The 144,179-nt window shown below is 40.8% G+C and overlaps 2 protein-coding genes across 6 annotated transcripts; one reads left to right on the forward strand and one right to left on the reverse strand.

Moving 5' to 3' along the window:
• Positions 1-777: 777 nt before the first annotated feature.
• On the reverse strand, positions 778-17,331 carry LOC132774464 (acyl-CoA dehydrogenase family member 11-like). Of its 5 annotated transcripts, none has more exons than XM_060774605.2 (15): positions 17,234-17,331; positions 13,703-14,017; positions 12,502-12,734; positions 11,952-12,051; positions 11,704-11,821; positions 11,250-11,392; positions 10,752-10,892; positions 10,466-10,560; positions 9,592-9,691; positions 9,343-9,483; positions 7,066-7,158; positions 6,866-6,973; positions 4,843-5,014; positions 3,921-3,987; positions 778-2,822 (listed from the first exon to the last, which is right to left on the reverse strand). In XM_060774605.2, exons 2-15 carry the CDS (start codon positions 13,907-13,909, stop codon positions 2,657-2,659), a joined length of 1,884 nt encoding a protein of 627 aa, XP_060630588.2. In that variant the 5' UTR covers positions 13,910-14,017; positions 17,234-17,331; the 3' UTR covers positions 778-2,656. The 5 variants fall into 5 exon arrangements, with proteins under 5 accessions (XP_060630588.2, XP_067323664.1, XP_067323665.1 ...); XM_067467563.1 differs by having other exon boundaries at positions 16,964-17,331; XM_067467564.1 differs by having other exon boundaries at positions 17,241-17,330.
• An 80-nt stretch (positions 17,332-17,411) lies between these two features.
• On the forward strand, positions 17,412-72,104 carry ICE1 (interactor of little elongation complex ELL subunit 1). The gene is made up of 20 exons (XM_067467561.1): positions 17,412-17,920; positions 22,509-22,567; positions 24,490-24,524; positions 27,876-27,894; positions 28,244-28,355; positions 31,418-31,494; positions 35,345-35,382; positions 39,451-39,533; positions 40,272-40,311; positions 40,410-40,469; positions 46,538-46,627; positions 46,745-46,783; positions 47,396-47,763; positions 52,065-56,477; positions 59,624-59,792; positions 62,105-62,265; positions 62,790-62,980; positions 65,169-65,275; positions 70,280-70,378; positions 70,636-72,104. The coding sequence occupies exons 1-20, from the start codon at positions 17,837-17,839 to the stop codon at positions 70,836-70,838; spliced, it is 6,447 nt and encodes a 2,148-aa protein (XP_067323662.1). The 5' UTR covers positions 17,412-17,836; the 3' UTR covers positions 70,839-72,104.
• The last annotated feature ends 72,075 nt before the right edge of the window (positions 72,105-144,179 follow it).

The following is a 144,179-nucleotide window of genomic DNA, read 5'->3' on the forward strand; positions in this document are numbered from 1 at the left end:
GCAACTGGTTGTTCCCATGGAAACAAAACGTGATTTGAGTAGATATATGTCCACAGAAAACTTCCAAATAAGATTGTTTTTAGAATTCCATACAATCAATTCTTTTATTTGTATACAAATATAAGGAGTGGTCACTCAAGACCCCTTTTTTTGGTATACATTTTTATTGTGATATATGAGGGGGAAAAACAACATACCATCTTTGAGATTCACCAATCAAAATACAAGTATTATTTTTCCTTGTCCCACCACCTCCACATTCCCAGCTGTGAACCACTACCCATGACTTCAAACACATCATATGGAACTAATATGTAACAAAAATCTGTCCTTATCATTCCACTAATAAATCCTCTGTTCAGCTATTTCAAAATCTACTTTTGTCTCCATTTTCTAGCGAAATCTTCTTTGTTTCCTCCCCTTGTGCCATTGGAGATCTTGGGCATTTGGATATACTCTACTACCTCTCTTCTCCAATCCTTAACAAGTAGTTTTTTCCCCCTTCCAAGATTTTGCTATAGTGATTTTTGCTGCCATATAACTATAATAGCAAATTTCTACATCTCCTTTGTCAATTCTCTCCTGAAACAAACCCAATAGGCACATTTCTGGGTTTTTCTTAATCTTCTTAGTAATAATTTTATTGGTTTCTTGAGTCATCTTTTTCCAAAATTTTATTACTACCATACAGATCCACCAAACAAGGAAGAATGTGCCTTTCTGCGTTTTGCATCACCAACATTCCCCCCTTTGAGATTTATCAATTATAGCCACTAATTTATTTTATTTATTAACTTTATTTGTACCCCGCTAGCATCTCCCGAAGGACTCGATGCAGCTTACAAAGGCCAAGGCCTCAATACACAACATAACAATACAAAATCTAAAGCAAATTAAAAAAAAATTAAAGTAATATTAAACAACAAAACAACAAGCAATAAACAATACACCAAAACACAATAAAACTGGGCCGGGCCAGAGTAATGGGTACAGAAATTAAAAGTGCTGATGTGACAGGTGATACGTAAGGAGTTATATAATTTCTACTGAACATTTTATACATGTTTTCTCTGATGGATCCAGCTATTGAAAATTTAAATTCTTTTTTCCATAAGTATTCCCAGTTACCCAAATTATTATTATTATTTACTTACTTACTTTGCTTGTATACCGCTCTGCTCAGCCCTTAGGCGACTCAGAGTGGTTAACAACAACAGTTTCAATATACACAGTACAAAATCATTGGACATTTAAAAGCATAGCGATTAAACATCAAACATCAATACATCAATTTAACAAATCCATCACGTCTCATCAATAAAATCAGAATCCAGTCTCAATATCCATTATTTCGTGTTCCAATAATCAATTACACTGCCTAGTTGAATGCCTGTTCGAACAGCCAGGTCTTCACTCTCCTCCGGAATGCCAGTAGGGAGGGAGCTAATCTAATATCCGTAGGAAGGGCATTCCACAGCCGAGGGGCCACCACTGAGAAGACCCTGTCTCTTGTCCTCGCCAGGCGTGCTTGTGAAGCCGGCGGGATTGAGAGCAGGGCCTCCCCAGACGATCTATATTTTTCCCTAAGTCTCTGGACCAGGAGATCATTACCATTTTTATTCTATTGTCTTCTAGGTTATACTCTAGAATATATTTGCATAACCCGGAAATCAATCCTTTCTCTTCTTTCCCCAAAATATTTTTCAACTCCAATTTCTTTTTAGTAAATCCAATGTTATTGTCTTTCTTAAATATATCCTGTAATTGATAACAAAAACAAATATTTATTCCTAACTCTTCTCTTCTTTTTAGTTTCCACGGTCCTTTTTCTTCAATTAGATATTCCCTGTAAGTTCTCAGTTCCTCATTGTATGTTGGTTTTAACACTGATTCCAAAGGGATTTTCTGATCCATCCCTTGTTTGTATCTTTTCCACATCGCTAGAAGACTAGCTCTTATCAGATGCCTACTAAAATCTTTATTAGCCTTCTCTTTTCCATAAGTAGGCATGCCAAATATATCTCAGATTGTGCCCCTCTAGACTGAGGAAAGATCAATTTTCTAATTTAATAGCCAACTAAAGCCTGCAGTGTCATAATAGTATCTAAAATCTGGAATCGCTAATCCTCCTTTTTTTTTTTTTTTGCATCTATTAGATTTCTATACACAATTCTAGCCTTTTTCCCATTCTATATAAATTCAACAATTTCCTTTCTCCATTTCTCAAAAAACCTTCACTCCCTTAATAATTTGTAAATTTCAAAATAGAAACAGCATTTTTGGTAAAATCATCATTTTTAGCACAGCTATTGTTCCTAACAAGAAAAATTGAATCCTTTGGCGTCTATCTGGGTCTTTTTTAACCTCCTTCCATGCCTTCCTATATTTATCTTGATAAAAATAATTTTTTTAATTCGTTATCCGTATTCCTAAATATTTAACTTTCCTTGTGACCTTACATGCTGAAACATTCTCCAATTTATCTATATTATTTTTAGTTAAAAACATTGATTTCTCTTTGTTTATTTTATGTTTATCACACTTTCATACTTAATTATGCCCATCAAATTTGGTATTCTCTTTATAGGAACTTCTGTAATGACTACCATGTCATCCACATATTCCTTAAATTTAAATTCAATGTTTGATCTCATCTTCAGCATAATTCCTCTCTTTTAAATGAGTTCAGGTCTCCATTTTGTGTCCCTCTGTGAAGGGGATGTCCTTCAAAAACCAAAGCGGTGTCCATGGTGGCGGCAGCCATTTTGTAGGCTCCAGCCTCTTCCTCTCGGGACACTGGGCACAGGTCTTGGAGGCACCACCTGAATAAAAAAAGAAGAAAAGATGGGGAAGAAAATGTGCCTAAACAAAATGTTCACCCTTTCAGCCTGAGAAAAGGGAAAAGCTGCCATTGGGTCTCATCTGTCTGTCTTTTCCCCCAAAACAAAATGTCCGCCTGAAAGGAACAGACAGAGCAGCTGCCATTTATCTCAGACAGCAATTGAGTTTTTCTCCCAAAACAAAATGATCACCTTCAGTCTGAGAAAAGTAAATAGAACAGCCACCATTTTGTCCCATAGTTCTGTCTTTCCCCCATACAAAATGGCTGCTGTCCCAATTTGGGGGAAGTCAATAGAGCATCCACCATTGTGTATCGGCTAACAATTAGCTTTTCCCATGGAAACAAAATGGCAGCCCTCAGCTGAGAGAAGGAAATAGAGCAGTTGCCATTTTGTCTCGGGCAGCAATTGGCTCTTCCCACAGAAACAAAATGGCTGCACAACAATGGCCTCCGGAAATATTCCTCCATCCTTTTCTGTCTCTTTCTCTCTCTCCAGCTTTCCTAGGCTTGATGCCTTCACTCGAGTGAGGCTTGAGGCCTAGGAAAGTTGATATTATGAGAGACTAGAGCAGTGATGGACAACCTTTAGAGCTTGGTGTGTTAAAACTCGCCAAAAAACTGAGCATAACTCAGGTGGGGTGTCACTTCGAGAGAAAAAACCAATATAACAAAAATATATTGTAATATATAACTGTATTTAATAAACCAAAAAACTAATTATTTAACTTACCTGCCTTTTTCTATAATGCCATATATCTCAGCATTATAGAAAAATGCTGGTGCAGGAGCCAAGGATGAAATGTCCTTCTTGGGGTGTGGCCCCATTCTTCTGTGTATGCAGCCAAATGAGGCTGCATGTCATCGAAAATGGTTACGTGTGTCAGTGCTGACACACGTGTCATAGGTTCGCCATCATGGGACTAGAGGAACAAATCAATCATTCAAGCTAGATTGAAGTCTTGGATGAAAGCTCTCCTAGACCTAATTCCTTTAACAAATTGAGGCTTTGGGCCTAGTTAATCTGATGCTCTAGCTTTTATGATGATGATTTATTTATTTATTTTTCTTTTGGAAATACCTCTGCGCTGCGGCGATGTCTGCGGAGGATGCCTCGGGCCTAGCCCCATGTTCGAGAAGCAGGACTCCTTTTGAAAGAATCAGAAAGAAATAAGAAACGTATAGGATTCTGTCAATAAATATAGCATATTCTTTTTTGTTTTGATGGGAATTGGCTGGGAATAATAATAATAATAATAATAATAATAATGCATATATAAAGTTCTTGGATTCAATCACCATAATAATAATTCTATTACTATTATTATTACTATTACCATTATTTGTTCAGTATATATACAATCCTTTGATTGCAGCCATCATCATCATCATCATCATTATTATATTATTAATATACTGCATCAACACCAGAGGCACTCCAAGTGGCCAGATACTGGTCAAAGGACATTTAATCAGCTACCAAGTTTGCAGAATGTGTGTGTGTTTTTTTTTATCTGTTTGTTTGCTTTGTTCTGTTAGAAATGTGGTACAGTGTTCTGGTTGCGGATGACACGATAAATAAATAAATATACTGCATATATACTCCTTGGATTCTATTACTAATAATAATAATAATAATAATAATCTGCATATATAAATATGTCTTCTTTAATAAACATTAAGTTGGAACTAAATATTCCCGAGTAATAATATTAAATAATATGAATAAAAATAAAAATATCTTATAAGAGAGAACAAAATATTCCAATTTAGTAATTTTAAATAATATGAATAAATATATGTGAGAAGATAGAAATATTCCAATATAATAATCTTAAATATGACTTCCAATGTAATAATATTAAATAATACTAATAATAAACTGTAAACTAGAACTAAATATTCCAATGTAATAATATATAATAATATTAATAAGCTAGAATTAACTATTCCAATGTAATAATCTTAAATAATATGAATAATCCTCCATTCTCCCTCTTTACCTCCGTAGATCAAGGCGAGAGAATAGGCAAAGTCTCTGGCCGCCATCTGGGCCCCGGAGGCCTCTTTGAGCCCCAATTCTTCAGAAAATTTCTGGAGTTTCTGGAGTGATTTCTGGACCATTTGGACAGAAGGTTTTAGATCTGGGGAATCCCGAGCGGATGCCATCTTGGCCTGGAAAGGAGAAGGAGGAAGCCATATTGGAGGTCAAATGGACCAAGAAATAATGATAGAATAATACAATGATATCTATATACATAAAATGTAATGTTCGTTTGTGGGATTAACATAACTCAAAAACCACTGAATTGACACCAAATTTGGATACAATACACCTATCAGGCCAATGAGTGACTATCACTCATAAAAACACAAAAAAACACAGCAGAAGAGACTTTAAAAAACCAAGAAATACATTAAACGCATACGCAAAACCACATATATATAATAAACACACATATACAAAAATATATACACACACATACACACACAAAGCACATATACATAGACTGGGCCACAGCAATGTGTGGCAGGGGATGGCTAGTAATAATATAATAATATATTGAAATAATATACTATAATAAAATATAATAATGATATTATAATAATATAATAGATGAAACAATAAGTGCAAATAATAAGGATATAATGAAATAATAAAATTATATAATAAAATATGATAATGAAAATAATAATACAATCCAATTACAATAATAACCAAAAAGCACCCATAATAATAGGGTCTACATATACCTCAAAGGAACCATTCTATAATTGAGCTATTCATTCTTCTTTTTCTTCTTCTGCTTCTGCCATCATCATCATCGTCTCCTCCTCCTTCAGTGGAAGGTGTTATTTTTGGAAGAATTAGACAAAGCCCTCCCAAATTAATGGGGTCCCTATCAGGGGGCCTTGAAAGCATGGAGATACACAAAATATGAGGGGTAACAATAATAATAATAATAATAATAATAATAATAATAATAATAAACAACCCCTTTCCCTCTCTTAATGGAGATCCAAAGCAGCTCTATATGCTTAAGATGTAATGTCTTCCCTCTATTATTATTACAGGGTTCCCTCACTTATTGCAGGGATTCCGTTTCATGACCCCCACGAGAAGTGAAAATCTGCAAAATAGGGATGCTATATTTATTTTAATATTAATATGTATACATTTTATTTATACATTATTTTAGTAGTTATAGGGTTGTGTATTCCCCCTTGTGTCTTCAGTCTTCTCACTCACTCTTCTCACTCTCTCTCCCACGCCATCCTTTATTCCATCCATTCCGTCGGATCTTGCTTCCATGTTGTTCCTCTTAATCCTTGTTGCTTTCGATCAGTTCGTTGTCCGTGTCCCGTCACTTCCTTCTTTTTTCAATCTTCTCTTTCTCACTTCTTCCGTCTCTCTTTCTTCTCGCCTTCTGCTTTTTCATCCCTTTCTCTGAATCAGGTCTTCTCTATCTCTCTCCTTCCTGTCCTCCAACCAACTCATTGGTATCTCTTATCCTCCAGTCTCCTCTCTTGCTTTTCTGTCTTTGTCTTTCGGAGCCTGAATCCTTCTGTCACTTCTCCTTCCATCTCATAGGTTTTTCCTTTGTTTAAAGAAATGCTCCACATAGACTAAACAACTCTCCCTCAAGGTCAGTCCTTTCCTTCTCAAAAATAGCACACCAGCTTCCTGTGAAACAGCGAGTTCGTGTAAAGTGAACCACGAATTAGTGAGGGAACACTGTATTATTATTATCTACTTTCCTCTTGAGACACACTGTCCCAGTCTATATTATTATTATCATCATTATTTTGATATTTATACCCCACTCCACATTATATTTATAATTTGTTATAATATTTATATTATTATTATTATTATTATTATCATTATTATTATTATTATATCCCACTTCCTTATATAATAGAAAAAAATGATAATCATAATATAACCCCCTTCCCTATCTTAAAGAAGACCCACAGTGTCCCAGTCTATGTACAACATCATCATCATCATTATTATTATCTCACCTGTGCACTGGAGAGGAAGGCCTGCATGGCATTTCCGTGGCTTTTGTGGATGGAGCGCAGAACATCAAGGGAGAGGATGTTAGTGGTCCCTTCCCAAATGGGCAGCACCTGTTGCAGGATGAAGAAAATAAAATAAGGAAAAGGGCTTAAGGAAAGTGCAGTATTATTATTATGAGTATTATTAGCATTATTCTCCTCACCTGGGCATCTCGGAGGATCGCTGCCAACCCTGTGTCCTCCATGAAGCCCTGGCCTCCAAAACACTCTAGGCCTTCAGAGGCCACCGCAACTGCCTACAAGACACAATGGGAGGCAAATATGAAATCGTATTATGTTATATTTGGAGAGTGACCATATAGTCCAGTCCTGTTGTTTCACCTACACTGTTTTCCTCATACTGCACTTTCCCCCACCTTATTGAAAGTCTAATTCCGTTGTTTAGTCCTCTACGAGCTTCTCCCCCACAAGTATACCTTTTTCATTGCTATCTCATCCAAAGTTTTATCATTTTATGTCATACATTTGGCCTGTCCACTGTTTGATTTTCCATTATGTTATTTTGTACTGTTTATTTTACTTGATTGGTTTATTATATTGTGATGTTATTTTGATGTTTATACTTTATGTTGTTGTAATGCATCCCTCGGCTTGGCCTCATGTAAGCCGCTCCGAGTCCCCTTTGGGGAGATGGTGGCAGGGTATAAATAAAATTTATTATTATTTATTATTATATTATGTTTATGAGCTATTCAACAGTGGAACTCTCTGCCTCTGAAAATGGTGGAAGCTCCTTCCTTCAAAGCCTTTAAACAGTGGCTAGGTGGCCATGGGTTGGGATGGATTAGACTGTGCTTTTACTGCATGAAGGCAGAAGGTGGCTAGATTAGATAGCCTTTGGGGGTATCTTCCAACCCTATGATTCTATCTTATATTAATAAATATTGTGCATGTTATATAATATATTATGTGTTGTATTATAGAATGTTATGTTATATTATTATATATTATATTATACTGTTATATTAATATATATATATATATATATATATATATATATATAATCTTCTATATTAATATATTATATATTATTAGATGTGTGTGTATTATATGCATGTGTGCGTATAATTCATCTTGTTATTATTGAAATGTCCTTGTGGGTTCTTTCTACTCTAAGATTCTATTATTATTATTATTAGAATGAACATTGTGACATCTTCATGACTCAATAATAATAATAATAATAATAATATAGTCTTTATTATTATTTGAAACACAAAAAGATTCATACACAGCCAACAAGATCACTCTGCTGGCTGTTGTATTGGATCACACGTCGGACACTTCCCAAGTGTCTAGGACTATGTGGTGTATCGGCAAACAATGCGTGCAGATCCCAGTAAGATGGTCTTCTGCAGCTGACAGATGGTAATCTTGTCAGCAGCGATTGTGTTTAAGTGCAGGCCAAGGTCTTGAGGCACTGCACCCAGTGCGCCCATCACCACTGAGACCACCTTCACTGGCTTGTGTCAATGTATTTGCAGTTCGATCTTTAAATTCTCATATTGTGTCAGCAATTCCAGTTGTTTTTCTTCAATCCTGCTGTCACTTTGATTTTAACACAATCGTGAGGTCAGGAGTATTGTGCTCCAAAACTCTGTCAGTCTGAATTCGGAAGTCCCAGAGCAGTTTGATGTTTTCATTTTCTGTAATTTTTTCAGGTTTGTGATCCCACCAGTTTTTTGATCGCAGGCAGATGGTTTATGTGGCACAAGTTACAATCAATCATCTGAGCAACGGTGTTATGGCTCTGCTTGTAGTCTGTCTGTGCGATTTTCTTGCAGTAGCTGAGGATGTGATCTATTGTTTCATCTGCTTCATAGCAGAGTCTACATTGCAATATGTTGCCGACTTTTCAAATCTGGCTTTGAGGGCATTTGTTCTAATGGCTTGTTCTTGGGCTGCCAGAATCAGGCCCTCCATCTCCTTTAAAAAAGTTCCATTTGTGAGCCACATCCATGTTTTTTCTTTGACTATTTGGCTCTCAATTTTTCCCAGGAACTGTCCATGGAGAGCCTTCTTTCGCCAATTTTCTCTTCTGCTATGGATTGTGGTTTTTACGGTATTCACACTTTGTCTTTTGCACTTTATTATTATTATTATTATTATTATTATTATTATTATTATTATTATTACTGGAATGACAATTGTGGCATCTTCATGACTCTATACTGTAGTTGTTATTATTATAATGGCCATTTTGGTATCATGACTCTATATTATACTGTTGTTGTTGTTGTTATTATTATTATTATTATTATTATTATTTGATACACAACAAAATTAGTACACAGCAAATAAGATCACTATGATGTCTTTTGTATCTGATCACACATCAAACACTTCCCAAGTTGTTGTTGTTGTTATTGGAATGCCCCTGTTGATGTCTTTATGACTCTAAGATTATGATGATCCTTGACCTGTTTGGCAGTGTAGAGCTTGAGGACGGGAGTCAGGAGGCGGAACAGGTGCCGCTCTGTCATATCAGCCATCTTGGCCTCCTCCAGCCCCAAGAGGCGAGCCGTTTCCATCAGCAGCAGGAAGGCCCCCCGTGACTGGACCTGGAGGAAGAGGAGGATGGACTAAATTACCTTTGGGGGGGGGGGGCTTTCCAACTCTGTGTTGGAATGGGAGTAGATGCCCTCTGTCTCTCCCCCTCCACAACTGACCTCCATCCAGGCCAAGGTCCGCACATGAAGCGGATGATCATTCAGGGTTTTCCCAAAGGCCTCCCGTTTGGTGGCATAGTCCCTAGCCAAGTGGGTCACTCTGTGGTAAAATAATAATAATAATAATAATAATAATAATAATACTATAATCCTAGGCCCTTGGGAAGAGTCCAATATTCAGAGACAAAACGCAGACACTTGGACCTAATGTGCTTGTGTGCTGTTGTACATAAGAAATAATATAATAATATATTATAATAAATGCAATATAATAATTAATATATAATATATATATTATAATAACATTGTTACAATATAAAAATGAATACAAAAATACAATAACGATGATTATAAATATAATAATACATGTTATAATAAATATTATAAATATAAATTATAAAGGTTTACCCGATATTAAGTCTAGTCGTATCTAACTCTGGGGGGTGGTGCTCATTTCCATTTTGAAGCTGAGGAGCCAGCGTTGTCCATAAACACCTCCAAGATCATGTGACTAGCATGACTGCATGGAACACTGTTACCACTGTTACCTTCCTGCAGAAGTGGTACCTATTGATCTACTCACGTTTGCATGTTTTTGAAGCTGGGCCTAACAGCGGGAGCTCACCGTGATCCCGGATTTGAACTGCCAACATTTTGGTCAGCAAGTTCAGCAGCTCAGTGGTTTAACCTGCTGCACCACCAGGGGGCACAGTGGGTTAATTATATTATAAATATAATAATTCTAAATATAACAAAATATGAAAATACATGAAATGATAAATGTATAGTCATGATAAATATAATAATATATTTAGTATTATATTTCTGATTCCATGTAAGATCATGCTTAAATGGGTGTGCAGATGGTGCTGACCTCCTCATGGCAGCCACGGAACTGACGGCATTGTGGATCCGGGTCATGGTCAACATGGCAGCGATGGAGGGGATGCCGCGACCTTCAGGGGAGATCTAAGAACCAGAACATATTGGAGATGCATCTTATTTACTATTATTATTATTATTATTATTATTATTATTATTATTATTATTATTATTAAATATAATAATAAATATATGATAAACAATAAATATAATAATGATAAATATTATAACAAAAATAACATTCATATTAATGTTATTATTAGCCCCGAGCCACTCACCCGCAAGGCCTTAGCACCATCCAATATTATTTCAGCCGTCGGCAACTGCCTTGTCCCAAGTTTATCCTTCAATCTTCGGATCTCAAACCCATTCCACCTCCCTTCGCCATTCAGTAATTGGAGATAGAACAAGGAAAGGCCCTAAGAAAGGAGGACATCATTCTTCTCCTTCTTCTTCTTATACTAATAGGATTATTATATCTTTAGTATACGTATATTATATCATAATTACTGCATTTATGATATGTCAATCAATATTATATTTGTAATATTAAATCTTTATTTATTATATTTATATTATTATATTTATGTTAATGATATTTATATCATTATTCTATCATCAATATTATATTTCTATGATTCTATCATTTGTATTACTTATCTTTTCTGTTATATATTATCATTTTTGTATATATTATATTTATACCATAATTACTACATTTATATTATTAATAATATTTATTTGTAATCATAATACTGATAATAAGATCCTCTGACCTCTTTAATATCTCCATCTGGATTCATGACCCTGGCCAGGGTCAAGGCCATGTCTGAATCGGGGGCCGAAGTGAACCATTTGAAGCCATGAAGACTATAAGTCCCATCAGACTGCTCTCTGGCAATGGTTTCCGTGCCCCCGGCTGCAAAAAGGAAAGAGAGAAAGAATAGAGAGATATGAATGAAGGACAGATAGGAAGAATCAGCTAAAAGATATAAATATATGGATGCAATGCTTGGATATGGCCAAAAGGGAGAAGCACAGAGATAGGAAGGATGAGCTAATAGATGAATGGATGCCATGCTCAGATGTGGACAAAAGGAGGAAGTATATAGAAAGGATCGGCTAATATATATACATACATATATATAGATGCAGTGCTCAGATATGGTCACAAAAATGGAGACATAGAAATAGAAAGGATGAGATAATCATTAATATATATATTCTTACCCACATCGGAGCCCCCTTTTCTCTCAGTCATCCATTGTCCAGAGGTCCAGAACATTCTAGGATCACGAGAGGTCAAGCGGCAGAAGGCATCCTCCAAGGGCTGGGGTATACCTAAGGACTAGATTTTTTAAAAATGAATTATATATAATTCATTGAGGGAAATATTTCCCAAAATTTAATGTATTATATAATAATAATAATAATAATAATAATAATAATAGATGAATAAATAATATTAATCCTCTGACCTCGATGACCTTGGCGGCCCCGTCAGTCATGGCCAAAGGACAGCTGAAGAGGCCCGAAGACGCCGCAAACAGGAAGAGCTTGGCCATTTGGGCAAGGCGGCTGCCAGAAAGAATTAATGAAAAATGATGTGAAATTTAAAATCTTAAAAATATAAAATATTAAGAATTTAAAATTTTGGCAAAAACCTGAAATTTCAAATATTTGAAATAGAATTTTTTAAAAAAATATTTGAAATGTAATGTTTTAAATCTTTGAAATTTGAAATGTTTGAAGATGATTTTAAAAAATATTTGAAATTTAGAATTTATTTAAAACATTTGAAATTTAAACTATATGGCATTCAAAATATTTAGAATTTAAAATTTTGGGAAAATTTGAAATATTTGAAATTTAAAGTAGTTGACATTTAAAACATTTAGAATTTTAAAAGTTGGAAAAATTAACATTTAAAATATTTGAAATTTCAAATTTTGGAATTAAAATATTTGAAATTTTTATTATTATATTATATTATATTAATAATATTGGAATGGATATGGATTCCCCCACCTCCACTGGGCATATCTCCTCTCATAGGCCTCGGCAACCAGGCCTTCCTCGGCCGCCACTTCCTTCATCCGCTTCCAGGCTGTGCAGGTCAGGAGGTGGTCCTTCCTCTGACCCCAAGGGTCATAGTGAAGAAGCCTGGGAGGCTGTAATTCGCACTCTCGGCCCAGGAAGTCAATCTCCTTCGTGATCCGAGCCCCAAACCGATCAAGGTCCAGGCTAACCTCCCCAAAGACCTGCCAGGAAGGGAACAAGATGGATTATTAGTGTTATATAATTGTACTATATTATATTCTATTACAATGTATTGTTGTTATAATATTATATTATATATAATTACATTATACAATATATTTTAATTATATAATGCAAATAATATGCTATATACATACTACATACATACTATATGATAAATTATACAATTATAGAATATCTATTTTAATTATATAATGCAAATAATATGCTATATATATGCCCATGCATACTATGTATACACACACTATACTATATACTAGCTTGGGTACCCGATGTTGCTCAGGTTATTTGAAAAAGTGTGTGGGTTAAAGCTGTTTGAGGAGGTGGGAGGTTTTCTGTGTAAGTGGACATCTCCATTTTCACTCTTGTTATGTGTTTAGATTACTATATTATATAATATATTATACAATTATTGAATAGCTATTATTTATCTAATATATTATACTATTACATTACATTATATATTATAACATTGAATCACAATATTATATTATACAATTACATAATATTTATTACTTATTTCATATTTGTTATAATTTATTATATAATATTTATTACAATTCTGTAATGCATACATTACACTGTATATGCACATGCATATTATACACACACACACACACACACACATTTAACAATAATATTACTATGACATGTTTTGCCCTTTTTCACAAAAAGAATACCTTTATATATAATATGCATGAAATAAAATAAAAATACAAAATAAGAATACAATCTGGGCAAGTGTGTGGGAGTCCAGGTAACTATCAAGCAATCTTAATATTACTACTACTCATAATAATATATGAAAACCATAATAATAATAATATAGAATAACAATAAAACAATAAAACCCACTGGGCAGGTATTTCAGATTTCATATAACTCTGGATAAAGCATAATATGTAATAATCATATATATAAAACCACCATAAATCTTTCAAAGTCCCACCTGGGCAGGTAAGTGGGATCCCAGGTAGCTCTTGAGGAGAGGGTCTTCCCGAAAAGGGTTGCTAATGTGGGGCTGCTCCATAGCTGCTGCTCCAAAAGAATCCAAGCCTCTTTGCAGAGAAAACGGGACCTTTTTGAAGCTGAAAAGCCCCATTTCCCCTTTTCTGGCTTTCCATCGGAGAAAAGAAGGGCCTCTTCGCAGCAGCATTTAGTCGAAAGACAGCTAATAATATTCAAAAATGCAGCTGGACTTTGTCCCTCCTTATATAGAGGAAAGGTGAGGGAAGGAGGACTCTCAAAAGACTGGAAAAATAATCTAGATTTAAAGAGATTTGTTGATTATTTCAAGGCTTCACTCACGATTCGGAGCCCTCAAGGATAAAGATAAGCCTCCATGAGACTAAGAACAAATAAGAATAAATATATTAAAATAATAATATATAATAACAATATACCTTTAAAGGGCCCACCTAGGCAAGTAAGTTTGATTTCAGGTGGTAATAATAATGATAATAATAGAATATATAATATAAAATAATAATAAAAGGTAAAGGTTTTCCTTGACATTAAGTCTAGTATCCGACTCTGGGGAGTGGCGCTCATCTCCCATTTCTAAACTGAAGAGCCAGTGTTGTCCATAGACGCTTCCAAGTTCACGTGGTCAGCATGACTGCATGAAGCACTGTTACCTTCCCACAGAAGCAGTACCTATTGATCTACTCACATTTGAATGTTTTCGAGCTGCTAGGTTGGCAGATCCTGGGGCTAACACCGGAAACTCACCCCGCTCCACAGATCTGAACCACTGACCTTTTGATCAGCAAGTTCAGCAACTCAGCGGTTTAACCTGCTGTGTCACCAGGGCCCCGAAAATAATCATATAAAATAATGAATCTTTAAAAGGCCTACCTGGGCAGAGAGGTGGGATTCCAGGTAATTCCGGGCCAGCAATAATAAAAACAGAATATATAATATAAAATAATCATATAAAATAGCAATAAATCTTTAAAAGGCCTACCTGGGCAGGTAGGTGGAATTCTAGGTAACTTTGGGCCAGCAATAATAATTTTTGGACATATCAGGAGTGACTTGAGAAACTGCAAGTCACTTCTGGTGTGAGAGAATTGGTTGTCTGCAAGGACGTTGCCCAGGGAACGCCCAGATGTTTTATCATACTTGTGGGAGGCTTCTCTCATGTCCCTGCATGAAGAGCTGGAGCAGACAGACGGAGCTCATCCACGCTCTCCCCGGATTTGAACCTGTGACCTATTGGTCTTCAGTCCTGCCGGCACAGAGGTTTAACCCACTGCAGCACCGGGGGCTCCTAATAATAATAATAATCTATATAAATAAAAATATAATGTTACTTTGTAGGATTAACATAACTCAAAAACCACTGGACGAATTGACACCAAATTTGGACACAATACACCTATCAGGCCAATGAGTGACCATTACTCATAAAAACACTGAAAAACACAGCGGAAGGGACTTAAAAAGCAAAAAAAGCTACAGTGCATGCACAAAAACGATCCCCCCGGCAAACAAAACACACAATAGCATGTCTACATCTCTTCCGGACCACAGCTCCCATCATCCCCTAGACCAGGCCCTTTAGGAGAGGAGGATGATCCAAATGTAATGCTTCCAAGATGCAAGCTTTCCTTGGATTTCTTTGAGAGCATCCCAATCCATGCATACTTCCAATTTCCTATTCCTGGACTGAAACTCGCAGCAATCCTCCAGATAGATAGAGATAGATAGGTAGGTAGATCGATCAGGAAGAGTGCTGGGAGTTGCTGTCCAAGAATAGGTAGAGAAGGAAGAAAGGAGAAGAGAGGAAGGGAAACAAAAGGGGGGAAAGGAAGGGAAGAGGAAAAGTAGGAAGGAGAGGAAAGGGGGGAAAAGGAAGGAAGGAGAGAAAGAAAGAAGAAAAAGACGGAGAGAAGGTTGGCCACAGCAATGCGTGGCGGGTACAGCTAGTAATAATATAAAATAATCATATAATCTAGGTTCTTGTAGGTTTTTTCGGGCTATAGGGCCATGTTCTAGAGGCATTTCTCCTGACGTTTCGCCTGCATCTATGGCAAGCATCCTCAGAGGTAGCTTGAAAGGGAAACTACGCATCCCACCTCACTACCTCTGAGGATGCTTGCCATAGATGCAGGCGAAACGTCAGGAGAAATGCCTCTAGAACATGGCCCTATAGCCCGAAAAAACCTACAAGAACCTAGTGATTCCAGCCATGAAAGCCTTTGACAATCATATAACAATAAATCTTTAAAAGGCCCACCTTGGCAGGTTAAGTGGGATTCCAGATAACTCTGGCCCAGAAACATTAACAACCTCAGATATGCAGATGACACCACTCTGATGGCTGAAAGCGAGGAGGAGCTGAGGAGCCTTCTAATCAAGGTGAAAGAAGAAAGCACAAAAGCCGGGTTGCAGCTAAACGTCAAAAAAACCAAGATTATGGCAACAAGAATGATTGACAACTGGAAAATAGAGGGAGAAACCGTGGAGGCCGTGACAGACTTTGTATTTCTAGGTGCAAAGATGACTGCAGATGCAGACTGCAGCCAGGAAATGAGGAGACGCTTACTTCTTGGGAGGAGAGCAATGTCCAGTCTCGATAAAATAGTAAAGAGTAGAGACATCAGACTGGCAACAAAGATCCGCCTAGTCAAAGCCATGGTATTCCCTGTAGTCACCTACGGATGTGAGAGCTGGACCTTCGGGAAGGCTGAGCGAAGGAAGATCGATGCTTTTGAGCTGTGGTGTTGGAGGAAAGTGCTGAGAGTGCCTTGGACTGCGAGAAGATCCAACCAGTCCATCCTCCAGGAAATAAAGCCCGACTGCTCACTGGAGGGAAAGATACTAGAGACAAAGTTGAAGTACTTTGGCCACATCATGAGGAGACAGGAAAGCCTAGAGAAGACAATTATGCTGGGGAAAGTGGAAGGCAAAAGGAAGAGGGGCCGACCAAGGGCAAGATGGATGGATGGCATCCTTGAAGTGACTGGACTGACCTTGAAGGAGCTGGGGGTGGTGACGGCCGACAGGGAGCTCTGGCGTGGGCTGGTCCATGAGGTCACGAAGAGTCGGAGACGACTGAACGAATGAACAACAACAACTGGCCCAGAAATAATAATAATAATAATAATAATAATAACAAATATTAAAATAATAACATAATTATAATATAAAATAACAATAAATCTTCAAAAGGCCCACCTGGGCAGGTAAGTGCAATTCTACAAACCTCTTGGCAACTTCTTCCAAAATAACACCCTCTAACACTTTTGATCCTGGGTTATCAATGTCATTTCCTAATTAGTTCTATCATAAAAACCTGGACAAAGTTTATTCAATGGCCAAAACTTTGTTTGTGTGGGACAAACAACCAAGTCAACATATTTGGTGGCAGCCACAAAAACAAAGTTTCTGGAGTAGAACAACTCCTTTCAAAGTCAGTCCCGCACAATTAAACAGAAGATAACATTTTCAAACCAGGAAAAAGAAAAAAAATCACATTTTACATAGTGTAATCACTAGATAAGCAAAGCTTCCATTCGGGCGGCCAAACTCTTCGTCCCTCAACAGACTGGACGAAGGAATCTACTGAGGCTGCGCATGCGCAAAGAATGAGGGACGCCCACAGTGAGAAAACGAAAGCAAAGAGCGCAATGCATGCTGGGATGCGTAGTTCCCCTTTCAAGCATTGCAAGGCCGTACCAATGGGCTGCTTTCCAAAATGGCCGGAGAAGGAGGAAAAGCGGTCATAGGGAGCACTTATTGATAGGGAAAAGCGTCTCGTTGCTGACAAAAAAGGAGAGGCGAAAGAGTCGAGATCTCCATTTTTTGCTTGAAGGCGTTTTGGACCCGGCACCGAGATAGACACCTATGAAAGCGGCTCGGAGGGGCTTTCCTGGGCCGCGCGTCGTCATGGCTTGAAGGCGTTTTGGAGCCGGCACTGAGTTAGACACCTACAGAAGCGTCTTCCCTGGGCAGCGCGTCGCCATGGCGGGGTCCTTCCCCAGCAGTGCCTGTCTGAAGGAGCGTTTGCGCTTCCCGAGGAGCCGTATTGTTTTCGCGTGACGGCTCCAGCGTTCCTCTCAATTGATGGGAGCGAGTCATGATGCCTGGGGAGACCCCACCCGCGGCCTCCCTCGCGAGGGAGGCGGTCACCACCTGCGCCAATTGTGGCGCCCTCCAACAGGTAGGCATCGAGGAGGGAGGGAGGGAGGGAGGCCCCTTTCTCCCTTAAGCCTTCAGAATGAGCCCGCGCTCTCCGTCTTCATGCGCATGTCACCTTCTGGCATCAACTACACTGTAACGGCGCTCCATGCAGCCATGCCGGCCATATGGCTTTGGAGGTGGCTACGGACAACGCCGGCTCTTCCGCTTAGAAATGGCGATGAGCACCACCCCTGAGTCGGACACGAATGTCAAGGGAAAAGCTTTACCTTTACCTACACTGTACAATGAATGCAGTGAGGCAACACTTGAACTACCAGGGCTCCATGCCATGCAATCCTAGACTTGTACTTTGGTATATTTATCGTGTCATCAGCAACCAGACCATTGTATTACATTTCTAACAAAACAAAACAAACAAACAGATAAAAAAACCACAGATTTTGCAAACTTGGTAGTTGTATTGTCGAAGGCTTTCATGGCCGGAATCACTGGGTTGTTGTAGGTTTTTCCGGGCTATATGGCCATGTTCTGGAGGCAGTTTTTCTCCTGACGTGGTAGTTGATTAAATTAAATGTCCTCCATCGTGCATGTGGCAGGGCACAGGTTGCATTGCAGCAGGTGGTCAGTGGTTTGCTCTTCTCCGCACTCGCATGTTGTGGATTCCACTTTGTAGCCCCATTTCTTAAGATTGGCTCTGCATCTCATGGTGCTAGAGCGCAGTCTGTTCAGCGCCTTCCAAGTTGCCCAGTTTTCTCTGTGCCCAGGGGGGAGTCTCTCATCTGGTTATCACCCACGGATTGAGGTGCTGGGTTTGAGCCTGCCACTTTTGGACTCTGGCTTGCTGAGGTGTTCCAGCGAGTGTCTCTGTAGATCTAAGAAAACTATTTCTTGATTTAAGTCGTTGACGTGCTGGCTGATACCCAAACAGGGGATGAGATGGAGATGTCTCTGCCTTGGTCCTTTCACTATTGGCTGCTACTTCCCGGCGGATGTCAGGTGATGCAATACCGGCTAAGCAGTGTAATTTCTCCAGTGGTGTAGGGCGCAGGCACCCCGTGATAATACGGCATGTCTCATTAAGAGCCATATCCACTGTTTTAGCGTGTTGAGATGTGTTCCACACTGGACATGCATACTCGGCAGCAGAGTAGCATAGCGCAAGAGCAGATGTCTTCACTGTGTCTGGTTGTGATCCCCAGGTTGTGCCAGTCAGCTTTCGTATGATATTGTTTCTAGCACCCACTTTTTGCTTGATGTTCAGGCAGTGCTTCTTGTAGGTCAGAACACGGTCCAGAGTGACTCCCAGATATTTGGGTGTGCTGCAATGCTCCAGTGGGATTCCTTCCCAGGTGATCCTCAGAGCTTGGGACGCTTGTCTGTTCTTAAGGTGAAAGGCACATGTCTGTGTTTTAGATAGATTAGGGATCAGTTGGTTTTCCCTGTAATAGGCAGTAAGAGTACCTAGAGCTTTGGAGAGCTTCTCTTCAACCATCTCAAAGCTCCCTGCTTGAGCGGTGATGGCACGATCATCAGCATAGATGAAGCTCTCTGTCCCTTCTGGCAGTGGTTGGTCATTTGTGTAAATGTTGAACATGGATGGAGCAAGCACGCTCCCCTGAGGCAGGCCGTTCTTCTGTACTTTGGTGAGGCACCTGCTCTCTTTAGCAGGGAAGACTTGTAAAACTACAGCTCCCACCATTCCATAGCATTGAGGCCCCGTCTATATTGCCATAGAAATCCAGATTGTTTTAAGATCTTTTAGCTTTATTTTATTCATTATATCCCGCTTTATCTCTCCATTCAGGGCCCTTTCACACAGCCCTATATTCTAGAATATAAAGGCAGAAAAATTCCACAATATCTGCTTTGAACTGGTTTATTTGAATCCACACTGCCATATATCCCAGTTCAAAGCAGATAATATGGGATTTGATTCAGCTGTGTGGAAGGGGCCTTTCAGCGGCTCACAATCAAAAACATTATTATTTTGATGAATGTCTTTTAGCTTTGGGTTGTTGTAGGTTTTTTCGGGCTATATTTGTTTATTTACTTCATAATAAACTAGTGAGAAAATTTCATTAATTCTATAGTGTAGGTATGTTCAGGGTTCCATGAGAAGTCATAGACTCCAGTTTACCCTTGCTATGCCCACTCTTCTTCATTTATTGGGTTTATTAAATAATTGGGGGCCCCGGTGGCGCAGTGGGTTAAAGCACTCATCTGCTCAGCTTGTTGACCAAAAGGTCGCAGGTTCGATACCAGAGAGCAGCGTGAGCTTCCGCTGTCAGCCCTAGCTTCTGCCAACCTAGCAGTTCGAAAACATGCAAATGTGAGTAGATCAATAGGTACCGCTCCGGTGGGAAGGTAATGGCACTCCATGCGGTCATGCTGGCCACATGACCTTGGAGGTGTCTATGGACAACGCTGGCTCTTCGGCTTAGAAATGGAGATAAGCACCACACCCCAGAGTCAGACATGACCACCCTACCTGCGTGACCGCATCGCTGTCTACAAACCCACACGCTCACTCCGGTCATCTGGAGAGGCCCTGCTCGTGATCCCGCCCGCGTCACAAGCGCGCTTGGTGGGGACGCGAGACAGGGCCTTCTCCGTGGTGGCCCCCCGCCTCTGGAACACCCTCCCGAAAGATCTCAGACAAGCCCCTACACTGGCAGTCTTCAGAAAGAATTTGAAAACCTGGCTGTTCCAATGTGCTTTTTCAGATTAGGAATCTCCCAGTACCAAATCCCAGAAGCACTTTAGTACCAAAATCACCGCACACTGCACACCGCACTTATATCATAATCCCATACTCCTCCGACACATCAGCACTTTTTAACCTTGTAACCTACTCTGGCCGACTCAGTTTTTTTTAATATTGTCTTATCATATTGCTATTGTTATTGTTTTTTCTGCTTAACTGTTTTTATTTGCTAGATATTGTATTGCTGTTTTGTGTTGGGCTTCGGCCTATTGTAAGCCGCATCGAATCCTGCAGGAGATGCTAGCTATTGCCTGGGCTAGCTTGTTCTGAGCCGCATGGTCTGACTATACACTGATAAAGTTATAATAATAATAATAATAATAATAATGACTGGACTTAATGTCAGGGGACAACCTTTACCTAAATAATTGTCACAACTCTCAAGCAATAGTAACTCCTTTGTCACCAGCAATTGTCTTACTTTCTCTGATCTATCAAATGCTTCTCTTCTTCTCATGGACTTGATGTAAGTGCTTCAGTCCTCCACAGAAAATGCAGTTGATAGTCCTCTGGCAGTTATTGCTTTAATAATCGTAAGATGGAACAAATTGCTATTTCTCAACAAGTTATACCAGTTGGAATCCCCTCACCTACACAACTATTCACTGTGTAGGATCTCTCACCTCCTTTGAATCTGGACACTCAATTTTTTATTAATGATTTAGGTTTAAACAGTAGATAAAAGGCATTCTAAACTGTGTATAGTGGAAAGTGTTTCATATCTATGTGCATTAAAATGTTCTTTGGATAACACAGTGTCATTTACACAATCTCAGTCAAATTTTCCCCATCCAGATTTTGTGGGATTTCAATCCCCAAAGATCTGATTCATTGTCTATGGTGTTTAGGACCCACAGCACTTTTTGAAAGGTATTATGTTTCAAGTAACTGGATGATGTGAAAGTTTTATCACTGGCATCTCGTGGATATACGTGTTTGGGTTGGTTAGTTGTTTTACAGTTCAAAAATCACTTAATAACAATCTGAAATAATAGTGATGACTTATTCACCTATATGCTATATTTCATCAATTCTAAGACACATTTTGATCTTACATAAACACCTCTAAAAATGGGGTGCATCTTAGCATCACAGGTGTGTCTTATGTATTTTTGGTAGTGGTGGTAGTGAAATTAGGGTGCATCTTACAATTGGTGGCATCTTACAATTGAAGAAATGCAATATATTTAATGTAATTAAAAATAAGAAAGTAAGTAATTCTCAAAGTACTTGAATAAATTTCACTGTTGGGATGCAGATGTTTGCAACTAATGTTTAAAAATTTAACAAAGTTAGTACTCTAATGAAGAGAGGATATGTGTTGGTTATGCAACCCAGTTTAGTCAACTGTTACAAAACCGCTTACATTAAACTTTTTGCTTCATTTGTCTGCTTAGGATATGTTTAAATCTACACCTCCTGAATTTATGTGATTTTATAGCTGGAGTATGGAGAACTTGGAACTATGGGTTATTGTGTTTGGATCTAGCTATTGCCTGGGCTAGCTTGTTCTGAGCCGCATGGTCTGACTATACACTGATAATGTGCAACCCATAGTTACACTCTGTACAATTGGAATCAACATCTCCTCCAGCCTAAATTATTTCCAGGCTCTTCTAAATATTATTCATTTCTGAGTTTCGTCTTTTGCTTTTTGGTGTAATCTCTTTCTACCTGTTTCACCTTGTCTGTATTTCTTTTCATATTTATTTCTTTTGCTAACTATATCAGATTAAATGTTATTCAGACATGCCCTTTGTTCAACATGTATTCAGACGGAGAGGACCAAATATTGAACTTCCTTCCTTTAACACCACCTTTTATTTTATTTTATTTTTTGCAGAATTTAAATGAATATGTAGCTGCCTTAATTGCTTTAAAGCAAAAGATAATTGATACAGAGTAAGTACCTTTTCATTCCTTTTGTTGCACTAATAGATTTATTGTCACATGTAATTTATTTATTTATTGTGTTAGGAGCAACCAGACATTTGTATTACATTTTTAACAAAGCAAACAAGCCAACAGACAAAACACAAAGTTTCCAAGCTTGGTAGTTGAGTAAATGTCCTTTGACCAGTATCTGGCCACTTGGAATGCCTCTGGTGTTGCCGCAAGGAGGTCCTCCATGGTGCATGTGGCAGGGCTCAGGTTGCATTGCAGCAGGTGGTCAGTAGTTTGCTCTTCTCCACACTCACATGTCATGGATTCCACTTTGTAGCCCCATTTCTTAAGATTGGCTCTGCATCTCGTGGTGCCAGAGCGCAGTCTATTCAGCGCCTTCCAAGTTGCCCAGTTTTCTGTGTGCCCAGGCAGGAGTCTCTCATTTGGTATCAGCCATTGATTGAGGTGCTGGATTTGAGACTCTCGCTTGCTGAGGTGTTCTAGCGAGTGTCTCTGTAGATTTCAGAAAACTATTTCTAGATTTAAGTTCTTGATGTGCTGGCTGATATCCAAACCTGATGAGCTGGAGATGTCACCGCCTTGGTCCTTTCACTATTGGTTGCTACTTCCCGGCGGATGTCAGGTGATACAGTGTAATTTCTCCAGTGGTGTAGGGCGCAGACACCCCGTGATAATGTGGTATATCTCATTAAGAGCCACATGCACTGTTTTAGTGTGGTGAGATGTGTTCCACACTGGGCATGCATACTCAGCAGCAAGGCAGATGTCTTCACTGTGTCTGGTTGTGATCCCCAGGTTGTGCCAGTCAGCTTTCATATATATTGTTTCTAGCACCCACCTTTTGCTTGATATTCAGGCAGTGCTTCTTGTAGGTCAAAGCACAGTCCAGAGTGACTCCCAGGTACTTGGGTGTGCTGCAATGCTCCAGTGGGATTCCTTCCCAGATGATCCTCAGAGCTCGGGATGCTTGTCTGTTCTTAAGGTGAAAGGCACATGTCTGTGTTTTAGATAGATTAGGGATCAGCTGGTTTTCCTTGTAATAGGCAATAAGAGCACCTAGAGCTCCGGAGAGCTTCTGTTCAACCATTTCAAAGCTCCCTGCTTGAGCGGTAATGGCACGATCATCAGCATAGATGAAGCTTTCTGCCCCTTGTGGCAGTGGCTGGTCATTTGTGTAGATGTTGAACATGGATGGAGCAAGCACGCTCCCCTGAGGCAGGCCGTTCTACTGTTTCCTCCATCTGCTTCTCTGGCCCTGGAACTCAACAAAGAAGCTCCTGTTTTGTAGCAGATTTCCTATGAAGTGAGTGAGATGATAGTCCTTTGAGATATTATACATTTTTCTCATGTAATAATAATAATAGCAATAGTAATTTTATTTCTTACCCACTTCTCCTCATGGGCCAAGTACATGTATTCAGAGTCTTATGGACAGTTTAGCTACTTCAAACTCTTTCAGGCTTGGTGGGATTTAAAGCATCTACTGCACACATAGCCATCCTGGTGCAGTCTAGCCCTGCAAGCAACCCTTTCAATATAGAACTACATCTTTTTTTGGCCACTCAGTATAACTCTGCAAATGGGGAAAAACAAAGAATGCCCAAATATTAAGAAAGAAGAGTACAGTAATAGCAATATATCCCTTTTTGTGGCATAGCTGTGTATGAAATGAAGAGTGGTCATCCTGAGAGTGGCTTAAGTTTTGGGCTAGGACTCTGTAGACCAGGGTTCAAATCGCCATTTGTCCAGCCAGTCTTGGTAACCGATCTTAAAAACATATCAACTATATTCAGCACGAATGAAGCAAAACTGCAGTCAATGCATTCAACTTCAGATTTAGCTTTCATTTTCCAGAGCCTGAATTCTTTCATGTATGTCTGAACCAGCACCTAATCCTTTTTGTTCTCACTCTCTTACAGCCACTTGCTGACCGAATACCAACAAAAGTGCAATGATATCCTTTTCCAAATATTTTTTCAGGAAAGTAATTGATCAGTATACTGTTATTAAGAATCTAAAGGTGGCTTTTTAAGTGTGAGAATTTTATAATATGTAATAGATATTTCTCTGTACGACGCACACAATACAGTTTGTTGGTGAAAAGGTAACAACTTTGTGACTTCTGAAATCATGATGCTGTAATCTGCCAAGGCTTAAGTTACCCAGAGTTGCATCAGATAGTGACACATAGAGAGGGAACAGTAGCCAAGGGAACTTCAGCAAAAAGCAGGCACTCTGTTTCCATGGCAATGGAAATTACTTTTGCGTCCAGTACTAAAGGTTCATTGTTGCAGAGGAGCTTCTGTAAATGAGGATGTTGAAGCACCATTATCCCATTTTCCGTCTCCCTACTAAAACGTCAATAGTTGATGCTGCGTGCAATTATATAGAACATGTACTGTTGGGGGAAAAATACATGCTTACTAGAAGGTCAGGCTCTCTCTCATATATATATATATATATATATATATATATATCTCACATACTAGCCGTCCCCTGTCATGTGTGTGTTTATGTGTATATATGTGGTTTTGCACATGTGGTGTAATGGGGTTTTGTTTTTTTGGGTTTTTTTTTTTTTTGCTTTTTAAGTCTCTTCTGCTGTGTTTTTCAGAGTTTTTATGAGTGATGGTCAATTTATTGTCGAAGGCTTTCATGGCTGGAATCAGTAGGTTCTTGTGGGTTTTTTCAGGCTATATGGCCATGTTCTAGAGGCATTTTCTCCCCGACGTTTCGCCTGCATCTATGGCAAGCATCCTCAGAGGTAGTGAGGTCATATGACCTCATATGACCTCACTACCTCTGAGGATGCTTGCCATAGATGCAGGGGAAACGTCAGGAGAAAATGCCTCTAGAACATGGCCATATAGCCCGAAAAAACCCACAAGAACCTGATGGTCAATTGTTTGCCTGATAAGTGTATTGTGTCCAAATTTGGTGTCACTTCGTCCAGTGGGTTTTGAGTTATTTATGTTAATCCCACAAATGAACATTACATTTTTATTTATATAGATATGTTCATTTTGAATGACACTGTATTGTGCAATTGGTTTGTAGCCTCATTTCTACCCCTTTTTTCATGGAAACTAGTAGCTCTAAAATATGAAGTAATTGACAGATTTAAAAAAAAAAATCAGGGTGGGAGAGGAGAGGCAGAGAGGTTATTTAGCACCGGGATTGTGGTGCAGCTGGCTGAGTGTCAGCTGCATTAAGATCACTCTGACCAAAAGGTCATGAGTTCGAAGCCAGCCCAGGTTGGAGTGGGTTTCCAACCAATTGTGTAGCCTGTTGTCGACCTTTGCAACCCGAAAGACAGTTGCATCTGTCAAGTAGGAAAATTAGGTACCACCTTAAAGTGTGGGGAAGCTAAATTAACTAATTTATGAGGCCATAAAAAAGACTCCAGCAAGCACTCCAGCAAAAAGCAGAATGCGGAAGTACTTCATCAGTGTCGCAGATGGACGATGAAAGCGACAGCTCCCCTGGCGGCCAGAAAAAGATAAATATAGCCTCTGTCTATGTATATGTTGTATGTCAAAAATTGGCATTTAATGTTTGCCATATATGTGTACACTGTAATCCGCCCTGAGTCCCCTGCGGGGTGAGAAGGGCGGAATATAAAAGCTATAAATAAATAAATAAATATTTAAATATATTCGATTTGTTTCATCAGTTTTCTGATTGTGCTTATAAGGCACACAATAAATGTGAGTAAAAAATGTCTTCACCTGCTGGTGAAAGGTTATCAAAGAAAAGACCAGATAGGCCTTCCTTTGCAAGCAATCATTGAATTGCTACTAAATATTGTTATTGAGATGAGAAAAGCACTTCATACTTGTACCCAAAAGACACTGTACTGATTTAAGAGAGCGAGTTAGTAAGTCCCTAGTTCAAACCTAGCCTCTCTTTTAAGCTATATAGAAGGCCTCATATTACGAAGTTGTTGTAATGTTCATTCAGATGTATTTCAGGGCTTTTTAATATGATAAAGTAGATACATTCCAAACAATAATATGCTTGTATTGAGATGCAAAGTACCTGCTTCATGGGTCAGCTATGTGGATATATATTTAAATCATATCCCCTTTAACATATGTGCAAACAGCAGTGCAAGAAACAACTTGATCAGTTGACAGTAGTAAAAGGAAATATAACAATTCATGTGTGTGTTCAAGCTGATTGAGATCTAGAACAATCCCTTGGATTAAATCTGTGTTGTTATGGAAACACTGATTGGTGATAAAGCTTCAGTGTGTACACCTTCTTCCCATGATAATAATTCTTCCAGGAGTGAATTTCTCTTGCGAGGTGTAAATTTCTCTCAATTCCTGTTGTCTCACCCCGTCCTTAACCAGGAGTCGTTTGTAAGTTGGATGTTTGTATCTCTGGGACTGCCTGTATGCACAAATGATACTTGACTTCAATTATTTAATGATAAAAAAACTGTTTTTGCTGAAATGTTGGAAACTTGTCAAGGATTTAGGTTCATATAACCTCTTACGGCAAGATTGTCCCAAAATACAATGTTTTGGGACTGTAATTAGCAATCAGACTTCACATATCACAGAACAAGCAATCTGCCTTTGTTACTTTTCATTTGCATTAATAGCAATAGTTGCTCAAAACACAGGACACTGTTTGCTTGCTTCTTTGCAGCAGCTCAAGCAGAAATAACCAAATATTGGAAATCAGGGCATCTTAACCCAGATAATTGCTGGGAAAGAGTGTGGGTCATTTAGCTATTAGAATTTTTTTTTATAATTTAAAGACCTCTGATGCACACCAAAAGAACACATTTTATAGATCATTTTTATTGGCTATGTCAATAAAATCCTGCAGCTCCAACCCCCAGACTTATGAAAAAATACTTTGCATCTTGATTCTCCCTTCCAACCTGATGAGCATCCAAATCACATGAATAAAGCATAAACTAATTTATTTTCTATTCCATTTTTAGCTAATGCAAATGGAAAGAAGCAATCTGCTGTTTATCTATGTCTTGTCTCTACATTTGCTCATCGTTTTAATGGCATCTGTTCTTATTTCTTGATAGGAATCCTTTAATATTTTTAAAGTCACACATCATGGTAAAGGGAAATTTTTCTACTTGTTGTGCAATATGGCAGTTCCATGTTTTCATATTAATTTTTCCCTCAGTGTGGATTTGCTCTTCTTGCAAATGACCTTTCCAATATAAAGATTGCTTTGATACTGATATAAAATGAGTTGCATTTTTCTTACTTAATATGTTTGGTAAAGCACAGCAATAATACTTCAAATCAAGTTTTCATTAACCACACCTCACAGCTTGATGCTGCTAAAAGGTAAGAACTCATTATATTATTGTAATTGTTCCTTGCTCAGAGTCTAGATGTCACCAGTTACCAAAACACTATTTGTGCTAGTTAATAATGAATATCTTTAATAATTAATGACAATTAATTATTGCCTCTAGCATGCTTAGATCCTTCCCAAGATAAAGGAGCCAGTTTAGAAATTAAGAGTAGCCTTTAAGGAAATGTTTGAGTATAGGATGCTCTGTTGTCCTTATTCTGATTTGTGTATGTGTGTATTTTGATATATTGATAATTCCCTTAGTTGAGGCCAATTCTTGTGTTTAAGCATATGTTTTTGCTCAATTTCTATCATCTTAGTCTGTGATGTCCATTTCAGAGAAAACAATACTCTTCATCACCAAGTAGAACAAATGTTCCAGAAAATATCACCTCTAGAGAAGTGTGAAGAAGAGTTGGGCTCTGTAAAAGCGGAATTGGAGGAGAAAAAGGTAACTTCCTTTTGTAAACATAATTATTTCTTGAGACCGTCAATTGTCTGAATTGCATAGTCCTATCCTCTCCTCTCACTCACCTGTCTTTCCAAAAGAACCCACCAGCCTATTGATCTCCTCACCTCATGCTGTTTCCTTACAATCCTCTTCTGCCAATCTATTGTCATATCGACAGCACCATCCAGATTTTAACCCTCTTTCAAGTCCACCAATGTTCTCACCCCTTCTTTTGCCTTCCAGTTCTCTCCTTTCACTCTCCTGTCCTTTTAGATGGATTTGTAATTGGTTGAGTGATTGAACCCAAAATGTGCTCATCAGTGGTTCATCCTAGAAAGTAAGTAGTGGGGCCGCAGGGTTCTGGGCCCAGTATTGTTCAGTATCTTTATTAAAGGCTTGAATAAAGACTTAGCAAGTTTGCAGACGACAGAGGTCCTCCTGGTCAGTTGTAAGACCAAACAGGGCCTGTGCTGGACAGGGTTACACTCCCCCTGAAGACACAGGTTCTCAGCTTGGGAGTGATCCTAAACTTATTGTGCGCCAGTTGCGCTCGTACATTGGGAAGTCTGACTTGGCCATGGTGCTCCACTCTCTTGTTACATCCCGAATTGATTACTTCAACACACTGTATTTTATTTTATTTATTTATTTATATACGACATTTATTATATTGTACTATAACATACTGTAATATTATTAGTAATATTACATTTAATATGAAATATATAATTATAATATAATATTAGTAGTATATTGTATTACATTATAATATTATCAATATTATATGTATATACAATATATTATATAATATTGTATTATATGATATTATATAATATAAGCACAGTGGACTGCATCAAAAGAAGTATAGTGTCTAAATTAAGGAAAGTCATGGTGTCTCTCTATTCAACTTTGGTCAGACTTCACTTGGAATACTGTATCCAATTCTGGGCACCACAGTTTAAGAGAGATATTGACAAGCTAGATTATTTCTAGATGAGGGCATATGATCAAAGATCTCCTTTAAAAAGAGCTAGTCAGATTTTAAACTCAATTCCAGCCTCTAAATCCCTTCAGCTCATGGTTCTTCCTCCCAGACCTCTATTCTCAATCTGCCATTCTTCTTTAAACTGGTTGCCGTTCTCCAACACATCGGAGAGAGAATATTCTGCAATGTTCTTGCTATCTGAGGAGGTTGTGAGCAAGACTTTGGACTTTTATATGCTTTCAACAAGCAAATCACCTCTTTTGTAGCTTCAGATGAAGAATATAATTCGTAGCTAGAGGTTAAAATGAAAAAGAGTGAAAAACTTGATGGGTCTTTACAGACTTTGAGTGCAGTAAAAGGTGTAAGGAGAAGTATCCTTGAAAACCTTTTGTAGCAGATGTACACTTTGTAACAGACTAATTTTAAAAGTGCTTGCTTCACCTTGCTTTTTGTTATCTTGTATCTTCTCTTGCTCTTTCACTATAGAGCAAACGCCCTCCAGTATCTCAATAGGATTAAAAGAAAACATGTTTTGAAATAAGTGGAGGTAGTTATAGGAGAACGTAGTACTTCTGTGAGATAAATAATGTGTTGATAGAGTTGAAAACAATAGTTAAAAAACAAACAACATTTCTCATCAGTAACCTGTGGTATATGGGAAAATGGAACATAATTTTAAAAGATTTATTTTATATGCTTTAAAGACTTATCTTTAGTTTGCAGTTATTCCTGAACCATAAAAATGAGGGTTTGTGCTCGTAGGGTCACAGCACAGTAGGAAGAAAGATACATATGCACACAACCTGTCTCTGAGCCAAATTTGTGTAAGATCCGTAGCAGAATTTTATTCATTAATTTATTTGTTTGTTTTTTTCGGACATTTATATCCTGTCCTATCTGGACCTCCGCAGAGGAACTCAGGGCAGCTAACAAACCGGCACCCCATGGTGCCCACATGCACCCCATGGTGCCCACAATTTAACACTGTTACTTCGCTGACCATCACCACTTCACTAGAAATACACCTTCAAAAACTTCTTCAAAGGGCTTGGAAAATCCCCTGGAGGAAGATTTTGAGTGGCATGGAACACTGTAGGTGTAGAGGAATACATTTCTGTCATGGTAGTAGCTGTCTGCTTGCCTAACACTGGAATTTGGCCTCAGAGGTAAATACTGAATGTCTTAATATTAGCTTTCATTTCTCACATAATCTGGTAATAGCACCGTATTAATATGGTTTACATTACTGATTAAGATGTCCATCAAGAAGCCATGGTGTTTCCCAGACAGACAGGGTTTGATGCAATATCTCAATGTGAGTTGGTTGAATTTAACTGTATGAATATTATAATAATTGATTAGTATAGATCAGCAAAATAGACTTTGAGTGAACTATGTTACAGACAGTAAGGTAGATTTAGGGTAACCACACTCACTCAAGGAATTGAGGGTTTGCGTAAATATCATAAGTGAGTGGCTTGCTCCCCTTTGTAACCCAGAGAATGGAAGATGGATACTTACCATGAAGGTTGATGTTTGGATGTCAAGAGGAGCAATCCACCACTCCCATATGTGGATGCAAAATAATAAAAATAATACAGGATGAGGAGGATAGGCAAGACTTCTTAATGAAACTGTGACTGAAGGGCGTAAATCAGTAGTTCTCAACCTGTGGGGTCCCCAAGTGTTTTGGCCTACAACTCCCAGAAATCACAGCCAGTTTTCCAGCTGTTAGGATTTCTGGGAGTCAGAAGTCCAAAACATCTGGGAGCCCACAGGTTGAGAACCACTGATGTAGAGGCACTGGTCAAAACAAAAACAAAAAAAGACTTTCAACTCTAGCATTGAGGGTTGTCATGCAAGGAATAATCCATGGGCAAATAGATTGCTTATCCTGCTACCCAAGAATGAGCCTTCATAGTTAGTACCAATCTTTCATTTTATAATATATTTTTTTGAATTGTGAAGAAAGAGGAGGGTGTGATGATGATTCAAATAAAAATGATATTTACAGGTCTTGGGAAATAAGTTGCTATTTATTTTGCTGGTTCTTACTGCTATTCTTTTATTTATCAAGAGTTCACTCAAGATTTACCAGGAGACTCATCTAGAATATGTTCGGCTGAAAGAAGAAATAGACAAAAGTGACATCACGTGAGTCCTTCCAGTGAAAAGAAGTTGGCTAGTAAACTTTATCATTTTTTAATTATTATTTTCGATGTTAATAATCTAGGGTGGCAACAAACTATACGTTATTTATATTAAGCCAAATAAATGAATTGTCCTACTTAACTCATAAAAAAATCAAAAAGGATTACTTTAGGTAATGTGTCCTCACATTTAAAAAAAGCATCCAGTAGAAGTGTAATATTTCAGAACATTTTGAAACTTTGGTGGGAGGAAATTTAAGAACTTGATATATGAGTATTATGTTTTTCATTTCAAGCCTACAGTTAGTTTAAAACATATGCTTTGGAAACATACACACCTACATTCATAATTTAATTCATGTATAAAGTTGTTTGGTATTCATATAAAATTAAAAAATGTAAAAACTTTAGTTTTATACAAGCAAGGTTTTGAATTTACAGACAAACTATAAAGAGAGAATTGTAGACCACTGACTTGGTGCTACCTAAAATCACATACGCTGTACAATCTGCAAAGTAGATTCATGCTCTTGTTTGCAACTGTTGGGTGAAGTATACGAAACCACATTCCATAAAGTAGATAAGAAATGGGCAGGAAAAACAGAATTAGGGGGCATTACTAGTTGTTTGGATGGAAATTACTTTTTTTTTGGGAAAAATGGTTGCTGAATGAAAAGTAGCAAGAGGGGTACATTTATTATTGCCTGAATAATACCAATTTTTCTGGACAAACTTATTTTGATTTCCATATGAAATGCATGAAGGGTGTTAAAATCAGTTGTCTAAATAATAATAATAATAATAAAGTTCATTTTTGCAACATCTGCTCTTTTGTTTTGTAATGGTTATATACTGGAGCTTGGCAGTCAGTGTCAGCCCCTTTAGTGGCCATTTTACCAACTCAAACTTGCATGATATTTTGACAGTCATTAAAAATAATCCCACCACTATTGTTAGTTCTGTCTAAATTCTTGCAAGCATTTATCTTGCCTGTGGAAGCTTGTCTTCAGGTTGATTGTTTTAGATGTCTGTTACATATTACTGTGCAGTATGCATATGAAGTGTTGTGTTAGCAAATCTGTTTCGTCCGTTTCTATTCTGATTTGTTGACCACAAATAATTTTAGTTTTATTCATTCTCCAACACAATATAGGGGAAATAAAAATTGTGCCTTTATAGCTTCAATATTGTCATTAATTTTACACTTTTAAACAGAAGATACCAGGCACATTCCACCATATTTGAGGGTAGATACATTCACTCAATCAAGTACAGCTTTCAGACATACTAATGTGCTAGCTCTGATCTAACTGGCCGCACAAAAGCAAGTTGTGTGCCAAGTGAGCCCACAGTCTTCTTTTATACAAAGACACACTCATATTTTTCCCATGGTATCTATTTAGATCAGGGGTCCTCAAACTACGGCCCGGGGGCCAGATGCAGCCCGCTGAGGGCATTTATCCAGCCCCCGAGGAGGATGCCTCCCTCTCAGTGGAATCAGTCTTGACTCTGTTAATGCAGAGCTCCTTTCGTTCTTTGTCTCCCCCCTCACGCTCTCTCTCTCTCTCCCGGTTTCAGTCTCTCCCCCTTTCTCCTCTCTTTTTCTTTCTCTTTCGCCCTTCTCTCTTTCTCCCTCTTTTTTCTCTCCTTTTCGCCTCTTTTTTTAAATATCCCTTTCTTCTCCTTATTTGTCCTCAGAGGAGGAGGGGGGGGGGAGGAGTGTCTTGGAGCGCTGAGGCTGCTGCCTGGAAGAGCGGAGGAAAAACAATTCCTTGCCTCTGCTCTTCCAGAAAAGATGCAGAGCTGTGCAGCTGATAGGCAGCCCCGAAGCCTCCCCTCACTATCCAGCCCTGCTTCCTTCCTTCCATCCACCTCTACCTGGTCGCAGGGCTCAAGGCAGCTAGGAGCCCCTGCAACCCCCGCCCCCAAGTCAAAGAGGAAGGGGAGCGTGGGGATGGCAGATACGCCAGCATCCCGGAGGAAAGACCAAAACCTGGGCTTCCTTTTCTTCCCCTCTTTGTCCTCTGTTTCTCTTTGGAAAATCCAGGCTCCTCCTTTGAAAACAGTCGATAGGTGCTGTTAGGAATTGTGGGAACTGAAGTCCAACACACAAGGAGGGCCCAAGTTGGCCCATGCCTGCTTTAAAGAATACCAATGATATTTACTTCTGTTGTAATATTTAATATATTTGTTTATTTGAAATTATATTGAAATGTAAGCTGCTTTGGGCCTTTCCACTCAGCTATATAAAATCCACACTGAACTGGTTTATATGGCAGTGTGGACTCTGATAATGCAGTACAAAGCAGATATTGTGGATTATCTGCATTGATATTCTGTGTTATATGGCTGTTTGTGAGGGCCTTTTGAGTGCCCTTCCAGACAGGCCCTATATCCCAGGATCTGATCCTAGGTTTTCTGTTTATCCCGGGTTATTTGGCAGTGTAGACTCATATAATCCAGTTTAAAGAAGAAAACCTGGGATCAGGTCCTGGGATATAGGGCCTGTCTGGGAAGTCCCACAGTCTCCTTGTGGAAACAAAAAGTGGTGTATAAACAAACATAATAATAATAATAATAATAATAATAATAATAATAATAATAATAATAAAGTCCTCCTCTTCTGATCTCCTGCTTGGAGAACAAAAATCTGTTCCTGGTTTGAAAGTGTTATTTCCTGTTTAATTGTGCAGCCCTTACTTTGAAAGTAGTTGTCCTCCTCCAGAAACTTTGTGTGGCTGCCACAAACTATGATGAATCTATTGGTTGTGGGAGTTCTGTATGCCAAGTTTGGTTAAATTCCATTATTGGGGATTTCAGAATGCTCTTGGATTTCAGGAGCTACTGCAACTCCCTCATGTCTGAGTGTATTTTAACCAAAGCTCTCCAGTATTTTCTGTTGGTCATGGAATTTCTGCATGTCACGTTTGGTTCAGTTCCATTGTTGGTGGAGCCCAGAATGCCCTTTGATGGCTGGTGAACTATAAATCCACATAATGAATGAAACATCTGAAATCTCCAACCAGATCTAGACTAACTGATGCACACTTGCAGCATTTGTTATGACTAGCAGTGACAGGCATGTAGCCGGGGGGGGGGGGGGGCTTGGGGGGCTTCAGCCCCCGCCGAAATTCTCATGGTGGTCCGCGAAAAGGCCTTACTGGTGCATTATTTAAACTGTTATGTTTATTCATATCATGATCTGATCACCATACTCAATATATCCCATATGCATGGGGGTATTGGGGTAATGATACAAAAGGTTTGCTAGGCTAGACCCTCTTTCACTCAGACTCAGCCCCCCCCCCCCCGAAACTCAGCCCCCCCCCCGAAACCCCCCTTGAAAATTTTTTAGCCCCCCCCCCCCCCCCCCCCGAAACGAAATCCTGGCTACGGGCCTGAGCAGTGACAAATATGGAACCGGACATTACATTAGCCAAAAGTAGGCCCATATTCCCACTGAAATACTGATAAGTTTGTTGATTTAACTTTACTTGTTATTCACTTTAAATATTGTATTTGTTCCCATTTTGGTTTTTTTAATTTCAAAATAAGATATGAGCCATGTGCATGGGAATTTGATTATAGTTTTTTTTAAACTATAGTTCGGCCCTCCAATGGTCTGAAGGACAGTGAGCTGGCCCCCTGTTAAAAAAAGTTTGAGGACCCCTGATTTAGATCATTTCTAATCTTGACAAGTAGTATATAGTGAGAGGGCTTTGCTGTGGTGAGAAGGGAATGTCTGAATCCCCCCTAACATCCATTCAGAGCCCCTTGCAGCTACAGATAGATTGCGGTATTATATGGATGTCATAACTATATGCATTTTTTCTTTGCTCTGTTATAATTTCCAGGAAGAGGAAACTAGAAATTAAAGTGAAGAAGCTTGAAGGTAATTGCATCCACTGTTTATATTTCTGAAACTGGTTTATAAGTCAACTAGATCACTCGTTTTCTGAAAGAACCCCTTTATTTACAATGTTTCTATCCTATTTTCTTAGCCTAAAAAGTTATTTACTAAGACATAATTCGCAGTCCTCCTGCAACCTACATTCCTTCTCCTTTACCGCTATAAAACTACAATGTAGGAAAATGTGTTTCATGCAATTTCATGTGTTAGTAACAATTCACAGCTTGCAATAAGCCACCTCTGTTGCCCATGACTTGACACTTATTTGCAAGCCTCCCAAAGGAGCCTAGGGTGAGAATTACTTTCTTTATATCACCAGCTATAAAGTGATATGGCTTGTCCTGCAATTTGCAAATAACTAGGTTACGTGGGGAGAAGAATGGGCCACTTTCCTATTTTGAACAGATATATATATATAATCTTTGGGGCACCTGTAAATCAAAAGTCTTCATAGAATTGTAACTGGTGTCTGCCAATGTCTCATATATCACATAAACCACATTCAGATGTGATTTATTGGAACCTAAGGGCTAGCCTTAGCACTACTTATAAAAATCCCTCTTAAATTTTAGGGTTTCTTTGAAACATGTGGTCCCGCTTTTTTGTGCCGAAGGAAGAAGCCTCTAGACAGGTAGAAAGCAACTGAATTCTAATCCTTAAATTGTTCAGAAAATATATTAATAGTGCATAATGGAGTGAATTTTTGGGCAGTTTCTATGAGATTATAATTAGTCAAGGCACCAGTCACTCGTGATTACCTGCAACTTGCTGAAAGGATTTTATGTTAATTTAAAGAAGGATTGTGAGGAATATAAGTTCCTACTTTTATCATAATGAAAGTAGAAACTTGTATTCTTTGCCATCCTTTTTTAATTTAACATATGCAACCAAACTGAGGAAGCCAGCTTCACCATCCCTACTCTTCTTGCTATAGTGCCAACCAGCTGTACAAGCTGACGCAGGTTCGCAGCTTGATAGTAATCCTGGATTCATTGCTGAGCCTGGAACCCCAGGTTTTGGCAGTGGCCAGGGGAGCTTTTGCACAGTGAAAGCTTGTGTGCTAGCTGCACCCGTACCTTGGGAAGTCTGATCTAGCCACGGTGGCCCATGCTGTGGTTACATCCTGAATAGATTACTGCAACACACTGTGTGGAGTTGCCTTTGAAGACTGTTCAGAAACTTCTACTAGTCCAACGGGCAGCAGCCAGATTACTCACATACAGGGAGCATTGCACCCCAATGTGGTGTCAGCTCCACTGGCTGCCAGTCCATTTCAGAACACAATTCAAAGTGTTGGTCTTGGCCTATAAAGCCCTACACGGGTCTGAATGGCCTACCTGTCCGGACATATCTCCCTCTGTTCCACCTCGTAGTTTAAGATCGTACGGAGAGGCCCTGCTCTCGGTCCTGCTAGCCTTCGCAAATGCGCTTGGCGGGGACGAGGGACAGGGCCTTCTCGGTGGTGCCCCCCCCCCCGATCTGTGGAACTCACTCTGCAGTGAGATTAGGTTGGCATCATCCCTCCTTTCTTTTAGGAAGAAATTGAAATCATGGTTTTGGGACCAGGCCTTTGGACAACAGGCATGAAAGCACTTTGGATGTTGAACTGGACTGGAAGCTGCTTGATAATAATGTTTTAAGATTGTTTTTAACTTACTGTTTTTATTGTTTAAATTCTGTTATATTTATTATATCTGTTTGTATGTTGTGGCATCGAATTGTTGCCAGTGTAAGCCGCTCTGAGTTCCCTCTCCGGGGTTGAGAAAGGCAGGGTAGAAATGTTAGAAATAAATAAATAAATAAGCATGAATGAAGCATTCATACATCCCCTTGTTCTTCTGGCCAGTGGTGAAGCTGCAATAGTGCATGGGGAAAGACCTACTCTTCTTAGCTTGCTCCTTGCAGTTGACCTGATATCAAGAACGATGATCTCTCTAGAGCAGTGGTTCCCAACCTTTTATCCTCCAGGTGTTTTGGACTTCAGCTCCCACAATTCCTAACACCTGGTAAATTGGCTGGGATTTCTAGGAGTTGAAGTTCAAAACAGCTGAAGGACCAAAGGTTGGGAACCACTTTTCTAGATGATGATGGATTGTAATATTAATCAGCTCTAGACAGTACAGCCAGTTTTAAAAAATGATGGGTGCTGCAGACTAACAACACCTGGAGTGGCATTGGTTTTTCATCCTTGCCTTCAGTTATCCATGGTTTCATGTCAGTAAAAAGTATGTAAGGAAGGCATCACTTTGCAACCAAGAATCTACATCTGATACCCTGTCTTCTGCTATATCCCATTGGAATAATTGCAGTGATTCACCTTTCAAAAAGTTGCTGGAAGGAGAGTCATGGCATAAATCTGTTTTCTAACTCCTTCAGTCATTTTTGGGTCAAAAAGAGTTGTGCGTATGCACTCGCAAAACATTGCTGGCCTGTAAACTTATTTGTGATGATCCCTGTGTGTCTGTCTATGTATTCTCCCCTCTCCCCAAGATTTTGTTCCTTTATCTCTTAAAATGCAAACAAATATTAGATTATGGGCTTGTTTCATTGACTAGTGGTTTGTTGAATATGAGAGATTGGAAAGACAGAAAAAAAAGTTGTAGATCTTTGTTCATCCTGGATTTTTCTCTTCTTTCCCCATCGAGCAGTAAGGCCTATCCTCAACTCAGTAGAAGATCTACTTTAAAACCCTGCTTCTCAGGTTTTTAGCAAAACAGAATGTCCAGTCTTGATGAGAAAATCATATTAAAAAAAACAAAAGGCTATTTTCACATCTTTTTACAAATTTTGATATTAATTTATCTCCATGGAAGGTTGATGTCAGAAATGTCCACAACTTAAAGAACCTTTAGTTGTCTTTTCAGTGCAAAAGGGGGGGGGGAGGGCATTAATTTCCCCAGTGAAATATTGTTAAGTACGTTTGCCCCTCATTGCAGCATAGTTACTAAACACAAATTTTCCTCTTTGAAACTTTTGTACAAATAAATGTAAGACAGAAGGAAATAACATCACTTAGTGTAATGATAGGAAAATTAGCAGTTTGCATTAGCCTCTCAGGAGACTTTGGAGAGCCAGACCACTCCTCCCTTACACACACGAAAAATCAATTTTTTTAAAAAATTGCTCTTAAATCCACAGGGGACATTTTCGCCATGTTTAAGGGCCTTCCTGGGCCATATTAGGCCCAGGAGTCCTTAATAAGAACAGGAAGTGAAGACATTGCCATTTAAGACATATTTCACTAAAGGCCTCTACTTTAGCATTTTGAAAAACTTGCTTTTCCCCTCCCTGACTCAGGAACATCATGAATTGGTATATTCCGTTCCCGTGTTACCTTTCAGTGATATTGTAAAATGCTGTAGGAAATTTTTCACTATCATCAGGCTTCTTTCATAGAACCCGAGAATGCATTCTCAAGAGCTGTTTTCACACAGTAAATAATATTTGATTATGATATTTTAAAAATTCAATTAGAAAATGTTTAAATTGTTCCAAAAAAAACCTTTGCTGGAGTACAGACCAGCAAAGACTAAACAATAAAATCTACACTCTTCACTTAGTCAGATAGAGTAAGCCTCATTGAATGTAATGACATTGACTTCTGAGTAGAAAGGATTCTGCTGTTTTATATTTCTATAATTAGGATATTTTAAGGAGGGTATTTCTATTTTATAGTTTGCTAAGAAACTTTGAGAAATACAGTCTTACGTAAAAATATATTACTTTTAATAGCTTTTAGTAAGATCTTTATTCTTGTTTTGTAGTGATTTCTTAGATGCTAAGGCATTAGCAAAACATGTTTTGTAGCTGCTGTGTCCAATTTTAAGGGAACACTGTCAGATCCAAGCCACACACTACCAGTGTGATGAAATCTTAGTGAAATACAGAGTAGTACAGAGCTGAGGCTGCAAGCCTTGAAAAACACTGAAACCAGAAAGGAAAGGCATTACTATGCAAGTGCATTCTTCGTTTGTTGACCAGTTTTATGTTGATTGGAAGGCATGCTTAATGGGTTTAACAAGTCTTGATTGCTTTTTCCTTTAAATAAAGAGGCTGCAACAAAACACATCCAGGATTTCAAGCAGTTGAAAGCAGAGAAGAAAGTTCTTGAGAAGCAACTGAAAAAAGCACAGGTATTTTCTGTAATGTTTTATTGCAGTTAAAAGAAGGTACATTCTTGAATGTTGTTGTTCTGCATGCTTTAGCTGTTAACACTGTGAATTGGAGAGCTCAGTGTTGGCAGCAAATTTGTCTAGTGGGTTACCCCCCCCCCCGACAGATAGGCAGTTCCCCAAGTTACAAACAAGTTAGGTTCTCTAGGTTTGTTCTTAAGTTGAATTTGTATGTAAGTTGGAACAGGTACAATTTTAAGTATATTTTTAAAGCTTTGGATAGCATAGAGAAGGGTGAACAGCCCTGTTGTGTTTGCTTTGCTGTCTGGGGCCCTGTTTAGAAGATTTTCCCTCACTTTCTGTACCTATGATAATTGGATACTGAAAAAGAAGTCTTATTGTAGAAACAAGGATTGGTAATAGTTTCACCAATCCTTGGCAAGCATGTAGCTGGGAGGGGGGGTGGGCTTGAGGGGCTTCACCTCTCCCCCCCCCCCCCCCCGGGGGTATTGGGATAACGATAGAAAAGGTTTGCTTGGGTAGATCCTCAGCCCCCCCCCCCCCCCCAATCAAAATCCTGGCTACGAGCCTGACCCTTGGTGAAACTTTCCCCCATGAAAACTCTTGGGGGAAATTTATTTTTTCAGTTTTAAAACAAGCTTATTTGAACGTTTATGAGGTAATTTAGGAGGCAGTGGGACACTCCTATTTTTGGTGTTGTGAATTGTAATTAGCTCTTTTCCCCATTCACATTAATAGGAAAAGATCGATGGCTTTCCTCATGCAAAACGTAAGAAAGGTAACACTCCTCTTTGTTGTCACTTTTGGTTTTTCAATTTCAGTTTTATTTTTTTAATTCCTTATCTCATGTGTCTCTGTATATTCATTTCCTTTCAGTGCTAAAGAATGCAGAGACCCAGAGTGAGGAAGAGAATCCAGCTGCAAGCATAGACAAAGGTTGGTATGTATGCATCTTTTCACAAGTAGTGGTACAGATACACATAGCTGTTCTTTTTTCCAGTGGATCGTTAATGAAATCAGTGCATCCCATTATAGATTCTCACACTTCCTTGTTACATAAAGAAACTGCGTGGATATTATATTACCTCTTGGAGCCTATGGAATTCTGTAGATATGCTCAAGGAAAGATCATTGTCTTCTGTCAGAAAGCTCTGTCTAGTACAGTGGTAGGCAACTGCATCTCTCCCTAGCCTGTGGGGGATGGTGGAAGTTGCAGTCTAGAAAATCTTGCCTGCCCTTAAACTTAAAAGGTTCTATTTTTATGATATGTATAGAACTAGTGTGATGTATTGATGATAATAATAATAATAATAATAATAATAATAATAATTTCTTTATATACCGCTCCATCTCCCCAAGGGGACTCAGAGCGGTTCCCAGGTAACATCACAAAACATACAAAATAAAAAACAATATAATCATAAGATTAACAAAACAAATTATAAGCATAAAAATTGTCACAATAACACACATATATTAAAAGTAATCCTGCCTGTTCAAGGCAATTAAAAAATTTAAAAGGCCGGGCCGAGATTTGTGCAAGCCCAAAAATTCTAGGGGGCCCGGGAATTAAGTGCAATGCTATGGCAGGCAACAATAATATTAGGTACAGGTCTGTGGCTAATTTGGGTGTTGGGCTAGAACTTTGGAGATCCGGGTTCAAATCCCTTCTCAACCCACTGGTCAAGAAAAACCTGTGATAGGGTCATCATAAATCAGACACAACTTGGACAACAAGATTGCCATACAGCAGACCAGATTTTTTTTTTCTGCAGGCTTTATCTTACTTTGCCAAATTCAGTTTTTTTCTTAGTACTAAAAAAGATGTTGCACGATGTTAGTTGTTGACCTGTCAGACATAAAGACTTGATAGTAGTTTATCAGTCTCCTTAGAATCCTATTGCAACTTGCAGCATCACCACCACATGTCACACAAATTATTTGAACTCCAGGCATCCCGAAGTTTCATACAAGATAGGTTCTGTAGGTTTGTTCTCAAGTTGAATTTTTATGTAAGTCGGAACAGGTGCTTTTTTAAAGTGTAACTCCAGCCATAATATATATATAATATAATATAATATTTGCTTTGGATAGCATAGGGAAGGGGTAACGCCCCTGTGGTGTTTGTTTTGCTGTCTGTTCCTCTGTTCCTCTGTCTGTTTCACCTCACTTTCTGTTCCTATGATAATTGGATTTTGAAAAATGTGACTTGTTGTGGAAACAAAAATTGGGGATAAAGTTTCAGTTGAGCCACCTTTTCCCCATGATAACTTTTTCAGAAGTGAATTTCCCTTCCAAAGGGTAAATTTCTCCTGGTGTCTCACTCCTGTTCTTAAGTATGAGATGTTTGCAAATAAGATGTTTGTAACTTAGGGAATACCTGTCCATGGAAGTTGCAAACTGGCAAGGAGGACTGGCCTGTCAAACATTTAAACTCCATGTCTTCGTTCTCAATTATCTGTCTCACTGTTGCCTTGAATCAAAGAATGTTTAGACAGTTTTGTATAGCAATCAGTTAGGCCAGGAGTTTGAATCATGGAAAATTGGGAGACACAAGGATCATAAGAGAAGAAAAGATACAAGGAAGTGACTCTGATGAGTGAACTTTGGGGTGTGGGGAATTTGGTAATAATAATAATAATAATAATAATAATAATAATCCTTCATTTATACCCCACCACCATCTCCCCAAGGGGACTCGGGGCCGCTTACATGAGGCCAAGTCCAACAACACATCAGTAAAACAACAGAGCAATAAGCAAATAACACAATACAATTAATTTAACTCACATTTAGGCAATAACACACAAAACCCACAAAAATGTAAAAACCTATGGCTGGGCCAGATGTAATAGTTTAAAATTTTAAAATAAACCCTGGGCGTGAACAAAGGTAGGATGTATCTAAGCGGAGGGTTTTAAGGATAATGTAGGGAGAGCAACCCAACGGGTAGTTAAAGTGCTTCTGAGGACATTTTGCAGGGAATTGGCCAGAGCAGGGCATTGTTCCTTTAACCAGGGAAGGCACACTGGAACAGCCACATTTTCTGGCTCCTCCTAAAGACTGCCAATGTGGGGACTTGCCTGATATTCTTGGGGAGTGAGTTCCAGAGTCGGGGGGCCACCATAGAGAAGGCCCTCTCCCTCGTCCCCACCAATCGTGCCTGCGAAGGGGGCGGGAACGAGAGTAGGGTCTCTCCAGATGATCGAAGAGATCGCATGGGTTCATATGCTGGTACATTGAGCTGTTGTATGTAATCCATTTAAACTGATTGGCTGATTTAAGTGTTCATGTCTAAAGAAAACTTTCAGATCATTTTGAATAGTGACGTGAAGACTAGAAAAAGAACCAACGTGTCATTTTTTTCTGGGCCACCTGAAATGTTATGTTTATCTTTGACATGTTGACTTCTAAAGAGAAAAGCAAAAGAGACCATTTGTTTTTAAAGAACTTTCCCTGCTTGATAAGTTTAGCATTATTTCTTTCTCACTGCAAAATATCAGATCTGAATCACTACATTTCCTTATAAAGGTAAACACCAAACGCACAGTCTTTATCAAAAAGTGATAGAAGTGCCAACAAAGAAATGAAATATGCGCTTTTTATTTCATTTGTGAGTCAGGAGCTTAATTAACTAAGTGGGAGGAAGGATATGATGCAATTTAAATTGACGTGCTTCGATGTTTTGCTATTGTTTATCGTGCAAATTAGGCTGAGTCCTCCAAGGGTGCACAGGGCTCAGGAGAGTTTCAGAGAAGGGAAAAGAGCATATCGATTCACTAGTGACTTACACTTTCCACGAAGTAAAAAATTCTATGGAATCTTTACAGAGATGAAATGTCGCACTCTAATGATGATATAGTGAAAATGTTAACTATAATGTCAATCCTGAATTTTTCTAGGTTCCCTATGTTCTTTTATTATGATTAATTATTTTTTAAGACAGCAACTTTTATGTATATGCATTCTGCAAGTATAAAGCCATTTTTTCCTTTGTCTGGAAATGGGACACACTTTCCTTTTTCAGGGCTGTTCCAGTTGTGTAAAAGGGACAACAGCATTTTATTTATGACTATTTTTAAATAGTACGTTTAAGTCCTATTCCTGGGAAAGTTTACATGAAAGAGTTCAGGCAAACCAAAGATCCATTCCATTAGTCCCCGCCCCCAGGGGTGAGAAAAGCGGTATAGAAATGCAGTTAATAATGTGTGGTCTTATATAATCTTTATTAGGATGCCGTCCTTCAGATCCTGTTCTTGAATGTTAAATGTGTCAATACCCTATTTTCAGGCTTTGTTTTGAACTCTTTATGTGTCAGATATCTGCTTTCTGGCTGATGTAGAAGTCACTTAATATTTTTGTGAAATATCTCATATTACCCACTCCAGTGAGAAGGAAATACCTCATTGTTCCCTTCACCCCAATTGCCACTGCCCTGGCATCAGAGAGAGAGAAAAGAGAGAGAAAAAGGAAAAAGCAGGCTGTCTCCATCATGCCTAGGTCTAGAAGCAGAGGAAAGGCCCTTCCTACCTCCCATGATTTCTGCCCTAACCATGGAAGAAGAGAAGAAGAAACAGGCATAGCTGTATCATGCTTATTTGTTTGTTTGTTTGTTTGTCGTGTCAGGGCAACCAGTCAAATATATTACATTTCTAACAGAACAAAGCAAACAAACAGACAAAATACAAAATTTGTGAGTTTGGTAGTTGATTAAATATCCTTTGACCAGTATCTGGCCACTTGGAGTGCTTCTGGTGTTGCTGCAAGAAGGTCCTCCATTGTACATGTGGCAGGACTCAGGTTGCATTGCAGCAGGTGGTCAGTGGTTTGCTCCTCGCATGTTGAGGATTCCACTTTGTAGCCCCATTTCTGAAGGTTGGCTCTGCATCTCATGGTGCCAGAGCACAGTCTGTTCAGCGCCTTCCAAGTTGCCCAGTCCTCTATGTGCCCAGGGGGGAGTCTCTCATTTGGTATCAGCCATTGGTTGAGGTTCTGGGTTTGAGCCTGCCACTTTTGGACTCTGGCTTGCTGAGGTGTTCCAGCGAGTGTCTCTGTAGATCTTAGAAAACTATTTCTTGATTTAAGTAGTTGACTTGCTGGGTGATACCCAAACGGGATGAGATGGAGATGTCTCTGCCTTGGTCCTTTCACTATTGGCTGCTACTTCCCGGCGGATGTCAGGTGGTGCAATACCGGCTAAACAGTGTAATTTCTCCAGTGGTGTAGGGCGCAGACACCCCGTGATAATGTGGCATGTCTCATTAAGAGTCACATCCACCGTTTTAGCGTGGCGAGACGTGTTCCACACTGGGCATGCGTACTCAGCAGCAGAGTAGCATAGCGCAAGGGCAGATGTCTTCACTGTATCTGGTTGTGATCCCCAGGTTGTGCCAGTCAGCTTTCGTATGATATTGTTTCTAGCACCACTTTTGGTTGATGTTCAGGCAGTGCTTCTTGTAGGTAAGAGCACGGTCCAGAGTGACTCCCAGGTATTTGGGTGTATCATGCTGAGACCTAAAAACAAATGAAAGGCCCTCTCTCCATCCCACTGAAGGAGCAAGAACAAGACAGGCTAGGGCCAGAAGCAGGTAAAAAACCCTTCCCTGAATCCCAACTTCCAATGCCCTGGCCTCAGCAAAAGAGGGAAAGGTAGGTACCGCTTCATTATGCCTAGCCCTTCCCTCCATCCCAGCTGCCACTGCCATGGCTTCAGAGGGAGAGAAGAGGCAGTCCTTTCTAGAATTAATCCCCCACACTAAGAACCCCCTTTCCCTTTGTGTCATGACTTAATTATGCACAATCCTTTTTTCTGTTACTTGTAAAGCTCAGTATACAGTGGTGCAGATATGAATGAATGACACTGATTAACATGAAATAAATATGACTGGTCAATTGTGCCTGATTACTATAATCACCTCTATCTATCGATTGTTCTCAAAATTTGTCTCAGGCTTGCTGAGTGCCTCATATTCTTTTCATCTCAAAAAAGTTAACAGTAAAATGGAGGATATAGCATTGGTTCTCAACCTGTAGGTCCCTAGGTGTTTTGGCCTACATCTTCCAAAAATCCCAGCCAGTTTACAAGCTGTTAGGATTTTGGAGTCGAAGACCAAAACATCTGAGGACCCACAGATTGAGAATTACTGATATATATATATATAGAGAGAGAGAGAGAGATGGTGATGGTGGTGATGGTGATCAGGTAAAATTGTCCAGTCATTTATTTCATATGAATCAGTGTCTTCAGTAGAATTGGCTCTTAATGAGACATGCTGCATTATCAGGGGGTGTCTGCGCCGTACACCACTGGAGAAATTACACTGTTTAGCCGGTATTGCATCACCTGACATCTGCCGGGAAGTAGCAACCAATAGTGAAAGGACCAAGGCAGTGACATCTCCAGCTCATCCCCTGTTTGGGTATCAGCCAGCACATCAATGACTTAAATCAAGAAATAACTTTCTAAGATCTACAGAGACACTCGCTGGAACACCCCAGCAAGTGAGAGTCCAAAAGTGGCAGGCCCAAACCCAGAACCTCAATCAATTTCTGATACCAAATGAGAGATTCCCCCCTGGGCACACAGAAAACTGGGCAACTTGTGGAAGGCACTGAACAGACTGCGCTCTGGTACCACGAGATGCAGAGCCAATCTTAAGAAATGGGGCTACAAAGTGGAATCCACGACATGCGAGTGTGGAAAAGAGCGAACTACAGGCCATCTGCTGCAATGCGACCTGAGCCCTGCTACATGCACAATGGAGAACTTTTTTATAGTAACACCAGAGGCACTCCAAGTGACCAGCTACTGGTCAAAGGACATTTAATCAACTACCAAGCTTGCAAACTTTGTGTTTTATTTGTTTGTTTGTTAAAAATGCAATACTACTGTTTGGTTTGCTCCTGATACGATAAATAAAAATAGTGTCTTCAATTGCATGTGTCCCATATTTCAAGATCTCAAACCACGTGAAAATACCATTGACTTCTTAATTATTTTACAGAAAAAATCAAGCTGATGTTGGAGGAACTCTGGATGTGTATCAGTGGCTCCACAGGAAAAGATCAAATCAGTGAAGATGATTGCATTCTAGGTGAGTCCAAGCATTGCAGTTCTAGAGCTCATTAGAAATTTAATTAAAAAAAAAAAGCTGTTGCCATTTTCAAGACCAGTAAATTTTGAAAGTCTTTTTTTTTCTTTTCTGCAATAGGTGGTTCGCATAATCATTCAAGAACTCTTGGAAGAACAAGTACGTACTTTTTTTGGATAACATTGAAGCCAGCCTTTCAAATCTGCAGTGTTAGTGTGGGAGTAACAGAATATGCATATAAGCCTTTTATGAAAAGCACGTCACATCTGCTTGAGAGGGACAGTAATATTTTGTCTCTAAACTGTTGGAAATCTTAATTTAACACGGCCTCTTCTTTTCTTTTGGGACCTCATAAGGAATAGTTGAGATCCTGGTTCCATTTAGATATATTGTTCTCTAAATTTGTCTCTGGCTTTCAGAATCTCTCCCCTATTCTTTTCATCTCGGAAAAAGTTAACAGTCAAATGGACGATCTTTTACAACTTTGAATGTGGGATTTCTTGATATTTAGAGATTTGGTGCTGGGACAAGGAAATTACTTACAAGTGAGTAATAATGTGACACTTCCAGCTCCTACCAGTGAGAGAATGAGAAGGAGTGAGAGGCTTGCTCCTGATCACTCTCAGGAAAGAATTGGATTTTGGCAGTCCCTGTTATCTAATAAAACTCCCCAATGTAGGATAAATGATTTTCTTAGCTTAAACCTCCAGAAATAGGGGGTGGAAGCATTATTCTTATTGAAAACACAGTGAAATCTTCCTTTTTTTATAGAAATGATGCCGAATTCCCAAAAAATGAAAAAACCTCAAGGAGAAATGAAATCTGGTGGTTCTTTCTCTGAACCCTGTGCAGTGGAAACAACAATGTCTTCATTGCATATAAAATCGGATAAGAAATCTACTAAATACAACGAGTCAGTACAAACTAAGACCATGGAAACTACTGAAATTTGCAACGGCACTTTGTGTGAAGACATATCTCTAGAAGACATTTCTCTGACAGATTTATCGACAACTTATATGAATCTTCTCAGCAAAAACTCAGAAGAACATGATGAAATTCTACGAGATATGTTGAAGTGGGTTACGCCCCTTCCTCCTGTATTGTCTCCCATACAGCTTTCACCTTCCACTACTCCAGTAAGTAGTAGTAGTAGTAATAATAATAATAATAATAATAATAATAATAAATATTTATTTATATCCTGCTTTTCTCCCTCACGGGACCCAAAGCAATTTACAATATATTAAAATCATGTAAACAACAGTCTATATACATCAATAATAAGTCTAAAACATCACAAAATAAGCTCTTTAAAACAACAGTAGTATACATTTACATTCTTGTGACATCATGTCAGATTATATTTCACTTTGTAGTGATAATAATGAATTGGCTTTGGTTGATAGATAGATATTAGGGCAGTCATTTTCAAATAGACTGCTGCAACTTGGAAACAGATGTAAGTTGCAGATGAGATGAAAATTAATTTGTTTTCCATGGTAAGATTGGTTTACGGTTGTTGTTGGTAAACAAGCATTGCAGTATTTTATAGCATTTCAGAAAATGAAAGACAACTGTTATCCTTAGCTGATAAAATGTATATCCCTGGGCAGTGGTGCCAATGCCACACTATCTTTGTCAATCCAGAAAATCTATTGTCTGCCACTGGGCTTAGAGATTTAGGGATTTGTTTTTATCTAAAATACTCTGCACATTTTTGATCTGTTAGAATGATTTTAGATATATGTAAGCCTATGCATTTGGGGAGAAAAGGGAGATGAAGAAGGGAAATTATTTCCTATATATACTAGAACTGATCAGATAAGCTATTTTGTATGTACAATGAACACACACAAGGGATTTTGACTTGTTTGAACATCATCTAACTCCTGCCTTATCAGAAGATGCCCCTAAATATCCCCTGCCTTTCTTTGGGGTTATCAGGAAACCTGTTGGTTCCGAATGTAACCTAATAGTGAGAGACATCACACTTGTTGAAATATGTGCATTTACAGACAGTCCCCATGTTACAAACAAGATAAGTTCTGTAGGTTTTTTCTTAAGTTGAATCTGTATGTAAGTCAGGACAGGTACATTTTGTAAGTGTAATTCCAACAAAAAGTGTGTTTTTTCTAGGTTTGGGTAGCATAGGGAAAGGTTAACACCCCTGTAACATTTGTTTTACTGCTCTGTGCCCCTGTTCACTTTCTGTCCCTGTGACATTTAGATTTTAGAAATTTTGGTTTGTTGTGGAAACAAGGATTGGTGATAAAACTGCAGTGGAGACACTATTTTCCCATGTTCACTCTTCCATGAGTGAATTTTCCTTCATAGGAAGGAGTAGTTTTCCTTTCCTGTTATCTCATCCCCGCTTGTTTCTAGGAGTTGTATGTAAATCGCATGTTTGTAACTCAAGAACTGCCTGCACTCCCAGTTGGGAACATAATTCAAAATTTCACTGTTGATTTTTCAACTGTCAGTGACTTGTGCCAAATCTTTTTGGCTTTCTGCATGAGCTTTCTCTTTATACTCAACATGTCCTCAGAAGGATTTTGCTCCAATGTGTGATGTTAAAGATGGTAGTACTATGTGATTTTAATATATATATTTTAATTTTGATACGTTTTTAGCAGATGTTTTAATGTATATGTTTTTATTTGCGGGATATGTATTGTATGTAATGTATGACATCGAATTGTGCCTCAATGTGCGCTGCTCTGAGTCCCCTTCAGGGTCGTGAAGGGCGGGATATAAATATCTATATAAATAAAAATATAATGTTGGATGTCTTAAACCTACACCTGTTGATAAACTCTACAAGCTAGCTGGCATTGCCCCTCCTGATGTGCGACGGGAAGTTGCTGCTAAATGTGAGAGAAATAAGGTTGAACACTGTGAAAGCCATCCACTGTATGGCTACCAGCCTCTTCCCAGTAGACTCAAATCAAGGAAAAGCTTTATGAGAACTACCACTCCTCTTGGCGTCCCCCAAGCAACAGCAAGGGTATCCCTCTGGGCAGCTAGACCAGGAAATCCCAACTGGATGGCCCCCCACGAGGGTCTTCCTCCGGGGGCAAACCAAGAATGGGCAACTTGGAAGTCTCTGAACAGACTCAGAAGTGGAGAGGGCAGATCAAAAGACAACCTGGCAAAATGGCACTACCTAAAAGAATCCCACACCTTGTGTGACTGTGGAGCAGAACAGACAACTCCACATCTGTATGCTTGTCCACTATGCCCTGCCTCGTGTACAGAGGAAGAACTGTTGGATGTTACAGACAATGCCATTGCTGTTGCCCGTTTTTGGTCAAAAGATATTTAGCCACCTTCTATTTTTATTGGTTTTATACTAATTTATGCAATGCTTTTGATACAGAATAAATAAATAAATAAATAAATAAATAAACATCCATGCATAAATAAAAATATAATGTTCGTTTGTGGGATTAACATAACTCAAAAACCACTGGACAAATTTGCCGCCAAATTTGGCCACAAGACACCTAGTATCCCAAGGAGTGACCATCACTCAAAAAAATGATTTTATCATTTGGGAGTTGTAGTTGCTGGGATTTATATGTTACTTACTTTGAGAGCATTCTGAACTCCTCCAATGATGGAATTGAACCAAATGTGGCACACAGAACTTCCTTAACCCCAACAGAAAACACTAGAAGGGTTTAGTGTTCGTTGACCTTGAGTTGTGGAGTTGTAGTTCACCTACATCCAGAGAGCACTGTGGACTCAAACTATGTTGGATCTGGACCAAACTTGGCACAAATATTCCATATGCCCAAATATGAACACAGATGGAGTTTGGGAAAAATAGACCTTGACATTTGGGAGTTGTAGTTATTGGGATTTATAATTCACCTACAATCAAAGAGCATGCTGAACCTCACTACCGACACAATTGGGGCAAAGTTCCCACAGAAAACCTCCATACTTAAGGCCATCCAGTCCAACTCCCTTCACCAGGGCAAGAAAACATAATCAAAGCCCTCCTGACAAAGAGCCATCTAGCCATAGATATAGATAGATATATATGGCTCACACACAGAGAGCTATAGTATCATAGATTTGAAAAGGACCCCTAAAAAAGGACAATTATATGTTGCATGTTCCAGAGTAGGCAAACCAGACAATCTCCACATCAACACTGACAAAGAAACAGCAAGAAATACTGTTTACCTACAAGCATAAAGAAATTACATATATTAGAAACCAACACTTTCACATTACTTTATTTTCCAGATCACCAGACTGGGCCACAGCAACGTGTGGCAAGGGACTGCTAGTAGTAAATAGTAGTAGGAATTTCTTAGAGATAGCTTCTTCAGTCTTTTTTTAGTGAGATTTAGAAAACCTGGCTTTTAAGATGTTTCATATTGAGTGTTAAACTAGGAATTTGGGGAAAGTGGAATAAATATTAAATTGTCCATTGTAATCTTTATTTGTATTTATTGTTAGCTGCCTTGGTTTTCTATATCATGGGGAAAAGGTGGGATAAATAATCTGCTCATGTAAAGTATGCTGAACTTTATTTCTAATGGCCTTTTTGTTAGTTACCCTGCAGCATTTTTATAATCAAAATGTTTTAGAGATAGCTTTTGTGGTGTTGGAAAAGAGAAGTCCCTTTGCCAAAGGAAAATGTCATATCATTCCTCCACGTATTCAACTAAGATGACCAAAATTACATGTGAAAATTATATGTGAAACATGAACATGCTCAGATTTAGAGCTCAGGTATTCAGCCTACCTATGAAGATATTGCCCCCTTGTCCAATGAAGATGTTTTGGATATCAGTTCTCATGGTCCTTCCCATAGGCTATGTTAGATATGCAGAAAACCCAGAAAATGAGAGGTGATGCAGAGTGGGTCTACACTGAATCACTGATTTCAAGCCAATTCTTCATTAGCCCCAACAGATGTCAGTGATTGAATCTATTACATGATCTGCCATTTAGATATACCCCTTCTATGTGCTCCATTAATTAGCATTATTAATGCTGTCATTAGATGAAAGCAGTTAGGTTTTTGGAAGGTCTTTCAAAATATACTAAATTACTGTGATCTCTTGGAGTGCATTTTTGCAGTTTTTGCATTTTGCAATTTTTGTGTTGTTTACAGTTCTGTTGATTGCCCACTACTTTAGATAATTTCCTACAAAAAGTTACTGTACAAAAATAAATTGTTGAATCATCCAAGAAAGCTTTCTCCATGTTGTGCTTCGATAGGGAGGAAAATGTTACATGAATTTGAAAGGTTGCAGCGCAGTTATGATTTTTACCACCTTAACAGTGCATAGCTGTTTGAAAATGCCTTTAGTAGACTATTCCCTTTTTGTTAAAGTATCAAACAAGGTAATTTGTAGATTTATTCATGTAAGTGTTTGCATTATCATCATAACCAATTCTTCTGACTTGCCTCTTTCAGGAGACGTTATTTGGAGATATAACAGATTCCAGTGATGAAGAAATGGATGACAATGCACAGATGCTTGAAAATATCATTGAAAACCATAGTCAGAATGAACAAACACCTGAAGTTATGCATGAAAAACATTCAGCACAGTCCTGGAGCAAACACAGCTCTTTCAGTGTCAACAGTGCAAATAGTGATCCTTGGGAATCGCCAGAAAGATTGAGCAATATAAAAAGTGAAGAGTTAATGTTGTGTTCTGACCCTTTGACAGCAAAATCAAAATACCTTAATGAGAAAGATGCCAAATCCAAGGATGAAGAAAAGTGTTCTGACTTGATGGAAATACACACAGCCACTGAAACAGTAGTGCCAAGTATAGAAAACATCAAAGAAAATTCAACTAATGTGACAGAAACAAAAAATACAATTTTGATGCCTGATTTAATTGATGAACAGGATCAAGAAAAAACAGTTGAGCGAATGCATGTGCAAAAAATGCCTATGAACAGCACTGTGCTTACATTTGTAGACTCTAGTGACTCCATAAACCATGAAAAGAAGGGGTTGCTAACTGCAACAATAGAAGATTATTGGCCTCAGTCTCCCAAAATAAGTGACCAGCAGCACATAGAAGAATCCAGAATTCTGGAAAAATGTAAGGATGATGTGAGTAAAGGAGGAATGGCAGAAGTTTTCTTTAAGGACACCCAACCAATATCTAATTTAGGAGAAGCAAGGTCTTTTGGTGAAAGGACCTCTGAACATTTAGCAGTGGGTGAGCAAAATACAGCAACTGAAGAACTTGGCATATTCAGAAGTAGTGAACTCTTGTTGGAACAGAAGAGGATTATCAGCGACTGTAAGTTCCTTTCTGAAACAGAACAACCTATTGAGCAAGAGATTGCTGTGGTACCATTTATGCATTCCGTTGAAAACAAGATTGATATTTCAATGAGATCACAATGCATGGAAGAAAACTGCACTGAAGAAAAACACAACAAACAAAATGAAACTCAAGAGGACAGGGAACATGAAGTGATGGACATAGGCTTTACAAGTTCTCAGTTAAATACTACAGAGATAGCTGAAGGCTGCAAGAAATCATTATTTCAGATAGATGAAGCAGTCCTGACTGAGAGTGAATGCAGGACTGCCTTTTCTATGTCTACTAAAAAAGAAGATAATCAGATGGAAATAGCTGGTAGCATGGTTGAGGAATGCACATCAGTGGACATAAAAAAGGAAGACTGTCTCCAATTACAACCGTTACTTGACCAAAAATATAATTGTAAATCATCTGAGGAGCATCCAGAATATGAAAGTAACAGTATGCCAACAATTCAAGCACCTGTTATGAAAGATTCTTTGTTGCCGTGTAAAGATTCCCTTGTAATAAATAATCTAGTCTTTCAAATAGAGAGTGTCCCTAGAAGTACTTCAAAACTGGGTGAGTTTGAAGGCGGAGATACAGACTCTCAATGGAAGTCCAATAGCTTTCCTGCTGTGGAGACTTCAATGGAGGGTGAATATCTGGCATCAAAAGGGGTTGAGAAGGAAGATGGTGAATCACTGAATACCACAGAAATGGGCACAATGCAGTCTGTTATGACAGAGGGGAATGTTTTTGAAACTGTGTGTAACAGAAGAGAGGAGACCAGTTTAATATCTGGAAATCAGCAGTATGAAGTAAATGGCACATCTCAAGAAATGTCAAATTGGAATAGTAAGGGCACTTTGTGTCATCAAAGGAAGTATGCTGTGGAAAAGGAGGAAAAGCATGAAGAGTGTTCTGTAATAAAGGAGGTGTTATTGAAGCAGAAAAAGAATGAAGATCTGGCTCAGCAAGATGCACCACAAACTGACAATGAAAGTGTTGAAACAGTTTCGCCTGCCACAATGATGGCTGCTTCTCAATCTGCTGCCGAGCCCATGGATGTCAGTGGTTCCAGTCTGGAGGTTTTCAACAGGGATGGTCCGAGCTCTGATACTGCTGCAAACACACTGCCTTCTTCCCCTGTGTGCATTACCCCTTCCACTCCTGTCAGAGAAGATAGTACTTATTTTGATCATCATGTTGCAGAATGTTGGAAGAATCAAGAGGGAAATGCTGCTGCTTCTGAGGAAAAGGAACACAAGTCCCTCGACTGTCGCAGCCCTTCTAACAATAAAGATGAAGAGTCTCTCAGTAAACCACAGGCACTGATTACTTTGAAAGGCTCTTGCAGTAGAGAAAACTACAAAGCACTGACTCCTGGGATTTCTGATCTGAATAGTTTTCACACAAAAGATGTGCTTCTAGCAAACGAAAGTGATGAGGAACCTCTTATTCCTAATAAGAAGTTGATGGAAGCATCAAAAAACAGTGCTTTAGAACATACGCTAGATGATGTTACAGCTAAAGAAACAGATAAAATGTTGAGTCATAAAAGTTGTGCAAGACTGGACACAATTAAGGTGTCAGAACATATTGTTATGGTTATGAAGTCATCTGTTTCAGTTGAGTTATCCGCAGAAGAATATTGCCCTTTGAGAAAGGTACAGCTCAAAAAAACACCTGCAGTGCCTTTGGCAAAAACGGAGTCTGTCAGAAATAGCCAGGCAAATATGGCATCTAATATGATTCTTTCAGGCGATGATCGACATGAAGTTGCACCTCAAAAAGAGAATCGGGCTCCAGGAGATGACACTGATTCCCGTGCAAACAAAACAGTGCAATGGACATGGGACCATTCATATTCAGTGGGAATGAAGTACAGTAATGAAAATGCCCCATTAAAACCCAAAACCATGATCGCAAAAGAGAAGTCAGAAGGGGGGCTAAAAGAAGAAAGTATTTCAATAATTACTCCGTCGCAGAGCCAAAAGGTAATATCTAACGGGAAAACTGTCTCCAGGAAGTCATCTGTTAGTGATTTAGAAACTAATAGTAATAAAATTACATCAGATAACAAATGCAGTGATGCTGGTTTGGGAACCTCCATAACTCAGTTACCCTTTAGTCAAGGAAAATCAAATGCTGAACAAGGCACAAGTGCTAGTTCTTTAGCACACAACACAAACTTGGAACAAAACCAGTCAACATCCCACCATGTTGATGACATTAGTAATGCATCCCATAACAAGGAATGCCACGTACAGATTAATGGAAAAACCTCTGTTGTTAAAGCCAGCTGGAATTCCATTCCGCCTGACCTGGACTCTTCCAACTGTAGCTCTAAACCAGAGAAATTAGTTTTAGAGAATGGAGTAAAGCAGATCCATATACTATCAGACGCTATCAATGTTGCTGATGTTGAAAGTGGTCATGACAGGCACTTTCGGAGGAAGAGGAAAAGGCGGCATACCCTACCAGATGAAAACATTGTAGTTAGTTCAGATACTTCAACACCAACAAAGTATTATCCAATAACAAAAATCAGGAAAAAAATGGGCTCACCATTACCTCCATTGCTTGCCCCTCTTTTGGCTACACCACCAAGAACTGTTCAGTCCCTTTCCCCAAGAATTCCATTGTCTCGCCAGTCCTTGACATCCTCATTGGATGAACTTGGTTCTTCTTCACGTCAGAGTCCAATTCCTGCAGTTGAATTGTCACCACAGCCAGATACCCTGAAGTGCAACTCTCCTGCCCTACTGACAACGCCATCTCCATTTGAAATGCCAGTAGGTCAGAGGATTCTGTCTTCTCCTCTTCAGTTTTGTGCCACCACTCCCAAACATGCACTTCCTGTGCCAGGCCGGTTTCCACCTTCTGCATCTGTTGTTGCTACTCCACCTGTGCCTCAGGAGAACTCAGTGAAAATTTTGGACAGTATGTATCCAGAACTATCTGCTCGAGCACGAACTCTCAGCATTCTGAAAGGTATTCAACCTGGTAGGTCATCTTCTGTAGATAGCAAGAATATCCCACAACCTATCCATCAAATCAGTGGGTTTAAAGAAATTGCTTCCACATCCACTGCTTTTGTGAAAGCAGGGACTAAATTCACATCTGACCCAGAGCAGCCATTCTGCAAGATCGGTGAGGCTGGTAAACGTACACTGTCACCTACAGTTGTGCTGAAGAATGCCAAAAGGCTAAGACTGGATAGCAAGTCATCAGATTTGGAGCTTGAGAAGAAACAGCTTTCAGATAGAGTTTCAGATGCTGATGCTGAATATCCTACCAATGAAACTGATGACTCAACCTGTGGAGATAGTATTCAGTCAACTGGTGGCTGTGATTCAAAATTTATTTTGGCAGTGGAGAAAATAGATGATCCAGATAGTAGGGCTGTGACTGTAGCATTGGAGAAAATTTCTGAAGCCTGTTTTGACCTGTTGCCTGTCATTCATAGCCATGTTTTTGTGGGCAATACCTCGAGGGTCCCAGTGATGAGAGATGAAGAGAAAGAAGTGGTCCATGAGCTTTGTGTCACCAAAAAGGTTGGTTCTGCTGCAATATTTTTTATTTGTTTAAAACTATGCATAGAAATGTTAAGCATAGAACTTTCTGGAATAATGCTTAAGATCATAGTCAGTTTTTCAAATTGCAAAAAAAATGGGTAGTAAACATGTTTTATTTGTGCCTTTAGGTTTTCTCATATTATTGTAAGATTTGTCTAAAGTTACATCTATCACCCCATTGAAGTCCCCAACCATTATTAATTCGTTATAATCTTGTTTATCTATTTCCCTTTTTAGTTCTTTCATGAATTTTAGTTTTGGACCATTTGGACAATAAATATTACAAAATATAATTTTTGGATTCTGTATTTCAATTAAAATGCCGATATACCTTCCTTCCAAGTCTTTAAAAATTTGTTTTGGGGTTAACCAATCTTTTGCTTATATCACTACACCTCTTTTTTTTTCCTTGCATGACGCGTGGAATTCTTTCCCCAGTTTCTCTTGTACTAAGTACTTTGTATGCTTGTTTGCGATATGCGTCTCCTGGGGTGCAATAAGGTCGAAGTTCTTTTGTTGCAGGAAGTTGAAGTTTTTTTTCTTTTATCAGGGGAATTTAAACCATTGGTGTTGTTAGAGTAGATTTTAATATTTTTACTCATGGTTGTTTTCTGGCATCTCCCATTGTAGGACTTCTTGCGGTAACACCAATTGATAATTTTCTGGAGAGAACTCTCTTAATCTCTTGAGTTCTCTTTCCTCTTGTCCATTCCATGGCTTATTATGTCCACCTTCTTCCAATTAATTGCATGTAACTGGGTCAGGGAAAATGATTTTCAGTTTTTCATAGATAATAATCAGGGGCATTGTAGAGTTGTTTGTAACACAGTGTTCTTAAGCTCTGACCAGTTTTCTAAATTTATTGTAATTTTCTTGCCCCTTCCGTCTCATCCTTTGGATCCCATCACAAGAGGAAGACAAAGTATAGATTAAATAAATAAGCAAAACTACATCTGAACACCAGATCTTTTGTATAAATAGATACAGGATAGGGGAAAATATGCTCATTGTTGTAAGTCTACAGCTTGCTGTTTTATAAAAGGAAAAAGTGAGCTCTTGCTGAGGTTTGGTTGAAGGATCTGCCATGGATAACAAAATCCATGCACACTCAACTTTCATTATATACAGTGGCACAGTAACATTGTGTATCTTTTTTTTCAATATTTTTATTAGGATTTTTTTAACATACAGTAAAAGATGGGGAACAATCGGGTGTATAGGAAAGTAGGAAGTGGTGAGCGGGGGGCGCAGGGTGAGAGGAATGAATCTTGCTGGGAGGGTGACCGTGAGGGGCTGACTCTAATACTCATATTCTCCTGGACTTGATAATCTTTTATCTTTTTTTAGTTTTCACAAGTCTCGGCCCAGCCTTTTAATTGCTTTGAACAGGCAGGATTATTTTTAATATATATGTGTTATTGTGATAGTTTTATGTTTATGTTGTTTTGTTAATTTTATGTCATGCTGTTTACTCTGTGATGTTACTTGGTAACCGCCATGGGTCCCCTTCGGGGAGATAGAGCAGTATATAAATAAAGTTTGTTAATTTATTTATAGTAAATAAATAAATTCTCTGGTAAGAAGTCATGTGAGTGAATCTCTTTCACTCACTGGAGTTTTCTTTCCTCCAACATAATAAAAGGAGAGCGTTTTCTAAAGTTGGAAATCAACTGGTTTAAGACTTTATTCAGAATTGTTGTGATAGCTACTCTCTGTAAGCTACTATGGTACAACTGGGCACACAGTGCAGGGGTTAAGCAACTGACTTTTCAAATGTTTGGGGGCTGCAACTCTCTTTCATCATTCTGACTAGGGTAGGTGGAGTTGTAGGCCAATTGGCTTATGCTGAATGGTATCATTTAGCCATTCAGTTCTTTCTTTTCTGATAAGCAGTCTACCCAAGGTGCCAAACAAAGATCTTGAACCTTATGCCCACATTGCTTATTCTCTTCCATTGTGTTGTTGCCATCCTCAAAACCAACTTCACATCCATACATGTCTCCCCATGCAAAGCAGGTGAACATAGCATTGAATGAAACACATAGAATAATCACAGGATGTCTTAAACCTACACCTGTTGATAAACTCTACAAGCTAGCTGGCATTGCCCCTCCTGATGTGCGACGGGAAGTTGCTGCTAAATGTGAGAGAAATACGGTTGAACACTGTGAAAGCCATCCACTGTATGGCTACCAGCCTCTTCCCAGTAGACTCAAATCAAGGAAAAGCTTTATGAGAACTACCACTCCTCTTGGCGTCCCCCAAGCAACAGCAAGGGTATCCCTCTGGGCAGCTAGACCAGGAAATCCCAACTGGATGGCCCCCCACGAGGGTCTTCCGCCGGGGGCAAACCAAGAATGGGCAACTTGGAAGTCCCTGAACAGACTCAGAAGTGGAGAGGGCAGATTAAAAGACAACCTGGCAAAATGGCACTACCTAAAAGAATCCCACGCCTTGTGTGACTGTGGAGCAGAACAGACAACTCCACATCTGTATGCTTGTCCACTATGCCCTGCCTCGTGTACAGAGGAAGAACTTTTGGATGCTACAGACAATGCCATTGCTGTTGCCCGTTTTTGGTCAAAAGATATTTAGCCACCTTCTATTTTTATTGGTTTTATACTAATTTATGCAATGCTTTTGATACGAAATAAATAAATAAACATCCATGCATATACACAGTAGAGATTGCATCATGCTTTGAATGATATAAGCCAGCAAGTAACGTGACAGAGATCACTGAGGCCCTCAGGGAGGTTCATTGGGTTTCCTCCTATGATGGCTTTGGATGTCTGAGTTTTATTCATTTGAGCATTTTTATTCTTGTATCGTCCATGATGTTTCCTTTTCATTTGCTTTATGGAGTTTTGTTTCTCAAGCAATATATTTTAAAACCTTGCAACATGCTGCTTTCAGTCGCAGTCTTGAGTGCACTTTTAGGAAACTTGACTTGCCCTTTTCAAAATATTAGTCATAACATGTGCTTTCAGAGAGCAATTCTTCGGTTGTCTGCGTTTTTATAAATTGTTAGCTCTGAAGGGCAGCAATATACAACTTCATTGCATTAAAATATATGTCATTTGTTGAAACGTCTTCCACAACAAATATTGTTCTGCCTGTTACAGAAATTAGCTGAGCCAGCATTGCAAGCTATCTTGAATAAGCTAAAGCACGAAAAGAGGTCCTTGAACCACAATTGTATCCAGGCCCTCTGCAGGGTGTATGTTGGGATATGCCGACAGCTAGGAGATCTTGAAAGAGCACGCCTGTTTTGCTACAGCCTCCTTAAGGAAGGTATGGTATGTTTTAAATCCTTTTATGGTTGAAAGTGTTTTACAACTAATGCTCCAACTGAGTCTTTCATGAACATGCACTGCTGCACTCTAAAGTCTATTGATTAGGGCTGTCAGATAACTGAAGAGTTCCCAGCCTTGTCATATGTATTTCAGGCCAAAACAGCATTATAATACTATATTTGAGGAGTAGCACAAGTGCATTGCTATTCAAACACAACAAATTCCAGCTTTCATGGGAATGGTTAATAGAGTAAGGGTGAAGGTTATGGGGTTTGTTTGTTTTTTTGTTTTGTTTGTTTGTTTTGGATAGAGCTTCTACAGAATACGGATCTCATACAGGAGATGCTCAACTCATTTCCAACTTATGGCAACCCTAAAGCTAAGAGTTTCACGATCTCTTCGTTCATCTGGTGAGGCCCTGCTCACGATTCCACTGGCATCGCAAGCGCGATTGGTGGGAACAAGGGACAGGGCCTTCTCGGTGGTGGCCCCATGACTCTGGAACTCCCTCCCCAAGGACATCAGGCACTCCCCAACACTGGCAGTCTTCAGAAGGAGCTTGAAAACATGGATGTTCCAGTGTGCCTTCCCAGATTAAGGAATCCCAAGCAATGTCCCTAATGCACTTTATGAGAGAGCTAGAATTGTCTGCACACCCTTCTGTTCCCAAAATATCCGTCCTACCTCTCCTGGACATGCCCAGCATTTTTAGAATTTTAACCATTACATTTGGCCCTGCTACAGGTTTTTTTTTTAACAGTCTCGTGTTTTTGTTATTATTCTGCTTTGTTATGAGTTATTTATTGCATTGTATTGTTGTTGTATTTTTGCTAATGATGTACTTTGGGCTCGGCCTCTTGTAAGCCGCACCGAGTCCTGCAGGAGATGGTAGCGGGGTACAAATAAAGCTTTATTATTATATTATTATTATTATTATTATTATTATTATTATTATTCCTAGGCCAGAATTGTTCAGAGGGGGGATTCAAAGCCTAATCTCCAGAGTTGTATCCTAGTGCTCACATCACAGGGTACCTGATTCAAGTTTAGGGGTTATCTTGGTTGTGGAGAAGTTGCTCATACATCTTTTCTATTGCAGTGATCCATTGTCTGGATGCTGCTAAGGAACTATCCACAATCAAATGGATTAGTCCCCTGCATCAGAAGCAGGAGGCTAGAGGGTTGATTTTTTTTTTTTTAGTTACAGTATGTCTGTTGACTCTTCTCTCGCTCCTTCAGTTGTTTTTATTCTGTCTTGGCAACTTGGCAATGTTTTGGTATCTCTCCCTTCACTCCAAAGCTCTATTGGTGATCAGTTAATATATTCTCCATATTCCTTTTTGTTCAGATCTTCTTCCGCTTCTAATAACGATTTCTTTCTTCCCTCTTCCTATTCACATCATTGTTGTTTTTTAAAAAACCCTAAAATCACATTTTTTTAAAATTTTGCTGCAAGATGAGAATTCTACTTTTTCTGAGTTCCATAAATGGAAATATTGTACTTTGCCACATAGAATATTCTTCCTATGATAACCATACATGAGGCATACAAGAGACAATTTCAGCTAGTGTAAAACAATGGATAAGGTACTGATCAGGTTAATTTTGTTTCTAAAGTGATGGATTATTTATTTATTTATTTATTTGACTTGTATACCGCTACTCCCAATTTGGCTCGGAGCGGTTTACAGCAGTAGATTTGTTTTAATCTACTGCTGTAAACCGCTCCGAGCCAAATTGGGAGTAGCGGTATACAAGTCAAATAAATTATATTGTTTTATACAATTTACTTTAAAATACAATAAAAACAAGAACAGACATAGTCCCGAGTTATTCACCCATCAAAAGCTTGTCGGAAGAGAAAGGTTTTACAGGCTTTCCGAAAAACAAGTAGGTCTCGGATAGATCAGGTTTCAACTGGCAAAGTATTCCATAAATAAGGGGCTACAATCGAGAAGGCCCTCTGCCTAGTAGAGGACAGATGATAAGTCTGGATGTTGGGGACTTCAAGCAAATTTTGGTCTTCAGACCGAAGTAATCTCTGGGGTTGGTAGGGGGATAAGCAGGCCCGCAGGTACGCTGGCCCCAGACCATATATTAAAAATCAGTTAGACAATAATTGTGTTATAGTACTCCTAGAGAAAGGGATGGCACATCTAAACCCTGAACTAGGAGCATTTTTGTTATGGAGTGAAGACAAGCTGTAACATGTTTATATCCAGCTTGTACTTTGTATAAATATATAGCTGTGAAGAGTTTTTGTATCTTTTTTGCATATTCATTGTTTCGATCTATATTTTTCCATTCCAGATTTTCCCAAATCTGCTAGACTTACTTTGTTTATTGCAAACATGTGGACAGATGTATTCTCCTATGAAGGGGTGATCAGCAAAGCAATCCAGTTAGTAGCCAGACAACGTGCGAGAGGGAACGTGCTCAAATGCCTGAGTTTCTATCTGAAGTGGAAAGAGGTATGAGAAGAACCATATTTTGTATGTCGTGATAACCGTCAGTTTTGGATAATACTGTTTTGTAGCAGAGTAGAATCCTTTTGTTTTCAATTAACTAAGGGATAAGAAAAACCGCTAGACATATTCACTGGTGTATTTCTTAATCAAATTCTGCTTTCTTTTCATCCGTTATGAAGTAGGAGACTTTCTTCCCTAAATTTGACCTACAAATTTCACATTTAGGAACAACAGTGCAGATGCTGCTGGGCCTGAAATGAAACAGAGCAGGTCATATCACCAGCATACACAAATAAAACAGATCCTGGAATCTGACATTTCTTCCATCATAATTATTTGTTGCAACAGTTTATAGTAGTTAAAATTAGTATAATGCTGTTACTATTTTTTGTTAATATGAAAAATGTATTAATATGATTTGTTGAATGTTTGAGTTGTTATCTGCCTGAATGTGCTTCAGACACTAATGGGATGCCAAGTATGATTTAAAGTAGGTCTCTACATTTTAATGTTGTTTATTTGTTTAGAGTGCACCAGTGGATATTGGTATGATGGTCTCCAGCTTGATTTTGGCAATACAGTTATGCCCACAAATGAAATTTCAATTTAGTGAAGAATATGGAGAAGACCTGAAAGAGAGTACATGGGAATATGTGTTTGCTATCGATCTGCTGTGTTCACATCAAAAGTGGTGTTGGACCCATGACAATATCATCAGGTATTTTTTATATCAGCATGTCTTCTCCTTCCTGCAAGTTCAGTATAGATGTATTGCATGTTTGAAAATGTCATGTTGGTTTCAAGCTACACTCAATGCAAACCTTTGTGACTTGTAATTCTGACATAGTAGAAACTTGCAAGGAAAAAAAAAACCTGAGTAAATGTTGGAGTAGATCAGTGTTAATTGTTGGTAGCATGAGGGGGCTCTCCCCACCTAAAAAGAAGTTTGGCTGCTGAATGTCTGCCACATACACATCTTATTTTTATGCTTGCATTTCCATATTTGTTAATAAGATCAATTACAATGATACCTTGAGTTAAAAGTTTAATTCATTCCATGACTGAGCTCTTGACTCAGATTGTTCTTATCTTAAAGCGAATGTTCCCATTGAAATGCTATTAATCCATTCTGGGGGTCCAACACCTCCCCCCATTTTTCTTACGTGTTTTAAAATGAGAGAATGTACTTTATAAATAACAATGTATACATGCACATTTACATAGAACAGTAAAAAAGAAAGATCAAGTTTAAAATGGTAGAGACATGAAGTTATGGCAAGGAAGCACAAAGTGAAGAGGCAGAAGCATCATTTTGTTCATATTATACTCATTCCAGCCTCCCTCCCTCTCGTCATGAAGCCAAACATACCAGGAATAAAAACCACACAAAATCAACTAACTCAAAGTTCCTCAAAACAGACAAGAGCAAAAAGAACAGCAATCTCCCAAAGCAGACAAGAGAACAAGGCAGTGAATACCTACAGCAGGGGTCCACAAACTTTTTAAACAGAGGGCCAGATCACAGTCCCTCAAACTGTTGGTGGGCCAGATTATAATTCGAAAAAATACGAATGAATTCCTATGCACACTGCACATATCTTATTTATAGTGTAAAAACATTTAAAAAACAATACAATAATTAAAATTAAGAATAATTTTAACAAATATAAACTTATGAGTATTTCAATTGAAAGTGTGGGCCTGCTTTTGGCTGATGAGATAGGATTGTTGTTATTGTGTGCTTTCAAGTAGCTTCATACCTAGGTTGACCCTTAGCGAGGGCCGGGTAAATGACCTTGGAGGGGCGCATCCGGGCCCTAGTTTGAGGACCCCTGACCTAAAGCTTTGTACTCTTGTGCTAGTGCTCTCTGATGCTAGCTCTTAACCCAGAATGCTGCTCTTATGTCAAAGTGAAACCTAGGCTGATCTATGGCTCTTAAGTTAGGATGCTCTTAAGTCGAGGTCCCACTATATTAAAATATTAAAGTTGAAATTGCTATTTAGATCAGCAACATCATTTAAATCGTCTCTTTATATTTAAATTAAATATAATACTGATTCCCTTTTTTGAATCTCACCTAAAAATAACAGTTAAATTATTATTATTATTATTAATAATAATAATAATAATAATAAATGGGGACTTAAGGTGGCTAACAGTAACACAACATAACCCAATAAATTTAAAAACATGGCAAATACACAAATTAAAAACAATTAAATATTGGGTTGCTGTGAGTTTTCCATGCTGTATGGCAATATTGAAGAAGCATTCTCTCCTGATGTTTCACCCACATCTATGGCAGGCATCCTCAGAGGTTGTGAGGTTTGTTGGAAACTAGGTTAGTGTGGTTTATATAGCCGTGGAATGTCCAGGGGGGAGAAAGAACTCTTGTCTGTTTGAGGCAAGTGTGAATGTTGCAGTTGGCCACCTTGATTAGCATTTAATGACCTTGCAGCTTCAAAACGTGGTGTGATTCCTGCCTGGGGAAATCCTTAAATATTTTTGTCACGAATCCAAGTTAAAATACAATTAAGATATAATTGTAACACACGTGCAATTAAAATTACATTTAAAACTAAATATCCTCCCCAAACCCCTCCCACAACCTCCTCAGCAGCATCTTCCCCCAAATATCTGATGGCAAATAGACGTCTTAACATGTAAAGAAACAGATGTCCCTGACACATCAATAGCAAAACACATGGGATTAAAGGATTAGAAGCTATTCTTTTATTGGGAAAAGTTTATGTTATGATGAGTGACATATTAAAGCAAGTCTTGCTCCTCTAGTTAAATTTGTTTGCTCTTGCCCACAAACTTCTGGTTTCAGTTCGAGTATGACATGGCTGCCATCAGACATACTAGTTTTAAATAAGGGCTCACTGTTCACTTCCATCCACAGCAAAGAACTCTGGCCTATCATGGACAAGTGGGTAAAGAACAGAAAGGGTGCTGGAAGTGCTTCCTCTTCTTCTGACATCATTGTAGCCACAGTGCTCAGGCTGATTGGTGAGTATTTAGTAATTTTCTTTACCTATTTATTAGGAACTAGCTGTACCCGCCACGCATTGCTGTGGCCAACCTTCCCTCCCTCTTTCTCTCCTCCCTTCCCTCTTTCCTTCCTTTCCTCTTTTTCTTTCCCTATCTCTCATCTTTCTTACATCTCTACCTGTTTCTTTCCTCCCTTTCTTTACTCTTTGGTTACATCCTTCCTTCCTTCCCTATCTTTCGTTCCTTCTCTCCTTCCTTCCCTCTCTTTTTCCTTTCACTGTTTTATTTCCTTCTATCCTTCCTTGCTTCTCTATCTTTCTTTCTTTCCTTCTTTCCCTCCCTCCTTCTTTCCTTCCTTCCTTCCCCCTTTCCCTCCTTCTCTCGTTACTTCTTGACTATCCCTTCCATTTAATATTGTATTTATATCTTACATAGAAAGAAGGAAAGGAAGAAGGAAGGATGGAGGGACAGGAAGGAAGGAAGGAAGAAAAAAGGAAGGGAGGGTGGGAAAGAAGGGAAGGAAAAGAAAGAACGAGGGACAGCAAGGGAGGGAAGAAGGAAGGAAGGAGGAAGGAAGGAGGGAAAGAAAGGAGGGGGATGAAGAAAGGAGGGAAGGAAATGAAGGGGAAGGAAATGAAGAAAGGGAAAGAAGGAGGAAAGGGAGGGAGGAAGAAAAAGAAGGAAGGAAAAAGGAAGGAGGGACAGGAAGGAAGGGAAGGAGAGAAAGAAGGAAAGGAAGGAGAAGGAAAGAAGAAAAGGAAGGAAAGGAAAGTGAGGAAAGAAGGGAAGAGAGGGAGAGAAGGAAGGTCCTTCATTCAAGCACCGTGGACCTTCCTTGCCTCCTCCCCCTCCTCCTCCCCTTCTTCCTTGCGTGGAGCACTCCGTTGCTGCTGCTGGCACTTTCCAACAGGGAAAGGAGGAGGAGACTGCTCTCCTGACATAGGAGGGGAAGAGAAGGAGCTGCATGCGGCAAGCCTCCACCTCCACTCCACTCGCTTGTGTGTGTGTGGCCATGCACCTGGCTTTAATGGCCGGCTGTTTCCCCGTGAGGAGGAGGGGGGGCGTGGCCATGGGTTTCTCCTTTGTGGACATGCAGTTTAGAAGTCCTTTCTGCTTTTTGTTTTCGTTGTTTTTTTGAATGGAGAACATATGTTGGGTTGTTAGGGACATAGTGCCCAAATTTGGTATTAATTGCCCCAGTGGTTTCTGAGTTCTGTGAATAGCACAAACGAACATTACATTTTTATTTATATAGATAGGATATCTCCCAGTTAGTCCACATCCATTGAACTGTTGGCATGAACAGGAAAAGTTACTAGTTTGAGGAGATACTGCTTTTAGACTGAGTCTATGAAGAATAACTGGGTAGAGTAGTTCTTCTCCCAGAATATGCAGATAGTACTGTTGGATACATAATCTCTGCACTACCCAGGCAAGACAAAATGGCAGTTCATCCTTCTATAGCAGTAGTTCCCAACCTTTTTTTTTTTTTACCAGGGACCACTTTGACCAGTGACCACTCTCCAACGTTAGTTTCAAAAAAGCTACGAATCAATTTTTGGTCAACTTTAGATTTGGTTTGGTTTTTTGGGGTGCTGATTCAGAAAAGTGCATTGATAGACCACATCAACTCTATAGTTTCTGATCCAGAACATATGTCATTCAGTAGACTCCATCTGCTCACCCACAGAAAACCATAGTACTATAAGAGGCTTTTGTGAGACCAGTTGCTCTTGTTGAGGCCGCAGACCATATTTTAGTTCTTGCAGACAACTGGTGGTCCATGGACCACAGTTTGGGAATCACTGTTCTATAGTGATTATGGCAATTTCCATAAAATTTAAAACCACATCAATAACGGTTCTGGCCCAACTTACCTTACCTGTCCGAACACATCTCCCCTTATGAACCATCTAGGATGTTAAGGTCGTCTGGGGAAGCGCTGCTCTCACCTCCGTCTGCCCCTCGGCTATGGAGCGCCCTTCCTAGGGACATTAAATCAGCTCCCTCCCTTTTGATTTTCTGAAGAAAAGTCAAAACCTGGCTGTTCAAGCAGGCGTTTGAAAAGACAGTGTAGCAGACATTGGATTATGGAACAATTGGATTAAAGGTTTGGATGAAGTTTTTATTTAGGAGATGAAATGACTTGGTTTGTTTTATTATTGTAATGGTCTTAATTGATATGTTATTGCTTCTTAAATGTTTTTATAATGTTGTTGGCATTGAATTGTTGCCTTGTGGACCGCCCCGAGTTGCCTGCGGGCTGAAAGGGACGATATACAAATGTAGCAAATAAATAAATAAATATATAAATAAGGGAGAGGCAGAAGCGAAATAGAACATTCCAGGCCGGGTTGCTCTCCAGCAAATCATACAGCGGCAAAGATTCTTATTTCTGGGACAGAGAGCTAAACTGAAATAATATAGAATCATAAAGTTGGAAGAGACCTCAAGGACCATCCAGTCTAACACTCTGCCATGCAGGAAAAGCACAATCAAAGCACCCTGAACAGATGGCCATCCAACCTCTGCTAAAAAGTCTCCAAAGAACTTTCGCCACACTCTGAGGTAGGAAATTCCACTGTTGAACAGCTCTTATGGCTGTTCTTCCAAATGTTAAGGTGGAATCTCATTTCCTGTCATTTGAACCCATTGCTCCAAGTCCTAGTTTCCAGAGCAGCAGAAAACAACCCTGCTCCCTCTTCCTTATGGCACCCTTTCAAATACTTAAACATGGCAGCCATAGAATCAAAGAGTTGGAAGAGACCTCATGGGCCATCCAGTCCAACCCCCTGCCAAGAAGCAGGAATATTGCATCCAGCCGCTGTTTATAAGCTTCCAAAGAAGGAGCCTCCACCACACTCCGGGGCAGAGAGTTCCACTGCTGAACGGCTCTCACAGTCAGGAAGTTCTCATGTTCAGATGGAATCTCCTCTCTTGTAGTTTGAAGCCATTGTTCCGCGTCCTAGTCTCCAAGGAAGCAGAAAACAAGCTTGCTCCCTCCTCCCTGTGGCTTCCTCTCACATATTTATACATGGCTATCATATCTCCCCTCAGCCTTCTCTTCTTCAGGCTAAACATGCCCAGCTCCTTAAGCCGCTCCTCATAGGGCTTGTTCTCCAGACCCTTGATCGTTTTAGTCGCCCTCCTCTGGACACATTCCAGCTTGTCAATATCTCTCTTCAATTGTAGTGCCCAGAATTGGAAACAATATTCCAGGTGTGGTCTAACCAAAGCAAAATAGAGGGGTAGCATTACTTCCCTAGATCTAGACACTATGCTCCTATTGATGCAGGCCAAAATCCCATTGGCTTTTTTTGCCACCACATGACATTGTTGGCTCATGTTTAACTTGTTGTCCACGAGGACTCCAAGATCTTTTTCACACGTACTGCTCTCAAGCCAGGCATTGTCCCCCATTCTGCATCTTTGCATTTCGTTTTTTCTGCCAAAGTGGAGTATCTTGCATTTGTCCCTGTTGAACTTCATTTTGTTAGTTTTGGCCCCTCTCTCTAATCTGTCAAGATCGTTTTGAATTCTACTCCTGTTGTCTGGAGTATTGGCTATCCCTCCCAATTTGGTGTCATCTGCAACCTTGATGATCCTGCTTTCTAGCCCTTCATCTAAGTCATTAATAAAGATGTTGAACAGGACCGGACCCAGGACAGAACCCTGCGGCACTCCGCTCGTCACTTCTTTCCAGGATGAAGAGGAAACATTAGTGAGTACCCTCTGGGTTCATCCATTTAACCAATTACAGATACACCTCACCGTAGTTTTGCCTAGCCCACATTGGACTAGTTTGTTTGCGAGAAGGTCATGGAGGCCTTGTCGAAGTCCTTACTGAAATCCAGGTACGCTACATCCACGGCATTCCCCGCATCTACCCAGCTTGTAACTCTATCAAAAAAAGAGATCAGATTAGTCTGGCATGACTTGTTTTTGATAAATCCATGTTGACTATTAGCGATGACCGCATTTGATTCTAAGTGTTTGCAGACCACTTCCTTAATAATCTTTTCCAGAAACTCAATCACTCTACTGCTGGCATTAAAAGCTTCTGATCTGCTGAACTGCTGCTACTGCTATTGTAGTTTATTTATTTATTATTTATTACAGTTACTTTTGCCCCGCCCTTCTCAACCCCCTAGGGGGGACTCAGGGCGGCTTACAAAAAAGGCACTATTTGATGCCTACATAGAATACATATACATATAAAACAACAATCAGCATTTATCACAATTAAACAGTTAACAATAACACAATCATTAAAAACTAATCACAAACTCAGCGTGCATTGTCCAGAGTTCCTTAATTCCATTCCGTATGTCAATTCCATTCCATCGCCACATCCTTTTTCATCTGCCAGGTTGTCCGAATGCCTGATCCCAAATCCACGTTTTCAATTTTTTTCTGAAGGAAAGAAGGGATGTCGCTGATCTAATTTCCCCCGGGAGTGAGTTCCACAGGTGAGGGGCCACCACCGAGAAGGCCCTGCTCCTCGTCCCCGCCAATCTCACTTGTGATAGGGGTGGGGTCGTGAGCAGGGCCTCCTCAGAAGATCTCAAATTCCGAGGTGGGACGTAGCAGGAGATCCGTTCGGACAGATACACTGGGCCGGAACCGTATAGGGTTTTGTAGGTTAAAACCAGCACTTTGAATTGTGCTCGGAATTGGATCGGCAGCCAGTGGAGCTGACGTAACAGGGGGGTGGTATGCTCCCTGTATGACGCTCCTGTTAGTACTCTGGCTGCCTCCCGCTGGACTAGTTGGAGTTTCCGAACAGTCTTCAAAGGCAACCCCACGTAGACTGCGTTGCAGTAATCCAATTGGGATGCAACAAGAGCGTGGACCACCGTGGCCAGATCTGACTTCCCAAGGTACGGGCGCAGCTGGCGCACAGAACTGATAATTGATTTACATTGTTTTCCTTTTTGGAGATTACCCACCAACAAATAGTGCTCAGAAACAGTCCAGCTCAGTGAGAACCAGGCTATAATCCGCACCTCTTTCTGTCCACAGGTCACCTTGGCCAAATAGGGTTGAGAGAAGGTTTTTCTTCTGCTGTGGAAAATATCAGTTCTGTTATTGGAGTTTTTCTCCAGCATGCCAAAGAAAAAGGTAATATCCTATTCCTTTGTTATTAGGGTAAAAATGATAAAATGTTCTGCAGGGCAGTGAAGCTGCCACCAGTATGATCTCATGCAAACAAGCTTCTGTGCGGGTAGACATGAAAGATGAGTTTGGCCTGGAACCAAACCTGTTAGATGTGTGCTCCAGGGGGCTAGAATAAATTACGGCATTCAGCCGACCATGGTAATATCTTAAATGGCCTTGATCAAGGGCACTGGTGACTGTTTTCTTTACAACCTTTGCAGATGTGGCTTGGGGTGTCCAGTTGGCAGCAGCATATGCACTCTGTGACCTGGGTCCTAGCAATCCATCTAAAATCCTGGAGGCCATACACACCTGGGAAGCTATGAACACCAACAGCCTTCCCCCTGCTCTTGCTAATGCCATCGCCGAACTCGGCCGCCTTGCCAGTGTGCGTAGGGAGAACGGAGGAATCTCATCAACATAACAGAACCACATGAGGAGAAGGCGAGGAAATGAGTTTGAAACAGAAATGTTGCAAAAAGAAGCAGGACAAACCTTTCTTCTGAAAAACAACATGGAGCATTGGTTCGTGTAAGGTTGTCGTGAAATCAGCTTTGTTCAATGTCATCTGTGGCCTTTGTGTTGCAGCCGAAACAATCAGCCATTGTGTTGCTGCTGTTTTTGCTCTAAGAGACAATACATTGTCTCAATGATCAAGTGCTAGTTCTAAATCAGAAAAAAATGTTCTCCTTTATGTAGCTAGAAGTGTCTTCTTGAAAGTGGTATTCCAGAATGTAATTGTCTAGTTCGTGATATTCTTAGTCTCTTCTTACTTTTGCCAAATGCTCTTAAAATCGGTTTCTATTGCAAACAACTTTGAAATGTCGCATTTTAACAACGTTCTTTTGCTTGACAATCTATTAACAACTGAAACCTACTAATTTATTTCAGAGAGCTAAAGATTGCTCATGATGTATACTTGGATCACTCGCTAAGTAGGTTTTATAGGCTTACAAAATCTTACAAGCCTTTGTACCAGAGACAGAAACACGGCCATAGAGTTACATGTTTACTATGGAAAGTGATGCAGGTCTGAAAAATCTTTTTTAAAGATGAGCCTGACTCCATTGTTTAGTTGTTCCATGTGATATGATGGAAAATACAAAATTGTTTCGATCACATCCTATTGATTTCAGTCATTTAATGGGAAAAAATCTGATTACTGACTCTCTCATCTACAGTTTGGTAGGGGGGGAGATATAGGGCAAGTGGAAACATATTTGTGGCCCCCCAAACCCACAGGTTCTTTGTTTTTTTTTAAAAAAAAAATGTACAAAGTGTGTCTTTTTCAATAATCAGAAGTGACCTTCTGCTCATTTTGATGTCATGTGTCTTGAGGGTGGAGGACCCCAAAGCTGGATCTACAGTATATAGAAGATTGGAGGAGTCTTCTCTGTGAGAATGTCTGTGTATGATAATATTTGTATAATGTGTTTCACATTTAATGTTGTTCCACTTGGGAAATTTTATTAACTGTATATAGAAACTGGTGTAAAGAGAGAAAGAAATATTTTGCATTGTTTTAAAATTTTGATGTAAGTTAATGTGTTTCAAATTTTTGTACACACACTTATATAAATATAAATGTTTTTTATTATAAATGTTTGTGTATTTAATAGCTATATATTTCACCAGCAAGCTGACGCTAACGTGGCACATCCAAATGTAATTAAAATTATTTCTGTGATTATTTGGTCTCAATTTTTCTTTCCCATAATATCCAAGACTGAAAAGCTGTTATCAGTAAGCAGAACCTTTACGTCTGGAATAATAATAATAATAATAATAATAATAATCCTTTATTTATACCCCGCTAACATCTCCTGAAGGACTCGGTGCGGCTTACAAGAGGCCGAGGCCCAACACATCAATAAAACAACAGCATAACAAATACAACAATAAATAAACTCATAAAACAAGCAATAAACATTAAAAAATAGGAATAAACATTAGACAATAACACCATGACACATTTAAAACTAAGGCCGGGCCAAATGTGATGATTAAAATTTTAAAATGCTGAACATGACAGGTGAGATGGATAGGTTTTTGGAGATAGGTGCGGAGTGCAGACAATCTTAATCTCTAGTAAACTGCAATTGGGACATGATGCTAGGAGTTTCCTATTCTGGGAATACTCACAGTTTCATCCCTGAATAGTTCATCTATCATCTATCTTGAGTTGTTTCGAGGTCTTGTGAGGTCTAGACATCTCGGAGCTTGTCCTAGTCCATCTCTCCCTCCCCCTCAAATTTGCAGAGAAGTTCAAAATTGAAGAAAATTCCCAGGTAGACTAAAACAGCAGAGATATATCCTTAAAACTCCTCCTATCATGCAGGTGCCATCTTAACTCCTCTTTCCCATAATATGCATAGTCATAGAATGATAGAGTTGGAAGAAACCACAAGGGTGATCCAGTTCAACCCCCTGCCATGCAGGAACACTCTTGACAGATGGCCATCCAGCCTCTGCTTTAAAATCTCCAGAGGAGGAGACTCCACCACACTCTCTGGCAGTATATTTCACCATCAGACAGCTCTTACTGAATATTTATTTGTAGATATTTGTTCAGTAGTGACCACTATCAAGGGAATGGGGAGGTTGGATGCGTGCAATATTAACATTTAACAGAAATAATAAAATTAATGTATTTGCCTGATGCAAATAGACAAACACATGCAAACATAGTAGCCACAAATAGGATATTGTCATTTAGCCTCTTATTGGGTTGTAGGTTTTTTCGGGCTGTATGGCCATGGTCTAGAGGCATTCTCTCCTGACGTTTCGCCTGCATCTATGGCAAGCATCCTCAGAGGTAGTGAGGTCTGTTGGAAGTAGGGAAAAGGGTTTATATATCTGTGGAATGACCAGGGTGAGGTAAAAGACTCTTGTCTGCTGGAGCTAGGTGTGAATGTTTCAACTGACCACCTTGATTAGCATACAATGGGCTGACTGTGCCTGGAGCAAACTTTTGTTGAGAGGTTATTAGATGTCCTTGTTTGTTTCCTCTCTGTTGCTGTGCTGTTGCAATTTTAGAGTTTTTTAATACTGGTAGCCAGATTTTGTTCATTTTCATGGTTTCCTCCTTTCTGTTGAAATTGTCCACATGCTTGTGTATTTCAGTGGCTTCTCTGTGTAGTCTGACATGGTGGTTGTGAGAGTGGTCCAGCATTTCTGTGTTCTCAAATAAAATGCTGTGTCCAGGTTGGTTCATCAGGTGCTCTGCTATGGCTGATTTCTCTGGTTGAAGTAGTCTGCAGTGCCGAGAATAAAGACGAAGATCCACGCAGAGGAAAAGTGTTCTTGCCATACATCAAGGGAACCACTGACTGCATAGGGAAACTGATGAGGAAACACAACATACAAACTATCTACAGACACACCAAGAAAATCCAACAAATGCTACGTTCAGCAAAGGACAAGAGGGATCCTCTCACTTCTGCAGGAGTCTACCGTATACCATGCAGCTGTGGATAAGTCTACACAGGGACCACCAAACGCAGCTTTGCCCAAACACGAATCAAGGAACATGAAAGGCACTGCAGACTACTTCAACCAGAGAAATCAGCCATAGCAGAGCACCTGATGAACCAACCTGGACACAGGATATTATTTGAGAACACAGAAATGCTGGACCACTCTCACAACCACCATGTCAGACTACACAGAGAAGCCATTGAAATCCACAAGCATGTGAACAATTTCAACAGAAAGGAGGAAACCATGAAAATGAACAAAATCTGGCTACCAGTATTAAAAAACTCTAAAATTGCAACAGCACAACAACAGAGAGGAAGCAGCCAGGGACATCTAATTACCTCTCAACAAAGGTTTGCTCCAGGCACAATCAGCCCATTGTATGCTAATCAAGGTGGTCAGTTGAAATATTCACACCTAGCTTCAGCAGACAAGAGTCCTTTGTCTCACCCTGGTCATTCCACAGATATATAAACCCTTTTTCCTACTTCCAACAGACCTCACTACCTCTGAGGATGCTTGCCATAGATGCAGGCGAAACGTCAGGAGAGAATGCCTCTAGACCATGGCCATACAGCCTGAAAAAACCTACAACAACCCAGTGATTCCAGCCATGAAAGCCTTTGAAAATACATAGCCTCTTATTTATATTCTAAGCAGGTAAAACTCCTTGCTTGTTGACATCAGGCTGTGCTATATATTCTTCTTACCAGCAGATGGAGCTTATGTAAAGCAGTTATTTTTGTGAAATTGCAGAGGGAGAAATGAAGCTGCCGGGTCAGTACATAGGGCCCTTTGAAATTCCATGTGCAACAAGAACAAAACAAATTATTGCTATGAAAACAAAATCACAATCTAAATATCACCACTAAGGAGACCCAACTAAGGATATTAGGAGCTGCAAGGCATAGGATGGGATAGTCAGGTTTTCTAAAGTACCGTAACACCTGTAATTTCCAGCTCCTTAAGCATTGACAGCTCTGCCACATTCTGCATATGGTGACAAATCCAACTGCTTCCTGTGTCAGAAATGGAATACAAAATTCAAGTTAAGAAAACAGGTGAAATGGGAAAGTTGAAAGGTAACCCAGTTGTATAGAAAACCAGTTGAGTTGAGTCATATGTTTTAGGCACAACTGGAATCTCATTAGATGAATTGGACACAACAAAAAGAGTTCTCATTGCATATATGCTTTAAAAACATGTTCCACCACAAACCTGAGATGTTCATGTTGATGCCTGTACAGAAGCCTTCTAGAGCAGTGCAGTGTAGTTGACATCATTTTGATTGGAGACTTGACCACTAAAGATGCAAAGCACAATAAGCTCATAACATCATTTCCTAGCACGACATTTGGGCCTCCAAGGCCTTAATTGTGATATTTATTTTATTTATTTACTAGCTGTCCCCTGCCACGCATTGCTGTGGCCCAGTCTGTTGATCTGGAAAATAAAGTAACGAGAAAGTGTTGGTTTCTAATATATGTAATTCCTTTATGGTTGTGGGTAAACAGTATTTCTTGCTGTTTCTTTGTCAGTGTTGATGTGGAGAGTGTCTGATTTGCCTACTCTGGAACATGGAACATATCATTGTCCTTCTTTAAGGGTCTCTTTCAAATCTATGACACTATATCTGTTTGTGTGAGAATCATATCTATCTGTCTATCTATCTATCTAGCTATCTAGCTATCTATGGCTGGATGGCTCTTAGTCAGGAGGGCTTTGATTATGTTTTCTTGCCCTGATGAAGGGAGTTGGACTGGATGGCCTTAAGTATTTTCTGTTGGTCATGGGGGTTCTATGTGGGAAGTTTCCCCCAATTCTGTCGTTGGTGGGGTTCAGAATGCTCTTTGATTGTAGGGGAACTATAAACTACAACTCCCAAATGTCAAGGTCTATTTCCCCCAAACTCCATCTGAGTTCATATTTGGGGCATATGGAATATTTGTGCCAAGTTTGGTCCAGATCCATCATTGTTTGAGTCCACAGTGCTCTCTGGATGTAGGTGAACTACAACTCCCAAACTCAAAAAAACAAAAGAACCAATGGACAAAATGTCAATGGCCACCAAATCCTTCTGGTGTTTCGTGCTGGTCATGAGATTCCTGTGTGCCACGTTTGGTTCAATTCCAAAGAGCATTCTGGAGTGCAGAATGCTCTTTGATTGTACGTAAACTATAAATTCCAGCAACTACAACTCCCAAATGACAAAATCATAATGTTTTGAGTGATGGCCACTCCTTGTGTTGTGAGACATTTTGTTGCCAAATTTGGTGTGATTTCGTTCATTGGTTCTTTTGTTTTTAAGGAACTCTATGCACAGAGCATTTTTATATATATAGAAGATTTACATTGCTTCTACCCCGCCCTTCTCACCCTCAGGGCGGCTTACATGGGCAACAATTCAATGCCATAATATCAATACAACATAAAATCAAATACATATAAAATGAACAATAACATTAATAAAAATCACATACTCATATACTAACATAGTCGCCTAATCAAAATCACATACCCGTTTCCAGTGTCTAAGTGCTGCTAATTCCACTAGCCGAAAGCCTGGCTCCAAAACCATGACTTTAGTTTTTTTCCTAAAAGTGAGGAGGAAAGACACCGATCTAATCTCACTGGGGAGCGAATTCCACAAGCGAGGAGCCACCACTGAGAAGCCCCCTTCCCTCGTCCCCACCAGACACGTTTGCGACGCCGGTGGGACCGAAAGCAGGGCCTCCTGTGTTGCGTAACTGCTGCTATCACATTCCCCTCCTAACCCCTGCCTGGCAATTGTCCAAAGGTTTTTCTTAACCAGTTACAACAGTGAGAAGTAGTGGCGTACATGAGGACCTTTGGGGGGGGGGGGGGAAATAGGTGGAGAAAAGGTTATCCAATTCCTCCAGGACTGTAAAGCAGAGTGAGACGCCCAATTCAGGTGCAAGAGCACAAATGAATTGTATACTCATAGAATCATAGAATCAAAGAGTTGGAAGAGACCTCATGGGCCATCCAGTCCAACCCCCTGCCAAGAAGCAGGAATATTGCATTCAAATCACCCCTGACAGATGGCCATCCAGCCTCTGTTTAAAAGCTTCCAAAGAAGGAGCCTCCACCACACTCCAGGGCAGAGAGTTCCACTGCTGAACGGCTCTCACAGTCAGGAAGTTCTTCCTCATGTTCAGATGGAATCTCCTCTCTTGTAGTTTGAAGCCATTGTTCCGCGTCCTAGTCTCCAAGGAAGCAGAAAACAAGCTTGCTCTAGTTGCCTATGTGAGGAGAGCAGCTCCATCTTATTTCAGCCCACACAACCAGTATTTCACTCTCAGAGGGTTGGCAGTGGCAGAGGGAATTTTGGTGCTTCTGTCTTTAGACAATAAGAGAGCTTGAGCCATTGGTGTAGTTAAGCAATACCCACATAATTACTGGTAGCTTCATTTCCTGAGATTACTCAATGTATGCCATCAGATGGTTGATCATCATTGGAAATCCATATCTTCCAATTGTCTCAGTGTAGTAGGAACAATGCCAATTAAACATGAATAGTTCTACTTTTTCAGATGCTTTTAAAATGTCCTAGTATCCCTCTTCTCCAGCTACCTTTCCCCATTGTCCTCAGCTTACTTCAATTTCTACAAACTGATTTCAAAGTACAAAAGTAATTTGTACTGATTTGCCATATTTCATCGCATAATAGTCGCCCTTTTATTGGATTAAAAAGGGGGATGTGACTATTATGTGATAAAAACTGCCTTTAATTCTCTGGTTTCTGTTTATTTAAAAATAAACTGCTATACAGCACAGGAGAAGGGATGATCCAGCTCAAACAAACAGCTCTGTTTCTGTTTGTTTGCTTGTTTTTTAAACTACCTTCTCATGGAGGAGGGGAGTTTCCCCCTTCCTTCCTTCTTTCTCCAAAAACAAGACAGTTTACAAAATCTGAAATGGAGCTCTTTGGAGAAAGGAGGAAAATGGCAAGATCTGTGTTCCAGAGGTCTCCCTTTCAGGTTTTTTAAACTGTCTTGCTTCGAAGGAAGAGGGAATCAGCTGCAAACGGCTCTGCGACTATTATGCGAGGAACACAAAAATACCAATTTTGCCACCCAAAAATGGATTAGGCAGTGGCGACTATTATGTGATGAAAATCAGTAACTCAAGGGAGGAGAACAGGCGGCAGAATCTTCCCTTTCCAGTTGACTCAGACAAAACCGTGGCCTCTACTAGTTTGTCTGCTGTTGTTATTGCAGTGTACATCAAATAATAAAATAGACTGCTCTGCATACAATCACAGAGCTATTAACATGCTGAAGGCTATTAAACTGGATAATAATCCAGAATCACCAGATGATAAAAATTTCTTGTATTTATATTCTACTCTAATATTGCTCCCCATAAATGAACTTGATTTCCTCTTTCAACACTCTGTAGAATCATAGAGACTGTTTCAACCAAGACAAGAGATTAAAAAGTCTTTGCCTCTATATAATAATAATAATATGAAGAAGAAGAAGAAGAAGAAGAAGAAGAAGAAGAAGAAGAAGAAGAAGAAGACAACTTTATTTGTAAAGTCCCAAGGGACTCGGTGCGGCTTACATGAGGCCGAGCCCACAATACAACAATAGCAATAACTGCAATAATACAATAACAATACAAAAGTCATAGCAAATAAGCAATAACAATAACACGACGCATTTAAAAACCAATGGCTGGGCCAAATGTAATAATTAAAAAATTTAAAAAATAATGCAGGGCATGAACAGGTAACATGTAATTGGAATAAAGGTTTTGGAGAGTGAAGAAATGTGCAGACAATCCAAAATCATTATTAAAGTGCGTTTGAGGACATATTGCTGGGAGTTTCCTTATTCTGGGAAGGCACACTGAAACAGCCACGTTTTCAGGCTCCTTCTAAAGACTGCCAGAGTTGGGGCTTGTCTAATATCCCTGGGGAGTGAGTTCCGGAGTCGAGGGGCCACCACCGAGAAGGCCCTCTCCCTCGTCCCCACCAATCGCGCTTGCGAAGGTGGTGGGAGTGTGAGCAGGGCCTCTCCAGATGAATGAAGAGATCGTGTGGGTTCCCAAACCATTTAGGGCTTTGTAGGTAAGCACATGCACCTTGAATTTGGTCCGGTAAATGAACGGCAGCCAATGGAGCTCCTTAAACAGGAGGGTTGACCACTCCCTGTAAGGAGCTCCAGTTAGAACCTGGCCGCCACTCGAACCAGTTGGAATTTCCGGGCCGTTTTCAAGGGTAACCCCATGTAGAGTGCATTACAGTAGTCCAATCTGGAGGTGACTAAGGCATGGACCACCCTGGCCAGATCCGCCTTCACAAGGTACAGTCGCAGTTGGCGCACGAGTCTTAATTATGCAAAGGCCCTCCCGGCCACCGCCGATGCCTGAGCTTCAAGCGTAAGTGATGAGTCCAGGAGGACACCCAAACTGCGGACCTGTGACTTCAGGGGGAGCGTAACCCCGTCCAACACAGGTTGCCACCCTATACCCCGATCTGGTTTGCGATCTACCAAGAGAACCTCTGTTTTGTCGGGATTGCCTCTGTCAAATCATGCCAGCCCTGGATTAAACCCTATTCTAACTTAGATCTAAGAAAATCGCTCCATGCCCTGTACTTCATATAGGATCCTCATTGCAGAATAGAAAGTTATTGGTGAGAGGAAATGTAAGTGTGTAGACATAATATAACCAGATTCAAGGTAGCTGATGAGGAGCTTCGTTATTGCTTGGAGAACATAGTTGTTTAATTTACCACCTCTATGAAGTGTTGCGATGCTGGTCCTGTGTCAAAGAGATAGATGATGTGTTTGTTTGCTTATAATTGTTGTTCCTCAATTCACACAGTTAAAACAACCTTGATCCCACTGTGCATGATATTTAAGAAATCATCGCTACGATTGTCATTATCATCATCTCTTGTTTGCTTTGCTCGTCTTTAAAATATTAGAGATATTTTTGTTCTTTCCTGTTTGTCAGATAGCGTTGTGTAACTTCCAAGGTCAGAGCAGTACTACATTCCTCGCTTTGAATCTATAAACTTGACCTTTTCTCTGGCCCTTTTAATTCCAAAACACACATTATGCAGAATGCATATTGTTGTGTTCTTTAACCTCCAAGATGTTGTAAAGAGAATCTCATTTCCATGGCAACAGCACTTTCAGATCTACTTTCTGTAACCTATTCTCTTGTTCTTCAAACACTCCTATACAGAATTTGCTTTCTGTGGGAATGGTTTATAGCTTTAACTGCAATAGGGAACATTAAAATAGTAATTATAATTCCAACAAGTTTTTTTTCAAGCATGGAACTAATTTGGCCTGTATCTGCTGTCAACCCACAAAGATAAAATTAGTATTTAGCCAGTCTGTGTATGCTTACCACTCATTGACCTCCTTAATCCTGCAACTTCTACTACCTAGCAATATAAACATCATTTGTGTGGGAGAAACTTCCTTAAATGTGTATATCAGTAGGATCAGTTCACCCAGCGACCACACTGAAGTATTTAAGAATATGTTGGTAGTTTCATGCCATCTATAAAGATCAAGGCACCACCTAAAATATATGTGAACGCTAGGCTTGGGCAGTTTCGTTCGTTAATTTTGTAATTCGTTATTAATTCGTATTTAAATTAGCTTACGATCCAATATTGTGCCATGCAGGAATAGTGTGAGGAGTAATTAAGATTCGAAACAATTTTTTCAATTTAATAATTTTTATTAAAGTATTTGAAAATTACAACGAAAGAGGGTGAATATTTAAAAGAAGATAGAACAGTAGGAAAATATAGAGAAAGAAAAAAAACAAGTACTACCCCCCTCCCCCAGAGTTCCAATGGAAAAAAAGAAAAAGAAAAAAATCCCAAAAACAGAAAAAATAAGAAAAACAAAAAGAAATACTAAAAAGTGAATAAAAAATGAAGAAAATTTTAAAAATTTAAAAAAGGATTGACTTCCATCTCCTCATCAGGTGTTGTGTCTCCAAAAATTAACCATTACTTCCACTTTAAAATGTTCCTCTTATTTACTTTTTTCTTTCTCGTAATTATCATAGAGGGACCATTCTGTCCTCTTTATCGGATTCCCGGTATTTTTTTTTCAAAAAAAAAGTTAATTCATCCATTTCTCTTATTTCTCTAATTTTCCCTAACCATTCTTCCATGGTAGGGATATTGTCCAGTTTCCAAAGTTTTGCCAAAGCTATTCTCGCCGCTGTCGTAATATAAGTGAACAATTTATCCTCATTTTCGTGTAATTGTAATTCTAAGTCTGTAAAGCCTAGTAGATGATATTCTGGTTTCTTTTTGAATACTCTTTTCAGAATTTTTTGTGTTTCTTCATGTACCGTGGACCAATACTTCACTATTTCTTTGCATGTCCACCACATATGATAAAAGGTACCTATCTGCTGACAACCTTTCCAACATTTGTCAGAAAAAAAATTATTTATAAGAGATAATTTCTTAGTTGAATTAGTTGTTGAAATATATCCCACTGTAATATAACAAATTCAGGGGAATTTAGTTTAGAGAAGGGGAGAGACACTTAGGAACTGGGAAACTAAACTTGAGAGATTTAAAATGTTTCTTCAAATGAATTCCGCTGCCACCATTCCAATAATAATCAGGCTGAGGTAATATTGTGAGTTTGTTCTGTAACACATACTGGGCCACTATAGTTTCTTAGTGGCTGTTGTGAAACTGACTTTAAGAATACTTTGACCACAAAGGTACACACACTGAGGCTGGTATAAGTTAACAAAGAAACAAGAATGTTTATTGAACAGCTTAATGGTTTCAGAAAGTTTCTGGCATAAAAAGCTTATGGTTGCGTTAGAGTAAAAATCTTAAACACTTCTGGGTTACAAGTCTTCAAAGTTCCACCACAGAAAATTACTTCAGGAAATTAATCTCTGACAGTAATTCCCAAAACTGATCCTTAGGAATCTAGTCATAATACCCTGAACTAGACTTCCCTTGGAATTGAACAGTCCACTAACTGGGCACTGCTCCACAACAATATTCTAGCTATCTACTAATAGCTACTCTGAATACCTGACAAAAGACTAACCCAATCTTCTCTACAAAACCCAAACTCGCGCTGAACTAACACCAATTCTTGCTCTCTCTCTAACACCCAAACTCCAACTCCAACTCTAACACCCAAACTCCAACTGACTAACTGGGATCTCAAGCCTCTGTTTTAAAAGGACACTTTTTTTTCCTTTAGACCACATAATAATAATAATAATAATAATAATAATAATAATAATAAGGAGGAGGCTGTTCAGGTCCTGAACCGGTGCTTGGCCGCTGTGTCGGACTGGATGATGGCGAACAAATTGAAACTGAATCCAGACAAGACAGAGGCACTCCTGGTCAGTCGAAAGGCCGAACAGGGTATAGGGTTACAGCCTGTGTTAGACGGGGTTACACTCCCCCTGAAGACGCAGGTTCGCAGCTTGGGTGTGACCCTGGATTTATCGCTAAGCCTGGAACCCCAGGTCTCGGCGGTTTCCAGGGGAGCATTTGCACAATTAAAACTTGTGCGCCAGCTGCGCCCGTACCTTGGGAAGTCTGACTTGGCCACGGTAGTCCATGCTCTGGTCACCTCCCATATAGATTACTGCAACGCGCTCTACGTGGGGTTGCCCTTGAAGACTGCTCGGAAGCTTCAGATGGTCCAGCGTTCGGCAGCCAGGTTGCTAACGGGAGCGGCACTCAGGGAGCATACCACTCCTCTGTTGAGCCAGCTCCACTGGCTGCCAATCTGCTACCGGGCACAATTCAAGGTGCTGGCGTTAGCCTATAAAGCCCTAAACGGTTCCGGCCCTACTTACCTCTCCGAACGCATCTCCACCTATGAACCGACTAGGACATTAAGATTGTCTGGGGAGGCCCTGCTCTCGGTCCCGCCTGTGTCACAGGCGCGTTTGGCGGGGACGAGGGACAGGGCCTTCTCAGTGGTGGCCCCTCGGCTATGGAATGCCTTACCTGTAGACATCAGACAGGCCCCTTCGCTGTTGGCGTTCCAGAGGAAGGTTAAGACTTGGCTCTATGAACAAGCATTTGGCTAAACAGTGCAACGGAACATAGGAAGACGGCAAAATTGAACATAGGAATGGCACAAGGATTATGAGAACGGATTCTGATTTTCATTGAGGCGTTATGATATGATAATAATTGCTTTGATTTGTCTGTTGTGTATGATGTGTTTTTAATTGCTTATGACATTGTTGTGATAACCTGTATCGTGTAAACCGCATTGAGTCGCCTGATTGGGCTGAAAAATGCGGTATAGAAATAAAGCAAATAAATAAATAAATAAATAAATAAATAAATAAGCAAAGAATAATAATCTTTATTTGTACCCCGCTCCATCTCCCCAATGGGGACTCAGTGCGGCTTACATGAGACCAAGCCCAAAACAACAATTACATAAAATAAAACAAAACCGAAAACGCAAATAATAAACAATAATAACGCAATTAGACTCTGCCCCCATCTTTCTAGCCAATCCTATCTTCCTTATTTTCCCTCTAAGACTTGAACATGTCCCCTCAAGGAAAATCTAACTAAAATTGCTTCCACCCAGCTCCCTTTTCTAAAATGGATGCTTTGCCAGGCCTACTCCCTTAGGCTTCAGCCAGCCAGCTAAGGTAAGGGATTCATTACACCAGTGTTTCTCAACCTTCCTAATGCCATGACCCTTTAATACAGTTCTCTCATGTTGTGGTGACCCCCAACCATAACATTATTTTTGTTGCTACATCACAACTGTAATTTTGCTGCTATTATGAATTGTCATAATATGCAGGATGTATTTTCATTCACTGGACCAAATTCGGCACAAATGCCTGATATGCCCAAATTTGAATTCTAATGGGGTTGAAGGGGAGATTGATGCTGTCATTTGGGAGTTGTAGTTGCTGAGATTTATAGTTCACAAACAATCAAAGATCATTCTGAACTCCACCAATGACTGAATTGAACCAGTCTTGGCACACAGAACTCCTATGAGTAAATACTGGAAGGGTTTGATAGGCATTGACCTTGAGTTTTGGAGTTGTAGTTCACCTACATCCAGAGAGCACTGTGGACTTAAACAATGATGGATCTGGACCAAACTTGGCATGAATACTCAACATGCCCATATGTGAATACTGGAGGAGGTTAGAGATAATAGACCTTGACATTTGGGAGTTGTAGTTGCTGGGATTTATAGTTCAGCTACAATCAAAGAGCTTTCTGAACTCCAACGGGAGAATTGGGCTAAACTTCATACACAGAACCTCCATGACCAATAGAAAATACTGTGTCTTCTGATGGTCTTTGGCGACCCCTCTGATACCCCCTCGTGACCCCCCCAGGTTGAGAAACACTGCATTACACCATCCACACATTGTAATACAATCATGAATGACTGCAGCACCAATCCCCAAACATATGCCATGGACCTCTTTCCCATCAACAGCCCCAGTCAGTTACTTCCTTTCCTGAATGCACCAGCCTGTATTTAAAGTCAATTCCTCACCTGCTAAATGCCATTAATGATGAGGAAAGAATTAGCAAAAGTAGTCAAAATATATAATGCAAAGTATAATCGAATAATATCAATAAGGCTCCAGGGACTACCCATCAATATAACCATCAATATAAGTGTATGCTTCAATTACAAAGATTGAGGAAGAAAAAAATGGGTTGAAACCAGAAACATTGTCAGATGAATGCAAAAAGACACTAATATATTTTCATCCTTAATACAGGTTGAACAGAAATACTCATCTGGAATTCGGGGTTGGGCTGTAGCACAGCTGGTCAATCGCTAGCAGCAATAGATCACTGCTGACTGGAAAGTGGCAAGTTTGAAACCTGGTTTGGATTGAGCACCCGACTGTTAAGCCTAGCTGACTGTCCACCTAAGCAGTTTGAAAACAGCTGAGCTGTGAGAAGAGAAATTAGGCACCGCTTAAAGAGGGAAGGTATTTTACTACAATTCAAATGCTGGCGATCAAAGAACAAGGAGGAAATACTACAATCAAAAGGGCTTGGCATCATAGTGGATGAAGTGACAGCACCTCCCTGTGGCCAAAATCGAGCATAACCTCCAGGCGCCAAAGTTGGAAAATGCCAAAATACTTCTATCTGTCTGTCTGTCTTGTATGTCTAAAAACAGCATTGAGTGTTTGTCATGTATGTATGCATTGTGATTTGCTTTGAGTCCCCTTTGGGGTGAGAAGGGCAGAATATAAATGCTCTAAATAACTAAATGAATAAATGAAATTCCAAAATCCCAAATACTTCAGAATTCATAATGGTTCACATAGGTGGCTGAGATGGTCACCTTTGCTTTCTGATGTTTCAATATATACAAATTTTGCTTCATACACAAATAATATAAAATAGTATGTATGAACATTCCTTCACTCTATGTATATAAAGGTATACATTTTATGTTTAAGTTTGGGTCCCATCTCCAAGATATCTCATTATGAATATTCTAGTATTCCAAAATCCAAAATATGGAACAATTCTGGCCTTATATATTTCCAATAAGAGATTCTCAACTTGTACCTAGAACTGCAAATTTAGTGAAATAGCATTCAGTGGCAGAAGAAGCAGGGTGTGTTCCCTCTGCCTTCCTCCTATGAAAACAGTTTCTGCACCTATTTTATTCCTGCCACCACCTCTACCAATTTAGTTACACTAGCCAGAAGGTTCTTACCTAAGAGCTTTAGGAAAGTGATAAATGCTGAAAAGAGACTAAATTTTGGTGGAGCAGAGAGAGAAAACCGAGTAGGTGAAAGTGGGGCTGTCTATGGCCCTTTCTACACTGTCATATAGTTCAGATTACCATAGCAGATAATCCACCTTATTTTATTTGAACTGGATTGTATGAGTCTACAGTGTTGTAAAAATTTTTTTTATTAACTTTATTTGTACCCCGCTAGCATCTCCCGAAGGACTCGATGCGGCTTACAAAGGCCAAGGCCTCGAAACACAACATAACAATACACAACCTAAAGCAAATTAAAAACAGTTCAAGCAATATTAAATAACAAGCAATAAACAATACACCAAGACACAATAAACCTGGGCTGGGCCAGAGTAATGGGTACAGATTAAAAGTGCTGATGTGACAGGTGATATGTAAGGAATATAGGGTAAATGCAGTGTGCCAGCAATCTTAATTCTAATAAAGTGCTTCTGGGACTTGTTATTGGAGTTTTCCTATTCTGGAAAGGCACATCAGAACAGCCAGGTCTTCAAGTTCTTTCTAAAGACTGCCAACGTAGGGGCCTATCTAAGATCTTTGGGGAGGGTGTTCCAGAGTCGGGGGGCCACCACAGAAAAGGCCCTGTCTCACGTTCCCACCAAACGCGCCTGCGATGCAGGCGGAATCACGAGCAGGGCCTCTCCGGATGAACAAAGTGAGTGCGTGGGTTCATAAACGGAGATGCAGTCACGCAGGTAAAATGGTCCCAATCCGTTTAGGGCTTTGTGGGTAAGCACCTGCACCTTAAATTGGGCTCGGAAAATAAACGGCAGCCAGTGGAGCTCCTTGAACAGAAGGGTTGACCTCTCTCTGTAAGGAGCACCAGTTAGCATCCTGGCCGCTGCCTGTTGGACCAGTTGAAATTTCCAAGCCGTTTCCAAGGGCAGCCCCACGTAGAGCGCATTACAGTAGTCCAATCTAGAGGTGACCAAGGCATGGACCACCCCGGCCAGATCAGCCTTTGCGAAGTACAGTCACAGTTGGCGCACAAGTCTCAATTGTGAAAAAAACCTTCCCGGACACCGCCGACGCCAGAGCCTCAAGCGTAAGCGATGAATCCAAGAGGACTCCCAAACTGCTGACCTGTGGCTTCAGGGGGAGTGTAACCCCATCCAACACAGGTTGCCACCCTATACCCCGATCAGGTTCACGATCGACCAGGAGGACCTCTGTCTTGTCGGAATTGATCTTCAGCTTGTTCCTCCTCATCCAGATAGACACAGCGGCCAGGCACTCGTCCAGCACCCGAGAGGCCTCCTTGGAGTTGGGTGGAAATGAGTAATAGAGTTGTGTGTCATCTGCATAGAGGTGGCACCTAACTCCAAAACTCCGGATGACCTCTCCCAGCAGTTTCATGTAGTTCATGTAGTAATCCAGTTCAAATATGGATCATGGCAGTTAAATTGTGCAAAAGCTTTGATATTTCAGCACTTCCAACACATTTCAGTTCATATAAGACCTTTTTATACACAGTTCAGTTGAGATAGATTTCTGTTTAATTCAGCATTATGGTAAATTTACATACAATGGCCACAATTCTATAGGCCATTACATTAGTTCATCACCGAGACTATTGTTAATATTTTCTCTTAAGCTAGTCTTGTACTGTAAATAATATATTCTCATACTGTGGAATTTATCACCAAGCCACAAGCCACTTCTGATTCAGTTGTCTAAGAATGAACCAGCCCTTAGTGTGCCTTTTCTCTGTTGTTACAGAGATTGCAAACATCGAATGAGTTTAGTGGGAACTCCAAAATGCTAGAATTTCCTGCCATCAAAATATGGAATTCACTGTATTTGGAAATTACTTATTTCTGAACTACCCCTACATGCCAACTCTGTCAAAAATCTGTTCACGCTCCTTTTCTATTCTTCCTAAGGGGATAGCTTATCTATATTTGGCTAGCTTGAAGCCCAGAATAGATTTCAGTTCTGTTGCTTACACTGGCAAATATTTTTTCAACCCTTGTCATTTACACAGAGAAGTAATTTTTAGCTTCTGATGTTGCATTTTAATTCATGAGCTCTAATATGCAGCCTCTGAGGCAACAAAATGATTAACAGATATTTCTATTACACTATGCATGGACTGGGAAAGAAAAAACAATGTAGATGTTCTGTGTGCAGTGTTTGTTCCATGATGATTCATCAACACAGGAAGGTCATCAATCAGTATTAATGAACTTGAACACACAAATTAATCCTAGATGGCAATGAACATGCTCCATCCCACTGTAAAATGTTAAGATTAGATATGCAAATATTCTGTCTCTGGTGATAGGGGGTCTTTTTATTGATTCACCCATGCAAATCATACAACCTTAGAACAGGTACTTTTCAGACCACAACTTTCCAAATCCCTATTTTATTTGTCATGTCAGGAGCAAACCAAACAGTTGTATTGCATTAAAACAAATAAAAAAACAAATCAGAAAGTTTGCATATTTGGCATTCTATTAAATGTCCTTTGATCAGTAGCTGGCCACTTGGAGTGCCTCTGGTGTTGCTATAAGAAGGTCCTCCACTGTGCATGTAGCAGGGCTCAGGTTGCATTGCAGTAGGTGGTCTGTGGTTTGCTCTTCTCCACACTTGCATGTTGTGGATTCCATTTTATAGTCCCATTTCTTAAGGTTGGCCCTGCATCTGGTTTTACAAAGACAGCGCTTCCATGCTGCACATGTGGTCTTTCCACTACTAAGATTATTCCTGGAACATCACATTTCTTATCTCAGCACAGTTCATAGAGCAGTTGTTCTTTGGCAGCTTTTTATTTGTTTATTTTTATTTGTCGTGTCAGAGCAACCAGTCCATTATATATTACATTTCTAACAGAACAAAGCAAACAGACAGAAAAATACACATCTTGTGAGTTTGGTAGCTGGTTAAATGTCCTTTGACCAGTATCTGGCCACTTGGAGTGCTTCCGGTGTTGCTGCAATAAGGTCCTCCATGGTGCATGTGGCAGGGCTCAGGTTGCATTGCAGCAGGTGGTCAGTGGTTTGCTTTTCTCCACACTCGCATGCCGAGGATTCCACTTTGTAGCCCCATTTCTGAAGATAAGCTCTGCATCTCCTGGTACCAGAGCGCAGTCTGTTCAGCGCCTTCCAAGTTGCCCAGTCTTCTGTGTGCCCAGGAAGGTGTCTCTCATTGGGTATCAGCCATTGGTTGGGGTGCTGGGTTTGGGCCTGCCACTTTTGGACTCTCGCTTGCTGAGGTGTTCCAGCGAGTGTCTCTGTAGACTATGTCTAGATTTAAGTCGTTGGCGTGCTGGCTGATACCCAAACAAGGGATAAGCTGGAGATGTCTCTGCCTTGGTCCTTTCACTATTGGCTGCTACTTCCCGGCGGATGTCAGGTGGTGCAATACTGGCTAAGCTGTGAAATTTCTCCAGTGGTGTAGGGCGCAGACACCCCGTGATAATGCGGCATGTCTCATTAAGAGCCACATCCACTGTTTTAGTGTGGTGAGATGTGTTCCACACTGGGCATGCATACTCAGCAGCAGAGTAGCACAGCGCAAGGGCAGATGTCTTCACTGTATCTGGTTGTGATCCCCAGGTTGTGCCAGTCAGCTTTCGTATGATATTGTTTCTAGCACCCACTTTTTGGCAGCTGACATGTCCTCAATGTTGGTTGAGATTATTGTCATGGTTGGTCCTGAAAAGGTCCGTTGGCCTTTTGGTCCTGAAAAGGTCTGATGGTATTGGTTTACCCTAAGTCTGAAATGACTTGAAGGCACACAACAACAACAATCCTAATGAACTTGACTATCACATCAGCCAAAAACAGAATCACTCTTCCCACTGAAATACTGATACATTTATGTTGGTTAAATTGTCCTTCATTTTAAATATTGTTTTGTTCTTTAATGGAGTTTTTTGCACTACATTTTTTTTGTCGTGTCAGGAGTGACTCTTGGTGTGAGAGAATTGGCCATCTGCAAGGACATTGCCCAGGGGACGCCTGGATGATTTTGATGTTTTTATCATCCTTGTGGGAGGCTTCTCTCATGTCCCCGCATGAGGAGCTGGAGCTGATAGAGGGAGCTCATCCACCTCTCCCCGGATTTGAACCTGCGTCCTGTCTGTCTTCAGTCCTGCCGGCACAGGGGTTTAACCCACTGTGCCACCAGGGGCTCCTTGCACTACAAATAAGATATGTGCAGTGTGCATAAGAAATTAATTCATTTTTTGTTCAACTGTTGTTTTCCCTCAACACTCTGAAGAACTGTGAACTGCCATTTGCTTTAAAAGTTTGAGGACCCCTGACTTAAATCTATAGATGCCAAAAAGAGACATTAAACTGGAATATTATAAAGACCATTTTATAATTATATGAAATATGGTAATGCTTGGTGTGCAGAAGTCATTGTTATTATGTTTGTGTTTAACTGTTAGAGTATGTATTTGTGTTTGTAACAGTAGCTAAAACTGGAGTCATCTGGTTTGAATCCACAGTGAGCGTTGCCAAGGAGACGAGGCTAGCTAGCTCATGAGAGGGAGAAGTGGGCGGAGCCAAGCAGGAAACGTTATGTGCATTTTTAAAAAGCAGCAGAGAGAGGCTTGGAAAGGCCTGAGAGAGAGGCTTGTGTGTGAGCGGCTGGTGTTTTTCATACTAGGAGGGCTGAAGAAAGAAACCTGGCCGGATTCTTTAGTCAAAGGAAGCCTAGTTAAGATCCCTAGTTAAGGAAGGACTAGAGATCAGAGATTTGATCGAGGGAAGATCAAATTGAAAGGCTATTTATAGTAGTGAAACATTGTTCACTAGAGAGCTTCACCTCAGTGAATGTTAGCCACAAGCTGTGTTATCTGGAAGAGTGGACTGTATTGTAAACCACGTGATATTCAAAGTTCCATAAGTTATTTAACAGCCTGCAACCATAAGCTTTGTACATAATAAACTTGTTATCTTTTGTTGAAAACCGTCTCATCTCAACTAATCTGCATCTGTAGAGCCAGATCTCATCGGTGGTACCTCAAATACCTCATGTTGGTGGCAGTTACCTTAATTTACAAATAATAATTGGCCTCCTCCATAATATACTCTTCTACCCAATTGAGGCCTGAGGTAAAGTCCCTCCATAACATCCACATCTGTACAATTGGTGGCAGCGGTGAGATTAAAAAAGTGCCTGAGGTAAAATACCTCCATTATTAGGGCCTGCCATTGCCAATCTCAGCAACACACAAGCACCTCCTCGCAATTGGTGATAGCGGTGGGGATCTTCAAAGATAAAATCCCTAAACCCTGTCCATCGCTGGGTTCACATCTTTACACTTGGTAAAGTGGAAGGCAGTAGGAAAATAAGAAAATGGACAGACACAATCAGGAAACAAGACTTGATAGGGCTACTGAGGATAGGATGACTTGGAGGGTTCTTGTTCATAAGGTCAACAAAGATTTGACTTGAAGGCAGTTAACAGCAACAAATGGTGGAAGAAGCTGGAAAGCATCCCCTGCCCGAACCCGATGAAGCTATTCAACTTACATCATCTTTAAAATAATAAAAATGGCTAGCAATAGGTGTTCCCTGTGAATGTGGGAGAAAAGCTGAAGTGACCATTACCTTACTTACTTAGGCAATCCCTCGTTTTCCAAGGATGATTGTCTTCCAGTATTCTTGTGGGTCCGTATGTGGCTGTGGAGTCCTATTCTTGACCTGCATCTTTTCCCGCAGTGAGGGCATTGGTTTCCAGGTGGAAGGCAGTCTCGGTCAGGGTTGGCTTGACGCGCTTTCCTCTTGGCACGCTTCTCCCTTTTGCCCTCCATTCGTGCCTCTTCAAATTCTGCAGCACTGCTGGTCACAGCTGATCTCCAGCTGGAGCGGTCAAGGGCCAGGGCTTCACGTTTCTCAGTGTCAATGCCAGAGTTTTAAAGGTTGGCTTTGAGCCCATCTTTAAATCTCTTTTCCTGTCCACCATCATTCCATTTTCTGTTCTTGAGTTCGGAGTAGAGCAACTGCTTTGGGAGACGGTTGTCGGGCATCTGGACAACGTGGCCGGTCCAGCAGAGTTGATGGCGGAGGACCATCGCTTCAATGCTGGTGGTCTTTACTTCTTCCAGCACGCTGACGTTTGTCTGCCTGTCTTCCCAAGAGATTTGCAGGATTTTCCGGAGGCAGCGCTGATGGAATCGTTCCAGGAGTTGCATGTGACGTCTGTAGACAGTCCACGTCTCACAGGCATATAGCAGGGTTGGGAGGACAATAGCTCTATAAACAAGCACCTTGGTATCCCTACAGATGTCCTCAAACACTCTCTGCTTCATTTGGAAAAATGCTGCGCTCGCAGAGCTCACACGGTGTTGTATTTCGGTGTCGATGTTGACTTTGCTGGAGAGGTGGCTGCCAAGGTAGTGGAAATGATCAACATTTTCTAATGTTACACCATTAAGCTGTATCACTGGCATTGGAGAGGGGTTGGCTGGTGACTGTTGGAACAGCACCTTGGTTTTTTCAATATTCAATGACAGGCCGAGCTTCTCGTATGCTTCTGCAAAGATATTTAGAGTAGCTTGTAGATCTTCTTCTGAATGCGCACCATTACCAGGTCAGCCCTGTAATGTCACAAATCAATTATCAAATGCTAAATCGCACTGCCACTTACTGAAATAAAAATGTCATAGGGTATGTAATATATATCAAAGGAAGCCTGTAGTCCAAGGGGAGACAGGAGGGGCTCGCTGCCATTGGTGTCAAATATTCTGAAATTATTCAAACACACAGGAGAATGCCTGGAAAATACTTGACCCCCAGGTTCTCAGGGGGAGTTATGGAAGAAAATTACATTTCAGCTTGACATAGCATTGAGGATGAAAACTCCATTCATTCAAGTGCAAACGTTCCATCTGATAAAGATTCTGAAACCTGGAATTACCTACAAAGCCTCCTGATGTAACAAGCAGTAATAATGAGATGAGATATGAAGTGTTGCCAAGCAGCAATAACGTTTCCAACAGTGAAAGCCAAAGTGAATCAATATCCTTGTGGAGGAAAGAAAATTAGACTCCTCAAATTATTGTTTACCAGTATCTGAAAGAAGAAATCATGAACTCCTTCAATCCCAATACATGCAGGGCTCCTTAAAGCTCTATCTTATGCTTGGAATTATACTGAAATTCTAGAGAATGGATTTTGTAAAGGCTGAGACATCAAAGTCAAATGCAACTGAACAAAACCATGCTGGATTCCAGTTACATCACCAACTAATTGTTTTGCAGTCCCAAACAACTACCCCCTCCCCAAAAAACAGCTTATTGAACAGCTGATAAACTGCATTGAGTGTAGGGGATGGGAAAGTCAACAACTCAAATCAAGAAATAGTTTTCTTAGATCAACAGAGACACTCGCTGGAACACCTCAGCAAGCGAGAGTTCAAAAGTGGCAGGCTCAAACCCAGCACCTCAATCCGTGGGTGATACCAGATGAGAGACTCCCCACTGGGCACACAGAAAACTGGGTGACTTGGAAGGTTCTGAATAGACGGCGCTCTGGCACCACGAGATGCAGAGCCAACCTTCAGAAATAGGGCTACAAAGTGGAATCCACGACATGTGAGTGCAGAGAAGAGCAAACCACTGACCACCTGCTGCAATGCACCCTGAGCCCTGCCACATGCACAATGGAGGACCTTCTTGCGGCAACACCAGAGGCACTCCAAGTGGCCAGATACTGGTCAAAGGACATTTAATCAACTACCAAGTTTGCAAAATTTATGTTTTTTTGGTTTTTTTATCTGTCTGTTTGTTTTGTTCTGTTAGAAATGTAATACAATGTTCTGGTTGCAGATGACACGATAAATAAATAGGGGATGGGAACAATTGACAAATTTCTTTTCTCCACTATCCATGTGTTCAATATATCATGTATAGACAATGAGGCAAGACAAGGAAAGAGAGCCATATTGGCCCCAACAGGTTTGCTGCTTTGTTCCATTTCCCCCCTCATATTTTTCCATTCCTTTTGAGTAATTTTAAGGCCAGAACAGGATCATCTATTTCTACATTACTCCATGTTAGGGGCGGGGGAGTCTCTCTTAGGTCTGATATACCCTCAGAGGGATCGCAAAATATGAAGAATTGCACAAACAACATGTAGGAGACATTCTAGGACAAATAGTGTGGAAGGGTTGTAAAATGATTGTAAAAAGTGGCCTTGAGCAGCATACTTTTGACCAGTCCTGTTACATAAATGGGACTTTGTGTGTGGGTTAAAAAATCATGTTCAGTACATTTTAATCATATAATAAGAGTCACATCTTGCAGGATCATAAATAGGTTTCAAAATTTATTTGGTGCCAAAAAGTTTTGGTCACACTCAGGCATGTAGCCGGGGGGGGGGGGGGGGGGGGGCTTGGGGGGCTTCAGCCCCCCCCCCCCAAATTCTCATGTTGGTCCACGAGAAGGCCTTACTGGTACATTATTTAAACTGTTATGGGGGTAATGGGGTAACAATAGAAAAGGTTTGCTAGGGTAGATCCTCTTTCACTCAGACTCAGCCCCTTCCCCCCCCCCCCCGAATCAAACTCAGCCCCCCCCCCCCCCCCCCCGAATCAAAATCCTGGCTACGGGCCTGGTCACACTGTGGCTTAGTGATCTGAATCCTTCCTAAAGGCTGGTGTAAAGGAGATCAACGTTAATCTTTGGCAGGGTGGACAGACAATCCAACCACTGCCACCAGTGTAACGGGGATCAACGACACACTGGGCAGATGGAAGACCAATCTCACCACTGCCCAACAGTGTGAAGATGTTAACGTTCAGCTGGACACTACTTTAATAATGATAAATGACTATGACCAGGGGGAAAGACTCTCTTGTCCCACCTCAGTAATATTGTTGAGTGACCAACTGTGCTAACGATGTTAAGGACCGATGTATTTGATAGATTCGCCGCCACCACCGCAATATAGGTCTGAGGAAAACATGAGTGTGAATGTGAAATAGGAAAAATTAGGTTCAAGCCCTTTATTCTTCTTTATGGCTGTTTCTCTCACTGACTGGACTGAAGTTAAGTTGTCTTTAGGCTAACAGAGGTCTAGAGATTGTGACAGACCGAGGCCGACACCAGTTTAAAGATGAAATTAGTAACAGGTTTATTTAAACTTGGTGAACAAATCAACTCTTCATAAGAGTGGTACAAAAGCGTAATGCTGTTACTTGAGGCTTAGCTGGTTAAACAGGCAGTCTTCACTCAAGACTTTAACTTTTGTTCCCTGTGAGTTCCTTGCTTCACACTGTTCACTAACTCTGACACAGTGTGTCACTGAGAACAGCCCCACTGACTGTCTCACAGAGCAAAATTAGGCTTTCCTTCACTGACCCTACTAAGCACAGTGACTCAGGAACCTTTGCCTTTCCTATGCTCTAACTACAAGGCTCACTTCAAAAGTTCTCCCTGTCTAAATTCCTCTCAGCTCCCTCTCCCTAAAATACTTCTTCACTCTCCGATGTTTAAAACTCAACTCCTCAGCTTGTCAAATAAGACAGCCTTTTTCCCTCTAAAAGCTAGCTCCTCCTCTGACTGCTCTAGCCAATCAGGAGTCGGCTGACTCCTCCCTCTTGCCTCTTAGCTCTCCAGCCTATCTCTGAACATGTCAGCTACTGTCTTTCCAGGCTTCGGCCTTCCTGGCAAAAGGTTAGATTCATGACAGCTGGTAATAGAAGGGATGTTTGTCTATTCATACTACAACAAACTAACACTAGCTAATCAAGGGGTCATCCATATCTGTATGGAGGCCATTTTTAATATAGATAATTGAAAGTAATTATTAGGCTTGTGCATTCATGGTAAACCTTGACCCATTTCGTGTCCCAGCTTTCAGTGGGGGGCCTAATTTGGGAGCCTCCCAAAATCAGGAGGGCAGATAACTGTTTTCACTTTGGGGTGCTGAAAGATCCATTTTCTATTGGCCCATTGGGGGGGAGGGTCTTCCCAGGCTCCCCTTTCCATCATTTTAGGCATTTAAGCCATTCTACACTAGAGGAGATGTACCCAACTACATACAGGTACACACTTTAAGGGGACTTCTTACCTGTTTCTGCTCTATGTGGGGCTGCCTTTGAAAACTTCTCAGAAGCTCCAATTAGTCCAGCGGTCGGCGGCCAAGTTGTTAACTGGAGCTGCGTACAGGGAGCATACCACTCCTCTGTTGCGCCAGCTCCACTGGCTGCCAATTAGCTTCTGGGCACAATTCAAAGTGCTGGTTTTAACCTTTAAAGTCCTGAACAGTTCTGGCCCAGATTACCTGTCCGAACGTATCTCCTGCTATGAACCATCAAGAAGCTTAAGATCACCAGGAGAGGCCCTACTCTCGATCCCACCACTCTCGCAAATCGGTTGGTGGGGATGAGACACAGGGCCTTCTTGGCAGTGCCCCCCCCCCCCCGTCTGTGGAACTCTCTCCTTAAGGACATCAGGTTGGCCACCTCCCTCCTGTCCTTTAGAAGACAACTGAAGACCTGGCTCTGGGTCCAGGCGTTCGATTAGAAGCCAGCGGCAATAGGAAAAGAAAATTTGGATTTTGCGACATGAATTCTCCCGGCTCGGCTTGGTTTTACTGGCATGTTAATCTATTAATCTAGTGTCCATGTCCCTGACCATATGCAGCGAAAGTATGAAAGCATTAAGGGTGATGCTGTACAAGTATGGTAGAAGAAAATCAATTGATAAGAATTCGTGGACTTAATGTGGTCCCAATGGTGAGCTGAAGGGGCACCTCACCAGGAAGGTGTAAGTGAAGAGCGGAGCAAGCTGCAGGGGTCCGGGGCGCCCGGGATATGGAAAAAGAGATAGAGTGGCTCTGGGCCCAGAAAAACACAACTCTTTTACCTGTCTGGTCTGCCCTTGTATCCTATTACCGTACCTTCTCCTCTGCCTCTCAGATCTCACTCCTGAAGACTGCAGTGAAATGGTGCGCATGTGCAAGATCTGAGAGGCAAAGAAGGAGGTCTAGTAATAGGAAAATTACCATATTGAAATAAAATCTCATGCTTTTGAAATTTTCATTTGGTCTGCTTTGGAAGAGGGGTAGTCTTATACGGCGAGTATATCCCAAACTCTATATTTTAAAAGTTGGGGTCGTCTTTTACGTCCAGTCGTCTTATATGCCGGAATATATGGTACTCTTTTCATGCTTTGATACTGTTTTCATATTGAACTTCTTAATTTTGTTTTTTATTCATCAATGTTGTATTTTTTGAAAATGTGCAGCACATTTTATAGACACGGAGGGGGGTCATTGTTAGAGCTGAAAAATAAAAATAAATTCTAAAATAATCTAACTAGTATGGGGGAGAATGCTTTTCAAAAGGGCTGTGATTTTACAAGCATATAATTAGAGGACCTTTTTTTAAAAAAAGATAATTTCCATGAATTATCTTGGTAACAAGCTGTTCATGTGTTCCTCTCAGGGGTTTACATGATGCAGCTTATTAAAATTGCACTGACAAATATATCCCAATGGTTTTTAAGTAGTAGATGACGTACAATAATGAACGAGTCTGACTTAAGATTTGGAAAGGGACAGCTTTATGTCTGAAAACCTCCAACTGTTTACTTTGTGGTTATGTCCTTGATTTCAATGGAACTTCACTGGAGTAAATGTTTTGCTGAATTGCAGCCGTATGGATTTAACAGCGCAAAAATATTAAACAGCAAGAGATTGTGGGGAAATTGAAGTAATAAACAGCTGGAAAGTAAGTAGTGGTGCATTAAATTAAAGAAGGCGTGAACTTTTTATATTTTCTAAAATATATTTCTGCCTAAGATATGTTTTTGAGGAATCCCCGCTGCCTGTTATAACCTGATGCCCCAAGGAGAGTTTCTTGCCAGAACTTTGGCAGTAAGCAAGCTGGTTATTAATATGCAAAATCTTTTTCAGTGTTGAATACAATTACAGAAAAAGAATCAGTCTGAGTTAATAACAATAATAAAACTTTATTTATATCCCGCCCTATCTCCCCGTGGGACTTGTTTTCCTGTTTCTTAGAAACAAGAATACAAGTGAGATGTTAGAAATGGGTGGCAAAAAGTAACACTACAAAGCATAGGGGGGTGCTGTTTGTATTTGGGAACCTGAATACATTTTAGGAACAGAAATATTTGAGTGTGCCTACTTGTTTACCGGGTTTTACAGAAACAACATAGGCTGCAGTACACTCTCCTAAAAACTGGCTCAATAATAATATTTATTTATTATTTATTTGTATCCCGCCCTATCTCACAGAGTTGCTTCCAACATAATACGAGGGGTATTTTTTAAGTAAGGTCCGTTTGAACATAAGTACACAACGAAAGATTATTTCAAAAAAGTAAATTTATTTTCAGAAAGTACATACTTCACTCTATTTTTCGACATAGTTGCCAAGTTTGTTCAAACACTTATCATACCTCTGAAACAATTTTAAAATACCCTCTTCACGAAGCCTCGCTTCAACTGAAGCCACCAAATTGTCTGTAATCAAAGAAGGGCAACCGGAGCGGTCCTCATCATGGACGTTGTCATGTCCATCTATGAATTGTCATACCCACTTATGCACTTTGCTTTCACTCATAACAGTATCACCGTACACTTCACAAATCTGTCGATGAATTTCTGCAGCAGGCAGATTCCTTGCTGACAAAAACCGTATCACTGAGCGAACCTCACATGCAGAGGGTGGGTTAATAGTCTTAAACATTTTTAAAGCACAGAACAGAACTGTACAGGTTAGCTACAGAGCGGAAACTGAGCACAGTTGTTCCCGAGGCATGCCGGTACAAGACACAAGTGCTCGTTGCGGTATGCGCGCGAACTACTAGTGTCTACAACGAAACGGACCTTACTTAAAAAATACCCCTCGTAACAGGTAAACATTAAATGCCTATGTAAAAAGAGAACTAAAATTCAAACAAAAACAATAATCAACACTAATAATAATCAACATTGTGCAATAAGTAAAAAAACAGTGACATTAACTTTAAAAAATATCATTAAAAGCAGTTTAAAAGACCAGTTGAGATAGAATAATATATCAGTTCCCTTACATTCCATTTAATCTGTGCTATAAACTTTATCATTGTATGTTTGAAAGCATAAAAATGTTTTGATTTGTTTCCTGAAAGAGAGTAAGGAGGGGCCAATTTGATCTCTTGGGGAGGGCATTCAAAGGCGAGGAGTGACTACTCAGAAGACCCCCTCTCTCATTCTCAGGAACCATGCTTAAGACGGGGGTGAGACTGGTAGTAGGGCCTCCTTAGCTGATCGAAGAGCTTGGGCAGGCTAGTACAAGGAGATGTGTTTGATAGATAGTCTGGGCCCGAACCATTTAGGGCTTTAAAAGTATTAACCGGCACTTTGTACCTAGCCTGGAAGTGAATCAGCAGCAAGTGGAGCTGCCACAACAAGGGAGTGGTTCTCTCCCTGTGTGGAGCCCCAGTTATTAATCTTTCTGCTGATTTCTGGACCAGTTGAAGCTTCTGAACTATCTTCAAAGGCAGCCCCACACAGAGAGTGTTGCAGTAATCCAAGCAGAATGTGACTAAGGCGTGGACTACCATGGCCAAATATGGCATCTTAAGATATGGGTGCAGCTGGCACACTACCTTTAACTGTGCGAAGACACTCCTGGCCACTGCCAACACCTGGGTTTCCAGCGTCAGCGATTAATCCAGGAGTACCCCCAGACTGCAAACCTGTGTCTTCAAGGGGAGTGTGACCCCATCCAACACAGGATGTAACTCCACATCCTGATCCACTTTTCAACTGACCAGGAGTACCTCTGTCTTGTCTGGATTTAATTTCAACTTATTAGCCCCATCCAGTCCATTAATGATGACAGGTGGCTGTTTAGGACCAGGATGGCATCCTTGGCATTGGGTAGAAAGGAGTAATAGAGTTGAGTGTTATCAGCATAAATTTCACACCAAACTCCAAAACTGCAGGTGATCTCTCCCAGCAGGTTCACTGAAATGTTGAACAGCATGGGGGACAGAATTGAACCCTAAGGGATCCCAGCACTACCATATGGATCTGACCCTCCAGGAAGGACTGGAGCCACTGTAAGACAGTTTCCCCTAATCCTATCCCAGAGAGCCAGCCCAGAAAGATACCGTGATCAATGGTATCGAAAGCAACTGAGAGGTCCAGGAGAACCAGAAGGGACACTCCCTCCCCCCCCCCCCCCGCCATCTAATTCACTTCATATATCATCCACCAAGGAGGCCAATGCCACCTCAGTTTCATAACCGGGCCTGAAACCAGATTGAAATGGATCCAGATAATCAGTTTCCTCCAAGAAACTTTAGAGTTGAGAGGCCACTACCTTCTCTAGAACCTTGCCAGGAAGGAGAGATCTAATGCAGGCCAATATTTGTTCAGTTCAGTGGGGTCCAGCGCTGTTTTCTTTAATAATGATTTTATTACTGCCTACAGCCAATAGAAGAGCATTCCCTGCTTCTAATGCAGATTTCCACTCTCTAATGGCTGAGGGGGGTGGCTGGTCCTGGAGACAAAGGAAACGTAAAGAGTTGGTGGCATACTTCTCCAAAAGAATTTTTATATTAAAGATATAAAATGGAAGACATTATATATACACACAAAAGGGTCAGTGGATTTTGAGGGGACCCCTGTGGATGGGTAGCTGGGTACCCACGGGGGAGTTTGGAGTTGACACGAGGTTTACTGGGGCAAAGGTGATGTTAGTATAGGAAAAAATGGAAGAGCCCTGCTCCGAGGGCTGGGGAAGGCCATGATGGCCATGAGGACCATGTGGGCCATGTGGCCACCAGAACTGGCTGCCGGAAGGCAAAACAGAAGAAATACACTCAAGGGAGAAAAGAGAAGATACAAAGAAGCACATATAGCGGACAGCGCAGGGTGCACGTTTATTTAGGGTTAGAAAGAATATACTGCAACTATTAAAAGCGAGAAGGATTGTTTCAAAAAGACATTCTGGGCACCGGTAGCTGATGCCGAGCTCCTCCAGACCTTCAAACATCTGCAAAAGGGGAAATGACCAAATAAAGGGTCCTCACTAAGCTGTGGCTTATCCATGCCGCAGCCCCAGTGTGGGGCATAACATTGCACATAACTGAATACGTAATGCCACACCACATATGTAGTTTTCTGTCGCCACTTTAATACCTGGGACGTACTCTGTTTCTGTCCTGTCACAAGTGCCTTTCTTCTTGACTCAGTGAGGGGAAAAATAATTTCCTTTCTAAATCCCTTTACCGCCTTCTACTGCTGTAGTTTCCTTTTTAAATTGGCTGGGGCTTTCTTGTGAGCTGTTAAACCTTTGTGCTTTATATCACATGCTTGAGACACTCCGGTAAGCAATGAAGTAACAGAGTTTATTTATAGCTTCTGGTTCCAATGCTTTATGGTTACATTTGTGTTTTGTTACAGTCTCGAGTCTTACATTCAGTATCATTCACTCAGTTGACTTTTCTTATGAAACCCTCACTATCTCACATCAACAAATATGTTACTTTCTTCATATACCTTTGGCTGAACTATTTTCTGACTTAGGCCACACTGACGCCTTCTTATTTTTCCTTAAACCTTGAGCTCTATTTTCCCGACTGCTTCTCTCTAACTGAGGTTTCTAACTGCTCCCCACTTCTCTTTTTTAACTGACAAACTCTAACTGCTTCTTTCAAACTTGACTCCGCCCCTTTAGAATGTTGAGTTCTGTAACTGCCATTCCAGCTCAGCGGCCTTTTCAAATCCTGGCATACTCTCATGTGCATACAACCAATCAGCTTCACATATGCAAATTAATCCTGCCTTCACTGTTGCTACCCTATTTGAGCCAATTCTTCCCTATCAGCCATATTGTAACCTAGAGCTACACACCAAAAATACAACATAGATCATAAAATTCACTACACCCAGCAATACAATTTAATATATTTTGACTGGGGGGGGGGGGGGGGGAGAGAAGAATGGGTTCAACAACAAATTGAACTTTGCTTTTTGGATTTTTAAAAAAGATATTTTCAGTCCTCGGATAGTTGAATCCCTGGGTGAAGAATCCATGGATACAGAGGCCAATTATTTTCTGTTTATGTTTACTTCCAATCATGGTGGGATGGAAGGTGACAATGAAGGATACATGAGAGAAAGGTTCACTAATCTCTGTCTGTTTTACAGAACAAAACATCTGAAGCACTTGTTTTTCTACTTATTAAGAGCCATCACCCAGAACAAGTCATCAGCCTGTATAGCATGAGTCAAAAAAACAAAACATGTAATTACTTGTGCATTTATCAAGGCTTCTTGAGCCTTTTCTTTCATTTTATGTAACCACTGACAAACAGAATTTATTCCTTGCTTACAAAAGGTTGTTCTAGGAACAAAGAAAATGGAGGGCTGTATTTTTACAAGAAAATTTTCATGTTAGCAACAGGTTTTTTTCCAGCACATAGAATTTGAGTAATAACATTTGTTAGCGAAGCAAATACCCATAATTTGGTGGCATTCACACTATAGATTTTAGAACTACAGAGCGAGAATGGGGGAAAATGCAATAACTTACAATTAGAGTTAATATCACACAATAATTTGTTCTAGAATAGAATAAACACAGGATGGAAAAAATATTGTAAATGTTGATGTTACCTTTGACTTTTATCTCCCACTGAGTCATTTCCTTCTCTACCATTTCAGAGCTCAGCTGGATTTTAGTTTTGATCTTCAAATCTCTTCACCTTCTTCCTATTAACTTGGATGAGTTTTTAAAGGGTGCCCATATCAATGTTATGCTGCAAAGCCAGCAAAAGGATCCTTAAAAGCTGTTAATGTTGTTGCTTATATGCCTCCTTTCTCCCAGAATGGGACACTAGCCAGTTCAATTAAATCAATTAAAACTCAACAACACAATTATAAGAGTAATAAAATCATCTAATTTAATAGTATACAATTATATACTTTTTAAAATAGTTTTTATTGAAGTTTTTGAAATAATACAGCGAAAGTGGGTGAATATTTGGGAGGAGATAGAAGCAGATTGAAAATGTATAGATATGTGCAAATATAAGGTGAGAAAAGAGAGAGAGAGAAAAGAAGAAGGAAAACAAAAACAGCCCTCAACACCCCCCCCCCTTGCTCCCATCCAACCCGTGATTTGACTTCCCAACGTCTTCTGAGCGTATCATAAGGGGAAGAGAGAGCGATTCCCTCTTCTCATTGTTCTCTACTAATATTTTTCAGTGTTTATCCCAGCATAGTCTCTGTTGCTAGCCTTCATTATATGCTGGTCAAGTCTATCAGTAGTGGAAGTCCTCTTTTTGTGATGAAGTCCTTAAATCCTGACCAATCGGTCTTTTTGTTTGTTCCTTTTAATCTTTGAGATAGTTCTTCCATTTGTATGATGTCAAATATTTTTACAATCCATTCCTCTATGCTTGGAATCTCCTTCCTTTTCCAAGACTTAGCCAATAGTATCCTCGCTACCGTGCTCAATAAGAACAGGATTTTATCCTGGTTTCCGTCCAGTTTTTTTGGGGATATGCCGAGTAGGTATATTTCAGGTTTTCGGGGGAAACTAATTTTTAATATTTTTTGTGTTGCCTGATGGATTCTTTTCCAGTAATTTTTAGTTATTCTGCAGGACCACCAAAGGTGAAAGAAGGTTCCCTTCTCTCTTTCACACTTCCAGCAACTGCTTGATAGGTTCTTATTGATTTTAGCCAATTTTTCGGGTGTAAGATACCATTGAAAGAACATTTTGTACCAGTTCTCCCGCAGGTCGTTGGCTACTGTATATTTTAACTTAACATTCCAGATTTTCTCCCATTGATGTATTAGAATATTATGTTTGATGTCCCTAGCCCAATTGATTTGGCACTCTTTTATTTGTTCTTCTTCTGTGTACCAACACAATAGTTGTTGGTATAAGATCTTTATTAGCTTTTTGTTCCGTGCCAAAATTAAGTCCCATGTGCCTTTATCCTGACTAAAACCATTTTTTTCATCCTCCTTAAATCCTTGGTAGATTTGGTAATATTGCAGCCATGTGATGTTAGTCCTTATTTGTTTTATTTCTTCTAGTGATTTTATGTCCAATTTCCCTTCCTGTTCTTTTAGAATTTGTTGATAGGTTATCCAGTTTTCTTCTCCCAGTTCCCTTTTGTGTCTTGCCTCCAGGGGCGATATCCATAATGGAGTTCTAATGCATAGTCTTAATTTGTATTTCTTCCACGTTTTTATTAATGAAGCCCTAATAAAATGATTATTGAAATTTTTTTCCACCTTTCTTTTGTTATACCACATATACCCGTGTTATACCCACATATACTTTACATATTTTAAAAATAAATAAATAAATACACTCCAACAAGAGATTTTTCATTAAAAGCGTGCTGAAACAAAAAGTGTGCGGGTACAACTGTACTAGGAGCTTCAGCTTCATTTTCTTTCTATTGAGTGTTTGCATATATTCCAAGGTTCCATGCATTTGCAGTAAGGTGACTTCCCTTGGTTTGCAATTATAGGGCCAATGACCTGTCTATCATTGTTAAGTTTTGGCTCCGCCCCCTTTTCCAGGGCTCTGGGAGGGAAAAGGAACCGTTTTAGTCAGTCTTATAGTGGAAAGCTCCAGCAGACAAGAGTCCTTTGTCCCACCCTGGTCATTCCACAGATATATAAACCCTTTTTCCTAGTTCCAACAGACCTCACTACCTCTGAGGTTGCTTGCCATAGATGCAGGTGAAACGTCAGGAGAGAATGCCTCTAGAACATGGCCATATAGCCCAAAAAAACCTACAACAACCCAGTGATTCTGGCCATGAAATCCTTCAACAATAAAATGTAAAAATAATTAAAAACATGTAATCACCAGTGACTTCCCGTTAACTCATTTTCCAAAAGCATTGTCTAAGCCATTCCATGTTCACTCTTTCCTGGTTCCATGTTCCTCTATTACACTACATTTCCAAAAGCTTGTACAAAGAGCCAGGTTTTTACTTTTTTGGAATGTCAGGAGAGAGGAGGTTGAAATCATGTTATAAGAAAGTCACTACTAAAGATATGGGAGAAATATAAAGACCACCTGTATCCTGGGAAAACACCTATGTGGCTCTCACCGCTAGAAGGAGAGCAGAGGCGTCTGCTGGGCTGGAGGAAGTGGCCCACATACAAAACAGCCACCATCAAAAAAGAAGGAACTCTCCATTTAAAGACAAAAGAAGAACTCTCAAAAGAATTCAAATCTTTTTCTTGGCTACATTACTTTCAACTTAGAGAGCACTTTACTAAAGATCAAAAAAAGGGCTTTATGGAGAAAGATGACTTCTGGGAAAAGATCCTACGAAAGGACAAAAAAAAATAACCTCAATATACAATATACTATTAAAATGGGCAACCGAAACAGAGTTAATAAAAGAATGTATGACAAAATGGGCAAAGAACATCGGAAGAACAATAATGCTGAAAGAGTGGGAACAAGTATGGTCGAGAAGGATTAAATACTAGGCCTGTTTGATCAAGAAAAAATTTGTTTCTAAAATCGATTTGTAATTGGGGTGTTTTTTTTGTTTCGATATTTAAAATATTTACAAAACTTTCCAAAAAAATGTTTTGTTATTTACGAAATTTCGTAAATATTTACAAAACATTTTGTAAGTGTGAATGTTGCAGTAATGGTCACCTTGATTAGCATTGAATGGCTTTCATTTCTCCCACCCTGGACATTCCATAGATAAACTCCATTTGCCTAGTAGTTTCCAACAGACCTCTGAGGATGCCTGCCATCAATGTGGGCAAAATGTCAGGAGAGAATGCTTCTGGAACATGGTCATCCAATCGGCTCCGGCTCCTGCGCCCTCCTCCTCCTCCTCCTGGCACTTCCTGCAACACAGCTGGGAGGAGGAGGAGGAGGAGGAGGGCGCAGGAGCCGGAGCCACGCGCGCCATCCAATCGGCTCCGGCTCCTGCGCCCTCCTCCTCCTCCTCCTCCTCCTCCCAGCTGTGTTGCAGGAAGTGCCAGGAGGAGGAGGAGGAGGGCGCAGGAGCCGGAGCCGCGCGCGCCATCCAATCGGCTCCGGCTCCTGCGCCCTCCTCCTCCTCCTCCTGGCACTTCCTGCAACACAGCTGGGAGGAGGAGGAGGAGGAGGAGGAGGGCGCAGGAGCCGGAGCCGATTGGATGGCGCGCGGAGGCCGGTTGTAAGGGTGAGCGCGCGCGGGCCGGGCGCCCAACAGGCAGGGGCGGTGCTTGGCTCACTGGGTGTGCGCTCGCGCCGCCCCTTCGCCCCGCCGGATTGGCTCCCAGGCACCAGCAGCACAGCAGCCTCCATCCCATTAACGACACGAGCTGAAGCTCGTAAAATATATGGGGCTACTGTTTCGATATCCGGGTTTAAAAATGTGTTTTGAAATCGCGTCGGAAGTGGTAAAAATAACGAATTAATAACGAAATAACGAATTAACGAACGAAACCGCACAGGCCTATTAAATACACATATTCCTCAACTTTGAAAGAGAACTGGTACAAAATGCTGTACCGATGGTACATGACACCACAGAAACTGGGTCAAATGTATAAAACCTGCTCCACTAAATGCTGGAAATGTACTAACCAGACTGGAACATTTTTCCATCAGTGGTGGTCTTGTCCCATGGCAAAGAAATACTGGAAATATGTGAATGAAATCTGCGGAAAAATCCTAAATCTCAAAATACAAGAAAAACCGGAATACTATCTATTGGGATTATTTTTAAAAGAATGGGAACTAAACACAAATGAGGACATTCTGCTGACATACCTCATGACGGCAGCAAGAATAGTGTTTGCGAGAAAATGGAAATCGAAAGAAATACCAACACAAGAAGAATGGTTAGAAAAAGTCCTAGAAATAAAAGAAATGGACAGGCTAACATACGCACTTAGAGACACATATGGACGTCCACTCAAAAGAAAAGACTGGAACCCATTAAAGGAATACATGGAGAGAAGCGTAGCCCCTGAAAAAGAGGAGTAGATCAAACAATAAGAGTCATAAAAGAACGATAAGGGACAACCCATGAAACATAGTGGAATAGAAGAAACGAACCTGAGAACGTGGAGAAGATAGAGTTGGAAGTCAACCCCCCTAGATCCCACCACCCTTCCCTGATACTTTCCAGTGCAGATCACGCATGTCCCCGAATACTTAGCCAAACTTTTGATAGGGAACCCTCCGCTCTTTCCCTCCACTTACCCCCCCCCAAACCCCCCCTCCCCAACGCGGCCAACAATGGCCCTCTTTTTTAACTACTTTGTATATATATCAAGCTTTACCCCCCCCCCCCCTGTGTTTATCTGTTATATTTGAAAAATCTTTCTAATAAAAACTATTTTTAAAAAAGGAGAGAGGAGGTTACTCTAATATCCCTAGGGAGGGAGTTCCATAGCTGAGGGGCCACCACTGAGAAGACGCTGTCTCTCGTCCCCGCTAGGCACACCTGTGACAAAGGCGGGATCGAGAGCAAGGCCTCCCCAGAAGATTTTAAGTTCCTAGCTGGTTCATAAGGAGAGATACATTCGAACAGGTAAGCTGGGCCAGAACTGTTTAGGGCTTTATAGACTAAAACATATACTAGAATGATGGGGTATTATTGAGAATGTTAAGTATACATATGGTATACATGGAATACTGACTTTCAGGGAAGTCAGTGGAAAATTCAGTGAAGAAAGTGCTGGCATGTATGAGGTTGATTTATCCATGAGTATATATGGCAAGTCTTTGATTTGGGGGACTGTGAAATGGTCTCAAGGTGAGAACTACAGCAGTTTTGCAAGTTAATTCTGCATTTCCCATGTGTCAGATAATTTTTACGATCTCTGTAACATTATGAAATAGCAGCTATTTTATAATTCCATTGCAGCAGTTCCAAGTGCGGAATATTAGACTGCCTGCTTTGTTATTGGTACCAATAGAAAATTTTCCATCTATCTCATTTAATCTCATTTAATATCCTTCCATGTCAATCTAGCACGTGCAACTATTTAGCACAGCAATGCAGTTATCGCTATGTAATTTACTGGACTGAACAGGATATGAAGGATGCCTGCATAAATTCACTATATAAAACGCCTTTTCCGAGTTTCATCTATATTGTTGTGGATATATTTTGCAAGCATGTTCTTTGGATTTGCAGACTGGTTATTTTATCAGATTTGGTTTTAAAAAAAAGACGATAACAATTGGATTGTTGTAGGTTTTTTCGGGCTATATGGCCATGGTCTAGAGGCATTCTCTCCTGACGTTTCATCGAAGGCTTTCATGGCCGGAATGACTGGATTGTAGGTTTTTTTGGGCTATGTGGCCATGGTCTAGAGGCATTCTCTCCTGACGTTTCGCCTGCATCTATGGGAAGCATCCTCAGAGGTAACAATCATTGCAGCTTTGCTCAATGTAGATTAATGCAGGATGAACATTTTCAAGGATGGAGGCATGTTATATCCCCGCACATGGACCCACAGTTGATTTAGCATGAAGGAAAACACTTCTTCTAAAACAGCTCATCCAGTTATTTCATAAGGCAAATAAGGAGCCTGCTGCCACAGAAAGGGTGCAAGAACTTACCCTATATTCTCATGTATAAGCCTAGAAAATTACAAAAAAATCAATCCAAAGTACTTGCGTTAACTTCTCAATGGGTCAATGTGAGTGCTTCACCTTAAATCTTATCAAAAGGGGATCATTCCCTTCTCTGAGTTGAGTGGTGAAAGAAAAGAGGTTTGTCTGTTTTGGAAGGATCAGCATTTATTTATTTGTTTATTTGTTTGTTTATTTCAGACATTTGTATCTCGTCCTATCTCGACCTCCGCAGAGGGACTCAGGGCAGCTAACAAACCGGCACCCTATGGTGCCCACAACCAAAAACATAAATATACAATTTAAATAACAATATAGCAATTGTTGTTCATTCGTTCAGTCATCTCCGACTCTTCATGACCTCATGGGCCAGCCCACGCCTGAGCTCCCTGTCGGCCGTCACCACCCCCAGCTCCTTCAAGGTCAGTCCAGTCACTTCAAGGATGCCATCCATCCATCTTGCCCTTGGTCAACCCCTCTTCCTTTTACCTTCCACATTCCCCAGCATAATTGTCTTCTCTAGGCTTTGCTGTCTCCTCATGATGTGGCCAAAGTACTTCAACTTTGTCTCTAGTATCCTTCCCTCCAGTGAGCTGTCGGGCTTTATTTCCTGGAGGATGGACTGGTTGGATCTTCTCGCAGTCCAAGGCACTCTCAGCACTTTCCTCCAGCACCACAGCTCAAAAGCATCGATCTTCCTTCGCTCAGCCTTCCCTAAGGTCCAGCTCTCACATCCGTAGGTTACTACAGGGAATACCATGGCTTTGACTAGGTGGATCTTTGTTGCCAGTGTGATGTCTCTACTCTTTACGTTTTATCGAGACTGGACATTGCTCTCCTCCCAAGAAGTAAGCGTCTTCTGATTTTCTGGCCACAGTCTGCATCTGTTTTATAAAACAGTATAAAAACAATCAAACAGTCAACAGTCGCCAGTTTAAGTCATCATCGAAGGAGTAGTCAGTTCCATAAAAGCCGTCACAGCAACAGGTCAATCTAATCTACAAAGGCCTGGTCCCATAGCCAGGATTTCACTTGTTTCCAAAAGGTGAAGAGGAATGCAGCAGATCTAATTTCACTTGGGAGGGAGTTCCGCAGCCGAGGTGCCACCACAGAAAAGGCCCTGTCCCCTGCCCCCACCAAACACAATTGCAATAATGGGGGGCAAGGAGCAGAGTCTCCCCGGATGATCACAGGGCCCTAGGTGGATCATAGCAGGAGATAAGTTTGGACAGGTAAACTGAGCCAGAACCATTCGGGGCTTTATAGGCCAAAGCCAGCACTTTGAATCGTGCTCGGAAGCTGATAGGCAGCATTGGCTCCTTCTAACTTGCTCTAAGAGGTCGACTTATACATAAGTATTTACAATAGTATACCATCAAAATGGCCAGAGCCATAAAAATAGGATTTGACTGGGATGAAAACATATGGGATAAAATTTTGAAGAGGGAAACAAAAGATAAGAAGATCCTGAGATTGGAATAGAAGTCATTTTATTTTATTTTTGATTTTTTGTATTTTTGTATTTTTGTTTTTGGTATTTTTTGTATTTTTTTCTTTTTTCTTTTTTTCTTTCTTTGTGTTTTTTCTATTGATTGTGCTTCCTACTTTCCTATCATCTTCTTGAATATTCCCCTTCTTTCCATGTATTTATGTTTAAACTGATTAATAAAAAATTATTCAAAAAAATGGCCAGAGCCACCGGTGGCACAGTGGGTTAAACCCTTGTGCCAGGAGTACGACAGATCACAGTTTTGAATCTGGGGAGAGCTCCCTCTGTCAACTCCAGCTCCCCATGAGGGCACATGATAGAAGCCTCCCTCAAGGATGGTAAAAATATTGAATATCCGGGCGTCCCCTGGGCAACATCCTTGCAGACAGCCAATAAGAAGATCCTGAGATTGGAATGGAAGTCATTTTATTTTATTTTTGATTTTTTGTTTCTAAAATTTGTTTCTAAAATCGATTCGTTTTTAGGGGTTTTTTGCGTTTCGATATTTAAAAGAATTCCGAAATTTTCCTTTTAAAAAGTTTGATATTTACGAAATTTCGTTAATATTAACGAATCATTTCGTTAAAATGGCGGACGCGGTTGCGCAACGTGAAAATAATAGTTTTAAATAATAGTTTTAACCTCGGAGAAGGAAAGAGGGGGGAAAGAGAGAGAGAGGAGGGGTGAAATCTTTATTCTGGTTTGACAATGCTTCTCAATAATAATAATAATAATAATAATAATAATAATAATAATAACAAACCACTTTCTGCCTTCGTGCATGTAAGGCACAGTCAAAGCACTACTGAAAGATGGCCATCCATTCTTAATAATAATAATAATAATAATAATAATAATAAATATAATCGTTTTAACCTGGAGAAGGAAAGAGGTTAGGCAGGCAACAGGCAGGTCTCTGAGTGCTGCACTGCTGTGTCTCTTTGCCCAATGCACGCAGGCCAGAGTGAGGAATGAGGTGAGGTGACGACAGGAGGAGAGGAGAATTTGATCCACTTAAGCAGAGGCCAGGGACCCGGAAGTGGGGTAAATGCCGACCGCTTGCAACCAGGGAGAGGGGAGGGAAACAACTATAAAACTTGCACCAGACATACGGAAATAATAACGAAACAATTACAAAACAATTACGAAATAGCTTTAAAAATTTGTTTCGTTTTTTAGTTGCTCCTGAATGGTTTGTTATCGCTTCGTTATCAAGAAAAATAACGAATTATTAACGAATTACGAAATTAACTAACGAAACCACCCAGCCCTAGTAAACAGGTAAAAGGAGAGGTAAACAATATTAAGGGGAAAGGTGGTTTCAAATGAAGCTTTACAGAATTAACAGGGGATTCAAATATGACCATCTCCTTTCTGTAACCCCTCCAGGCCTGTAGCGAGGGGGTGGTTTTAGGGGTTCAACCCCCCCCCCCCCGAAATGTTTCAGATTTTTTACAAAAAAACCTGGTTTACTCACGAATTTTAACTGGTTAACCAAATCCCCATGCTAAGTCTATGAGATGCAAAAAAATTAAGAGTCCCTCCAGAACTGTAAGCACTATCTCAAGCAAATATTGACAATTTATTCACACTGTCATTACTTGCAGCAATAGCCGATGTAGTGAAGCAACCAAGTTGTGTGTATGTGTGTTGAATGCTCTCATTAAGGAGGCCAGACTTGGTGGAGGTGGTTGACAGGGGCGGAGCTGTGGGCTATTGAAGGTTGCTCTGCCTCTTTGCTTCAGCGTGAGCTAGGAGGCAGGTTTCAACCCCCCCCCCCCCCGAAATTTTCAACCCCCCCTGAAATTTTTACCCCCTCTCCCCCGTCGAAATTGTCAACCCTCCCCGAAATTTTTTTCTGGCTACGGCCCTGAACCCCTCCTATGTTTCCTTAATAAAAATCTATTATGGAGGAAAAGATGGAAGAACGACACAATGTTTTTAATGCATAGCACCAGAAACTATTCATCTAGAAGTACATGAAGTTCTACTGAACTTTGTAATAAACCTGTACAGGTCTGGCTTGCATAACTTTACCATAAACCAGTCTCTGGGTGTAAATATTTCCTAATATTGCCACATAGTGTTACAACCTCATCAGATGGGTCGCTGGACTCACCACGCATCATGGGGAATCCAGCAGTGCCCGTCAGGGGGTGTGGGGAAGCCGTTGGCCCACACTCCACATCGCCCGACTCACCCATCACCCTGTCTGGAGAGATTGTTATATGCTTTGCTATTGAGCAGTGAGTTCTCCCTTAAAATATGGAAGATTTCAGAAATCATGCTATCCACACAAAGCATACTGATCTCCTTTCAAATATAATTCTTATTTCTGTGCTTGTACTTTCAAAATCACATTGAAATCTATATGTATGTGCTGTAAACTAAACTCAAAAAGACAGAAAGAGTTAAAAATATATTTTCCCATATCTTTGTTGACTATTCCTGTTTGTCATCATTGCGCCTAGACTGGGGAAATGTAGAACGTTCCTGTTTTGTCTTCAATGTAATTCACAGCAGGATAATTGACATTCCCAGTATTTGCTGACAAGATAATAAGTGGCTGGTTAATCTTTCCTGCTTATTTACCTTTGAATGAATTTATAATTGTGAGCGTTCATCTGCATGACAAGAAGGTCCTTCCATTTATTGCTAATGTTTCATATTCTATCTACCACGTTTAGTAATAAATGGGCATTTATGCCACCACAAAAATATAGACCCCTCTGTTAGCACTGTGTGCTGTCTAAGTGTACAAGTGTTTGGAAATCTTAAGCAAAGAGTCATGGTGCTCTTTGTTAATCTGCAGGCAGATTAACAATAAAATAAAATGTCAATTCTTGGCATAAAAGGAAGTATAATTTATATAAGTTGTATAATTATAAAATGTATGTGTTGTCTTAAAATATAAGAAGCTCTCTCCGTTGCTCACCACCTTTGCATACATTCTCAGATTTAATCTCATACTAGTGATTTATTGAGTTGAAATATCAGTTTCCAGGACACAAAATTAACCACAGACCTTAGGGCTACAATATATGAAATTTACTAGCATGAGCACCTCTGTATGTTGGCCCTCATCCAGTCCCTTATAGCTGCCAAGCACTGGTTTAGCACAGGAAGAGCCTCCTTAGAATTAGGTGAGTCCCTATATCAGAAAAAGATGGGATGAAACTAAAATAAAATTTAAAAATAACAGAGCTGGATATCACCAGCATACTGTCAATACCTTGCTCCACAACTACAAACAACCACTCCCAGTGGTTTCATGTAGATGCTAAATGGTATGAGAGACAAGACTGTACCCTTAGGAACTTCATGGGCCAATGGCCATTTAATCGAGCTGCAATCTTCCAGCATCACTCTCTAGGAGCACCCTTTCAGAAAGGAACAGAGCCACCATATTTTTTGTTGTGTCAGGAGCAACTAGAGAAACTGCAAGTCACTTCCTTGTGTGAGAGAATTGGCCGTTTGCAAGGACATTGCCCAGGAGACACCCAGATGTTTTGATGTGTTATCATCCTTGTGGGAGGCTTCTCTCGTGTCCCCGCATGAGGAGCTGGAGCTGATAGGGGAACTCATCCACGCTCTCCCCGGATTCAAACCAGCGACCTATCGGTCTTCAGTCCTGTCAGCACAGGGATTTAACCCACTGCGCCACCGGGGGCTCCTAGCCACCATATAAGAAGCCAGAGAGGCAACTCAAGGCAGTTCTTCATAAATATCATAATGCAGTTTGTACTGGGCTTGAGTGTGGGGTGTCCACAAAATGCTTCAGCACATATTAAGTCAGAAACAGTGTGATTAAAAAAAATCACCAAAAAGTCCAGAACAAGCCAGATACTGAAGCCAACCAAAATATACAAGGGGTATTTTTTAAGTAAGGTCCATTCGAACATAAGTACACAACGAAAGTTTATTTCCAAAAAGTAAATTTATTTTCAGAAAGTACATACTTCACTCTGTTTTCGACATAGTTGCCAAGTTTGTTCAAATACTTATCATACCTCTGAATCAATTTCAAAATACCCTCTTCATAAAAACTTGCTGCCTGCTCCGATAACCAAGAGTTCACTATAATCAAAGAAGGGCGACCGGAGTGGTCCTCATCATGGACGTTGTCACGGCCATCTTTGAATTGTCATACCCACTTACGCACTTTGCTTTCACTCATAACAGTATCACCGTACACTTCACAAATCTGTCGATGAATTTCTGCAGCAGGCAGGTTCCTTGCTGACAAAAACCGTATCACTGAGCGAACCTCACATGCGGCGGGTGAGTTGACAGTCTTAATCATTTTTAAAGCACAGAACAGAACCGTACAGGTTAGCTACAGAGTGGAAACTGAGCACAGTTGTTCCCAAGGCATGCCGGTACACGACGCACACGCTCGTTGCGGTATGCGCGCGAACTACTAGTGTCTACAACAAAACGGACCTTACTTTAAAAATACCCCTCATATCTCATGTAGGACTTGAAACTGAGATATACTTTGATTGTCTGCAGTACATCAGCACATCTCAATGGACTGGGTAAGAAAAAAGTCCCACATATTCCAGTAGCTATCCAACTCAAATCCTACAGTGCAGTATTTTCTCGAATGAAGCAACTCACTGCTTCATTCGAGAAAATGCTGCACTGTAGGGTTTAAGTTGGATAGCTGTGTTTGAGGATCGGGACGTTCAAAGGGATACCAAGATGCTTGTTGATAAAGCTATTTTCCTCCCAATCCTGTTATACACCTGCGAAACGTGGACTGTCTACAGACATCACATTCAGCTATGGGATTCAAAGAGGCATGAAAGGAGGGCGAAAGGGAGAAATGTGTCAAGAGGAAGGCATGTCAAGCCAACCCTAACCAGGACTGTCTTCCATCTGGAAGGCAATGTCTTCACGGTGAAAGAACATGCAAATCAAGAATAGATCTCTACAGTCACCTATGGACCCACCACCAAGACTCTACACTTGGAAGGCAATAATTCTCAGACACGAGGGATTGCCAATGATGATGACAACAGTTCCTGGACCTGGTTCCAATCTGCAATCAGCAGATATTGTAGCCCCTATTCCAGCCTTGAACTGATTTTATTTATTCATTTATTTATTTATTTACATCTTTTATATTCTGCCCTTCTCACTCCGCAGGGGACTCAGGGCGGATTACAGTGTACACATATATGGCAAACATTCAATGCCAATTTTGACATACAAACATATACAGACATACACAGAGGCTATTTAACTTTTTCTGGCCACCAGGGGAGCTGTCACTTTCATCGTCCATCTGCGATGCTGATGAAGCACTCCCGCATTCCCCACATGCTTCCCCGCTGGAATGCTTTGCTGGAGTCTTCTTTATGGCCTCAGAAATCAGTTAGTTTAGCCTCCCCACACTTTAAGGTGGTACCTAATTTTCCTACTTGACAGATGCAACTGTCTTTCGGGTTGCAAAGGTCGACAACAGGCTACACACAATTGGTTGGAAACCCACTCCAACCCGGGCTGGCTTTGAACTCATGACCTTTTGATCAGAGTGATCTTAATTCAGCTGACACTCAGCCAGCTGCACCATCTGATGACGACAAAACCAGTTTGTTTTAATCCACTTCCAAACTGGATTATAGTGTCTGTGTAGAACTGCCACAGAAGTATACCTTGGTCAATGGTATCACAAGCCACTGAGATGCCCAGCAAAAACAACAGGGGCACACTATATGTGACTTGCCCAAGGTCAAACAAGGTCATAGTTCAATGCTCAAACCACTACACCATGTTAGATCTCTCATATAGTCTGAACTAAAAGATAAACTAGTACTGTATCAGCAAGACAATTAAAGAAAACGGGGGGGGGGGGGGGGGCTTCATGGCACAATATCTGCTTTGAACTGGGTTATCTGAGTCCACACTCAGATAATGTGGGATTTTCTACCTTGATATCCTGGGATATAGGGCTGTGTGAAAGGGCCCTGGCTAAGCTTTGTCTGTACCATCTTGGACTGCTCATGTGCCACTATGTTTCTTCCTTTCATCAGGCAGAGCTATGACAAGCAATATCTACAGATAATGTTTTGTGTGTGCAATGAAAAACAGTTTTGTTGTTTAAACACAGTCAGGAAAAGGCAAAGACCTTAATTGTTTCCCGCTGGCTAGCATGCAGGAGCCTTGGTTGGTCTCCATGGTTATCCTGCTTGCTTTCAGGGAGCTGGTGTTTCTTTTCTGACCAGCACTGTCTATTGGGCTATTAACTTGCTTCCTTCGTGCTCAGCATGTCTTTCTGTAAGATATTACAAAAACGCCATATGTTTCCAGTATTCTCACAAGGAGACTAACTCTTGAAAAGTCTGCTGTCGAAAACCTCCCAGTGCTTAGGGATACATGAGCATGAAATACTGTTTGAAAATAAGTACTTCTCTCCCTTTCGGCATTTAAAAAAAAAACACTCTTTTTTCCATTAATCCCCCAATAAGATTTGTCTGGGGGAGCAGTGTTCCTATCACATTGTCTGACTCAGCTTATGTAACAACTGTTTGTGTACACAGAGCCATTCATTTGAAGAATACTGCACTTTGCCCATTACAGGGCAACATGTTTTCAAAATCAGCAAAGAACAGCTGGGATCAAATGGCTTTTGAGCAGTCAAAAGTGGCATGGCCATTAGGAACTGAGTCAGCTAATGGATGCCATCTGAGGCAATCACTTCTGTGAAGATACAAGTGAGGAGAAGGGGATCACTCGGGAAGGTTGGTCTCTTAATACTATAATTAAATAGCTGTAAAAAAATACCTTTGTGGAAACATGTTAAAGCAACTGTCAGAAACACCATGACACTGAACTGAATAAAGCTTTTAACCCTGAACAAGATATTTATTTTCTGACTAGCTGTACCTGCCACGCATCGCTGTGGCCAACCTTCCCTCCCTCTTTCTCTCCTTCCTTTCCTCTACTTCTTTCCCTTCCTATTTATCTTCTTCTTTCTTCTATCTCTACCTACTTCTTTCCTCCATTTCTTTGTTCTTTGGTTACATCCTTCTTTCCCTTTCACTTTTTTATTTCCTTCTCTCCTTCTTTGTTTCTCTCCCTTTCTTTCTTTATTTCCTTCCTTCTTTTCCTCCCTCCTTCCCCTTTCCCTCCTTCATTCCTTCCCACTTTCCCTTCTTCTTTCATTACTTCTTGACAGTCCCTTCCAACTCTGTTCTGTAAGTCTATTTAATTTGTATTATATAATAATATATACTAGTAACATATTATATAGTAATGTATATAACAATATATAAAATATTGTATTTATATCTTACATAGAAGAAGGCAAGGAAGAAGGAAGGAAGGAAGGAAGGAAGGAAGGAAGGAAGGAAGGAAGGAAGGAAGGAAAAACAGAGGGAGGGAAAGAGGGAAAGAAGGGAAGGAAGGAAAGGAAAGAAGGAGGGACAGGAAGGATGGAAAAAGGAAGGAAGGAAGAAGGAAGGAAGGAGGGAAAGGAAGGAGGGGGTGAAGAAAGGAGGGAGGGAAGGAAATGAAGGGGAAGGAAATGAAGAAAGGGAAAGGAGGAGGAAAGGAAGGGAGGGTGGAAGGAAAAGAAGGAAAGGAAAGGAAAGGAAAGGAAAGGAAAGGAAAGGAAAGGAAAGGAAAGGAAAGGAAAGGAAAGGAAAGGAAAGGAAGAAGAAAGGAGGACAGGATGGAAAGGAAGGAGGGAAAGAAGGAAAGGAATGAGGGAGGGACAGGAAAGGAAGGAAGGGGGGAGGAAAGGAAGGGAAAGAAGGAAGAAAAGGAAGGAAGGAAGACCATCACTCTGTCATTGCCAATAAACGATATATAACAAAGTATTGAGATGAACTTTTGTTATAGACGAAATACTTATTTTCCACCATAATTTGCAAATAAATTCGTTAAAAATCAGACAATGTGATTTTCTGGATGTGTTTTCTCGTGTTGTCTCTCATAGTTGAGGTCTACCTATGGTGTCAATTGCAGGTGTCATCTTTTTAAGTGGTAGAACTTGTACAATTGGTATCTGACTAAATACTCCCCCCCCCGCCCCCCACTGTACCTTCTTTAAAAACAGAGAGAGAAAGCCCAGCAAAGGGGGATCTAGTACTTCCCAAGCCCCTTCTACACTGCCATATAAAATCCAGATTATCATCTTTGAACTGGATTATGTAGTAGTGTGGACTCAGCTAATCCAATTCAAAGTAGACAATGTGGATTATCTGATATGATAATCTGGATTATATGGGAGTGTAGAAGGGACCTCAGATTGGTTTGGAGTATTCACAAGGGGAAGGGTGAAGTGATCACCTCTATCTAGTCTGTTTGGAATGGCTTCTGCCTCTCTGCCAGTTCATATCCACCTGTCAGTTCATATCCACCTGTCTTGAAGCATTGTCACTCTCTAGCATGACTGTGACTGATAGCTTTATGTGAGACTGTGTGCTAGAAACTGCTTGTACTGACTCAGTCCATTGGTCCATTTAGCTCAATATTGTTACCTTGGGCTGGAAGTAACTCTTGAAGGTTGCCATCATCGTTCTTTCTTACCCTGGTTCAAAAACCTGAGTATTATTTCTAGCCTGGCATCCATATCAGGCTGTTGTTGTTGTTACATTTATTTCTATCTGATTTCCTTTCTTTGATGAGACTCAGTGCATCTATATAAATACACCCCAGATTGATGAAAAGGGTCAGCTAGTCCCAGATTTTGTTCCTGGTTTTTTCCCGGTTTTATTTTGGAAAGCCATACATGTTTTGCTCATCCTAGAATACAGTATTTTCCATCAGCTTCAATTTGCTATGAAATTAAAGGAACTATCCAAGGTGCTGAACCTAGTTTAAGGCAGGAGTTCAATACCATGCTATTACAAGCTAGACACTATAATTTGCAAATTTAAGCTTCCGAGGACATGTTATTGGTAGAAAATAATGGAACAAATTATGTATTATGTTCAAGAAAATAAATAGCTAGGTTTTCTTGCTCGAAAGAATGTGGAATGACCTGCTGGAAGAGATTAGACAGTTGAATATACTGTCTTAATTTAAAGCAATGTATCCCTGTCTCTTCTGTTAGGTCTATCCAGATGATTTCAAATTACGGATTTTAGATGATGTACTGAGTATTTTAATATGTACTCCCTGTCATTTTAAACTGATGTTTTAACTGACCTGTATGTTGGGTTGTTGTAGGTTTTTTCGGGCTGTATGGCCATGGTCTAGAGGCATTCTCTCCTGACGTTTCACCTGCATCTATGGCAAGCATCCTCAGAGGTAGTGAGGTCTGAGGATGCTTGCCATAGATGCAGGTGAAACGTCAAGAGAGAATGCCTCTAGACCATGGCCATACAGCCCGAAAAAACCTACAACAACCCAGTGATTCCGGCCATGAAAACCTTCGACAATACATTGACCTATATGTTTTAACTGATTGTATATGCTGTGTGTCAATATGCTATTGTTCCTCCACCTTGATCCACAGCAAGAGGCAGATAAGAAATTGTTGTTGTTGTGATTTTGTTGTTGTTCATTCGTTCAGTCGTTTCCAACTCTTCGTGATCTCATGGACCAGCCCACACCAGAGATCCCTGTCGGCCGTCACCACCCCCAGCTCCTTCAAGGTCAATCCAGTCACTTCAAGGATCCCATCCATCCAACTTGCCCTTGGTCGGCCCCTCTTCCTTTTTCCTTCCATTTTCCCAAGCATCATTGTCTTCTCTAAGCTTTTCTTTCTTCTCATGATGTGACCAAAGTACTTCATCTTGGCCTCTACTATCCTTCCCCCCAATGAGCATGTTGTTACTTATGTTTGTATGTTTGTATGTTTACCAAGACTAACTACCAACAATAAGATTTCTTTTAATAGTAATAGAAACAGTAAATTAATAGGGAGGAGGGAACTAAGTGTACATTTCTACAGAAGAGCAATGATAGAATCTGGTCCCTACGACCACTTAGTTCAAGCTCTGCAGCAACTAAGGAGCATTAGACCTTAGATCAGCGTTTCTCAACCTGGGGGTCGGGACCCCAGAGGGGTCGCGAGAGGGTGTCAGAGGTGTCACCAAAGACCACTAGAAAACACATATTTCTGATGGTCTTTGGAACACAGTGCTCTCTGGGGGTAGTGAAGTACATCTCCCCTAAATCACTGTCAATTCTTCCCAAATCCCTCCAGTATTTTCTATTGATCATGGGGTCTCTGTGTGGGAAGTTTGGCCCAACTATATCATTGGTTGGGTTCAAGGGGCTCTTTGATTGTAGGTGAACTATAAATCCCAGGAACAACAACTCCCAAATGACAAGGCCTATTTTTCCCAAACTCCACCAGTGTTTGCAGGTGGGCATATTGAGTGTTTTTGCTGAGTTTGGTTCAGATTTGTCATTGTTTGAGTGGATGTAGGTGAACTACAACTCCAAAACTCAAGGTCAATGCCCACCAAAACCTTCCAGTATTTTCTGTTGGTCATGAGAGTTCTGTGGGCCAAGGGTGGTTCATTTCCGTCGTTGGTGGAGTTCAAAATGCTCTTTGATTGTAGGTGAACTATAAATCCCAGGAACTACAACTCCCAGATGACAAAATCAATTTGCCCTCAACCCCACCAGTATTCAAATTTGGGCATATTTGGTATTTGTGCCAAATTTGGTCCAGTGAATGAAAATTCATCCAGCATATCAGATATTTCCATTATGATTATATATGTGTGTGTGTGTGTGTGTGTGTGTGTGTGTAGCTTTTATATTCTACCCTTCTCACCCCGCAGGGGACTCAGGGCGGATCACAGTGTACACATATATGGCAAACATTCAATGCCATTTGACATACAAACATATACAGACATACACAGAGGCTATTTAACTTTTTCTGGCCGCCAGGGGAGCTGTCGCTTTCATCATCCATCTGCGACGCTGATGAAGCACTTCCACATTCCCCGCATGCTTCCCTGCTGGAATGCTTTGCTGGAGTCTTCTTTATGGCCTCAGTTAATTTAGCCTCCCCACACTTTAAGATGATACCTTATTTTCCTACTTGACAGATGCAACTGTCTTTTGGGTTGCAAAGGTCGACAACAGGCTACACACAATTGGTTGGAAACCCACTCCAACCCGGGCTGGCTTCAAACTCATTACCTTTTGGTCAGAGTGATCTTAATGAGTGTCAGCTAGCTGTGCCACAATCCCGGTGCAATAGTAGCAAAACTGCAGATATGAAGGAGCAATGAAAATAATTTTATGGTTGGGGGTCACCATAACATGAAGAACTGTACCAAGGGGTCGCGGCATTAGAAAGGTTGAGAACCACTGCCTTAGATGGTATTATACTCTATGGCATCTCAGTGTTAACACCAGGTCATGGTCCACACATTGTTAGAATTACAAATAAGTAACAGGTTCATGAATGTTGTACAAGGGAATTTGCCATTGCCTTTTTCTGAAGCTGAGAAAGTGTGGCTTGCCCCTAATAGCAAAGAATCAGACTCTTTCAGATGCTTAATCAAACAACTCACACTACTACATAATATTAGCTGCCTGGTGGGTTTTTTTCTTACCATTTAAGCTCTCTAATAAATTCTGGTTCTTAATTTTCAAAGAATTTTCAAAACCCACAGATCAATAAGTAACTCTGCATCCTAGCTTAGCACAATTGATTCTTTTTAATAGAAGAAAATGAGAACCTGTAAAAAATTGATTAGCTACCTATGCTTAGCAGGTCATTTAAATTGCTCTTGCAAATTCTGGAAATATTTTCTGCTGTGATGGAGAGTGCAATACATGCTTAAATAATTTTGTAAAAAATAACTATAAAGTCTTCATAATCTTAGGATGATTAAATAAACTTTGGTATAGCTCACATGGAAAAAATGACAGTGTATAGCAGACAATCTTGAAATAATCAGATAGTCTATTGTTTTTATGAAAACGTGTATCCTTTTAATTATTGTAATGATAAAAATGGTATTTATCATTCTCCAATTACCCATTGTAGTCTCTGGAAAGCCTTTTTTAGTAAATCTTATGGGTTTTAGTGTCATATGGGTGCAGTGTGATAGAATACCTCGATTTACCAAAGTTGTTCCTGATTTATTTTTCTTTAACTTTGCTTTGTTGCAGTATTTTAAATTGTAAAGAAACAAAAAAACCTATCTGCAATTAGGCAAAGAAAAGGAGGGTCTAGCCAAAAAAGGAAAGAATGGGAAAATCAAAAATTGCATTGGTTCACAAAAATCCTGACTCATACCTGATACAAGTATGTTATAGCAAGTTGTTAGAATAATCATGGCCGGTTATACTCTTGTGTAACTAGATACTAGGCTTGGGCGGTTTCGTTCGTTAATTTTGTAATTTGTTATTAATTCGTATTTAAATTAGCTTACGATCCAATATTGAGCCATGCAGGAATAGTGTGAGGAGTAAATTAGATTCAAAACATTTTTTTCAATTTATTTCGTATTTTTTTTGTAATTATTTTGTAATTATTTTGTAATTTTTTCATAATTATTTAGGCATGTCTGGTGCAAGTTTTATAGTTGTTGTTTGTTTTATCACACCAACAGACAACAACAGAGGGAGAGGGAAGCTTCAGAAGTTCCCCCTGTCCCATTTGGAGGTTTTTTTAGCATATTGCACAATCGCGTCCGCCATTAACGAATCGATTCGTAATTATACGAAATTTCGTATATTTCAACATTTTTAAAAGGAAAATTTCGGAATTATTAAAAAAATGAAACGCAAGAGCCCCCTAAAGTTTAGAACCAAATTTTTCCGTGGCTACCCAAGCCTACTAGATACATAGTAGCTGTAAATATAAGGTTACGTAACTGTCACAGAATGGCTGGCATCCTTGAAGTGACTGGATTGACCTTAAAGGAGCTGGGGGTGGTGACGGCCAACAGGGAGCTCTGGCGTGGGCTGGTCCATGAGGTCACGAAAAGTAGGAAACGACTGAACGAATGAACAACAACTGTCACTTCTTATTGTGGACAACAAGGTAACACTCAAAACAATATGAAAGCTAACTGCAGAAACACCAAAGATAGTACTCTGTGTACTCATGGATAAGTCGGTCTCATGTCTAAGTCTAGGGCAGAAATTATGGATTTTTTTAAAAAAAGAATTATTTATTAGCTTTTCTGATTCTACATATAAAATATAGGTGATGGGGAGGGGAGGGGATGGGGAAGGAATGGTGACTTATCTGCGTGGGTGGAGGGAACACACATGAAGGAAGGTGAGGTTATGGAGAGGAGACGAAAGGAAAACATATTGACTTCCCATTCTAATTCTCCACATGTTCCAAGAAGTAAATTGGTGAAGTAGAGATACAACTCTCAGTTCCTTTCTATATCTTCAGCTTCTCTCCAGCTTGTGATCAAATTTGCTCTATTTTCTTCTTCAGTCTAAGGTTTTTCTTCTCAAGTTTCTGTTGTTTTTCCTTATAATCCTCTCTTAATGTTCAATCAAATATTCGTCAAATAGTTACCAGTATGTTTTCTTTATTGGTCGTTCTCTTGATTGTTTAAGATAGAAGGTCAGCTTGTCCATGTCTCTTATTTTGCTGGCCTTAACTAGCCATTTAGGTGGAACCTTTTTAGATTTCCAGTTTCTAGCGTACGCCATTCCGGCTGCCGTTGTTAAGTATGTGAACAGAATGTCTTTATTTTGGTCTAGTTCGATATCTTCATCTGTTATCCCTGGCTTCCTCTGAATATTCATCTTTAGGATTTTTTGACATTCTTCTTGTATTGATTTCCAGCATGTTCTTGCTTTGGGACATGTCCACCATAGATGGAAAAATGTGCCGGTATGTAGTCTGCACTTCCAGCATATGTTTTGCTCTTTCTTATACATTGGTGCTAGTTTTTGAGGTGTCATGTACTACCTGTAAAACATTTTCAGCCAGTTTTCTTTCAGGCCAATTGAATATGTGTATTTTACCTTTCTGAGCCAGATCTCTTCCCATTCTTTAAATTTTATTGGTCTAACTATATTGGCAGCCCATTTGGTCATACATTCCTTCACTGACCCCCTGCTTCTTGGCAGGGGGTTGGACTGGATGGCCGATGAGGTCTCTTCCAACTCTATGATTCTATGATGTAATATAGAAGATGGAGCAAGCTTCTTTTTCCTCCTCTAGAGAAAAGAACATGACTCCATAGATTAAAATTCCAAAAATGAAAATGCTCCTAATATTAGGAAGGAGGATTTTTTCCTGTAAGAAGTGTTCAGAAGTAGAATAGCCTATTTTGGAGAGTGAACTCTCCATCTTTGGAGGTCTTTAAGCAGGCTTTGCATAGACAATGGCATCTTTTAAGCATTCAGTAACTGTGCATTACTGCATGAGTTGACCTAGATGGTCCATGTGATGTCTTCCAACTCTATGATACTATGAATATGATGTCTAACATGAAATGGTAATGATAAATGTGCCTAGACAAAAAAAAAGTCTCCATAGGGAAATTGTCTAGTGTGTGTGTGTGTGTGTGTGTGTGTGCTATTTTGTTTACATCAAAAGCAAATTTGAATTCTTAATGTAGATATAAATACATCAAGAGAACCACTGACCGCATAGGGAAGCTGATGAGGAAACACAAAATACAAACTATCTACAGACCCACCAAGAAAATCCAACAAATGCTACATTCAGAAAAGGACAAGAGGGATCCTCTCACTTCTACAGGAGTCTACCGTGTACCATGCAGCTGTGGACAAGTCTACATAGGGACCACCAAACGCAGCATTGCCCAAACACGAATCAAGGAACATGAAAGGCACTGCAGACTACTTCAACCAGAGAAGTCAGCCATAGCAGAGCACCTGAAGAACCAACCTGGACACAGCATTTTATTTGAGAACACAGAAATGCTGGACCACTCTCACAACCACCATGTCAGACTACACAGAGAAGCCATTGAAATCCACAAGCATGTGGACAATTTCAACAGAAAGGAAGAAACCATGAAAATGAACAAAATCTGGCTACCAGTATTAAAAAAAACTCTAAAATTGCAACAGCACAACAACAGAGAGGAAACAAACAAGGACATCTAATTACCTCTCAACAAAAGTTTGCTCCAGGCACAGTCAGCCCATTGTATGCTAATCAAGGTGGTCAGTTGAAACATTCACACCTAGCTCCAGCAGACAAGAGTCCTTTGTCTCACCCTGGTCATTCCACAGCTATATAAACCCTCTTTCCTAGTTCCAACAGACCTGACTACCTCTGAGGATGCTTGCCATACACGCAGGCGAAACGTCAGGAGAGAATGCCTCTAGACCAGGGGTCCTCAAACTTTTTAAACAGAGGGCCAGGTCACAGTCCTTGAAACTGTTGGAGGACCAGATTATAATTTGAAAAAAACATGAATGAATATCTTATTTGTAGTGCAAAAACATTTTAAAACAATACAATAATTAAAATGAAGAGCAATTTTAACAAATATAAACTTACTTAGGCGATCCCTCGTTGGACGAGTAAGATGGTCTTCCATTATGGATTTCCTTGTGGGTCCGTATGTGGCTGTGGAGCCCTATTCTTGACCCGCATCTTCTTCCGCAGTGAGGGCATTGGTTTCCAGGTAGAAGGCGTTCCCGGTCGGGGTTGGCTTGACGCGCCTTCCTCCTGGCACGTTTCTCTCTTTCACCCTCCACTTGTGCCTCCTCGAATTCTGCAGCACTGCTGGTCACAGCTGTCCTCCAGCTGGAGCGCTCAAGGGCCAGGGCTTCCCAATTCTCAGTGTCTATGCCAGAGTTTTTAAGGTTGGCTTTGAGCCCATCTTTAAATCTCTTTTCCTGTCCACCAACATTCCGTTTTCCGTTCTTAAGTTCGGAGTAGAGCAACTGCTTTGGGAGACGGTGGTCAGGCATCCGGACAACGTGGCCGGCCCAGCGGAGTTGATGTTGGAGGACCATCGCTTCAATGCTGGTGGTCTTTGCTTCTTCCAGCACACTGAATATAAATATAAACTTATTAGTATTTCAATGGGAAGTGTGGACCTGCTTTTGGCTGATGAGATAGGACTGTTGTTGCTGCTGCTGCTGCTGCTGCTGTTGTTGTTGTTGTTGTTGTTGTTGTGTGCTTTCAAGTCATTTCAGACTTAGGTTGACCCTGATTGAGGGCCGGGTAAATGACCTTGGAGGGCCGTATCCGGCCCCCGGGCCATAGTTTGAGGACCCCTGCTCTAGACCATGGCCATACAGCCCCAAAAAACCTACAACAACCCATAAATACAGCTTTTTAATATGTAATCCTATCTCTATTTTTCTCACATATCCCTTTTTACTTGCTTCTGAATTTGAAGCAGTTGTGTCCCAGGTGATCAAGGAAACTACTGTAGGTGGTAATAACAGCTGTTAATGTGATAGCTAGAAGGAAAAATTACTAGTGTAATTGAAGATTCCCTAATGTTCTGCTCCCTGCCAAAGGGGACACACCTTAAATGGAGCAGAGACAGATGCCAGATGGTGCTGAAATGAGATTTAATTATAAAGGACAATCAATGACAAAACAGGTTGGCTGGTTCCTTGAAAGAAATGCTTTGCTTAATTTTCTCACCTGCACAAGTAGTAAATGCCACAAAACAGAGGGGAAAAACAGAATAGGAATATTCAAGCTTTTTGGAATATATTAGGAGAAGCACTGCCCGTAAGGAGGGGGGAAATACTAAACCCTTCCTTTGTGATTTTAATGCTTTATTCAAAATAGAATTAAAGATAATTGGATAATCGTTTGAATAATCATATTGGTTATTTGAAGCACACAATGCAAAACATTTTGCTAATTGATGAAAAATAGCAAATGCTCTAGTGCCTTCCCATCAAGCCAAGACTAGTTTCAACAACGAGACTGACAGTCCCATAGTCCCCTGGCAGTGAAAATACACTAATAATATATTGAAGCCATGCAATGTGCGGGGCTTGACGAATGCAAGGCTGGGGTAAAAATTGCTGGAAGAAATATTAACAACCTTAGATATCCAGTAGGCCTGGGTAACAACGGAAAAAAATTGTTTCTAAAATCGATTTGTATTTGGGGTTTTTTTTTTTGTTTTGATATTTAAAATAATTACAAAATTTTCCTTTTAAAAAGTTTGATATTTACGAAATTTCGTGAATGGTAAAAAATTAACGAATCGATTTCTGAAACAATAACTAATCGATTCGTTAATGGCGGACGCGACCGCAAAATATGCTAAAAAACCTCCAAAACCTTCTGAAGCTTCCCTCTCCCTCTGTTGTTGACTGTTGGTGTGATATCATAATTTTTTTTTCACTAATTAAACCATAAAACTGGCCCAGACATGCGGAAATAATAACGAAACGACCTCAAAACAATAACGAAACGAATACAATATCGAAATACGAAGCATTTACAAAACGTTTTTGAAAATTTGTTTTTTTTAATAATTGCTCCAGAATGGTTCGTTATCGTTTTGTAATTGAAAAAATTAACGAATTATTAACGAATTACGAATTAACGAAATGAAACCGCCCAGCCCTAATATCCAGATGACACCACTTTGATGGCCGAAAGCGAGGAGGAGCTGAGGAGCCTTCTAAACAAGGTGAAAGAAGAAAGCGCAAAAGCTGGGTTGCGGCTAAACATGAAAAAAAACCAAGATTATGGCAACAAGAATGATTGACAACTGGGAAATAGAGGGAGAAAATGTGGAGGGAGTGACAGACTTTGTATTTCTAGGTGCAAAGATTACTGCAGATGCAGAATGCAGCCAGGAAATCAGGAGATGCTTACTTCTTGGGAGGAGAGTAATGTCCAATCTCGATAAAATAGTGAAGAATAGAGACATCACACTGGCAATGAAGATCCACATAATTAGAGCAAGGGTATTCCCCGTAGTCACCTACGGATGTGAGAACTGGACCATAAGGAAGGCTGAGCGAAGGAAGATAGATACTTTTGAACTGTGGTGTTGGAGGAAAGTTCTGAGAGTGCTTTGGACTGTGAGAAGATCAACCAGTTCATACTTCAATGAGCAGTCGGGAATTAAAACCCGACTGCTCATTGGAGGGAAGGATATTAGAGACAAAGATGAAGTACTTTGGCCACATCATGAGAAGAAAGGAAAGCTTAGAGAATACAGTTATGCTGGGGAAAATGGAAGGAAAAAGGAAGAGGGGCTGACCAAGGGCAAGATGGATGGATGGGATCCTTGAAGTGACTGAATTGACCTTGAAGGAGCTGGGGGTGGAGACGGCTGACAGGGAGCTCTGGTGTGGGCTGGTCCATGAGGTCACAAACAGTCGGAAACGACTGAACGAATGACCAACATGGCAGTGTAGAAGGCAACTGAGGAGCTGGGGGTGGTGACGGCCAACAGGGAGCTCTGGCGTGGGCTGGTCCATGGGGAAACGACTGAACGAATGAACAACAACAACATATTGAAAAATAAAAATCACTACTCTTTCAAATAAAATATTCTGCCTACAATGGCCATCTTACTTTTCCTTATGTTACAGCAAGATTTAGAGTTAACAATCTGCTTAGGCAACACAATAAGTCAGGAATCTCAATGGAAGCTAGTTTATCAGTCATCAGCAACATCTTTTGGCAGCAGCTAAGCAAACCAGAGACATTTCCTTTGTGCTTTGATTAGTGCATTATCTTAATGCGGGTGTTTGTCTTCCCTTCTATTCTGATGGGAGAGAAACACTAGATAGGAAACTCCACCTGCATTTGGATGACACGCTAAATAAACTACAGGGTGATGCTCTGTTGTTTGTTTAACCACTCTCTTCTATGGGGCTGACTTCCTAATGCATGTATTTGAAATTGAAACCTTAGACAATGAGCCAGATTTTTTTGAGAAATTATTTGTCAGCAGCTCCTTCTGCAAACAAGACAAATACACAATCACACCGACTGCTGCCCAAATTGTTTATTACACTTTTCTGGATTGTTTTAAATCTATATTTGGCTCAGCAGAAAATCCCCTTTGTAAGTATCCACAGTACCATTAGCTTCACTTTGAGGAGCACTAATGATAGACTCCACATAGTTTTTTCTCAAAGCAAGACATTTAACATATTCTTATATTTAGCAAACATTTCACAGATTCAATTATTCTTGGATTATTTACTAATGCCTCTGCTGCTGCCCTACATCATTGTTAATGGTGTTTTTGATTATGCTACTGTCTGTCTCCTACGGATGTGAGAACTGGACCATGCGGAAGGCTGAGCAAAGGAAGATAGACACTTTTGAACTGTGGTGCTGGAGGAAAGTTCTGAGTGCCTTGGACAGCGAGAAGATCCAACCAGGAAATAAAGCCCAACTGCTCGTTGGAGGGAAGGATAGTAGAGGCCAAGATGAAGTACTTTGGCCACATTATGAGAAGAAAGGAAAGCTTAGAGAAGACAATTATGCTGGGGGAAATGGAAGGAAAAAGGAAGAGGGGCCGACCAAGGGCAAGATGGATGGATGGCATCAGGGGCGGCTCGTCCATTACGCAAAGTAAGCAGTCGCAGAACATTTTTTTTGCCAGGGGTGCAGAGGCGCCTCTGTAAATGCTTCTCGACCGCCACTTGAGGAGCGCCCCCTCAGCTCACAACAGCCCTAGCAGTCCGGGGGGAGCCTCGGCTTTCTTGCCTCGCTGCCGGGCGATCCTCTTCCCAAAGGGGCCGGGCCCTTGAGCCTCGCCTAGCCCCTCTCGTTCCTGCTCCACCCAGCCACCGGGTGCGCGAGTAGAGCCGGCGCTCAATCGTTCTCCGCGTTCGATCCCTTCCCCATGACCGGCTCCCTTTCCCGATCCCCCGGCACTCCACCCGCCTCCTCTCTCCTATCCGCGGGTGTGCCAAGGGGTGGAGCTGCTGTGCCTGGCCCACTTCGGGTCCAGAGGCGTGTCTGAAGACCCCAGCGTGCGCACCAAAAGTCGCCTGACTTTCTCTTCAACCATTGGGACCGAGAGAGAGAGAGAGAGAGAGAGCCCCTCCGGCTGGAGGTATCTTCCACCTCCGCTCCCTCCTTTGTTTTTGCGCCTACCTTCAGGAAAGGTGAGCATCTCCACCTCTCTCTCTCTCTCTCTTGGTCCCAATAGCTGAGGAGAAAGTCAGGAGAAGAGGTGACTTTTGGTGCGCACGCCGGGGTCTTCAGGCACGCCTCTGGACCCAAAGCAGGCCAGGCAAGGGAGCAAGTGCGGCAAGTATAGTTACTGGGATGTATAGTTCACCTACAATCAAAGAGCATTCTAAACTCCACCAATGATGGAATGGTGGCACACAGAACTCCCACGACAAACAGAAAATATATATCAATGTTTGCTTACCGTTGAAAATTACCTAGGGCCACCTCTGGATGGCATCTTTGAAGTGACTGGATTGACCTTGAAGGGGCTGGGAGTGGTGACAGCCGACAGGGAGCTCTGGCATGGGCTGCTCCATGAGGTCACGAAGAGTCGGAAATGACTGAACGAATTAACAAGTGTCTGTCTCGAGTTGTGTGCAGTTAAGTCACAGTTTTTCAGTGGTCTTTGGTCACTGGAAGGAAAGCAAACTGTCGAAGTGGTTGAGCAGGCATTGTTGAAGGCTTTCATGGCTGAAATCACTGGGTTGCTGTGAGTTTTTCGGGCTGTATGGCCATGTTCCAGTACCATTCTCCCCTGACGTTTCACCTGTATCCTCAGAGGTTTGTTCAGAGGTCTGTTGGAAATGAGGCAAGTGGAGTGTGTGTGTAATTTGCATGTGTTCTACCACTGAACTACATCCTACATAGATTCCCTGTATCTGTTATTGATTTGAGCTACAAAAAGGCCATCTTTTGTTGAGTGTTAAAAGTTGAGAAATGTAATCTTCCAATCATACCTTCAAACCCTTTACAGATGAAAACCAGATATGAGTCAGTGGCCAACCAACACCAGGATGTGGTCAAAGAGACCAAAGTTATTAACGGGGAAGAAGAGACAAGCTTGGTGGGACTGCAGCACTTTGCTTTCCCCTGAACCTTATGGGAAAGAGCAAGATTTTGCCCCCTCTTTTCCTCTCCCTTCTATTGAGTTAATTGAGAGTATCTCTGTGGTATCTCTATTTACCCTGGTCCCGGTAGCAGACACCATGGCCCTCATCAAACAGAGGTTCCCAGAAGACATCACGGCTCTGTTTCACCGTTGCCTCACCACCCGTTACATTCAGTGGGACAATGAGTTCTATGAACAGAAAGATGGAGTAGCTATGGGGAGCCCTCTCAGCCCGGTCATAGCTAACTTCTACATGGAACACTTTGAAAAACAACCTCTGGAGACAGCAACCAAAAAGCCCACGATATGGTTCAGATATGTAGATGACACCTTCACCATTTGGAGCCATGGAGAAGAAGAACTCAACAGGTTCCTGGACCATCTTAACAGCATCCACCCAAAAATCCAATTCACAACGGAAAAAGAAAATGAAGGAAGACTGCCTTTTCTAGATGTCCTAGTTATCCGCAAACCAGATCAACAATTGGGTCACACTGTCTACAGAAAACCCACACAGAGAGATAGATATCTACATAAAAACTCCAACCATCACCCAAGTCAAAAAAGAAGCACCATTAAAGCCTTGGCAGACCGTGCAAAAAGAATCTGCGAACCCCACCTCCTCCAAGATGAACTGAACCACCTCAACTGGGCTCTACAGGCCAATGGATACTCCACCTCAAACATCAGAAGAGCTGCAAGACCAAGAACAAGCCATGAGAGTAAAGATGAAGATCCACCCAGAGGAAAAGTGTTCCTGCCATACATCAAGGGAACCACTGACCGCATAGGGAAGCTGATGAGGAAACACAACATACAAACAATCTACAAACCCACCAAGAAAATCCAACAAATGCTACATTCAGCAAAGGACAAGAGGGATCCTCTCACCTCTGCAGGAGTCTACCGTATACCATGCAGCTGTGGACAAGTCTACATAGGGACCACCAAACGCAGCAGTGCACAAACACGAATCAAGGAACATGAAAAGGCACTGCAGGCTACTTCAACCAGAGAAGTCAGCCATAGCAGAGCACCTGATGAACCAGCCTGGACACAGCATATTATTTGAGAACACAGAAATGCTGGACCACACCAACAACCACCATGTCAGACTACACAGAGAAGCCATTGAAATCCACAAGCATGTGGACAATTTCAACAGAAAGGAAGAGACCATGAAAATGAATAAAATCTGGCTACCAGTATTAAAAAAAAACTCTAAAATTACAACAGCAAAACAGCAGAGAGGAAACAACCAGGCACATCTTAACACCTCTCAACAAAAGATTTTCCCAGGATCAGGCAGGCCTTCAAATGCTAATGAAGGTGGTCAGTTGAAGCATTCACACCTAGCTCTAGCAGAGAAGAGCTCTTTGCCCCACCCCAGCCATTCCACAGATATATAAACCCACTGTCCTATTTCCAACAGACCTCACTACCTCTGAGGATGCTTGCCATAGATGCAGGCGAAACGTCAGGAGAAATGCCTCTAGAACATGGCCCTATAGCCTGAAAAAACCCACAAGAACCTAGAGAGTAAACTTCTTTTGCATTTTGAAGTCAGTTTGCAGCAACTGGGAGGAAGAGAGAAAAATTGAGACACTTTTAAAGCAGTAGAACAAATAGGATGACAAAAGATTAACTGCAACTATCCCTGACAAGTTAGAAGGGTTAATCCCATAACTGGAAAACAAGTTGTGTTGCTTCTAGCCTTCATAACAGCCTCAGATCCTCATTCTGGAAAGGAAAAGGTGGTATGTTAATAAAATTAATGAATGGCCACTGTAGTAGCTAGTTTATATCTCTACATCACACATCTCACCACACTAAAACAGTGGATGTGGCTCTTAATGAGACATGCCACATTATCACGGGGTGCCTGCGCCCTACACCACTGGAGAAATTACACTGCTTAGCCAGTATTGCACCACCTGACATCCGCCGGGAAGTTGCAGCCAATAGTGAAAGGACCAAGGCAGAGACATCTCCAGCTCATCCCTTGTTTGGGTATCAGACAGCACGTCAACGACTTAAATCAAGAAATAGTTTTCTTAGATCTACAGAGACACTCGCTGGAACACCTCAGGAAGCAAGAGTTCAAAAGTGGCAGGCTCAAACCCAGCACCTCAATCTGTGGGTGATACCAGATGAGAGACTCCCCCCTGGGCACACAGAAGACTGGGCGACTTGGAAGGCACTGAACAGGCTGTTCTCTGGCACCATGAGATGCAGAGCCAACCTTCAAAAATGGGGCTACAAAGTTGAATCCATGTGGAGAAGAGCAAACCACTGACCACCTGCTGCAATGCAACCTGAGCCCTGCCACATGCACAATGGAGGACCTTCTTGCAGCAACACCAGAGGCACTCCAAGCGGCCAGATACTGGTCAAAGGACATTTAATCAACTACCAAGTTTGCAAATTTGTTTTTTTAAATCTGTTTGTTTGTTTTGCTCTGTTAGAAATGTAATACAATGTTCTGGTTGTGGATGACACGAAAATAAATCTCTACATCACAATCTGTCTTTCCCACGATGCCATACACATTGATTGTTGTGTAACACACTATTCTCGACACACATTCCAATATTATATGGAAGTCTCTAGACCCCTATCAGGCCTTATCCTCATGCATAAGAAGGTCATGCTGTGATAATTGAGACTTTAATCATAGATGTGTCAGAATAAAAGTTCACATGGTGACTGTAATTCTTTCTACTTCGTTCAGTAAAACTACAAAAAAATGCAGTTTGGGTTGTATGGCCTCAGAGCAGAAGTCTCAGGAGAGCTTTGAAACTCAAGTTATTCATTCTGTGTGACAGAAACCTTTGCTCCCTTTTGGCTTTCCTGGATGTGAAATATGGGCTCTCTGGGAAAACTTTCATATCACTGCAAAGGTTCATCTGAGAGTTTTATCAGGGCAGGTACCAGCCACTGGCACACCTTCGTTGGGATTTTGCTTCATTACAGAAGGATCACAGAATAAAACAGCTTTCCTGCGAAGTCCCCAACTAATTACAGTGGATCTCTAACCCCACAGGAAGAATGGTTATATCACCTGAAAAGCAAAACCCTTTTCAATGCAGTCAATTTACACATCCAGCTGCAAGCCATTGTGTCAAGAATGAAAACTGGATACTCAGGTTTGAAGTACAAGAAGCCTCAACATTTATTTACAGTTATATACAACAATTTGATGACAGGGAAGAGAGAAAGGTGCCCATTGCTTTTCCCTTTCCATTTACTATTGGTTAGCTTTTGTATAAAACTTCCTTCTGACTGCATTTCCTTCTACGAAGCTACACAATCCCTTCAATCTTCCCATTTATCCATCTCATCTTGTACTGATGGGACAAGGTGAGGTTGTTCATAGTTTTACAATCAATGATTATTTTTCTGAATTAGAAATGTCAGATATCTAAAATGGTTTTGAATCCAGGCTGCACAATCATAGCAGGTTGACCCTGGTTTAATTGACATTCTATGGAATGCCAATAGTCATCGTTTGGGAATTCTCTCCTAGAGTGCTCTTGTGATGAAGTTCATGGAAGTTAAGTGGGTAAGGTAAAGGTAAAGGTAGTCCCCTGACATTAAGTCCAGTCATGTCTGACTCTGGGGTGTGGTGCTCATCTCCATTTCTAAGCCGAAGAGCCGGCGTTGTCCGTAGACACCTCATAGAATCATAGAATCAAAGAGTTGGAAGAGACCTCACGGGCCATCCAGTCCAACCCCCTGCCAAGAAGCAGGAATATTGCATTCAAATCACCCCTGACAAATGGCCATCCAGCCTCTGCTTAAAAGCTTCCAAAGAAAGAGCCTCCACCACACTCCGGGTCAGAGAGTTCCACTGCTGAACGGCTCTCACAGTCAGGAAGTTCTTCCTAATGTTCAGATGGAATCTCCTCTCTTGTAGTTTGAAGCCATTGTTCCGCGTCCTAGTCTCCAAGGAAGCAGAAAACAAGCTTGCTCCCTCCTCCCTGTGGCTTCCTCTCACATATTTATACATGGCTATCATATCTCCTCTCAGCCTTCTCTTCTTCAGGCTAAACATGCCCAGTTCCCTAAGCTGCTCCTCATAGGGCTTGTTCTCCAGACCCTTGATCATTTTAGTTGCCCTCCTCTGGACACATTCCAGCTTGTCAATATCTCTCTTGAATTGTGGTGCCCAGAATTGGACACAATATTCCAGATGTGGTCTAACCTCCAAGGTCATGTGGCCAGTATGACTGCATGGAGTGCAGTTACCTTCCCGCCGGAGCGGTACCTATTGATCTACTCACATTTGCATGTTTTCGAACTGCTAGGTTGGCCGAAGCTAGGGCTGACAGCGGAAGCTCGCGCCGCTCCCCGGAATCGAACCCGCGACCTTTCGATCAACAAGCTCAGCAGCTCAGTGCTTTAACCCACTGTGCCACCGGGGGCTCCTAGTAGAGGCCTCTAATTTCCTTTATAAACAAACAAACCCCATAATTCCACAGGATGGAGCCATGGCACTTAAAGTAGTATCAAACTCCTATCACTTTTCAGTGTGGATATAGCCTGGTGGGCCATTCTGGGTCCTAAACCATGATCCTTGTCATATGTATCTGTTCATAATAAATTATTGTAGTGTAATCAAAATGTGAGTTCCTATAGCATAGATGTCACACCACTGAGTACAACATAGTCATTTTCACAGTGTCTTCCTTGTTCTCCAGAGGCAACAGATGTTTGAATACCTGCTCCCATACATTTCTGGTTGATGCTTTCAGAATGGCAGCAAATGGATATAGTATTCACAAAAGCTTACTTACTTAGGCGATCCCTCGTTGGACGAGTAAGATGGTCTTCCATTATGGGTTTCCTTGTGGGTCCGCATGTGGCTGTGGAGCCCTATTCTTGCTCTGCATCTTCTTCCGGAGTGTGGGCATTGGTTTCCAGGTGGAAGGTGGTCCCGGTCAGGGTTGGCTTGACGTGCCTTCCTCCTGGCACGTTTCTCTCTTTCACCCTCCACTCGTGCCTCCTCGAATTCTGAGTAGAATTCAGAGTAGAGCAACTGCTTTGGGAGACGGTGGTCAGCCATCCGGACAACGTGGCCGGCCCAGCAGAGTTGATGTTGGAGGACCATCGCTTCAATGCTGGTGGTCTTTGCTTCTTCCAGCACACTGGCGTTTGTCCGCTTGTCTTCCCAGGAGATTTGCAGGATTTTCCGGAGGCAGCGCTGATGGAATCATTCCAGGAGTTGCATGTGACGTCTGTAAACAGTCCACGTCTCACAGGCATATAGCAGGGTTGGGAGGACAATAGTTTTATAGACAAGCACCTTGGTATCCCTATGGATGTCCCGGTTCTCAAACACTCTCTGCTTCATTCGGGAAAATGCTGCACTTGCAGAGCTCAGGCGGTGTTGTATTTCGGCGTCGATGTTGACTTTGGTGGAGAGGTGGCTGCCAAGGGAGCAGAAATGGTCAACCTTTTCTAGACCATCACAAAAGCATGCAGACATGGAAATAGGCATGCTTGCCGGATAAATCTTTTCAAAATCAAACAGCAATGCAACTGGCAGGTTGCCTTTTCAAGAGACGATGAGCATCTTAAGATAAATAAAGCAATTTTGCAGATCATTTTGCTGCTTGCTTCAAGCCTATTTATAATTGATTCATAGTTTCAAGACAGTCTCAGTATTAATGGGAAAAGGCAGGGTAAGAGTTCTTTCGAAATGAAAGCTTTAGGGCAAACAGCAGGTTCTACGCTAATGTAGGAAGTGCTAACATTGTTTTTAAAAAAGGAAAATGAAATTAGCCCTAGACCTAAAGGCTAAAGACTGTCATTTGGGGCAAAACGGTATAGAAATGGGCAAGATACTCACTGCTTTCAAGTGATCTTTTTTACACTTGCATTTTCCTATAGTTGTTGTTCTCACCACATGTCACCAGATGCAAAGTTAAGCTTTTATTTCCCTATCTCTGCCAAGGTTCACTCAAAACTCGGAGTCTGCATGAAAGTTCTTACAATAATCGGGATATAGTCACTTGTCCCTGTTTTTCATAAATAAGCATTACTACCTCAAAATGATCTTAGAATCATAGAATCATTGAATAATAGAGTTAGAAGAGACCACATGGACCATCTAGTCCAACTCATTGCCATGCAAGAAAAGCACAGTCAAAGCACCCCAGACAGGTGGCCTTACAACCTCTGCTTAAAAGTCTTAAAAGCTTCCTCCATACTTTGAGGCAGAGAGTTTGTTAAACTCTCCTGATGTTCGTTTCCTGAACTTTGAACCAATTGCTCCAAGTCCTTGTCTCCAGGGTAGCAAAAACAAGCCTGCTCCCTCTTCCTTATGACAGCTTTTCAAATATTTAAATATTATGATCATATATGGATGGATGGATGGATGGCATCCTTGAAGTGACTGGACTGACCTTGAAGGAGCTGGGGGTGGTGACGGCCGACAGGGAGCTCTGGCGTGGGCTGGTCCATGAGGTCACGAAGAGTCGGAGACGACTGAATGAATGAACAGAATTTCACACTGTTGATGCTTACCACCTCATCACATGTAGAAAAATCAGTGTCCTAGCAAGCTGCCAGGATGCTTCCTCCTCAGAGTCTGCCAGACACCATCATAGGACATGAGGCAATTTCCGGTGAGTCTTCGTGAAGGAAGCATTTTGACAGCTTGGTGGGACGCTTCCATCAGAACATGGGAGACTTCCCATGTTCCATAGACGGAGGGAAGCTGGATGGCAACACTCCCCCCCCCCCCCATGGGACCCATCCATGGGACCCAGTAAGTGGGCAATGCAGGGCAAGCAACGGTTTCTCCCTGCAGCCCCACAGATTACGACCTCAATGTGATGAGGTCTATAGGGCCCTTCCAAACAGAACCAAAACCTATGGTGTATTTTGAATTATCCTGAGGCATCCAAATGACTTTCTTTCCTCCCTTCCTTTGCTCTTTGGTTCCATCCATCCTTGACTCTTCCCTTCCTTCCTCCCCTTCCTCTTTCTCTCTTTCATCTCTTTCATCCCTTCTCTCCTTCCTTCCTTCCCCCTCTCTCTCTCCTTCCTTCCCTCTCTCTTTCCTTCCTTCTTTCACTTTTTTATTTCCTTCTCTCCTTCCTTTCTTCTCTACCTTTCTTTCTTTCCTTCCTTCTCTCCTTCCCTCCTTCTTTCCCTCTTTCTCTCCTTCCTTCCTTCCTTCCTTCCTTCCTTCCTTCCTTCCTTCCTTCCCCCTTTCTGTGTATATGTGTTTTGTGTGTATATATATGCATATATGTGTGTATATATTTATGTATATGTAGTTTTGCACATGCGTTGTAATGTTAATTTTGTGGGGGGGTTTTTTGGCTTTTTAAGTCTTCCACTGTGTTTTTCAGGGTTTTTGTGAGTGATGGTTGTGAAGATCCCTTACCTTGCCAGCGTGGGTGGCAGGGCCTAGGAGAGACAGGTTAGTTAGGTTCAGCTTAGGGGGCCTGGCAGAGGGCAGCAGGAGCCATCTTAGTTTAGGGAAACTAAGTTTAGGGAAACTAAAACTCCAGTTCAGAGAGGGGGAGTGGCCTAGGCCTGAGCCAGCCTGGAAACAGCCAGGATTGGTTTGTAAAAGGGGGGCGGAGTTGGCCTGTTTGGAGGGAAAGAAAGAAGCTGTTTTAGAGAGTCAGTCAGTCTGGTTGATGTTTGAGTTAGAGCAGGATTACAGTTTTAGGAGTTCGTGATTAGAATAGGCAGTTTGCCTGAAGTTTGCCAGCCAAGTGAGCTGTGGCAAACTGGGTTACAGCTATTTAGGGAAGAAATAGCTGGGTTTATATTTGTAACAAAGAAAAGACCATTCTCATGCAACCGTTACGCTTTTAAGAACCAAAACATTATATCTGTAACAGCCAAGCTTATTCAACAGCATTTTCATTCTCTTCTGTACCTCTATCAATAAACGTTACTTGTTATTTTTGAAACTTAAGCCTGAGTCAAGAGTACATTTGTGGATTTAGTCCCTTTTCCTTTTAAAACAACCTCATCTGTTTTCCTTCAAAGAAGCCTTTTTAAAAGACGCAGTACTTGGTGGTCTAAAAAGCCTTTTTTTTAATAGATTAACCAGCTAGAGGGTTCCTGTTCATTTAGTGTATGGTGGCAGCGAAAGTTTAAATAGAGAGACATCCCCTCAAACGCTATATAGGTGCCAGTGAAGTCTTTATTTTTAAGGAAGGACAGTTGGTGGGATCTGTTTGCCCCCTGTCCAGTTACTGAATGGTGCCATATCATAAAGAAGTTATTATAATTGGTGTCAGATGGTGGGATTGATCGTATTGCCATCTGCGTAGACTTTATAATGGTCACTTGTTGGCCTGATAGGTGTGTTGTGCCCAAATTTGGTGTCAATTTGTCCAGTGGTTTTTGAGTTCTGTTAATCCCACAAATGAACATTACATTTTTATTTATATAGATGATGATTCTATATACCCCTTGCAACTTCTTAGGCTGGTGCCTGAAGAAGGATGCTGCGAGATATGATATTTTAAAAAACCAAAAACGGAATCCTTCTTGCTCAAGAATGAAGCTTTCTTTCTCTCAGTTAAACACTGACGTGGATTTTTACTCACTGCTAGGCACACAGGAGTAATGTTTTTCCCAATGGGGAGGGAAGTGAAAAGTGGATTTGCTTCTGTTTATTCATTGCTCTGTCTCCCAACCTGAGGAAGAAGGGAAAGATGTAGAGAAGTGTGTAGGCAGCAGATTTGACTAGGAAGCCCCCATTGGGCTAGGCTTTCTTTTCCTATTTCAGTTAATTCCACCAAATAAAGCTCATGCAATTGTTCACTTAGCTATTTTCCTGCAGATGGAAGGAGATGCAAAACAAGATCCAGGAGCATTTTGCCTCTCTCTGAAATTGCTCCAGGATGTGATTAAAGACTCCTAATCATATAAACAGATCAGAGACTGAAGCAAAGATAAAGGGCTTTTGTCAGGCCAACAGGCTGGCCATAATATAGCTTTTATGTATAGATCTTTGTACCCAAAAAGCTGTTATTTTATTAAGCTCCCTGCAGGTAGAAGGTCTTGAAGTATGCCTCTATTCGAAACATTTTAACATATCTGTGACTTCAAAGTGAATCATGATATTTCACTGAAATTTAACCAAACACAGTTCTCTCCCTCGGTCTTCTCCTCTTTGTGTTTAGACATCAAACCCAGGAAGCTGTTTGTATGCTGCCAGTGCAAAGAAAGAAGCAAAAAGCAGTGAGAAATATGTGCGAGAGATACCAAGTCTCAGAGGGGATAAACACCCAGGAACAGATGGCAGCCTTGCATACTACAGGGAGCAGGAAGAGGGCCAATTACTTGAGGATTTGATTATTAATAACCCCAAGTACACATGGGGCAGTTCTTTCGTTTGGGGAAACAACAAATGGGAAAATGCAGTGCCATCGTCTTTGACCGTTGGCACATCCAGACTGATTGAAAAGTTGTAGATTTTTTTTCCTATTCTTATTTTGTTCTGGGTTAAAATGGATCAAAATTGAGCCACTATAAACAGTCTGTGACCATACTGGGAGCTGACCAAAAGGGGACTCAGAACGGCTTACAAGATATATATATAATAAATACATACAATATATTATTAGCATAGTACAATATCAGTATTATATTATCACAATATTGTATTATATCATTATATATAAAATATATAATTATAATATTGTAATATTAAACAACAGGGAAATTCATCTCATGAAATGAAGAAGGATTTCCTAAAAATTTGGCATGCTGGGGTCACGAAAAGGGTGGCATTTCGTATTTTATACATACACACATATATGGGGTTCATAAGGCATACACTGGGAAAGAGGGAAAAGAAATTCATATCAGCCCATCCCACCCAGCAGAGTTCATTTAAGACCTAAAATCATAATAGAAATCCATAAGGTTCAGGGAGAAAAAAGTTTCCAAAAAGTTTCCAAAAGTTCTAAAAGTTGATCAAAGTTCAGGGAAAGTAGCTGAATCCATGAGGGCAAAATGGGGAAAGGTTCCCCAGAGTCCATTGGGTCCTAGGAAGGTGACTGCAGGCGCTGGAGGTCGAGATACACGTTGGAGAATGAAGAAAACATCAGATCTCATCTCGTCAAGGACCAGGGTGCCCTGTCGGTTTCCTGGGGGTCCCAAGGGGTGACTGCGACAGGTTCCCTAGGTCAATAGTCTCTTCAGGCATCAGCGAGATGGTGGCAGTGAGGTGGTGGCATTGGGAAGCCTGCTGGGCTCCATGTTGGGTTGTTGGGGGCAAAAAGGGCAGAGAGGTTAGTGGAGGAAAAGCGAGATAGCCATTAGTCTTAGAATTAGTCCCTGAGAAGAACTCACTGATTTTGGAGCAATCCGTTGACTCGCGGATACGGGGACCCGAGGTGTTTTCATATCCGCAGTCCAGAGGAGCGCAGTTTCGGCCTCCCTGGGATGCGAAAATCGCATCCCAGGCGGGCTGGCAGCCATCTGCAGCCCAGGAGAGGGAAAGTTCATGCAAGGAATGGTTTGGAGGCAGTAAAGACACAAAGTAACACTATACAGAGGGAAAAGGTTACAATTAATTTGATACCTTAGTGGGGGGATTAGTTACAATGTTAGGTAGGGGAAAAGAGCGAAGCAGAAAGAAAGTCTCTATGTTGAAGCTGCTGCTGTGGCCACATTTCATGGAAGCTGGCCCAAGCGGAGAATAGAGAACTGCGGAACTCCTTGCTGCAGGTCAGATCAGTTTGAAAGCAGGGAGTTCTGGGTTGGTCGTCCTCACTAGGAGGAAGCGATAAGGCAGGACATGGATCTAAAGAAGGCACGGGCCAACTTTGGCCCTTCGGGTATTCTGTTATAGCTACAGTTTTTAACAAAGAACCTGGAGTTCACTGATTTTTCATTTCAGTTCATACAAGGGTGCATTTCAATATGGCATATGCTAGTCTTCTCCAACCCACTGCTCTCCAGATGCATTGGACCGGAGGCCCCTTCAACCCCAGGCAGTATGTGGGATATAATGCAAATTATAGTCTAGCATATCAGGATGGCAGCAAGTTGTCAGATTGAGCCATCTCTGTACGAAAGGGTGAAGAAATGCACACTGGATATGAAAAATGTCAACACGCGAAAGCCAATGGCTGAACATTTCAAGATTCCAAGCCATTACATTTTTCATTATGTTCAAACCAATAAATAATACTTAAGAAGGACAGAAAGTGGGACTGTTGAAATAAGAGCCCATTGACAATTTTGACAGACTTTCATCAGCCTTAATAATGCCTGAGTTGATTGCCTCACTGCAAAACATAATGACATAAAATGTGATTTTGTACTAATTGTGCCCAGATCCATCTGTTAGCTTTTTGAAGTCATCTGAATTAATGTTGAGAGGGGAGTCCACCCCCCACTCACTCATTGTTTAGTTGGCTGACTTATATACTGTATTTCTGTGAGTTTTTTCAGCTGTATGGCCATGTTCCAGCAGCATTCTCTCCTAACGTTTCACCTGCATCTGTGGCTGACATCTTCAGAGGTTCTGTTGGCAGTGAGGCAAGTGGAGTGTGTGTGTGTGTGTATGGAATGTCCATGGTGGGAAACACCGTTGTCTGTTTGAAGCAAGCATGAATGTTGTAATCAGCAAGTTTGGATTAGCATTTGAGTAGCCATGAAGTTTGCAAAGTCAATCAGTGAGGGAGACTTCCTCTTCCCTCCTGGGCCAGATAAGCCCCCTAACAATAATGACTCAACAGAAACTCTTGCATGAAAAATAGGACAATGGGCATGATCTTTCAGATGTTGGACCCATCTGAAGGATGTGCCCCATGGCAATTCAATCATTCCTCACCACAGGGGACGTCCTGCCTAAGGAGGACATTGATGTCCCCACAGCTTCCTTCTTTGTTGACATTCCTTGGGCCGATACCAGAAGTTGGATACTATCAATGGAACCATATCTCCAAGCCAATGATTTCAAAGGGTCTGATTTTCGGGTCAGACAAAGACGTATATTCCAAACACTCAGCACAATAGAAGAAGCCTGCTTGAGGATTTAAAAAGTTATCGCTGGTGATTGTACAAACATTAAGTCACCTAATCCACTCATCTTTTCCTCCTGGTTCATTTTTTGCCACTCGGACCGCCTCCTCGCTCCCCATTTGCCAAGAGGCTGAAGCGGCACTGGCTTTCTCATTGGCTGAGGTGCGCCTAAGCTAACCGCACCTCTCCTCCAGCTGATTACTCCAACCAATCAGCGTGAAGCCGGCTTAGGGGGGGGGGGCAGGAGCAGGAAGTTTGAATTTGAGAACTCTGTTTCTCTATAAGTCCACGAATCTTGATGAATGGATTTTCTTCTACCGTACTTTTACAGCGTCACCCTTAATGCTTTCATATAGTCGCTGCATATGGCAGGGACACGGCCACTGCCATTTTTGAGCTCCCCCCACAATATGCAGCAACCACAGATTCTCCAATCCGGATTGGAAGTTTCAGCACCCGCTCTATAAGACAACTCCCGGCGTATAAGACTACTCCCACATATAAGATGACTCCCATGCATAAGGCTACTCCAGTGTATAAGACGACTCCCACGTATAAGACGACCCCTGACTTTTGAGAAGATTTTCTTGGGTTAAAAAGTAGTCTTATACGCCAGAATATATGGTTGGTGTAGATGGGGCCTAATGCTCTTCTTTATCTGGTGGGGATAGGGGAGGGTGTCTGAAGAGAATGAAGATACTTATTCTGGGTGTGATCCTGGATTCACAGCTGACCCTGGAACCCCAGGTTTCAGCAGTGACCAGGGGAGCATTTGCACACTTAAAACTTGTGCATCAGCTGCACCTGTACCTTGGGAAGTTTGACTTGGCCACGGTAGTCCATGCTCTGGTAACATCCCGTATAGACTACTGCAATGCGCTCTACATGGGGTTGCCTGTGAAGACTGTCCTGAAGCTTCAAATAGTCCAATGGACAGCAGCCAGATTATTAACAGGAGTGGTGCTCAGAGAGCATACAACTCCTCTGTTGTGCCAGCTCCACTGGCTGCCAGCCTGCTACCGGGCCCAATTCAAAGTGCTGGCTTTAGCCTATAAAGCCCTAAATGGTTCTGGCCCAACTTACCTGTCCAAACACATCTCCTCTTATGAACCTGTTAGAACTTTAAGATCATCCGGGGAGGCCCTGCTCTTGATCCCGCCTGCGTCACAAATATGTTTGGCGGGGACGAGAGACAGGGCCTTCTCAATGGTGGCCCCTCAGCTATGGAACACCCTTCCTGGGGACATTAGATTGGCCCCCTCCATTTTAACATTTTGGAAAAGAGTCAAGATCTGGCTGTTCGCACAAGCATTTGAAAATTTAATGTAAAAGACATAGGAACTTGTAACGACTGGACGACAAGATGGATAATGTTTTTAATTAGCAGACCCAAATGTTTTATGTTTTTATTACTTTTGTTTGGTTTTATACTATGTATTCATGTTGTGAATATTTTATGATGTTCTGGGCATCAAATCATTGCCTCTGTAAACTG

Source organism: Anolis sagrei, chromosome 4 (genome assembly GCF_037176765.1).
Source record: "Anolis sagrei isolate rAnoSag1 chromosome 4, rAnoSag1.mat, whole genome shotgun sequence".
Classification (NCBI taxonomy): domain Eukaryota; kingdom Metazoa; phylum Chordata; class Lepidosauria; order Squamata; family Dactyloidae; genus Anolis; species Anolis sagrei.

Coding starts and splice junctions, on each gene's coding strand:
- LOC132774464 (XM_060774605.2), bottom strand. CDS start 13,909: ATGCTGCTGCGAAGAGGCCCTTCTTTTCTCCGATGGAAAGCCAGAAAA. Junction 12,735..13,702: donor GATCCCACTTACCTGCCCAG/GTGGGACTTTGA, acceptor CCTTCCTGGCAG/GTCTTTGGGGAGGTTAGCCT. Junction 10,893..11,249: donor CAGATGGAGATATTAAAGAG/GTCAGAGGATCT, acceptor CTCCTTTCTTAG/GGCCTTTCCTTGTTCTATCT.
- ICE1 (XM_067467561.1), top strand. CDS start 17,837: ATGATGCCTGGGGAGACCCCACCCGCGGCCTCCCTCGCGAGGGAGGCG. Junction 22,568..24,489: donor CAAAAGATAATTGATACAGA/GTAAGTACCTTT, acceptor ACTCTCTTACAG/CCACTTGCTGACCGAATACC. Junction 62,266..62,789: donor TCTATCTGAAGTGGAAAGAG/GTATGAGAAGAA, acceptor TTATTTGTTTAG/AGTGCACCAGTGGATATTGG.